This window comes from Strongylocentrotus purpuratus, unplaced genomic scaffold (genome assembly GCF_000002235.5).
Source record: "Strongylocentrotus purpuratus isolate Spur 01 unplaced genomic scaffold, Spur_5.0 spur5_scaffold_17, whole genome shotgun sequence".
Taxonomy (NCBI): Eukaryota; Metazoa; Echinodermata; class Echinoidea; order Camarodonta; family Strongylocentrotidae; genus Strongylocentrotus; species Strongylocentrotus purpuratus.
In genome coordinates this window covers 4527440-4654677 of record NW_022145602.1, presented here as the reverse complement: position 1 = coordinate 4654677, position 127238 = coordinate 4527440, and the positions used below count along the sequence as shown (strand labels likewise).

General features: G+C 36.7%; 2 protein-coding genes across 13 annotated transcripts; one reads left to right on the top strand and one right to left on the bottom strand.

Annotated features, from left to right (window-relative positions):
- The first annotated feature begins 7784 nt into the window (after nucleotides 1–7784).
- LOC115925044 lies at nucleotides 7785–13423 on the top strand. The gene is made up of 6 exons (XM_030988193.1): nucleotides 7785–8107; nucleotides 8756–8979; nucleotides 9697–9865; nucleotides 10429–10485; nucleotides 11159–11307; nucleotides 13021–13423. The coding sequence occupies exons 1-6, from the start codon at nucleotides 8041–8043 to the stop codon at nucleotides 13099–13101; spliced, it is 747 nt and encodes a 248-aa protein (XP_030844053.1). The 5' UTR covers nucleotides 7785–8040; the 3' UTR covers nucleotides 13102–13423.
- A 4242-nt stretch (nucleotides 13424–17665) lies between these two features.
- On the bottom strand, nucleotides 17666–114183 carry LOC105443524 (anoctamin-4-like). 12 transcript variants are annotated; one of them, XM_030988496.1, is made up of 29 exons: nucleotides 90357–90589; nucleotides 87023–87138; nucleotides 75040–75090; nucleotides 72557–72748; nucleotides 70630–70656; nucleotides 68054–68152; nucleotides 65342–65478; nucleotides 63154–63208; nucleotides 62630–62684; nucleotides 62050–62162; nucleotides 60435–60467; nucleotides 55675–55739; nucleotides 48732–48866; nucleotides 47817–47913; nucleotides 47180–47240; nucleotides 46324–46406; nucleotides 45393–45455; nucleotides 42496–42570; nucleotides 35204–35368; nucleotides 34703–34739; nucleotides 33865–33976; nucleotides 33379–33436; nucleotides 32609–32706; nucleotides 31284–31423; nucleotides 30556–30708; nucleotides 29594–29646; nucleotides 28188–28411; nucleotides 25855–25945; nucleotides 17666–20113 (listed from the first exon to the last, which is right to left on the bottom strand). In XM_030988496.1, exons 1-29 carry the CDS (start codon nucleotides 90511–90513, stop codon nucleotides 19925–19927), a joined length of 2934 nt encoding a protein of 977 aa, XP_030844356.1. In that variant the 5' UTR covers nucleotides 90514–90589; the 3' UTR covers nucleotides 17666–19924. The 12 variants fall into 12 exon arrangements, with proteins under 12 accessions (XP_030844356.1, XP_030844364.1, XP_030844361.1 ...); XM_030988504.1 differs by lacking the exons at nucleotides 17666–20113; nucleotides 90357–90589 and adding exons at nucleotides 20194–22468; nucleotides 113801–114183; XM_030988501.1 differs by lacking the exons at nucleotides 17666–20113; nucleotides 90357–90589 and adding exons at nucleotides 20194–22468; nucleotides 96645–96771.
- Between the last annotated feature and the right edge of the window lie 13055 nt (nucleotides 114184–127238).

Below are 127238 nucleotides of genomic sequence, written 5' to 3'. Positions count from 1 at the left end.
TTTTGGCACATGTTTAGTGGCGCTATACAGCAATTGACGAACATGGACAAGCGAAGGACTCCTCTGGGTCAAATTGATCTTTTCTTGACGACCAAAACTTCAACAAATTGGATTTAAAGCTGTTTAGTGACTTGCTCTCCACAACTTCAGAGGAGAGGTTGTTCCATTCATTGATACTTCTCTGTGAAAATGATCCATGTCTAAGCTTTGAGTAGACTTTCTTCTTAACGATCTTGTATCGATGGCCACGGGTTCTATTATCAGTTGGATGGTCAAAGAAGTGTGCTAGATCTAGTTCATCTAGGCCATGCATTATTTTGTATATCTGTATCATGTCTGCTCTATGGCGTCTGTAGGCAAGAGATGGTAAGTTGAGATGTTTTAGTCTCTTCTCGTAGCTCAAGTGTCGTAGCATGTGTATTTGGCGTGTTGCTCTACGCTGTACCTTTTCTATTTTCGTGCTGTCTTTTTTCAATACAGGATGCCACACCGTTGAGCAATACTCGAGTCTTGGTCTTATAATTGATTTGTATAGATGTATAAAGCCCGTTTTGTCCAAATTAGAAAATGTCCTCTTGATAATCCCTAGCTTGCGATTTGCAGCAGCACATACTCCATCCACATGACGTGAAAACCTCAATTGCTGGTCAAAGGTTACCCCAAGGTCTGTTTCTACTTCCACGGCAGGAATAGGTATATCTTCGTCTGACATAAAATAATCATAACAAGGATTTCTTCGACCATAGTGGATTACCTTGCACTTCTCTTGATTAAATGGTAGTTGCCACTGATGGGACCATTTTGTGAGCTTTGTTAGATCTGCTTGTAGATTTTTGCCATCCAATGAAGAGTGAATTGGTGAGAAAATTTTGGTGTCATCTGCAAATAGTTTGACTTCTGATTCAGTGTTACATAATGAGAGCTTCCATTTCATTTTTTGAAATTGGGGCGTTTCCAATACTGGTCTTTACCTTTAATATTATTAGTACATGTTTCAATTAAATACCATTTTCGAGGGAAACAAAAAATGTGGTTTTTGTATACAGGTGATATTTGTAGACAGGTGGTCATTAAAGCAGGTTTGACTGTATAATAGTTTCGTACAGCATTTTGGGCTTTTAAAAAGTTTTGAGATGTTCAGGAAAGGAAAAATCCCTGCAACGCCCCTTAAAAAGGAAGGCAATGCCATGGGATCCGGTACCATCACATGATTTCCCCTTCCGCTTGACCCTGCCCCCCCCCCCCCCCCCCCCCCCCCCCCCCCGCCTGAGATGCGGGGAAGTTTGAGACGGAAGACATCGCCCAATATTTCCAACAAACGTAACTCTAAAGTCCAACCCTTTGGGAATATCACTTCCACTTTTTTAATTTTAATTTACTTGAATGGTAAACTAATATAATATGACCATGGCTCTGGCATTTTTATTTATCTTGTAAAATTCTGATTCGATTTTAATTTCGCTTTCTTTTTTGACTTAATAATGTTTTCGGTATACCTGTGGTGTGATGAGTCCCTATGTTGTTTTAACTTCTCCAGATCACTTATTAGCATCCTCTCGAAGAAATAGGGAAAGTTCTCAATGATTAGCTTGGTTTATTCAATTAAGTGCTATAAACGAACTGTACAATATTAATAGATTGACCATATGAAATTAATTCCTAATTTCTCATCGCCGGTTCCCCTTTATCGGTCCGCCTCATCTTCTAATTTGTATTGGTATTTGGTATTTGTGTTTTGATATGAAATTAATAACGCTCTGTCAGTAAAGACATCTAGACATTAGGGTTCAAAAGGAAACCCTCACTATTTTGCAATGCCATCTTCTTTTGAGCCTTTGTAATGCCTATGCAAATGGAACTAAATTAACAAAATGTGTGTTAACTTGTGTTAAAGGTGACCTAATAGCATTTGTATGTACAATTTTGTTTTAAAGCAATTTAGATTGAATCGCCTCTTCCTCATTTAAAAAGAAATCCGGCCGAAAAACTAGGAATTAATTTTACTTCATCTTATATGATAATACTGGCGTCTTCGTGATAATTTGTAAATGCAAAGCAAAACTGAAGACATTATATTTGACCGACGGTCTCTTACAAAATCCCCTGGTGTGGGAAACTTTATAAAGATATTGAAGAGGACATGAAGATTAAAGGGATATTTGAGTTCTGTTGCAGAGGGCGCTACACAAAATCTTTTTTTGTGAGATAATGAAAAACTGAGTGTCAAATTTGAAAGAACATAATATCTAAATGACAAAGTCATCTTTGTTTGATCAAAATCGGTTCAGAGACGGCTGAAATATAACGATTTCTAATACTTGTGTACCACCACAAATATTAGATATTTTGAAAAATTTGTAAAACCGTTGAAAAAAACGAAATAACGCCTTTTACGTATTTCAGCCAATGCCGATATTGACTTTTTTGTTGGCATTTTCGTGTTGCTTATATTACCCACAATTAGCCGGCTCATGTATTGTTATTTTTAATTAAATAATTAATTAACGGTCACCGTGTTTTTTTAAAAGTGGAGCTGAATTGGTATGATGATGATCGTATTGGCAAAATTTCACACATTTTGGGGTCTAAAATTACCTTCATAGCAATTTTAGGTTCTAAAAGGGCACTATAAATGTCATAGATAAGAATAAGAGCAATAACCATGCACTTTGAAGGCATTTGTGGTCTGAAAACAGAACTCAACTATCCCTTTAATCTTAATAAAAAAAAGAACCAATTGGGAGGGGAACATTAAAGGCCTTGTTTATTAACAATGTTTCCAGTTTTACCAATATGAGATGCATGGCCTTACATGTTACCAGTGTCTTTTGTGTTATATGGTGTAATATTGAAGCCCTAACAAATTTGCGCTTTAAAATGATCATAAAGTGCTTCAAAAAAGTACGTAACAATCTTTGAGTGACCGGTTTTACCATACTCATTTCCCCTCATAGACTTTAGTGTTATAACAAACAGTTCAAAACCGTTTGGAAAACAGTTTTTGACATGTCCATTCATAAATGTCTCGATAATCAGACAGGCGATCGGCTTGTAAAAGTCATAGGAGATTCCTGACTGACCTTAAGGTTTATGATTGCAGCATGAGCTAAATCCAGGATTTTTTTTTCAGAATCTGAGACAAAGTTTACAATCGGACTAGAGTGTCCTGGCCTAGAGAGCAGAGATCTCCGAGTTTTAAGAAGAAATCTCGATAAATAGAAATGCTGAGGATATTAAGATAATGCGCTATAAATTATTGATCACTCACGCTTTATAGGAAGGAAACTCTTTGTGGTTAATTAAACATCAACATACATGTTTTACCTGTCGTTTAGGTGCACTGTAGTTCATAAATCATTTTACCACTAATTAAAGTGAAACAAAACCACTAACCGCAACTAAAGAATACCGCAACTAAACCCCTGTATTTTGTTTGGAAACTCCAGTTTGGTTGATTCTCTCTTGTCATGTATCATCAAAACAAAATGCTTTAAAGATAAAGACCAGTTATGGTTATGCAATCGCATTGTGAAAGAAACGTTCAGAAATCGAACAGAAAAGGTTGATCATCTAGCATAGATGTACTGCAAGGTTCTGGAATCATCAAAATGATAAGAAATCATTGGCCCAGTCTTCATAAAGTTACAAGCACTGTACACAGAAAGATGTATATGGGACTACGCACACGTGTATCTCTCACACACCAATGATAAAATAATTTACCAAATATATCAATTTGTATCATCATGTATTATTCAAAACATATTCTTTCACATGATTGGTAATAACACCTTCCATTTCATTTTTTGAAATTGAGGCGTTTCCTAAACTGGTCTTCACCTTTAATACCATTAGAAAGTGCGTCTATTCCCCTTTTAAATGATACCCCATTTGTTATGATTCTTCAGTAACGAGTGTGCATTACATCAAAATAAGGGACAAGGCCAAAAGTGAAAAGGTGCAAAAATGCACTGCTCTTCGAAAGTGCATAACAATACCAGTGCTTAAAGAGTATAATTAGATTCCCCTACCAAAAAAAAAAAAAAAACGTTAAACAAAATTATGATTTTAGATACATGCATAAAGAGTGCTATACATGTATAATATTGAATTTGATGGTAAGAGGTGGTCAGCGCTTTATAAGCAACGTTTTTTAAAATTGTTATTATTATTGATTATTATCATTATTGTTATTACCACCATCATCATCACCATTATTAAAATCATTATCATTATTATTGTTATCATTATCATTATAAATATTGTAAGTATCGTTATATCATAAATATTATTATCATGATTGTAAGAACCATCATATTCATCGTTATCACTATTTATATTATTATTCATATTATTATCATTATTATCATCACCAATATTATCATTATTATAAATATTGTTATTATAATTATATCATAAATATCGTTATTATGATTGTAATTACCATCATCTTCATCATCATCGCTATTCATTTAATTATTCATATTATTATTTTTGTCATTATTATCATCACCAATGTTATCATTATTATAAACATTATTATTATTATTACATTATGAATATTAATATTATGATTGTAATTAGTAGATCTACAGTATTGCTTGGAATAAAGTAGACACTCTCACACTGTGTCACGCGTGACTGCGTGTATTATCTGTCTTTGGTGTGACTTAGCAGTCCTACCTAGGAGTCCTAGTGCTAAAACTTTCATCAGTTTGCTTCTCAGTCTTATTTTGCTTTCTTTTAGTTTAGAGCAGTTGTATATTCGAGTTATATTTCCCTTTAAAGCCATGCAGCCAACGAGTAGGCAAATGAGTAAACTTTTTTTTGCTTTAAATGATTCCCCATGCCATGCATCCCATCAATCAAGACCCTACATAAAAATACATATATGGGATCATACATTTCAAATCTTGTCAGCAAGTGTTGAAAGTCCGAGCTCACTATCACTGACATAAGATCCTACATTACAGTAACATAGAGTCTACATATCAACTTATCAGAACATTACATTGGAAAAAATTAGTCTTTTAAAGACGTCATAATGACGTTATCAATACGACAAAAATTAGCTTGGAAAAAAATAATCTTTTAAAGACGTCATAATGACGTCGTTATCACGTCGTCAATATGACAGCATTACATTGGAAAAATTAGTCTTTTAAAGACGTCATAATGACGTCGTCGATACGACAACAATTATCTTGGAATAAATAGTCTTTAAAAGAGGTCATAATGACGTCGTTATCACGTCGTCAATACGACAACATTACATTGGAAAATATAGTCTTTTAAAGACGTCATAATGACGTCGTCGAGAAGACAAAAAAAATATATTGAAAAAATTAGTCCTTTAAAGATGTCAATATGACGTCGTTATGACGTCGTCAATGCGTCAAAACTCATCTTGGAAAAAATAGTCTTTTGAAGACGTCATAATAACGTCGTAATTACGTCGTCCATACGACGTACGACGTGTTTACCACTTTACGACCAATTTATGACGTCTTTAAGACGTCAGTCTGCTATCAGGGAATTACCATCATATTCATCATCATCTTTATTCATATTATTAATAATAATAATAATAATAATATATTATATTTTTAATGCGCTTAATACAATGTTTCTAAGCGCAAGAGAAAGGATAAGGAAGGAAAGTGAGAAATACTAAAGAAACATGTTAAAAACATTGAATTACAAGTAAACGGCAAAGAAGAATATGACATTACACAAAATAAGGACTGCATCGAAATTGATTGAAATATATAAATAACCAGATATGGACTCAGAATTATAATAAACCATGTGAAATATTAAAATACAATTATTCATATTAACATTAGTATTATTATTATTATTGTTATTATTATTGCTATTATCATTATTATTAATATTCTGCATCGAGAGAAGGACTAGCTTTTGGTGGTCATTCCCCCTATTTTTCCATAAATGTGTGGCAGGTTTCCCACTCCGGAAAAAGTTCTACTTTCGTTTTGAGAAAACAATGCATGAACCCAACCTTGAATGTTATAATGACTATCCAATAGATCTAGGTCGCACAGAGAGAGAGAGAGATGGAGAGAGAGAGAGAGAGAGAGAGAGAGAGAGAGAGAGAGAGAGGAGAAAGAGACAGAGGGAGGGGAGAGAGAGAGAGAGAGAGAGAGAGAGAGGAGAAAGAGAGAGAGGGAGGGGAGAGAGAGAGAGAGAGAGATGGAGAGACAGAGAGCGACAGAGAGAGACATATAGACAGAGAGAGACAGAGAGAGACAGAGAGAGAGAGAGGATGGGAGAGAGAGAGAGAAAGAGAAAGAGATTTGGAGGGAGGGAGAGAGAGAGGGAGAGAGAGAGAGAGGGAGAGAGGGAGAGAGAGAGAGTGAGAGAAGGGAGAGAGAGAGAGATAGGGAGAGAGAGAGAGAGAGAGAGAGAGTGAGAGACAGAGAGAGAGAGAGAGAGAGTAGGGTATTAATCTGTTATTTTATTGATGACGTTACCACGTTGCATGTATTGCCAAATGCAAAGGGGTATTTGTAAGAGAGTACCCTATATCGGCTTATCTTATGTTGAAAAGAATAAAGAATAAATAAATAACAAATGTTCGAGCACAAAAGACAATGGTCGTTAATCACTTGATTAAAGAGAAAGTTTTTCCCTCTACCCTTCTTTTAATTTTTCTTCCTGAGTGCGTTTTATAATAGCCCTTCAGAAAGAAAAAGTCGCCCCTTTTTATTGAATGGATTTTGCCATTAGCGACACTAATGATGGGTTTCACCGGGGTTTTCATTTTTTGTCGATTTATCTTGCTGCCCTGACACTATTGGTGGGGATCTTTTTCCATATTTCCCCAATTTAATGATTAACGGTTGCCAATGTTTAGAAACATATTTATTCATGATTAAGCTCAAAGGGTAATCCAACCTTTTTGTAATAATTCATTTGTAGGAAAGTAGAACATGCAAGAGAAACAGATTGGCGAAAGTTTGAAATGAATCGGACCAATAATTAGAGAGTTAGAAATATGAGATCACTAATCTATCCAAATCTCTAATTGGCAATTTGGTCACTGAATAATGTGAAATAATCGCGGATAACTCTTCCGTTTGTCGTGCTCAAAGATTTTTTTTCCTATCCTAGGTGCCTTCTTTCTCAGGGGACTACTCAAATTGATAGCGTATTATTATAGGACCTCTAAACAGTAAAAGGCCATCCTAAGTTATACATTTGGGTAAATTAGAATTTTAGTCATATTGTGTGTTGGAACAAATGGTAAGTTGTCTGGCTCTACATGACGTCACAGTGACAAAGTGACATTACCGTTTCGGCCAATGTGAAATGCCCATACGACGTATAGTATTAACAAGTTATCAAAGTACATCACTTTCTTATTATGTTAATCCGATCTCATTCAAACTTTACCCAGTCTGCTTCAGTCTCTGAATTTCAGCTTTAAAAAAGTTGTTGTCCTTATGGATGGTTGTCCTTCATAGCTCCTCGACTGTCTACAAAACGCCACACGCAGCCGCGTTCTGTGTTTCCGGGGAATCCCAGTACGGTATAAATACCACTTTCTCTTATCAAAGGCATGACACTATATACTGGGGGGATTTCCCTTCGGTGGACGTAACAATCGCGGCTCCTGATTGGACATCAGCAGATTTTCACTGGTTTATGTCAATTGTCAATGGAAGAAGACTTTCTAAACTTTACTATATAACAGCGTGGGAGAAAGTTTTAGGTATCACTTTTGAAGACTTATTGCAGTGAGCGCTTCAGATCTAGATTTACAAAGCACCAAATCATTTTGAGGACTTAGAAGCTAGTTTGCCATTTTTGTAAAGAGGACTCACTTTCGTTGTTCACCTCGTATATATTTCATTTTACGCCAACGTTTTTATCTTCGATTTGCTTCTCGCAATTATTATTTATACGATATTGCAGTCTGCGGACACTCTCATATTGATCGTATAAATTATTACGTCGAGTCTTCACATAAAGCATACTGGTTAGAGTTTATTCTTAAACCTTTTTGTGATTGTCGAAATGGAGATCATCATGATATTGGCTTCTGTTCTGTGCGTCCTGCTTCTTTCACTCGCAAATGTAGAAGGTAAGTTTTGCGTTACATCTGTTCATTGTTTTTTTATTAACCTACTTTTGGTTTAAAGATTTAGTAACAAATTGTGTCTTGATTGTATCTTCCCTTTTCCTCCTGTTCCTCCTCCTCATTAACAAAATTTATCATCATGACCTGCTTTTTTTTTTCTTCTTCTTCTTTATCTCTTCTTACTTTTCTTTTATTTATTACTCTCTCTCTCTCACCCCCATCATCAAATAACAATCTATTACTAATGATATCAATTAAATAATAACAATTAATAATCATGAATAATAATCATAATGATAATAATAATAGTTTTATCATTATTATGATTGTTAATATTATTATCATTGTCATTATTAAAATCTGTATCATTATAATCGCGGTAGTGTTAGTAGTAGAAGTTGTTGTAGTAGTTAGGACTGGTAGTAGTAGTAGTAGAAGTAGTAGTAGTAGTAGTAGTAGTAGTAGTAGTGGTAGTAGTAATAGTAGTAGTAGTAGTAGTAGTAGTAGTAGTAGTAGTAGTAGTAGTAGTAGTAGTAGTAGTAGTAATTGAATTAGTAGTAGTCATTTACATTCATTATAACATTTTAATGAAATAACTTGTAACGCCTTTTAACCATGTCACAATGCCAACGATCTCTATCCTCTCCCCAGGCTTGACCGATCTTTACCTTGGCGACCCCGATCGCGAAATACATGTGGGAAGCGACATCGAGATCGTATGCGACAGCGATCTTCAGCGGTCCGCCGACATGAATGACGACGAGCTACGACGAAAGATCGGATGGCTTCGCGGAGGACCAGTAGTCGAAGACTTGGAAGTTGTAGCGAGCAGTGACAGCCGAGTCTCGATCGAAATGGAGTTTTTATCGGAAAGGGTAAGAACAATTCAAACTTTTACTCAATAGTTTTCAACATGATTATACTCCTATATTTTAAATGATTCGGTAAAAATCGTATTTTGAGAGAAAATTTCTATTATTTATTCAGAATTGTTTATCTAGCAGGAGATTGATTGTTTGAACAAGTGAAATAAAAACAAACACACAAAAAATTATTGGGCATCATCTTCGATAAAAACCATAACTCCCCTTTGTACATAGTGACCTGTGTTAAGCACGTGGTAGGCCTACGGGGCCTACTTACCAGGATTTCCTTATCTTGCTATGCTCATAACTCAGCCACTATACATTGTATACCAATTTTTTTTTGGCACATGACTTTGTCATTTATTTGTAATCTTGAATATTCAGTGTAAGTTTCGTTGGATTCTGTAAACATTTATTTTCTTTAGTCAAATCACACCGATGAGATTGATAAAACAGCGAAAGCAGACAGAAAACAAATCATTTAGCCGAAAGGCAAAGAAAATGTTTGGCGTCGGTTTAAGAGGTGTGACTTATAGGTTTCAACAAAACTACGCCATTTATTTCGCCTACCTCCCAATATATTATCTCGTTGACTAAAATTGCAACGTTAAAAAGAAATTTTAAAACAAAGCAATTCACATAACATTGGGCCCATTGTTATATTCGTGGTATTGTGGAAGAGACAAGTTTGGAATTATAATTCATCTGGTGTTTTTTTTTCTTTAGACATTCGGTTTTGTGGAAGTGCGATCGACTCTCACCATCCGTAGGGCAGCCCTGGGAGATTCTACTAATTATACATGTTGCAAGAGGGATACCCCCATGTGCGATGAGTGGGGGCGACGACAGCAGAGGCAACTACAGGTGGAAATCCTTCCAACTCAAACTGCTTCAGGTATGCAAGGATGGTCAGATGAGGGAGAGAGGGGAGGGGTAGAGAGAGAGAGAGAGAGAGAGAGAGAAGAGGGGGAGAGGGAGAGACAGAGACAGACAGAGAGGGAGAAAGAGGGGAGGAAAAGAGAGAGAGAGAGAGAGAGATGGGGAAAGAGAGAGACAGAAAGAAAGGGGGGAGAGAAAGAGAGTGAAAAAGGAAGAGAGAGAGAAAGAGAGAGATGGGGGCTTTAAATTATGATTTTATGTTAGTGCATCATCAATGGCTGTTTTGTAGTTACATAACTGAGAGGTTATAAAATGATCTTTTTACTTAAACGGTGTGATTTCTCGGAGTATTTGCAAAGCCCTGTTACTCCTGTATACCATTTTAAAGCTGTATATGAATTTGTTTTTAGTAACATTGAATGATTAATATTATTCTGTTATTTTACTTTACTTTTCTTTTCTTCTCAAAATACTTTATCGCAACTGCTATAATATATAATAGATGCTGCATCTTTTAATTAAATCTTAACAGTCACAACTACCATATTAAATACGTTCTTGTTCACTTTTATTAAACAGAGCTTACAATCATGACGACGATGACAACACCGTCGCAAGAATGGACGACGAGAAATCGTAAGTACATACCAAGAAGATCGTGCGATGACTTTTACTTTACACGTTACGACACCTTCTCTGACATAATCTTCTCTAATAAAAGTTGTGTACAGTCAGATAAAAATGATGTAAGCCATGGTTTAATAAAAGGATGTACATTCAGGTTTTTAAAAAATAACAATAATAATAAAAAATCAAGCGTATATAAAGAAAGATATTAGATCATTTTGAGCACTTGACCAGTTGGAATTTGTAAGTTAAATCTGTGTTAGTAAATACATTCTTCTCTAAATGTAACCTATTTTAGTGATACGTAGTATTTTTATGAAGATAAAGAAGAAATAAAAGAAGAAGAAGGAGAAGAAGGAGAAGAAGAAGAAGAAGAAGAAGAAGAAGAAGAAGAAGAAGAAGAAGAAGAGAAGAAGAAGAAGAAGAAGAAGAAAAAGAAGAAGAAGAAGAAGAAGAAGAAGAACAAGAACAAGAACAAGAAGAAGAAGAAGAACAAGAAGAAGAAGAAGAACAAGAAGAACAAGAACAAGAACAAGAAGAAGAAAAAGAAGAAGAAGAAGAACAAGAAGAAGAACAAGAAGAAGAACTAGAAGAAGATGAAGATGAAAAAGATATCCACTTTATAATCCAAGACACCCATTCATTAATTAATATCACAATTATTTCTCTTTTTAACGAACAGCTGTGGAACCATCCACCATATCTACAACATTCAGCGATGAGATCCAAGATCATACTGTTATACCTATGGTTAACGAAGCATTCCACCAAAAACAAGGAGCTGTTTACACGATCGCGGTAGTTGTTCCCTGTGTACTAGCCGTCGTACTAGTAAGTTGATTTGTCACCTCTACTTTAGATTTTATTTCAAAATTATTGATTAAAACTTGAGTTACACGTATTTAATTTCGCATATCATAATTTCCTATTGACCTGTTAGTGGGGTGAGGTGTATTGGCACAATTTTGCATACTATTACACTATGACCGCTGCTCCCCCCCCCCCCCCCCCCCTGGTAGCAATATGCCTCAGCATTACATTCCTGCGTTGAAACTTGCTTGTTTAAAGGCCCACTGCACTACTTGTAGCTACTTGCGCCCTCTATATAACAAACAATGTCTAATCGGTGACCATTGGTCCCCCATGATCCTCTTTTTCTTATGTTAACTGAGAGCTGAGTTGATGAGATAACCACCTGTCCAGTGACCTTGCTGAGCGCTCTAATCCCTCCTGTAAACTATGGCAGATAAGCTTTAATTTGTGATGGAATTCATCATGTTACATAATACCCTTCTAAAACAGTTATTTTCAATACGTCAGGTTTAAATTCAGCTCCGATCAAAAATTAAATTCAATATTAATTACTCATAAATCAATATGGCTAATGCAGAAATCGACAACAGGGGGGGGGGGGTGGTTCTTAAGCATGAGCCGGAATATACATTGCCATACATGTACGACTTCGAACTACTACGACTTATAAGGATTTATTTATATACCTTTAATCGGGAGGGGGGGGGGGGTACACCAGCTCTGCCACTTATATGTTGAAAACGCTGCTGAAAGAACAGCCCAGTGAAAGTTTGGGAAAGTATTGGCTGTAAAATTCCCCAACCTTTTTCGATTTCCTTTGATGCTGGCTAAAAAGTTTCGGAAGTGAAGGCACTAGAGTGAACCGGATATGGAAATACCCGAGGGTATTTTTGTGGAAAATCTCTTGTAGCTGTTAACATTATATTGTTGTTCTGTCATTGATTTGATTTAACTCTATATCGCTCAAATATCATTAATGTACTTGACCTCCCACATTGTCATGATACGATTCCATACCCCCCCCCCCTTAAAAAAAAAAACACACACACCAACAACACGCGAGCGAAAGAAAACTTACCCACTGAATCATCCTGAAAGGATTATCTACCTGGCGACAGTTTCCGTTTTCATTCCTCGATGTCATTTGAAACAAGATAAATTATTTCTTTCGGGAAGTGGGCAAGGAGGTGAGATGGGGAGGGAGCGGGGGGGGGGGGGTGTAGGCTGTGTGAACTTTTTCGGGCCGCACTTATGAACATGAATAAACCATATGAAATCATTAGACTACAACATTCCCATTGTGCTCTAGCAAGAAGCACACATTTTGTTGAATGTGAAGACATAATTTCAAACAGTTTACTATGTACATTCGTTTGAAGGAGGGGGTGGGAGGGGGGGGGGGCTAATTAATCCCCTGCAACCCTCTGTCTATATATGTAAAGTCCTTAAAAGTGCTTGTTTTCTACGGCTTTACCGTACACACTAGTGGCCTATATCAGGAACGTATTGGGAAAAAAACTCTCCAGGCTCTGTATTCTACATTTAGAGTAAATCATGAAAGACAAGCAGTGGAATGACACTGCAAGAGAGTATACTAAGGTGGCAGAAAACAGAGATGCGAGCTGAAAGTGTTTGTTAAAGAAAAGACAGAACATTCCCCTACACTATGATCTCTTTGTTTTTCCGTCTTATTAACTCCACCACCTTATCCTTTTGTCTTTCTCTCAACAGATTACTGTTGTCGCCTTCATCGCTCGCCACTATTGGAGAAGAAAGAATGTGGAAACCCCAGTACAGGTCTTCGAAGCTTGAAGTATCTCTGTCGCAGCTCGTACAAAACTTCGCATCATCATTATGATTACATTCCAAGGGCGTAGCTACATCAACAGGGAGGCAGAGGGGTGGCCGTGTGACACCCCTTCGAAATATTCAATCGGCAATGGATGGGGTTTCATAACTTGTCGGTAAATATTTAAAACAAATGATGGTCTTCTGTTTCCTTTTTGAGGGAAAGGTTTTTGTTGACCCCCCCCCCCCTCCCCGAAATTTGCATTCTACCCCCCCCCCCTCTCTCCCTTATTAAAATGGTATAGCGACACCCCACTGGAAATAAGCTTTCGAGCTTTCGTGGGTTATCCTGTTCAAGCTGACTTATTTTTGATCTGTTATTATTGTATCATAATAATCACATCATTGGTATGATCACATTTTTGTTATTGATAATCATGGCTGGTATGCAATATTTTTTTTACCAGAAAGTTTTGGGTCTTTTTTTTAAAACTATTGTGCTGATGATTCCAAATTGAGAAATGCAGTATGTTAATATATGTGTATAATTATGCAAAATGTAAATAGTGTATATGGTTGTATTTATTAACTAAAGCTGCAATGGAATACATCTACATAGTTATACCGCTATAGTTAATTGATTCGGTATAAGTGAAGTATTTTAGAATGCAATTTGTAAATCTCGTAAATGATTGACAAACGTTTTAGATAAAGCACATATTACAATGAATGTGAACTGCGGCAAATTGATCTTCAATCGCTTTATACAAACGAAAAAAAAAGCACGGGTGACGTCGTTTTCTTACATATCGTACCTAATATAATAGTTGCTGTGTAGAACAGCAATCCCCCTGCAATTCAAGGCTACAAGTGTAAGAATATGAAATACTCCGTCTATTTTCATGTTCTTTTTGGGGAGAAATTAAAAGTCTAACATTTTTAAAGATTTATTATCTTACATTGATAAAAGAACAAGTGTTAAGTGTAAGAGTTTTAAGAACTTTTTTTTCGGGGGGGGGGGGGTCAAAAATAAAATGTGTAATTTGTTTTTTAAAAAATTTCTGCCATGTGTTAAAAAACTCAAGGAAGATACAACTATGTCGCAATTGTGTATCGGTTGTACTTTGTTGTAAGGGAAAACCCAACTTGTTCAGCATACCTCAATTCACATTTTGTGTCAGTTTGAAAAGATTGCAACGACGGAAGGAAAGGAACCAAAGAATAATAAAACTTGCGATTGCTGATGAACTTGATTTACTTTAGAGGAAACACTTAACAAGAATAACAAAGTAATACGAGTTCCCCCAATGGATATACTTGACACACGTAACGAATATTTTTTTAAAGGGCTTCGTCGGCATCGATAAATTATGATAGAGACAGGAAATTCCTATATGTTATAGTTCTTCACAAATGATCTATGTCTTCTTCGTACTTGCACTTTACGTATATCCTACATCATTACATTTGGATGACATTGTACGTTCTTTAGTTATAACGATATTCATATATCTCTTCATGGTAAATATCATGCCAAACTTGTTCCAATTAATGTATAGTCAATTTCTAGTTATAGACTCTATTTTGAAAAGAAAAGCAGAAGAAAACATAAACGTCGCGGTTACCGGCTCCAAATCTGAAAGAGCATTTGAGAGTCGATTTCCAACCTTCTATATTCGGTAGAGAGAGATCATAATGACTAAGTTTCTTCGGCATGATGTCACCTAACATCCACATTCCCGTGGCGACGTCACGTCCGTATATACCAGACAGGGTATTAGAGTTCAAATGTTATTTATTGATGACCTCTGGGTTTTTCCCCGGTTTTTCCCAAACTTGAGAAGCTGCTTGAATAACACTTTATTGAACCAGAAACACGGGCCATACATGGTGCGCTTTCGGGTTGTAATAGCCCTTCTTCTTCTGCAGATTTCTACATAATAATTCTTGGTATTGTGATTTTTTTCTGTTACATTTTGTGTTGATGTCATCATTTATTATCATTGTGTTTTGTACATTTTCAAAAAAATCGTTCTATATTGAAGATATGTTGTATTGCTGAAATGTGATTTGATTTGAATGTTGCAGAAGAAAATAAATTAAATTCAAATCATTAAGTAAGCTGTAACTCACAACTTTATTGTTCATCTGAATTCCGAGCAATTGTTAATTTAAATCGATGTTCCCTTTTATTTTCCCCTTTTTCTTACAAAATATTGTACACGAAGGCAAAATGTTTCTTTTTTACTTTCATTTCAGTTTTGTAAAAGATTTTTTTTTCTCTCAAAATATTTCATATGATTTTGACACTGGCTTGCAAAGGATAAAACTGAGTTCATATTAGCATTTCCTCTAAGCGCACAATGTATGTAAATTAATTGAATATAGTGTTTTAGATAATGTACAATGTCTTCTTTCTATCAGAAGAGTATTTTTGTAATAAAATGAATGAGCATTATAAATGTTATGATTGCACAATATAACACCTTACCGTCTGATTACATTTTTCACGCTTTTAATGTTGAGGGGAGATGAGAGGAGAGGAGAGGAGAGAGAGGAGAGAGAGAGAGAGAGAGAGAGAGAGAGAGAGAGAGAGAGAGAAAGGTGGGCGGAGAGAGAGAGAGAGAGAGAGAGAGAAAGGTGGGTGGAGAGAGAGAGGGGGGGGAGCGAGTATATTAATTGAAATTGATTCTCACAAGAGTTGGTTGGCGGGAATGCAAAGAAATGTTAATTATGAAGCACTTAAGTAATATTAATGAAAGTCGTTGAACAAATTGCTCTCATTAACTTAGATAAGAGTCTGGAAATATTGTACATTATACCGAAACCAGGATACGCAACTAAATAAAAAGTTTTGTCCGAATATGAAGAAGAATTCAACAATACTCAACACTTGCTCTTAATATCAAAAACTTTACTGGGCATCATCTTCGATGAAAACCAGAACTCCCATTAGCAAAAAGTGACCGGTGTTAATCACATGGTGTCGGCACTACTTACCCGGATTTCCTTATCTTTCTATGCTCATTATTTTCTCAGCCTCTATATATTTTTTACCAAAATTGTTTGGCACTTCTCTTTTCTCTCTCTCTCTCGCGCTTCATATCCTTTCTCAAGGCTCACGTGTCATTTTTCTTCTTCTCAAAGAAGAACCCAGATTTCCGATCAGAGTCACATGCAACTTTAATGTTCTACTTTTCATAACCTCGCTTGAACTTCGTGAATGTCTGGTAAACATGGCGCCTGTGGAAATCCTCAACGATTCAGTTTTCCTTAAACCGACATACCTTCATAATTTATTAACTCTTCCTCATATCTCTTTTCATTCTTCAATAGTCTATTTCCCGCATTTCTCTTGCCTACTTTTAGGTTATAGCCCCTTTGATCTTATCTCCATTTCCTTTCTCACCTTCTTCATCTCTCTCTCTCTCTCTCTCTCTCTCTCCCCCTACCCCTCTCTCCAATCCCCCTCCGTTCTCTCTTTTTCTCGCTTCGATCTTTCCCCAACCTCCTTCTCTCTCTCTCTCTCATGTTATGCGAATGATTTAAAATATTTGAAGTTGAAAACAAATATCTATCAAATTCCAATCAAGATTTTATACTATGTGTACGAGGAAAAGCTCAAGGTAATATTAGAAAATGTCAGTAAGAGGGAAATAACTAACAAATAAACAATGGTCACTACAAATTTTCTAGTACAATCTTCCCAATTTAAACATAAAATATCAGACTCCAGATCAAGAATTTTTAAACACAATTTGTAAGGGGGAAAAATGTCCATAGGATAATTTAGAAATAGCATTAAATAGGGGGAAATAACCAACAAAATAAAATAAAATGATCACCAAAGAGTTTTCGAGCACAATCTCCCGAGTTTAATATCTCAATAAAACATGAATTAGACATAACTACAATATTCAAGCTTATACATTATGTATACACGTAGTCTACCTCGCTAAACACAAAACAACCTTAAATGTACAACTAAAACGATCCACAAATTCTAACAATTCATTATGATTACACATTCAATCAATTCCATATATAAAAATATAAACATTGGGCGAACATACATACAAATGAATAGATTATAGATTTCATAAAATAATCGTTCAAATAAATGAAAACAATTGATTACATTAACTGGTTATATAATAATACGTAACATGGATTGCATCTGTATTTTTTTTCTTCTTCAAAAATCCTCTTGGCAGATTTTAATACCGTATGCATATATAATTATGTGTGTGTGTGTGTGTGTTCACACGACAGGGTTAAACAACATTTGCAAACTGCTCTGTAACCAAGTAGGTTCATGTCAACTAAGTGGTGTGAACACGTCTGTCGATAAATGACTTAGGAAAAATAAGGGTGTTTTATCAAGAAAGAAAGTCACTATTTTCTTTTAAAAACCGTGTTCCAATTCCTCTTTAATGCATAACCTGACCATTGTCATACTTTGATTGTGAAGCGAAAGAGGGGTAATTAACTTAAACAAAGAAACGTAAGAAAATGCCCCTACAGGTCAGTTTAATTGGCCATTGATTTCAAGTCTATGAACTATACCCTATATTATGGTACAACACAAACATGCAAGTACAATTTGATTTAATTTATTAAAATGCATGAACTAGCTATGAATATATAGATATTAGCATATATCGAATTTCATACATGCACTTGAAATTAATTGATGAACTGTTTTACGAGCCTCAGTTTTTACCATAGAGTTTTTGACACAATTCTATGGATAAAATTAGAGTCGCCTATACGGCATATACGTTTACATACTGGTATGCCCTAAATAGCATCTTAACATAATGATACAAGTTATATAATATCCAAAGAGAAAGAAAAATAACCAGATAAGTACACCGCCCTATGCATATGTCGACATGGTATTAATAATATGATTTATATTTTCATTTAGCATAAAAGGAGAGGGGAGCTGAATATGTACAGAGCTCAGTTTGCAAAACTTTCTTTTCCATTCTTACAAATATACATTTCTGAGGCCAGAGTATGTGTCAAATGACAGTGAAAAAGATCATCCGACAAAAAAGTCTGTAATTATAAAATGAAATAAGAATAAAATACAAAAATGGAAGATTTTGATGTTAATATCCCAAAACAGGCACCATGTTTGAATCAAGTACATTGTACATGGATGTGTTTTCGTAAAATCAAAAATGATTACTGAAAATGAACTAATTATAAGACAACATCTCATACATAACAAGAGATTTATAGTTTGAGACAGCCCAATGAAGAAGAAAAAGAAAAGGAAATTGTTCCTGAGGCTAAAAGACGATAAATGATATTCTAAACAAAAGACAACACACTTTCATTCCTAAGAAGATAAAAAAGCACATTTTGAAACAAAGTTTGAAAGACAGTGACACTACAAATATGATTACAGAATTTGGTCAATGCAATAAGCCATTTTCGTAATGTAACCAAATTTAATGCATACGTCTTTGTAAAGACGTTTGCATTAAATTGGGCTACTATTACGAAAATAGCCTATTACAACAAAACATAAAAACTATTTTTTCCCCGTATCAACAAACATGTTGGTTATTGATAACCGATTTGATCCGAATTTCATGTAAAAAGACACAAATTTTCTATTTTCTTTCTCAATTTTGAAAAAAAGTCCTTTAAATATAACAAGTTAAAATATCTTAACAAAAACTCAAGATGAAATACGAGGAGCATATTTAGTTTGTACTCGAGTTGTTGCAATATGTACTTCTTGACTTAACTCCAGATATCATCATAAATTGTTCAATTTTAAATTCAAAGTCACCAAAAAAAACATCATTACATGGCTAAAGATGCAAGAAAAGTTGATTATGAATGAATTTCATTCAATTCATTATTTATATAATTATTATTCATACATAAACTACAAAAGTTCTTCAAATTGTTTAAAGAGAACACCTTATATCGGGGGTAGGAAACTCAATAAAACGAACCATAAATTTACTGTAAAAATAGCCAGTCCCTAATTAACATGCAAATTATATTCATAAAGATTAATTTATGCATGCATTACCATTAATATGCTTACAATGATATCCCAAATAACGTACAGGTATAAGAATATGTAAATCTATATACAGTTAGTGGTGAATACACGCACATATTACAACGACATATCATATATATCAATTTAATGGCTATATATCACAAACTTACATATAGGTAGAGATATAAAAATGCAACCAATCTAAAACTATTCATCGTTTCAATAAAACTGTACAATATACATGTAAACACAACCCTGAATATCTGAAAATGTTTCAAATTCAACTTTCAAATTTCTAAAATAAATTTCATGAAGATCATTAAGACAACGCTGAAATTGTCTCCTCACCATGGAATGAAAAATTGTCATCGAAAATCTAGATGAGACCATCTGCATCCAGAGAAGTCATTCAAATCAATAAATCGAAATAAAGCAAGACAGGAAAAGCCCTCACCGTAATAAAACAATATTTCATTAACATTCAAAGTGATTCAAATTAATGAAACATGCAATGTGCATCCAAATAATGCCAAAACATAAATTAGTCAAGGATGATTATTATTATATTTTTTTTTGGTAATGATTATCTAAATGATATGGGGATGGGGTAGTAAAGAGGAGGAATCTTTGCTCTTAAATTACATTCTAAACTCTTTTGAAGATAAAGGATGGCCCTATTCAAGCTTTTTCTCCAGTCTACGCTATTGCCCTTCGGATTGTAAACTATGATATAAGGTTGGTGACTGTTTTTAAAGTTTGACAGAATGGGTGCGGTCCCAATCCCCATCCCACCCCACCCCACCGCGCCCCTGTTGATTATACCATCCCACTTGCCCCAAGGGGCATGGCCGCTTCCTGAGACTTAGTAGCCATACCCTTGCTTAAGGTAAGCTCATGTAGCGCCTGCTGGGCAAGGAAGTTTTCCCTCTTGATCTGGTTCTTGACGGTGTCGGGCATGTCCGGGATGACGTACGCCACCACCATCTTCACGAAGATGATGACGTGCTGGTGATGCGGTCGTCATGGTGATCACAAGGAGTGGTCGAGAGGGGGGCGGGGCCAAAATGGTATTGGAGTATTGATGGGAAGGGGTGCAGGCATTGGGAAGGGGGTGAAGGCATTCACAAGGGAGGGGAGAGGAAAAGGACAAATCATAAAACAACATCATTAAATGATTCCGGGAACACAAGTCAAACCAATCATACAAAATGAAAATAATATAAAAACATTCAATAATGATATAAATGCAAATAATTTCAATTCATGCACGATGATGACAGTAAAATGAGTCGTTTCATTACAAATATGCAGACAGATCATTAGTTAATGAAATAGTGTGGATGAATGTTTGAAATTCATCATCAAAATCAGATCACTTACATCCAACCCTGTATGCATGTAAACTAGCAAGATAGAATTTGAATGAAAATTGAGGGAAAAAGAACATGTTGGGGAAGCAAAAATCATCACAATATTCACTATTCACAGCTGCACGTATTTCAGACAAAAACCCTGCATTAGAAAGAAAAGATCACTTTATCTCCAAACTGTACAGACACTGCATTGAAATGTCTTTTCGTACTTCTACACACATACATGTATCAATGTATTGATGACAAGGGTAGACAGACTTGCTATACACTGTGCTAGGCATTTTCTTCTATGAGTAAAAACTGGATAAGACTGATTAAAACAGACATTTAGGAGAGTCGGTAAATGCGTCAGTATTTCATATTATCATAGTTATTTCATTTTCTCTTTCATATCACATGCTTATAAAAATGCAAAGCCATACATTATAGCCATAGCTACAAATTGTCTATATTATTCTTATAAGTCTAGCATTAGGTTGTAAAATGAAAGAGATACTAGTATTCCAAAGGATCAAACTATTCACTTTTTTCAAAAGGTCCTAGAAAAAACTCTCTTTTTATTTACAGTATAAAAAGTGATGAATAGAATAACAATTTCTTTTCTTCTCCAATTTGCATGTTCATGCACTTGAACATTGGGTACCTGCCATCATTTTCATATAACTGATTTAAAAGGTGACGAGGATAATCATGTGTGGTACAGTGATGAACGCAAGGCAGTATTTTGCATAGAAATCAAGAGGTGATGCCAAACGGTAGACCAAAGAGATTGAAAGATTCTTAGAGAAAGTGATACGTGACTGAGACATCCTAAATAACCCATACTGTACATGCATCATAATGGATATTTGATCAAATGATGAATCACACAGATGGGGCTAAGTTTTTTTTTAATACAAGATGATTTTCTTTTTGAATATACATGCATTTTTCAAACAGATGAGAGGCCTGCATTAATCAAATTAGCAGTAATTTAGGTATATTTGAGGCCAGGATTGCTTGACAGATTTGACGAATAGCGAAAGTGAAAGTGAGAGTGATTTTGAGCGTAAACAGGATGAGCACAAGGATATAAACTGCAAAAGAGGTCACTCATTATAAAATGGTCCATAGACTCTACAAAAATGTGAATATCGTTGAGAACAATACAACATATGACATGGAAAGAGAGTCATGAACAATACATGTACAACATTTGATTGAGAAAGTGAAACACTATTATAACAGAAAGCTTAAATATGTAACTTAGAGGGAAGCAATTAATTGTACATCCTTTATCTAACAAAGAGATTACATATAACCTTGAACATTGATTTTACTTCTGAAAGCATTTGAAGAGAGAGAATTTTAAGGAGACTGTATTATGAAGAACAATTCAACATGGGGTTTCGTAGCAAAATGAAACTGCAAAGCGTGTATATACATGAACGAGCTTCAACGGTATTTCCGGTGTTGCGGTACGATACGAAATCGGATATTGATACGAGAATGAAAAGTGATGAAAAGTCATTGTCGATTCCCTTGCTTAAATGAGGGCACTATGTAAGATAATCTTTAGTACAATAAGGACAGAAAGATGATATAAGATAGTACAACTCATGAGGACCGTCATGGTCGATTCCCATAATAGAGGGCGCTACATAAGTTTAGCTGTATACGATAACGAAAGAGAGATGACGTAGTCTGATTTGATTTGAAATGAATGGATGCAGACGTGATGATGGCGAGGATGGCCAACATCGCCGAGCGAGGGATGATGCGTAGTCGTGGCGATGAGAGAGCCGGTCTAAGGCCCAGCGGCGCCGGCCTGCTCGACTTCCGGTCCACCCGGCGGGACCAACTTCTTGCTCTTGCCGCGTTGCTCCGTGAGGGCCGTACGCAGGGCCTGCTGGCCGAGGTAGGTCTCGCGTTTGATCTGGTTCTTGACGAACTCGGGCATGTCGGGAATGATGTATGCCACAAAGAACTTGGTGAATAGGACGAAATGCTATGCGTTGATGGAGAGAGAGGGTACAGGTGGTTATGTATATACAGATACATACAGATTAAACAGAGAGAAAGTTTGAATGATCGTATTGACAGGTTGAGAGAGAGGGAGAGAGAGAGGGAGAGAGAGAGAGGGAAGGAGAGAGAGAGAGAGAGAGAGGGAGGGAGAGAGGGAGGGAGAGAGAGGAAGGGAGAGAGAGAGAGAGAGAGAAACAGAGTAGAGAGAGAGAGAAACAGAGTAGAGAGAGTAACCAAGAGAGTATAAATGTGAAGGCAAGAGATAATATTATAAAGAAAGGCAGAGAAAAGAGATCAAAAAATAAATCAAGAGATTGGAGAAAAAAGGGAGAAAGAAGAAAGTCAAAAGAGAAAAAAACAAAGAGACAAAACAGCAAGTAAACAGAGGGAGGACAGAGAGATAGAGATAGAGAAAAGAGGAAACGAGATAGAGAAATCATGGGAGAAACAGGGAAAGAGAAAGAGAAAGAGCAAGCAAACAAGGATAAAGGGAGTGTTTCAAATTAAAAGAGAAAAAGAGATAAGGTGAGATAAAGAAATACATATCACAAGAGAAAAAGAGAATAATCGAGAAAGATAGAGAGAAAGAAGGAGTTTAGGTAGAAAAGGCATGATATACAAATGTACACACATTTTATTTTCTTAACAGGACATATGAAGATAAAATGGGAATATTGTGATGTGCCAGTGATATTTTCAGTTGAAGAAACGAATAGCTAGCAATATATTTAAAAAAAAATATGTATCACACAATAAAAAAATGAGTATATGGCAGCGTATAATACAGTGAGTTTCTATGTACTTTTTGAAAGATGCTTGACAAAAAATCCATAGGTAAACCCCATATTTCTTCACAAAATAACTGGATATTTATTTTCTTCACAAAATAACTGGATATTTCTTTATCTGATAATTTTATTCATCTTTTTTTTCTCAATACAATGTAAAATTCTTGCAACTCTGTAAATTTCATGATAATCTGATAAGTTTGTAAGTTAGTTACATATAGTATTTAAAGATAGTTAGTCCAACTTTGATATAAACCTGTTTCGATTGTGTAATTACAACCCCATGCACTAATGACATGTTATTACTACGTTACTTTAGCATAAATGATTAAGTGGTTCTTAATAATACTCGTTAGTCTGTCTTGAATGTAATACATCGCACTCAAGTGTCCTCGAAATTAATTACGCAATGTCAAAATAAAACATCCTGCTATATGCGATGGTGTTAGTTTCACAAGCATGGAAATGATAAATACATGAATGGATTTTTTATGAATGAAAGCAGCACAAGTTTATTAATCTTGGCTTAGCTTTGCCATGTCTGCATGCCATATATCATGATGAATATATAACAATGAAAGGAAATGTCCTTCAATATATTGCCTTATTAGAAACCACAGGCGTTTATGTGATGCTACGAAGCAGGATACCATACAGATGAATGAAGATTAAGTATTATTAACGTGTTGGCTATGACCAAGTGCACATCCGGAAACATCTAAAAATGTAAATCCGGAATCTGAAAATAGATTGCGAGGTATTTATTACCGCCATTAGCGAACAATCATGGCTTAGGAAAAGAAACCACTTGCGTTGCTGCGTGCCAAGTTTTTCCAAGAAAATTTCTCCAAGTGATGGCGTTTGCAATTTCTGGTATATTACTTTTGATTAACAAATACGCTTACTGTTTGTATATTTTTACAACAAATTTACTGTCGAGATAGATGGAGAATAGCAGATAACAAATTGTAAGCATATCGTAGTATAGCAGAATAGAATCTTTTAGAATCACAGGAAATTAGCGTGTCTGCAAAATCGCTGAGATATCGGAGACGCAATGCATTGTGGGAATGCACATTGCTATATGCGATAGTGAGAATTATAAGCATGATAGTGTTTAGAATATTAGTTACTCCCGTACTTGATTTTGATAAGAAATGAGACAAAGTGAATGAATTTTACAAACATCAAACTCATGAATGCGAGGATAATGAAAAATGAGCAACATTGATGACGGTTCTGGTGAGGAAGCAATTTCCAGCTTCGGGATAATATCCAGAGTCTGAAAAAAATGGGCTATTTGGCAAACTCAAGCTGATGAAGACATGCCTAATGTGTATGATCACTGCCGTTAATACATGTATGTTAAATAAATAATACACTCCCTATTCTGGGGATCATTCTCATCAAGCCAATTTTAGCTTTCATGATTCCCCACTTCCTTTTATCTTATGTTGATAATGACAAACATGTAATATACTTTTGATGTTTTTTAAAAGAGAGTGAAATAGAGTGAAATAGATAAATGAAATAAAATGAAATAATCAATCCTACAGCATTAAACTCTGTATTCTGGGTTTTCATCTTGCTCTTTCCTCTGATGTTAAAGCTTATCTGCACTGGTTTGGCCAGGAGGGATTAGACCACACAGCGAGGTCACTGACGGGTGGCTATCTCATCAACTCTCAAATAACATAAGAAATAGAGGATCATGGGGGACCAACAGGCACCGATTGGGGAAGTTTTCTATAAAGAGGGAGCAAGTAGCTTCAAGTAGGACAGTGGGGCTTTAAATAGAAGATTAAACTTAATAAAACTGTTTTGTTTCTTCTTCTTCCTCAAAGCAACTTTTCACCAATATCTACCCAAACCTTCCATTGTTAGTGGTCCGTCACCAAGAAGGGGGTATTGCTAGAAAGTTTTTACTTTGGGGTGGGGTGGCAATGTTGGATAAAAGTTGATGAAAAGCTTTCCCCAAATTCCACAGCCAACCAAAAGCAAACAAACAAACCACAAATTTGCAAACACTGATTAAGGATTTGGCTACAGGAAATTGAGACACAACTCCTCAACAAACATCCCGACATGACCTGTGTTATTAGCATACACACACACCAATATGAGTACTCCGTCAAACCCAATACACCAACCACCTACCAATATAAGTATTCCATAAAACCAAAGACAACAAACTGCACAAAACCATCTACAATTATCATGAAATTTTCAAAGCCGATAAATTTTAAAGCCAATAAAAATGCACCGTCCAAAAGAGGCCCTGACAGTGTACTTCTCAAATACAATTCCCACTCACTGCTATTCATTAACAAAATTATCAAAAACAAAACACAACTTATCACACCCCCATGTTGAAAATGGAAGAATCTCCTCAACAGCATAATCCTGTTATAAAGTGGGTAGCTACCATTTGGGTTGGGGGGGGGGGGATAAAATCTAGAGATTTGAAGAAAAAAAAGCCACACATTTCACTGCATCCCTTCAATGGGAATGGAAAAGTCCTAATATTTGCTTTCATGCAATAAATGGGAAGGTACCATTTGATTTTAGGGGGTGGACTTACCTCATAGAGCAGGATAAAGGCCAGCTTAATGGCGATGACCAGCCAGTAGTCCAAGGTGACATTATAATGTTCATCGTAGTTACCACGGTATCTTTGAAAATGGAATTATTGAAGAAAAGAAAAGAAAAGAAAAGCATCATTTAAACTGGAAATATGCACTTCGTATACCCTCATTTTGAACAAACCAGTGATGAATGGATTTGGTTACTCCAGTGCTTTTCATTAATTTGTGATTTCAAACAAGAATTTGGCCAAGTTGAGGACAGTTTTGATACCATTCCTCAGAATACATAATCTTTCTTCTGTACTAGTGCCTATCTCAATAACAATTTTTAATTTTACAGTCATAGGTTCTGATAGTTCTTTGTACGAATTGAAAATCTAGTGCCGTTTTCATTTGTTGCACGCTTTATTGCCACAGAGGGGGCTGATCACAAATCAACAGTTATATCGGTCAAATTCATTTTGAATTGTGTACAAATAGAGTTTTTGAGTCTAGTATTAAATAAACATCTGGAATTAAACATTTAAATTAATGTGTTGATAGCCACTTTGGTTGGAGGTTCCTAACGGTGGACCTCTTCATTATACCACTGGATTCATGGACCTTCAGTTTCCTAGGTCTGCAAAAAGGAAAAACATCTTTAATCTATGCCCCTTGTTTGCGCCCATCCAACTTGTATCATGCCAGCAAATTCAAACTTAAGGGCTTTCTCGGGTGTCTAAAGGGTCCGTCCAGAAAGTTGGGGCAATTTTAGTGACATACCAGAAGTAAGAAACTATGTCTCCTATCAACGATAACAATGTTTGCTAAAATGAGTTTTGCATAAAAAGCATAGCCAACTAACTTCAGAAGTACTCAAGCTTCATGATGAATCAATATTATGGACCCAAAGTTTATGTAATGTTATATAAATATGGTGTCCATGTAACGCAGGTAAGAAGATAAATGTGTATCAAACAAAGATTTTGAAGAAAAGCAACTGAAACAGAAACGATTCTAGCAGGGCACTACTATTTATATTCATTTCATAAAAATCTTCAACAAATAATTTCAACTTCCATGTGTAGTAGAAGATCTCATACCTACGTTACATGGACACCGTCATATTTTTTGCCCTATTTTTATGGAATGACCCAAAAAGAAACTGACTGAAAAGATTACCTAGACAGGGGTGATGAAGAGCACTAAAAAAAAAAAGGGGGGGGGGGGTTTCCCTTCAACCACGCTCCCCTTGAGTGGAAAAAAAAAGAGGATTCAGGGGGGAAAATGGCATCAAACGACATTCCGCCCTTTTGAGTAAGAAAATCTTGAAAAAATAGGAAGGAATCAAGAAAATAAGGAAAAATCTGAAAAGAATCTGGAAAAAAAAAAAAACTAGATGGACCTTCGGCCGGTCCAGTCGAAAATGATGCCTCCGCCATGGAGCAATTTTACAAACCAAAACAGAAGCGAGCAATTTTTGCATACATGACCCAAGTTTGGCGGGAATCCATCAATGGGTTCTTGAGATAAAGCGATCACGAGCTATTTTTGAATACATAGTGAGCCCTGTGACCTTTGACCTTGGATCTCGTGATCCTAAAATCGAATCAGGTCATTGGCTCTGCAAGATACATATATGACCCTAGTTTGGCAGGAATTCATCAATTGGTTCTTGAGATAACGCGATCACGAGAACAGGAAGTACGTACGTACGTACATACAGACGGACGGACAACCTGAAAACATAATGCCTCCGGCTAATTTGTAGCGGAGGCATAAAAAAAAGGATTCGGGAGGAAAAAATGGCATCAAACAACATTCCGCCCTTTTGAGTAAGAAAATCTGGAAAAAAAAGGGAAGAATCAAGAAAATCAGGGAAAAATCTGGAGAAAAAAATAAAAAATTGGGATGCCGATTTAAAGAGAAGGTTGAGTTCTGGGAAGAGGTGAAAAATAATTTGTGAGCGTTATCATTCTTATTATGCAAGTGTGAAAGAATATCACATAAGACATGTTCCCTGAAAAGCATGGCTCTTCAAATGCCTTCATATTCTAACTATGTCATGTAACATCGTAAAACTCCAGGGTATGATTTTAATGCCACGTGTTTGTGTAGTCCCATATACATCTTTCTGTGTACAGTGTTTGTAAGTTTACCAAGACTTGGCCAAATTTCTTATCATTTTGATGATTCCAGAACCTTGCAATACACACAAATTCTTACATGCTAGATGATCAACCTTTTCTGGTCGATTCCACACCGTTTCTTTCACAATGCAATCGCATGACCAGAACTCAACTTCATCTTTAAATCAGGTTTTTATCAGGCCTGCCAGAGGAAGACTGACCTGCATACGGATACGTTCAATCCATAGTTGGGGTCCGTGGTGTCCTCATCACCAACCCTGGGGTAACTCGGATCTGTGGGCTTAGAATCATTCTGCATGTCCACGGTGTTGAAGTAGGAGAGCGACCAGTTGGTATAGCCGTTGAGCGTTGCCTCGGGTCCTCCGTAGTAATACTTAAAGACTTGACGCGGGATGAACTCGGACGTGAAGGCAATGACAAGGGCCTGTCGTGGAGATGAACACAATTAATTTATTTATTGATATATTAATTAATATAATATTAAAGCCCCACCGCACTAGTTTGGCCAGGAGGATTAGACTCCCTGCATGGTTACTGACAGGTGGTTATCTCATCAATCAGCTCTCAATTAACATAAGAAAAAGGGGATCATGGGGGACCAACGGGTACCGCGTAGGCATTGTTTGCTATATAGAGGGCGCAAGTAGCTATAAGTAGCGCACCGTTTAGTTGAGGTGAGATAAACTTGGAAGTGAAAAGTATAATAAGGGCCTGTTATTAAAAGAGAGAGATAGACATAATAATAGTATTGGATATTTATATAGCGCACATATCCACCCTGCAAGGTGCTCAAGGCGCTCCAATATTACCCTGGCTCTGCTAGGCTAACGATTTTGGTGCTCACAGCATTTAAGGAATTCCTTCCCAACCGATACCAATTTCACACCTGGGTGGAGAGCGGCAAATGTAGATTAATGTCTTGCTAAAGGCCATTAGTGCCGTGGTGGGACTTGAACTACATACCCTGTGATCCACTAGACCACAACACTTCTACACATAGAATATTAACAGAGAGAGAGAGAGAGACAAAGAGATAAACAGGTTGTCTTTATGAAAAAGGAGAGAGAGAGAGAGATAGACAAAGACATACAGATTGTCTTTATGAAAAGGAGAGAGAGATAGACAAAGACATAAACAGGTTGTCTTTATGAAAAAGGAGAGAGATAGACAAAGACATAAACAGGTTGTCTTTATGAAAAAGGAGAGAGATAGACAAAGACATAAAAAGGTTGTCTTTATGAAAAAGGAGAGAGAGAGAGAGACAAAGACATAAACAGGTTGTCTTTATGAAAAAGGAGAGAGATAGACAAAGACATAAACAGGTTGTCTTTATGAAAAAGGTGAGAAAGGTGTTTTTAAGGGAACAGAAAATGTGGTCTTTACAGACAGGTGGTTACTAGTATAAAGCTTAGCTAGTTTCAATACACAGTGAAATCTGTCTATAAAGACTACCCAAGGGAGACAAGAAAAGTGGTTTTTATAGGCAGGCTGTCTTTGTAGACAGGTGGATATAGTACATGTTTCAATGAGAAACCATTTTCAAGGGAAACAAAAAGCGTTGTCTTTGTCGACAGGTGGTCACTTAAGCAGGTTTGACTATACTTACATTGGTTAAGACAGACAGGTTTCCAACGGTGACTAGGATTGCATACCAAGCACCTATAAATGAGACAAATTTGTGAGATAAACATATTAGCCGCTTCTAATAATTGGATTGTATTTACATGAATTGAATTTATGTTGTGTGGTAGTAGTTTACAACTGGGCCCCATTTCACAAAACTTGTCATCAGTGACAAATGACAATTTTCGTTATAAGCTAGTGAAATCCTTGCTTCTGAATGGTTATCAGAAGATTTTTCACTGATTTTTGTCATGTGTCACTGAAAAAAGGCTTTGTGAAACGGGTCCCGGGTCTAACACAAGCATAATAACAATCTTCTTTGTTTGATGAACTTTATATTATCTAGTTATACTGTACTTTACAACTGTTCTTACACTACCACTTCAGCACTTAACACCTTACCATTTCATCTCTTCGCGACTGGTCAGAGCAAAGCTCCCTTTTACAAATTAAACACTAGCACATTACCGAAACCCTTCTTACCGAAATCCTGGGCCCTCTTGGCGACTGGTCGTCGGAGCTGAGAGATATTTGTAGGCATCGAGACGGACCTCAACGAGGTTGTTAGAAAGAGCGAAGAGAGAGACTTCTCTTTTACAACAAATTAAACACCAACACATTTACTGAAACCCCTTCTTATCGACATCCTGTGCCCTCTTGGCGACTGGTCGTCGGAGCCGAGAGATGAATTTGTAGGTATCGAGATGAACCTCAACGAGGTTATTAAAAAGAGCGAAGAGAGGAGCTCTCTTTTACAACAAATTTAAAAGAGACGCATTACTAAAATCCCTTCTTACTGATATCCTGGGCCCTCTTGGCGACTTGTCGTCGGAGCTGAGAGATGAATTTGTAGGCATCGAGACGAACCTTAAGAAAGTTATTAAAAAGAGCGAAGGGAGGAGCTCTCTTTTACAACAAATAAAAATGACTGAAACCCCTTCTTACCGATATCCTGGGCTCTCTTGGCGACTGGTCGTCGGAGCTGAGAGATGAATTTGTAGGCATCGAGACGGACCTCAACGAGATTGTTCAGAAGAGCGAAGAGAGGAGCCAGAGGGAAAGCAGCCACAAAGATGGTGGAGAAACCAAACTGAACGACTGAAAAAGAGAAGAGGAATAATAAAAGGATGATAACTTGTACTTTCAATTTTGGGAATACATGTATCAATGTGAGTGGGATTTAGAACTAAAATTTTTTTTATTACTTGCAAGCTCTACAGGAAAATTGATTTCATTCAAAAGAAGAAGAAGAAGATATTGCATTGGGGGTGGGGGGGGGGGGGGGGGGGGGGTGAGAAACCATTTTCAAGGGAACCCCAAAATGAGGTCTTTGTAGACAGGTGATCACTGTTCACAATGGGTACCTGGTAGGATGTGAAAGTTCATGTGGTTGGACAAGCAAGTGTGCGCTTGCAAAATGGCGACTGGCTGGAATGCTCCCCAGGGAGTGGAAAATGTGCATACATTGTGCGCGGGTAAGCCTGAATCCAATGACCGGGGTATTAACATCTCTGTAAAGTGCTTAGGCACATCGTTGGATCGATGTATTGAGCGCTATATAAACACAGAATATTATTATTATTACTATCACTAAAGCAGGTTTGACTGTATCAGACCAATAAAATCGATCCTAATCCAAAAATTGCAAGAGAGACCGAAGAGAAAGAACTTACCCATCTCGAGGTATTCCTTGAAGAGCCCTCGTGGTCCAAGATCGGCCAGGTCAGCGTCCTGTTCCCACTGCTCATAACGTCCCTTGCCGCTCTTCTCCTCCTTGCGACCGGTACGAGAACGCCAGAAGTTCATCAGGACACTGGAAGGGGAGAGATAATGAGAAACAGCCCATGTGATGTGAGTGAATGAAGAAGGGGTTTATTGTCCAGTATTCAAACCAGGGCCCCGTCTTACAAAGAGTTACAATTGATCTGAATCAATCGTTAGTCTTCTTATCAATCGCAAGTTTGCAGTTGGACTATCTCCTATGTACATAGTTGCGATTAATATCCTCTCTTTGTAAGACAGGCCCCAGTTGATGTAAACATCATTTCAGGGGGGTTTTTCACAAAGACTAATATCAACTTTAAGTTGGACTAACTATGGCAAGCCGTTCATGCCACTGTTTGCTCTCAACATTATGATCTTTAGATTTTTTCCTTCAATAATGAACTATCAAAAAATGTAAATTCTGTAGATTTGTGACGATTTATACATCACTTGAGAGACTAATGCCAGTAAATGATAAGAGCAAACAATGGCATGAATGGCCTGCCATAGTTAAGTCCAACTTAAAGTCGATATTAGTCTTTGTGAAACATCCCCCTGGGTAAAGTTAGAGTCCCTGGCGGATTTGTCTCCTCCTCAAGACCGGTGAACGAACGCTAGAAATTCATCAGGATACTACAAAAGGAATTCAAGTATCCAATGAAACAGCCCGGAAACTACCACATGTGCTATTTTCTAGTCCCACTAACTAACTTTTAGCACATGTATTTATCCTGTAACATTTTCGATATATATTGTAAAGGGATGCTACATGTATGTATACAAGTTGTAGCAGGGTTGGCCAAGACGTAATGTGTTCATCATTCTTTGAAAAATTACTAATATTATTTAATCGATATATAACTTACAGCAATTAACAAAATAAATTATGTTTAATCTTTATGGTTTTATGTGATATCTTTGGTCAATAAAATAACTCCAGCCAACTTATTACTCACTGAAGTATAAGAACAGAGCGCCCAAAATCGTTAAAAAAAATACTTGTTAAAGCCTGTCTGCACTAGTTTGGCAAGGAGGGATTAGACCTCCCTGCAAGGTCACTGACAGGTGGTTATCTCATCAAATCAGCTCTCAATTAACATAAGAAAAAAAGGGATCATGGGGGACCAACGGGTATCACTTAGGTATTGTTTGCCAAATATAGAGGGCGCAAGTAGCTACAAGTAGTGCGGTGGGGCTTTAATAGAAAATAAGAACTGAAGAACTGACAACTTACGGCATAGCCAGCTCCATGAAGTTGTTGAAGAATTGCTTTCCGCACATAGTGATAGCAATATTAATGAAGAGTTCTTGCATACATCCAGCAGGGTCACACTGAGAACAGACACAGAAAAATAATAAAATATAGTCAATTATTATTATTAAAGGGAAAATCCAACCCGATTAGACAACTGCTCTAAAAGAAAGCAGAAAAATCAGAGAGTTGCAATTAAATCTTACGTAATAAAAGAAAGTTATTCATTTTTGAAAGTTAAAATCACTATACAAAAATTTAATGAGGGCTTGTAACAGTATCTCGACAAGTATGTGTTTAAAGGTAAAGACCAGTTATGGTCATGCGATTGCATTGTGAAAGAAACGTTGTGGAATCGATCAGAAAAGGTTGATCATCTAGCATCTAGCATCTGCAAGGTTCTGGAATCATCAAAATTCAAAATGATAAAAAATTTGGCCCATTCTTCGTAAAGTTACAAGCACTATACACAGAAAGATGTATATGGGACTACCCTATATCTCTCACAGACCATGAGAGAAACAAATTTACCAAATATATGAATTAGTAGGCGGTTTCCCGGCAAATTTTTTATCATCATGTATTAGTCAAAACATATTCTTTCACATGATTGGTAATGAGAGCTTCAATTTCATTTTTTGAAATTGGGGCGTTTCCAATACTGGTTTTTACCTTTAATCATTACTTCATCTGTTGTATGGGAAAGAACCATATATTTCTTGTTATCAATCTTTAAAAATAAAAATCCTCACCTCTTCCTGACGCCATATTCCGAAAACACGTCCATAGTCAGCTGGGGTACCGGGTAGGCTGTTACAAAAAGAACAGATTAAGTTTATGAAATTCAAATTAGCTTTAAAAATGTCTCATGCTTGTAAAGTAATGTATTTATCTACCCACATGTAAGACAAGTTGCATTATAAAAATAAATTTTATTTCAATGCTTAAAGGAATCGTTTATTAATGTTAAATTTGAGATGCATGGCCATACGTGTTATCAGTGTCTTTGATATGGTGTAAAATTGAAGCCCTACAAAAATTGCGCTTCAAAAAGATCATGAAGTGCCTCAAAAAAGTAAAAATCTTTGAGTGACCGGTTTTACCATACTCATTTTACGCAATAGACTGTAGTGTTATAAAAAAACATTTGAGAAATAAAATTTGATTTCCAATCATAAATATCTTGATAATCAGACAGGCAATGCTTGACCTTTAACCTAGTTAATGACGATGCTTACCGGCCCTTGAAGAAAGCAATGTAAAAACTGGTAGAGTAGTAATTGACGAATGCAAAGAGGTACATCTTGAAGGTGAAGCTGTCTTCGTACTCTGTCTCCGTACGGTGCAACTCTGTGGTCAAATAGATGATCATTTGTACGTCAACATTTCGGACATTGCTTAGCGCAAGACAACAGAATAACCCCCGCCTCCTATTAAAGTATTACGTGACCAATATGTTCAGTTTATAAAATTTAGGAGAATCTACTTTTTTTCCATTCTGAGTATAGCAAATTAATTCCATTTTAACTTTTTATAACATTTTCTAATCTTTTGCAATTCAATAATTTCTGATCCTATCATTTCCACTGTTATGAATGAAACGCATACAACATGCAAAGAGATTGTAACATGCATGTAATGTAATATGCCGAGTCTAATGGGTGTTAACTCAAATCATTATTTTCCACTGAAAACTACATACATGTACATAAATCAATGACATATTACAGTCTAACCTGCTTTAACCACCACCTGTATAGAAAGACCACCCGTCTATAAAGGCCATATTTTTTGTTTCCCTTAATTACGGATTCTCATTGAAACATGTACAAAAGGAACCTGTTCTGTTCATAAAGACCAATTTTCTTGTCTCCCTTGGGTGGTCATTATAGACAGATTTCACTGTACTTTTGTTAATATACGTGGCGGGATCATAAAGTGCATCAAAAGGTTGCTGGAAATAACCCCCCTTTGGGAAATGATAGAAGTGAACGTTCAGCTGGCAATATCACATGGTCCACGTATAAACCCAAATCTACAATAAATAATCATTACATTTGTGAGAAAGGAACTTACCCAGATTAGTCAGCCAAACTGCAATACGCTCGTACAGCTGTAAAGGAAAACGGAGTAGAGACGATTAAGGGTACATAATTACACCATTTAAAGCTCCTCCAAAGTGTTGGGAGCCACAAATTCGCCACAAATTTTATGGCAAAGAGGATGTCATTTAAGACACACTTCTGCAAAAATTTCCCCTCAAGGATTGTGTTTGAAGAAAAATATTGATAAGTGAATACATAATTTGTGTTTCCTGTGAGTATTAGGGAAAAGTTCCGACGTCAAGGCACCAGTGATGACTACAATTTGGATCAAAAGCAACTCAAATCAAAAGCTACTGTAAGAGTGTTGGGCGCCCCCCCCCCCAAAAAAAAAAAAAAAAACAAACAATGGAGTGAAGTGTGCAATGCTTTTTTTTGTTTTGTTTTGGAGTCCTTCAGTGCGAAAATTTAATCACGCGAAAAAAACAGCATTTATAGTATTCTATAGTTTTTCTGGAATTTCAGTCAGACTCACTATCTGCAGGATCATGATGAGGATGAGCGAGATCATGGAAGCCGTAACCGAGGTGATGATGGAGGCGTACGAAGAGATGAATTCCTGATCGATGGCGAAGATGGCCGTCTTGACGACGATCCTGTAGACGATGACGGTCATCACGGCGGCCATAACGAGCAGAATCTAGGAGGATCGTGGGAGGAATCGGTCAAGAGACCACAAAAGAAGTCAGGCTTTGCTTTGGATTATTACCGGTACTACGTTCTACTCTTGAGAGCAAGAAGCACATACACTTGCATCATTCAACATTGATTTATGCCCTTCTCATTCTAACTAGATTTCAATTCCTTTGTTCTACTAAAAATTGGGCTTAAAGACCATCTGTACTAGTTTACAGGAGGGATTAGACCACACTGCAAGGTCACTGGACAGGTGGTTATCTCATCAACTCAGCTCTCAATTAACATAAGAAAAAGAGGATCATGGGGGACCAATGGTCACCGATAAGGCATTGTTTGTTATATAGAGGGCGCAAGTAGCTACAAGTAGTGCAGTGGGCCTTTAAAGCTTGTGTTCAGAATCTGGTTAAACAAAGTAAGTTAGTGAGAAGTCTAACTTTTCCTATTAGGTTTAACTGAGTGGGTACAATATTGACCTTGGAGTTTAAAGGCCCACTGTCCTACTTGTAGCTACTTGCGCCCTCTATATAACAAACAATGCCTAATCGGTGACCATTGGTCCCCCATGATCCTCTTTTTCTTATGTTAACTGAGAGCTGAGTTGATGAGATAACCACCTGTCAAGTGACCTTGCAGGGCGATCTTATCCCTCCTGTAAACTATGGCAGATAAGCTCTAAAGTAATAGGTCTCATGGCCTAATAAAAGTCTAAAATTCAATATGAGAACTGCCAGGAGGTTTTAAACTGACTTGACTATGTTTATGTTGACTTTTTTGTTCAAACTAAAATACATACAAAATTGATGTATCATTGATCTTATTTTAACTCCCTGTTGCAATTTGATTTCAATGATAAGAATTCAAATCTTTGGCAGATTATCCATTTATCAATCTGTTATGTGCAGTCAGTTTTGCGTGCTATATATTTTTTTCATTTTCTTAATATTTTTTTTAATGTATTTCTGCACTGGCAAAATTTGCCATAACTTGTAAAATGCACTTTGAATCAAAATCAGCAAATGCTAACATGCTTTTTGAAAATAGTGCTAAGAAATGACATGCAATAACACACATATTATCATTCATACAAGCAGTGCATAGTTTTCGTTTCAATAAAATTGCAAATAATTTCAAGAAATTTACACTCCGTGCTGGAGGGGCCTTTAGTTCGATGTATTTTTAAGGTAAATAGATGCATTCATTTTGTGATGCAATATCTTTTATACATACATATATTGCTATACCAATAGTGGTAAGAGTAATTATATTATCTCTCAAACATAATAGTTATAATAACAATAATGATGATTATCAGAGGCTGTTTCTGTGTATATAGTGCTAGTCCCTTTCTAATATATAGTTTCAGCAAATTAAATACAGTAAGACCTATTTTTCCTTGTCCTGGCCTTTACGGTTTGGGCCTTGACTATAACTTCATAGACTACATTCATGACTATATCAAAATGTTACATAGCAACTTCAAGTTTTTGTTTTGAATAAAAAAAAAAATGTATTGGGGAAAGTTGAGTATTAGGGGAAACTTCCCCAATTTCAGGGCACCAGTAATGACTACAATACTATTATACAAATATGGAGAAAACATCAACCATTTGCAAATATCCTATTCATGCATTGTTGCTACAAATTTGAGCCCATTCTGGCATGTAAGTATGTTCCTGAAATTTTCCAATCATATGATTAACTGCGTTTTCCCTCATAGTTTTACTAACATCCCTGCTTCTATATTAGAGTGGTTTCAGAACTTCTGAAAAGCTCAACATTAAAAAAAACTTTAAATCCCTTTAAAGTAATTTCAAGGTATTTGCAAATGGTCGACACAATCTTTCGCTAGGAAATTAGATCATTTTCAATCGATCACAATGACAAAGGGAGTGTATAGGAAATCACAGTTACAAGGATAAAGAGTAAAATAGACTTTTAAAAGCATTAGAGATCTACTTGCAAGAACAGTGCTTGCATGTCATAGTCATTTGACGTCTTCTTTCTTAAAATGTAGTATGCTTGCGGTTTTGGGTTCAGTTTTGGCTTTTGTAAGACATCATACAAGTAAATTTTTAATTTAGAGACGGCAAAATTAATTCTCCATCTTATTCTGACCAAACTTTAAAAATTTGTAAGCAGCATACAGACAGTTCTTATAGAGATCTCTACTGCTTTTTGTTTTCTATACTTGTCAAAATCAATATTGAAATAAAATCACACACTCTAAAGTTGTTAAACATGTTATACAATCACAAATTATAAAATTACTGGTAAAAAATTAATAAACACCAAAATAAATGTTATATAGTTTTTTATAAGAAATAGGATTAAGTATGACGAGAAAGAAGATATTATACTCCGATTTAAACCCAGCAAATATCATTCCAGAAAAACGATACAAATATTGATATACATATATACAACAAGACTTACAATCCCCAAAATATGTGTTAATGAAGTTTACGAGCTTCCCAATAATTATATTTTAGCTATGAATTTTTGTTTTACAATAAATTATAAGACAATTTGCAAGAGTGTGATAATGGGAAGGAAGGGATATGGATTTATATACACAGTCAACATTAAATAAAGCTAAAATACTGCAAAAGCACATCTTCTGAACAGTAACTGCTTATTCTTTTAGTTGCTCATGTTTGTATATAAACAAAGATTCCATTATCCCATTTGTATTGTAAAATTGCACCCATTTCATATATCATTTAGAGGTATATTTTGTCCAGTCTACCAGTTTTTTTCCCCATTCACCTTAAGCCCCAAAGCATTGTAAATTAAAGCATTTTTAGAAAGGATTACATATAATTTTCAGTATTGAGAAAAAAATGGTGAATTATAGAGAATATTCAGAAGGGTAGGATAAAACTTGTTAATGATAGGAAATATATGAAATGGCCGAAAGCATCAAATATTTTAAGGATTTTAATATCACTGATTTTGCTACCAAATGTATCTGAAAAGACCTTTAATATAAATCATAATTTTAAAAATCTTGTGAATTTACAAAAATTTATGTGAAATCGGTTGAGGCTGCATGACTACATCAAACAGCTACAGCACCACATCTGTATATTCCCTAATAAATTCAGAATACACTTAAAATGTACAATGGCAAGAATATATCATATGTTGACATCAATACAATCTTAGAAGTTTTCTACAATAATAGAAAAAGGCATTCAGATAAATCTACACACAAGCATTGAAGCTCCATACAAATCTGATATACATACAAGTGCTTGTGCACAAATTACATGTACAATGAAAGAAAACCTAAGATGTTGCACAAATTTAGCTGATAAAGAAAACAAATTTACAGTTCAATCATAGAAAAATTGGATACGATTAAAGTTGATAGATAATAAATAAAGCTTATAAATTGATGAACTTTTATTTAAGTAGCTCATTTTTTGGGCTCCCAACACTTAAGAGCCTAGAGGGGCTTAAGAGTTGAATAGTCAAGTTTGATATTAATAGTAGATACCTACAGTTAAAAACTAAATTATTCATACCATTACAAAATTGTGTAATTTCTGTGAAGTATTTGAAAAAATGATTTGTCCCAATTTATGTTTCAAGAGAATGTAACATTCAAGATTACATCAAAAAGTATTTGATAAAGGCCCTAATTCAACCAGTCCACCTTTCATTCTTGACTTTCCAAAACACAAAAATATAAAATTTACAAAGGGGGTATGAATAACTTAACTGTAAACTGTATTAGTAACCATACTCAAAACCAACCCATGACTTGCCATGCACTCTGAATATGCACTGAGATTGTAACTCTTGGGGATTTTTTCTTCTATTCTTTTATTTGCTACTTCAAAAGAATTTTTTTGCAAATTTGCTGAGGCATTTCATTCTTTTCAACAACAAAATAAGCAGAGGATTGTTTGAAGTTTACTGGAGCTAGACAGGTTGCTCTATCAAGCATTTGTTTCATGAGGCAGCCCTCAAGTCATTGGTCACTGTTACGGGTAGATTTACGGGTAGATTTACAGATAGATTTACGGGCAGATTTACAGGTAGATTTACGGGTAGATTTACAGATAGATTTTACGGGTAGATTTACAGGCAGATTTACAGATAGATTTACGGGTAGATTGACAGATAGATTTAGGGGTAGATTTACGGGTAGATTTACAGGTAGATTTACTGACACATCTTCAGGCAGGTAGGTTTTGAACATATGGGACACTTAAAGAGAAGGTCGAGTTCTGGTCATGCGATTGCATTGTGAAAGAAACAGCATGGAATCGATCAGAAAAAGTTGATCATGTTGCATGTAAATAGTGGTGTGTACTGAAAGGTTCTGGAATCATCAAAATGATAAGAAATTTGGCTCAGTCTTGGTAAAAGTAACAAGCACTGTACACAGAAAGATTTATCTTGGACTACAAAAACAAGTGGCATAAAAATGTCTTTTTCTTTGATGTTCTTCCACACTTGCAAAATAACAATCAAAACGCGCACAAATTATGTTACACCTCTCCCCAGAACTCAACCTTCTCTTTAAGCCTCTACTGTACTCTGTTATCAATATCTACATTACACTCTACATTTCATTTCTTTGGAGAAATAAGGACATTAAAGATGAAGTTGAGTTCTGGTCATGCGATTGCATCGGAAAGAAACGGTGTGGAATCGACCAGAAAAGGTTGATCATCTAGCATATAAGAATTTGTGTGTATTGCACTATTGAATTCTGGAATCATCAAAATGATAAGAAATTTGGCCAAATCTTGGTAAAGTTAAAAACACTGAACACAGAAAGATGTATATGGGACTACATGAACACGTGGCGTAAATATCCAACCCCCCGAGTTTTACGATGTTACATGACATATTTAGAATATGAAGGCATTTGAAGAGCCATGCTTTTCAGGAAACGTGTCTTATCTGATGTTCTTCCACACTTGCATAATAAGAATGATAACGCTCACAAATTATTTTTCACCTCTCCCCAGAACTCAACCTTCTCTTTAAGCCCCTTCTGTACTGTGTTAGCAATATCTACATTACACTCTACATTTCATTTGCTTGGGGCCATAAGGACATTAAAGGTATTGTGTTCCTTTTGCAGCCAACCTCAAATTCTGTAGAACTTTGCAGGAATAATGAATATATCACGTATGTCCTATCTGTGAAATTTAAGCGTTAGCAGTGTCCTAATATTCAAATTATGCAAGGAAACCCATTTACTTGCCAGACTTCACTGTCAGACACTATTGAGTGACTGACTGGCTTTTTTCTTCTTTGGTAATAACATACATAAAATGAGCTGTAAAGGGTACTTTAGCATTTGTCTACATTAATAACCCACTTCTTGTGATGGCCAAAATTAAGCATAAAACGTATGACCATTCGGTACAATGGTCTGAAAATCAAGACTATTACTTATTGGCTCTATAGCTCCTAAGTCGATTTGACAACTAATAGTCGTTATTTCCCCAATTGAAGACATTTTCAAGCCCCACCTTTTTTAGGGAAGTTCTAAATTAGTATCATCTTTCAAATGCCGTTGGGATTTAACCTTTTTATTTTTTTGGCTTGCAAATGGGACATAGTACCCTTAACAGACCTTGTAACTCCAAACAGATGATTCGATACACACACTTGTGCTTCATCCTACCATGAACAAAATAAGCGCTACTCCACCGACGAGGCGGGGGAATCGCACTTTCAGGGGAACAAACGGCTCCTCTCGCTACAGGGGTCAAGGGTTATGGTAGGGGTCAAGGGTTACAGCAGAGGTCAGGGGGTATAGGTTAGCCAGAGGGGACAATGAGGGGGCGTGTTTGTTACCCATGCAAATCCAGAAGAGGTGTTAGTTGAAACGAGAGAGAAAATTGTTTGGGTGTTACCAGAAGTTTGGATATCATGCACATGCATCAGGATGTTGGTTAGAGGTCACCGGGTTGCCCAAGGTTAGAGGTCATCCACAGGTCGAAGGTCATCCAGGATCCAAGTGTTTTAGTTGCCACATGCATGGATGGTTTATGAGGCATGTATCAATGGCATGGAAAACACACATTGGACATGTCATGGAGGTTTGTGATAACATGAGAGTCACAACGCATGTGAAATGAACGAAAACAAATCCCAATTTTGATATTTAATAACAAGCATTTTTTATTTCAAAGTTAAGTTGTTGGCATTGAATTTATATGAAAATTTCAATGATTTTTGTAATAAATATGGAATAAATATTTTGATAAATGTATACATGAAGATTTAGTTCCATGAATTTTGCAAAATGTTTATATTTGCAAGAAATCATTTTCAAGGGATATAATAATATTTATTATTTTTGTTAATATTTTATGCCATGTTTAGGAAGAAAAAGAATATAACAATTCAGAAGGAAAGTTTGCCCGAATCCATTAGGATGAAAATATAAGGAATTGATACAAGGACAGTACAATTAGACATTAATGAAATGTCATGTATTTGACAGAAATGCATCACAAGAGACAAAGGTGTAATGTCACAAGGTGAGTGAATTTGGAAGGAAAAGAGAGAAAAACCAAAAGGTTAGCTTCAAAAACACCAAGAGATTGAACCCCTAGAGCAAACCCATTCACAATGAGAACGAAAGGGCATTAATAGAGTCATCAGCTAAAAGGAAAAGTCAGTGAAAGTTGGTGAAAATTTCAATATCCTTGGTTAAAATAACGGTTAAACACATGCAGAAGATGAAAATGAGAATTGGAAATAAAAAGAAAAAGTGAAAGTTCATAGGGTGTAAAACTTGGGCGTGGGCAGTCGAAGGGTGTACCAGTGGAAAGAGGTAGACGGTACATGCATATCATTAGACAATAGTCAGTTAGTAGAGAAGATAAGCCATACATACAGAGTTAAAACTTGTTCAAGTAATGAAATACACCAATCAGATAACAAGATGCATGTATAGTTGTGTAAAAGTTTATTAAGGTGAGTACAAAGCCATACATGAGGATGATACAAGCAAGGAGACGAGCTTTGTGTGGAGGTTAGTCGAGAAGAAGTTACACTTTAGGTTTCGAGGCGACACACTTGAACACACACAAAAACAGGTGGTAAAGAAGAAGGTGCTGCTATGTCGGGGAGCACCAGCTTATAATCTCTCACCATGAATGCAATTGTAAGAACGGACGTCGAAAATCGAGGGAAGCGCTTGGAGAACTTCATGTACTTCTCGGGAAGCTAAACAGAATCGTCAAACGCACAACAATAGAAAAACACATGCATACAGGTTATGTTTTGTACTATCATGATGCTATCTAGAGATTTTGTCCCATAATGCAACGGAGTATCGTTACAAAGGAAAAGCACTGAATTGGCTTTTGGGGGATTTTTTTTTCTCGTCTTGATTTGTTGTCAAGTCTCACCATGAAGAAAATGGATGCAATAGATGCCGAGAATCTCGGGAACTTTCTCGAGAACTTCATGTAAGGCTCGGTCAGCTGAGGGCGCCAAATATCAATTCACACGTCATGCAGTCAATCAGCGTATGTTAAAAAAAGTGTGATAGAATCGAGAAAACGTGAGCATGAGCCATGAATACATTAGACAAAATTATGAATAAACATAGAGGACAATCACTATGTATGAATATTCATGAGTACAGTATGACTGTTCACCAATGGGTGGCAGCGGTGGGATAGTTCATGAATATTAAAAATGAATTCATGAATAGACATGTTTTCATACAATGACATTGACAATGTATGAATATTCATGATTCTCCTCGAAAACCTGTTAGACAAGCAATGCATTGTAATCGATAAACACACAAACGATCAAGATTACAAAACAAGAACAAAATGAATATTCATGATCTTGGTGTCTAGGATATCTGTACATGGTCCAATCAGATCATCAGGTTCATGTTTCATGTTCTCCAAGCGACTTAAAAGTGTGATATAAAATGCACAAACCATGATTAGTTAATAATTCATCAACAAGATCATGGCATATTCCACTCGGGGTTGCAAAATGCTGTTGCCTGCAAAAGAAAAGTACAAATAGTTAGTCATGCCAAAATGGGGATGCTTTCTAGTAATATTTAAAATCTTTAAAAAATTGAAGCAAATAATAAGAACAAATAGATTATTGTCATACTATTCTGATTTCAATGAAATTTTGTGCCATTTTAACAATTTCCCACAATGGATTGTTGTGTCTTTACTGAAAAGCAGTAATTCTTTATTTTGTGACACTTGAAAACACTCGAAAATAATACATTTTGCTTTTGATAATCCCCCCAAAACTTGGAACTCAAACTTCCTTTAGTTATTCTTTAGCATTCACACATGGAACTGGCAAGGGGTAATCAGGGTTTTTGAGCACATCAAGACATGTCCAAAGTCCAAAGACTTGGGGTGATCTCAACGCTTCTCACCAGGAAGAAAACGGACATCACAGAAGCCCAGAGGCGTGGGACCTTCTTCCTAGGCTTGATGTACGACTCACGGACCTCAAGGTCAAAGGTTAAAGGTTAAGGTGGAAACAAAATGAGTTCAGATATGACTGTGTAATGTTGAATGTCGGGTGGTTTTGAATGTTTGAAATGGATAAATGGCGCCATACAAGTGCTGTGGATCATCATCATCATCATTTCAATCAAGGACGCAGGTTCGAAACTGAGACACATCTTTCGGATGGTGACGTTTAAGGTCGGGCCCCAGACATAATGATATGTGATTGATACACGTCTGTAAAAACCCAATTACACACACACACACATCATCATCATCATCATGTTATGTGAAGAATACAAGTTCACCAAGGATGGAGAGAACTGGTTTAAAGAAGAGAGCCATGTTCTGTTCTGGCAGTTCCATCTCCAAACATCCCAAGATTCTGAAAATAACATTCAACTTTAGCAAACAAGGAAGAGACCCACAAGAGGAGAAGTTGAAGCCGGCCGTCTAGAGGATGTTGAAGGTCCATATGACTTCAGGGACCCGTTTCACAAAGCCTTTTTTCAATGACAAATGACAAAAATCAGTGACAAATCTGCTGATGACCAATCAGAAGCAAGGATTTCAGTAGCTTATAACAAAAACTGTCATTTGTCACTGGTGACAAGTTATGTGAAACGCCACCGTTCTCCATCTCAGCAAGGTCGTCTTGACCAAGGACCATCAGGACTATTGACTAGACATTGTAAAGGAATTGAATGGTTAGATGTTGATCCAACTGGTATATTCTTCAAGATGTAAGCCTCCCTTTACACTCCTACTGCCTTGAAACACAAATCATAAACTGTAAGGGAAACAACTGCAGGATAACTGGAAGAAATGCCCACAAAATAAAAACACATTCAGGTATTTTGAAACAAAGCAAAGTAAAGAAAAACTTAATTGTATAATTTTTGTCCATCATATGCATTTGAAAAACTTGAATGCAAAACAGTAGCCTCATATACTTTCGATTATTCTGATTATTTTCACAATATTTGCTAATAAACTTCTGATACTATCTTAGTTTCTTTCTTATAACTGAGAATCATTTGACACAATTAGGAATGCACTTCAATTTACATCAAATCAATGAATGGCCTTTGTTTTTTGCATAAAAACTCTTCAGATACACATCCAAACAGCTCATAAAAATATATGAACATATAACCCCATACATAATTGTTTTGGTTTCCTTGAACAAATGTATTTTGGGATGAGCTTGGGCACAAATATCTTTGGTAACCCCTCAAAATAAAATTGCAAATGCTTATATCACTTCATTGAGAACGACCCAATAATTTGTTTTTTTTTTGTTAATATGTCTTTGTGCACACGTCTCCGGGACTGTCCAAATGTTATTTACATTCCAGTTTGTGACTGGCACAGTATATTGTCCAATTAAGAATTAGGAATGTGCGTCCAGTTTCCAGATTTCATAACTAGTCCCACGTTTCAATGCTTTTATTAGGGAGTGGTGTTTCCATCACCTCCTTGAGGTCTGTTCCCAAAACACATTTAAGGCATTGTCAAGGATTTAAACACATGGTTTGAATGACTTACGTTGGTGATGGGACTGACTCTCCTGTCTGGGGCCTTGGCCTCGAACTCAGGACGAATGTTCTCCTAAAAGTGTCAAGAAAGAGAAAATGAGAGATCATTCATGTCATTATTACATATGTATTTGGCGACGCTCTGTCTAGTCAATTTGAAATTTCAATTTTTTTATGTTTCCAACAAAATATTACAATCAATTATAATCATATTGGAAGTGAATGCTAAGTCACTATGAACATGACTATTATCTTGCCATTAATTTGAAATGGGTCTTAAGACTGCAAAACAAAGGTCATGGGGGCATAATTCATAAAACTTAATCATTCCATGAGTAAATTTTCGAGAGAAATTGGGAAATGAGGAATACAAACATGTAATAGTATATTTGTAAAGCGCTTAGAGACATTTGTATTAAGCGCTATATAAAAATTAAATATTATTATTATTATTATTATTATTATTATTATTAATAAGAAGAACTTGAAAAAAGAGAGATGGTGTTCAAAGATCGCTAAAAGAACTTAGCTACAATTAAGACCAAGGAAACTATCTAATGCATTTACATAATCTAGAAGTATTTGGGGGAGAAATTAAGAAATACAGTCAACTTGTCTAAAGCGACCGCCCAAGGGAAACACAAAAAGTGGTCTTTATAGACAGGTTCCTTTTAATAGTACATGTTTCAATGAGAAACCATTTTCAAGGGAAACAAAAAATGTGGTCCTTGTAGACAGGTGGTCTTTAATAATAATAATAATAATATGTCTTGTTTACACAGGGTAGCCTCATCAGTATTTATACTGTTCTCCCTGAGGGCCCTGCAATCATATTTGTCTTTGTAGTCAGGTGGTCACTAAAGCAGGTTTGACTGTATATCAAACCTAAGAATAAATGACGAGGATAAAAGGAGCCGAAATGAGGAAAGATGAAAGCATACCTCCTGTTCTTCAAAGCCAAACAAGTCCCAGTCGTAGTCAATCGTGTTCTGCCTTCTTTTCCAGAATTCGCAGAACATGGTGGCTAGAAAAAAAAAGGAAGAAATAGATTTAAACAATATTCCTTATTAAACAGAGAACAACAAATCGTTTTTTAATTGCATAATTAATGAGATGAATCATGACTTACACCCCCCCCCCCCCCATGTTATAGCATTACAGTGTTAGGGTATTACAGAGCACAGATTTCACTATTCTTGTGGAACTCTCCTTTTCTATGCTAATCAACAACAATAGCACAACAAATTTAACAGTGTGGCTAGACTAATGTTTTTAAAACACTAGAACAAAAAAAATTGCCATTTTTGAAAAATGCCAATTATTCAATAGTTACATTGTTATTTTGATGTAATCACTGGATACAGACTTTCACATGAGGCCCGACCTACTTGTCTCGTCTCCAAATACTTTCATTCATGTACATGTTTGTATTTTTTTTCATCAGCTCTTGTTCTACTTGTGTTCTCCGCTTATGTTATTCTCATGTTATATATTGATATCACTTTGTAACTTTTATATGTGTGTTTACCTTTGTATATTTCTAAAGAAAGTATTGAATAAATAAAATTGTACTTGAACTCAAAGCCCGACTACACTAGTTTGGCCATGGGGAATGAGACCTCCCTGCAAGGTCACTGGAAGGTGGTTATCTCATCAGCTCTCAATTAACATAAGAAAAAGAGGATCATGAGGGGACCAACAGGCACCCATTAGGCATGGTTTGCTATATAGAGGGCGCAAGTAGCTATAAGAAGTGCGGTGGGGATTTAATGGAAAATAAAATGTGAAGGGACTTACCCCAGAGGGACATGAAGCAGGCAAAGAAGACGGTCGCTTCATTATCAAACAGGTACGTCAACTGTGAAGAGTAATAATGGTAATATATATTTATATGGCTCTGAATCCACCTGAAATCAAATTCTCAAGGCACACTTTTGAAACAAAAATAGAGATCACTTAAACGCATCTGAAGAAGGAGGAGAAGAAAAAGAAGAAGAGGAAGAGGAAGAGGAAGAGGAAGAGGAAGAGGAAGAGGGAGAGGGAGAGGGAGAGGGAGAGGGAGAGGGAGAGGGAGAGGGAGAGGGAGAGGGAGAGGGAGAGGGAGAGGGAGAGGGAGAGGAAGAGGAAGAGGAAGAGGAAGAGGAAGAGGAAGAGGAAGAGGAAGAGGAAGAGGAAGAGGAAGAGGAAGAGGAAGAAGAAGAAGAAGAGGAAGAGGAAGAGAAAGAAAAGGAAGAAGAAGAGGAAGAGAAAAAAAAGGAAGAAGAAGAAGAAGAAGAAGAAGAAGAGGAAGAGGAAGAGAAATTAAAGGAAGAAGATGAAGAAGAAGAAGAAGAAGAAGAAAAAGATGAAGAAGAAAAAGAAGAAGAAAAAGAAGAAGAGGAGGAAGAAAAAGAAGAAGAGGAAGAAGAAGATTTGAGGGAAACAAGGGTCTCACCTTCGAGTAGAAACAACTGTCAGATAGCGTCCAGTACGGGCATCGTCGGTCACACAGAGGACACATGATGATATCGGTTCCGTCGCAGATCTCTTGCCTAAAAACAATAAAATCAAAACAAAATTGATTAACAAAGTGCTTCTTCCTGGCGATAACATCATTGAATGCAAGTATTATCCTTGCTTTAAAGATGCTACACATAGTACACATTGTATACAAGAAAACTTCATAGAATATGGGACAGAGAGTTGTGGCATTCCATGGCCACCAACGTCTCAGAACATGGCACGAAAGGAAGAAGAAGACACATTGACTTGATAAGGAGCTTTAAGTATTCATAGAATTAGTTCACACAAGGTATTCATTTACTTTACCTGGGTGGAGAGTGGCAAATGTAGATTGCCAAAAGATGTCATAGCAGGGATTTGAACCCTACACTATGTGGTCAATAGTCCAGCAATTCAGCCATTTAGACCACATTACTTCTACAACACTACTGCATGACAAGGAAAGTGATGGAAACAGAAAAAGGACAGAGATGCACATGGTTCAAAAGAAGAAGAAGAATGAGAATTAAAAAAAAAGGAGGAGGAGAAGAAGAATGAGGAGAAGAAGGAAGAAGAAGACAAATACAATAAAGAGGAAAATAGAAGAAGGAGAAGAAGAAGGAGGAGATGAAAGAGAAGAAAAAGAAGAAGAAGAAGAAGAAGAAAAAGAAGAAGACAAAAAAGAGGGAGAAGAAGAAGAAGCAGAAGGAAGAGGAGGTGAAAGAGAAGAAAAAGAAAAAGAAAAAGAAGAAAAAGAAAAAGAAGAAGAAGAAGAAGATGAAAAAGAAAAGAATCCTCCCCTCCCCCCCCCCCCAACAAAAAAAAAAAGCAGGATAAGTAAGTAAAACAAATCAAGTTTTTAACTTACACAACCACACTGCTGGGTAGAGAGATACATCCATAGAGAAAGACAATCAGACCTACAAAGCCTGCCCATGTCAGCATCTCAGTGTAGAATCCCAGCCAACAGAAGTAGATACCAATCTTCTCACCAAAGTAGCGCCTGTGAACAGAAGCAGATAGAATAGTTATACAGTGAAACCTGTCTTTAAAGACCACCCAAGAGAGACAAGAATAGTGGTCTTTATAGGCAGGTGGTCTTTATGTACAGGTTCCTTTAGTACATGTTTCAATGATAAACCATTTTCAAAGGAAACAAAAAACGTGGTCTCTGTATACAGGTGTTCTTTCTATGGTGGTCACTAAAGCAGGAATATATATATAGCAGGTATGAATAAGAAGTACGGTAGATAAAAGTGCCTGATATATACGTGAATAAAATATATAGACAGTGATTTTTCAACTGGCTGTAAGAATCAGCTTTCTTCTTCAAATAGCAAATCCTGTTCTTGATTTGATTAACTACCATATTCAGATAATGATTGAAAGATAGAAAAATATGATTGAGCAACTTATGCTATGTGAAAAATTTCAGACACTTGAAAGGGATGAAAGTTGTCTACCACATTAGAATATCATGATCAATATCGTGAATAACATGATTCCAACATACTGTTTCATTTCAATTGCTAATGCTAGTCAGGTATCCATCTTTGACTATAGACTAACACAAAATCATGTACCTAACCCTAAACCTAATAAAAAACTACAACCGAAGACTTACATTAACACTACATCTTGAGATATAAATAAAATTGAAAGCAAACATCAGGGCCCCATTTCACCAAACTTGTCATCAGTGACAATTGATAGTTTCTGTTATAAGCTACTGAAATCCTTGCTCCTGATTGGATATCAGCGGATTTGTCACTGAATTTTGTCATTTGTCATTGAAAAAAGGCTTTGTGAAACCAATAAGTGGCAGCGGTGGGATAGTCTATAATAATAATACGCTAAGGCTCCGCGGGGGGGCATGACGTCTCCGCCAGCCTTTGTATTCTATTGTTTTTTAATGAGATCGCCGACCCAAGTTGGTGCGGCTATCTCCTCCTGAACCCTGCCCTCGGGGTACCCGTGCCCGGTGCCATCGTCCGCGGGAGAGTCTACTCTGTGGAATTGGCTATACTCCGCCCGAGGTCCTCCTCCGTGTCGACGTCCAGGGCGAAAACAGACGCGAAATGCATAATGCAAGATATGCGTGACGACAGAGATACCTAATGGATATTCCACATGACATCCGTAGACACACGACCGATGACTATCCACTCACATTAAGTTGCGTATTAAATGCACGATGGACAGGGTCGGGATTACCCGAGTAAAGCATCTTTCTATAGGATATCCTTTGTAGTAGCGCTGCACAAGCAACAGATCGAGATACACACGAAGCTTCCCGTCCACGTCCAAACTTAGAGACCTATTTCCATCATTATTGCCGCGATTTTTATATAGTTTTCGTGAATGGAGGTATGAAATCAAAGCTTATTTTGTGATTATGACGGTTAATGTATACTACATTTTGATTATCACTTTCTAAAGGAAAGTTTTCACAAGAAAACCATTGGACTGACAGTTGCAGTCGCAAGCTGCCTTCAGTCCTCACACACAGTACACACAGTGCAGTGTAACACCGGCACCGCGCACCGCAGGCTTCCGAGGCCTGCGGCGTCTGTGTTCGAGCTTCATGGAGTTACGCTGGAGTGTGTGCGAGTTCGATCAGCTGAGCTGAGCTCGAGTCGAAGAGATTTGACACTTTGAAATTGTTATCTGTAATTGGTTTGCATCACGATTTCAATATAGTTTCGTGAATAGATTTACGAAACCTGAGCTAAGAATTAGTAAAAGTAGATCTATTACTAATGTCTACGTTTTTAAACGACTGTCTGATTTTTCTTGTGAAAATTTTACTTTGAAAAATGATTATCGAAATTCATGGTCAGAAATAATCACAATCTAGATCTATTAATTATGTTACAGTTCTTGCATCAAAGCAATGCATGAAAACTTAGTTATTGAACTAGAAAAATGTTGTTTTTTCAAATAGGCAATTAGACCTATGAAGTATTAAGCCTGAAACCTTCGCCTACTAAACAAATCTCAACAAAGTGTAGGCCTATCCTTTTATGAATTAATGAAAAAGTAGCCCCAGAAAAAAGAGCCCCCGAAAGTTGAAAAAGTAGCCCCCGAAAATTTCCCAAAAATTTGAAATGGAGCCCCCGAAATGAAAAAACTCAATTTTTTGCCTGCGCCCCCCCCTCTAGAATCCCGCGGATTTCCGCGGGTCCTGAGTTGAGTGTATATATAATATAGGCGTGGGGTCCACGGGTTTCAAGGGGCCATAAACCCCCAAAAGCTCGGGGGTTACGTTCTTCAAAGTTGGGGGGGGGGGGGAGAGATCAGATCACGGCGAGTTGAGTGTATATACAATATAGGTGTGGGGTCCACGGGTTTCAAGGGGCCATAAACCCCCGAAAGCTTGGGGGGTTTAGGCGTTTAATTAGGGTCAGATGAGCATATTTTTAATACTTTATTTGTGACACTTGCGGGTCACTAATTGGCGTGGGGTCAATACGTAGAGTTGCGTAGTGTTGCGTACCAACTACGCTGGCCTACATTACTATATGCTGAGGGACGGAAAGAGGTACGCAAGATGAACGAAAACAATTCAACATGTTTAATTTTTTTCGCGTAGTTTCGGCGTAGAAACTTGACGCAGAAAGTACGCCTTTTTACGCAACACTACGCTACTTGACTACGCAACAGTACGCTACCCTACGCCAGATCGTCAAAGCAGTAAAAGCTTTCTACACAGTAAGCAACCATAAGCAAACCTGTACGCCAGCCTACGCATAACCTACGCAGGGACTATTTTCCCATTAATACGCAGCCTAATTTCTGCGTAGTCGGTATGCCACACTACGGAACTCTACGCAGTTCCAGTGGCTTATAGAATAACTACAGGTTTATATAAGGCCAAATTAAAAAAAAAACATGTTTAGCGTCCTGTTTTTTCAAAAAATGGGAAGGAGGAGGCCCTTTTTTTTTTTTTTTCTTTCAAAATGGCCTCTCCGTACATTTTCCCTGACACTCTGGCTATTTTTCAAGATGGCGGCCGACAATTTTTTTTTTTCTTTTTTAAAATCAGAAATACATTTTAGCAGTGCTTTTCATGTTTTTTTTCTTTCAAAAAATAAAAAAATAAAAATTTAAAAAAAATTAAAAAATAAATAAAAATAAGAGGCGGCCCCCAAAAAAGGAAGCAGGCGGGGACGCTGTTTTTTTTTCTTTCAAAAAAAAAAAAAAAAAATTAAAAAAAATAGGAGGCGGCCCCCAAAAAGGAAGCAGGCGGGGACGCTGTTTTTTTTTTTTCTTTCAAAAAAAAAAAAAAAAAAAAATTCAAAAAAAATTCAAAAAAATTTCAAAAAAAAAAAAATAGGAGGCGGCCCCCAAAAAGGAAGCGGGCGGGGACGCTAAACATGTATATTTTTATAATGGCCTGAATGGCAAATAAAGTTCTTGGTGGTTTTAATTTAGGCAGTCTCTATATATCTATTTACACCCCCCGCCCCCCTCTAGAATCCCGCGGATTTCCGCGGGTCCTGCTAGTCTATAATAATAATACGCTAAGGCTCCGCGGGGGGCGCGACGTCTCGGCGAGCCTTTGTATTCTATTGTTTTTTAATGAGATCGCCGACCGAAGTTGGTGCGGCTATCTCCTCCCGAACCCTCCCCTCGGGGTACCCGTGCCCTGTGCCATCGTCCGCGGGAGAGTCTACTCTGTGGAATTGGCTATACTCCGCCCGAGGTCCTCCTCCGTGTCGACGTCCAGGGCGAAAACAGACGCGATATGCATAATGCAGGATATGCGTGACGACAGAGATACCTCATGGATATTCAACATTGCATCCGTAGACACACGACCGACGACTATCCACTCACATTAAGTTGCGTATTAAATGCACGACGCACAGGGTCGGGCTTACCCGAGTAAAGCATCTTTCTATAGGATATCCTTTGTATAGTAGCTGCACAAGCCACAGAGATACACACGAAGCTTCCCGTCCACGTCTAAACTTAGGGACCTATTTCCATCATTATTGCCGCGATTTTTATATAGTTTTCATGAATGGAGGTATGAAATGAAAGCTTATTTTGTGATTATTACGGCCATGCTACTAAATTTTGATTATCATTTTCTAAAGGAAAGTTTTCACAAGAAAACCATTGGACTGACAATTCAGTCGCAAGCTGCCTTCAGTCAGTGCAGTGCTGCTGTGCAGTGTGTGTGAGCTGCAGTTAACTCCAGCAAGCTCCAACACCGGCTCCGCGCACCGCAGGCGTCCGAGGCCTGCGGCGCCGGTGTTCGAGCTTTCTGGAGTTACACTGTGTGTGTGTGTGTGAGTTCAGCTGAGCTGAGCTCGAGTCGAAGAGATTTGACACTTTGAAATTGTTATCTGTTGGTTTGCATCATTATTGCCGCGATTTCAATATAGTTTCGTGAATAGATTTACGAAACCTGATCTTAGAATTAGTAAAAGTATTACTAATGTCTACGTTTTTAAACGACTGTCTGATTTTCTTGTGAAAATTTTACTTTGAAAAATGATTATCGAAATTCATGGTCAGAAATAATCACAATCTAGGGTCTATTAATTATGTTACAGTTCTTGCATCAAATCAATGCATGAAAACTTAGTTATTGAACTAGAAAAATGTTGTTTTTTTTTTAAATAGGCAATTAGACCTATGAGTATATGAAGTATTAAGCCTGAAACCTTCGCCTACTAAACAAATCTCAACAAAGTGTGGGCCTATCCTTTTATGAATTAATGAAAAAGTAGCCCCAGAAAAAAGAGCCCCCGAAAGTTGAAAAAGTAGCCCCCGAAAATTTCCCAAAAATTTGAAATGGAGCCCCCGAAATGAAAAAACTTAATTTTTTGCCTGCGCCCCCCCCCCCTCTAGAATTCCGCGGATTTCCGCGGGTCCTGAGTTGAGAGTATATATAATATAGGCGTGGGGTCCACGGGTTTCAAGGGGCCATAAACCCCCAAAAGCTCGGGGGTTACGTTCTTCAAAGTTGGGGGGGGGAGGGGAGATCAGATCACGGCGAGTTGAGTGTATATACAATATAGGCGTGGGGTCCACGGGTTTCAAGGGGCCATAAACCCCTGAAAGCTTGGGGAGTTTAGGCGTTTAATTAGGGTCAGATGAGCATATTTTTAATACTTTATTTGTGACACTTGCGGGTCACTAATTGGCGTGGGGTCACTACGTAGAGTTGCGTAGTGTTGCGTACCAACTACGCTGGCCTACATTACTATATGCTGAGGGACGGAAAGAGGTACGCAAGATGAACGAAAACAATTCAACATGTTTAATTTTTTTCGCGTAGTTTCGGCGTAGAAACTTGACGCAGAAAGTACGCCTTTTTACGCAACACTACGCTACTTGACTACGCAACAGTACGCTACCCTACGCCAGATCGTCAAAGCAGTAAAAGCTTTCTACACAGTAAGGAACCATAAGCAAACCTGTACGCCAGCCTACGCATAACCTACGCAGGGACTATTTTCCCATTAATACGCAGCCTAATTTCTGCGTAGTCGGTACGCCACACTACGGAACTCTACGCAGTTCCAGTGGCTTATAGAATAACTACAGGTACAGTTGGATCGTTTTTTTTTTTTATATAAGGCCAAATTAAAAAAAAAACATGTTTAGCGTCCTGTTTTTTCGAAAAATGGGAAGGAGGAGGCCCTTTTTTTTTTTTTTTTTTTTTTCAAAATGGCCGCTCCGTACATTTTCCCTGACACTCTGGCTATTTTTCAAGATGGCGGCCGACAATTTTTTTTTTTCTTTTTTAAAATCAGAAATACATTTTAGCAGTGCTTTTCATGTTTTTTTTCTTTCAAAAAATAAAAAAATAAAAATGAAAAAAAATTTTTTTTAAAAATATAATAGGAGGCGGCCCCCCAAAAGGAAGCAGGCGGGGACGCTGTTTTTTTTTCTTTCAAAAAAAAAAAAAAAGAAAAAAAAAAATATTAAACAATTCCAAAAAAAATTTAAATTTTTTTAAAAAAAATAAAAAAATAAAAAAAAAATAAAAAAAAATAGGAGGCGGCCCCCAAAAAGGAAGCAGGCGGGGACGCTGTTTTTTTTTCTTTCAAAAAAAAAAACAAAAATTCAAAAAAAATTCAAAAAAATTTCTAAAAAAAAAATAGGAGGCGGCCCCCAAAAAGGAAGCGGGCGGGGACGCTAAACATGTATATTTTTATAATGGCCTGAATGGCAAATAAATTTCTTGGTGGTTTTAATTTTGGCAGTCTCTATATGTCTTTTTACACCCCCCGCCCCCCTCTAGAATCCCGCGGATTTCCGCGGGTCCTGCTAGTTCATAAATATTACATCAGGACCCTTTTTCACAAAACTTGTCATCAATGACAAATGACAGTTTTTGTTATAAGCTACTGAAATCCTTGCTTCTGATTGGATATCAGCGGATTTGTCACTGATTTTTGTCATTTGTCGTTGAAAAAAGGCTTTGTGAAACCAATGGGTGGCAGCGGTGGGATAGTTCATAAATATTACGTCAGGACCCTTTTTCACAAAACTTGTCATCAGTGACAAATGACAGTTTAGCTACTGAAATCCTTGCTTCTGATTGGATATCAGCGGATTTGTCACTAATCTTTGTCATTTGTCATTGAAAAAAGGCTTTGTGAAACCAATGGGTGGCAGCGGTGGGATAGTTCATGAATATTACAAATGAACTTATGAAACGGTCCCCAGACAACCAAAGAAGACATCAAGTGCTGTGGATCATCATCATCATCATCAACTCTACATCTTTAGATAAATAAATTTGAAAGCAAACATCAGACGACCAAAGAAGGCATTAGTTTTATCCTCACCTGATCAGATCGAGGGGTTGCTTCTTGTACCATCTTCCTGGCCTTGCCCACTCTTCGTACAGCAGCTACAGAATTCAAGAGAACGGGAAAACAATGTCAAAACAATCTAGCATTATCATGTAGAGGTGTCGTGGTCCAGTGGATATGTCACTAGACTGTGGATTAAAGAGGTTCATGGTTCGAGTCCAACTGCAGCACTAATGTCCTTTGGCAAGATATTAATCATAAGTACAAGTTCACCCTCATTCCATTGGAATTTGTGTTAAACTTTATATACATTTTTCAATGGGATGTCGGTGAACTTGTTCTTATGACTGTCTCGTGAAACGCTGCCCTGGCCTCTCACACTGAGCTGTTGCTGTATTACAACATACACTGTACATGTACATTCCTGTACGTACCATGGTTATGTCATGCATAAATACAGTCCATAACTCACCAACTCTTAGATACAAATGCAGTTAGAGTAATTAATCCTGTTACAAAAAGTTATTACTTTACAATGGAACCTGGTAGCAACAATTATTCCCAAATGGGATTCCCTCTACATACAGTTATTAACTAAATTATTCATACCCCTTGTAAATTTGACGTTTTCCTGTTGTTTTTTTATATCTAAAAAATGAACGGTGGACTGTTTAAATTAGGGCTTTTCTTGAATACTTTGATATGTAACCTTTAATATGTCACATTCTTAAGAAACATAAATAAGGAAAATCAATTTTTCACATACTTTAAATAAATGACAAAACTTGGTAAGGGTATGAATAATTAGTTGTTAACTGTATTCAGTATGTGCCTTACAAACTATGAACATGACGGACAAAGAAAGCGGACAAAATATACAGTTCCTCATTCTACCCTCAACAATTGCTGTGGTAGACAAAGGAACATCCCTTCACTGCTATTATGTAAACATGTGTAGAACAGGTGAATATGCATGTGACATCTGTTCTACACATTTTTAAATAATAGCAGTGAAGGGATGTTCCTTTGTCTACCACAGCATTTGTTGAGGGTAGAATGAGGAACTGTATATTGTGTCCGCTTTCTGTGTCCGTCATGTTCATAGTGACAGTAAAGCACAATTTGATTTCTAAAAGAAAGTTGTCAAGTTTCATATATTCAGTCGTGACATCAAGCAGTCTTCATGTACTAGCCCTGTGTCTCTTCAAAAGGGAGCAGAAAGTGAACCAACTTTTGTATGCAGGGTTGAACAGGAAACAGAGCAAATGGTCCTGTTACACAATATGATGGACTAGATTTTCTTGCGAAAATACGACCATGTCCCTAAATGTAGAAGCCAGTGCAGCGGCTTGTGTAAAGTTGAAAACCAATACTCTGAAATTTCTATTCTCATCGATGAAGGAAGATTATTCCATAGCTTTTCCCTGGTACATACTTTTAAGTGTTGACTACCATTTTGGGGTAAAGTTTTTTTCTCCACGAAAATGGTATCTCATGTACGCATAGTTCACTTTAAAAGTACACCCCTTGGCACTTTTCTTCCGAATACTGCGCCCTATCTAAAGATCATTCACGGGAAGTTGCCATTACTCGGGGGGAAAACTTTCTGAAAAGGTTAAATATATACTTTGCAAGTATCTAAGGTAGACTCCATGATTCAGAGGGCCAGTCTTATAAGGTATGACAGAAAGATGGATATTCATGGACCAACTTCTACTATTACTGTATATAGTGTGGTACGGTATGTCACTGAAACAGCTCCCGTAGGACTTGTGTGCCAATTTTATTTTTTGTGTGTGCATTTTTGGATTCATTGGGGTCCAAGCTATCAGAAAATGATGAGGTTCAAATTTTCCTGAAGACACCAAATTGCCCTATTGCCCTTTATATAAGTCATTTTGGCGCCCAATATGGACCCCCAGGAAATGAAGGAGGGGTCTGAAAATTTGGGAAAAAAAAAAAAAAAAATTGGCACAAAAAATCCTATGGGATTACATACCATACCGCACTAATAGTACCGGTAACTCATTCGGATATGAGTGCAATTTTTACAGCCATTGACATGCTATCAGGGTATGAGGACTGCATCCAGAAGCGCATAGAACATGCAGGAGAGCTCAGAAAATGGTAGTTTTATCCATTCCAAAGAGACAGCTGTAAGAATGCTGATATTGGAAATAAATCTTTGTATTTGGGTGGGCTATACACCTGTACATGGTTCCCCAGTGTATCAAAAGTGTATATATATAATATCATCATGAGCCCCATTTTTTTCTCTTTTTGTAACATTTAATACAGAGGAAAGAGTTCATGCTAAATGCATTATTTATATCTGAAATTCCATCATTGTAGATGTTTTGCATGCTAACATAATCAATGTATTCAACTACTGTGACTACTACAATGACTATTTCTACTACTACTGCTGCTACTGCTACTACTACTATTTCTACTACTACTACTTCTACTACTTCTACTACTACGTTTACTACTACTTATATTACTACTACTACTTCAACTACTGCTACTACTACTACTACTACTAATACCACTTCCACTACTACTACATCTACTATCACATGCAATATGACTACTTCTGTCATAAATGTAGAATCCAATAACTGCTGTTGATACATAGAAATAGTGAAAAATATTACTGCAGTATTGATACTTGTACATGCAGTCCCATTGATCTTTATTTTCATTACAAGATACAATAATGAAAATTGGACATGAATAAGTATGGAGTCACATAATTGACTGCTGTGGTATGTACATGTACATCAATTTACAAATGTAATGTAGGTAGTTAGTTTCTACATGTAGGTGTACATGTATGTAGAATGTCAATGAACAATGTCAGATCAAGTTTGGGTGAATAAAGAACATGAATATGATCTCTTTCAGTGTGTTACGGCCAATATGAATTGAATGGTCTGGTGTTAAACCTAATAGAGCTATAAATCATTATCTTTTACGACTAAAAGTACATTACATCCTTTGGTTCCAACAAACCTAGTTGTGGTATGTACATTCGTGTGCATGTACATTCGTGTGCATGTGTTGGTAATTAATTTCTAGGTGTAAGAGTGAAAGTACCGCCTCGAATCAAAGAGACTAGGTACAATGAACATTAAAATGATCCATTCCAGGATGTAACGTTAAATGCCAGATGGATGGTCTGTTGTTTAACACAATATAACAAAACAAAAAACATTATCTTTTGAGACTGAAAGTACATTACATCCTTTGACCTAGCTGCATGCAGACAGGAAATCCTATTCCTTCTCAAATCAAGGACTTATATTATTGAGGGGTCAGTGACACAAAGACGTAACTCCAATTTGACCATTTTGAGAAAAAGTGGTTTAAGTGTCACTGAGCACTTGGGCCTAATTAAAAAGTTAAGTCTATGTTTCACTAGCCATTGACATCAATGGGGTGTTGGGTGGAGTTAAGTCTTTGTGTTTCCTGGAAAGCCCACATTTTTCTGAACATTTTGATATCAATATTCATTTTGGCAAAATATGGAGTTACCTCTTTTTGTCACTGAACCCTCGATATGTTAAGCCTTTAAGTACTTCCAATCTGAAAAATCTCACCACACTCTCTCTTTATTTACACATATTTCAGCTGGTTAAGGGGAAAAAAACAGTTGGCTTAATACTATGTCTAAATCAAAATCTCCTTTATAAAATTACCCTTTACATATACAAAATAAAAATCACATCTCATAGTTGCTAAAAACACAGGTTGGTGGAATAGGGTCCTTTTACCTTAAAACTCTACTAAACGTCTGAATCTTTCTTTGCCTAGTGCTTTGCACGTACATCAGTTGCAACCGATACAGTCGTCAAACTTCGCAGGAAATTATTGACTTACCGTACATATAGTGCATCACATAATGAATTACAAGTTTTCATCTGAAAATAATTTCTATGGATGAGACACTAAGGCATTCCAATTCCCAGATAAAACTTTAATCACACTACACGATGATGTACCTGACACCCAAATCAAATTCATTCATAGTTTACAAATGTCCCCCAACCAAACTTAATCCTGTGAAAGAATATATGTAGGTTAACTATCACAGGTGTCATATTAATTGCATGCAATAGTTGGAATTAGAAATCAAAATCAAAATAATAAAATGAAATGGAAGATAAATATCATAATTTCCCACCTTTTCTCCCCACTTTAATAGGTAGATGAACCTAAATTTTGTACTTGACTTATGATGAACTTAAGGGTTGTGTATCAAGTTGTTATCAATTTATTACCTTTTTGTCAAATTTGTGGCAAAAATAGTAATAGAGATGAAATCAGTCACAAAAGATTTTACTTTATGAAATTACTAAATACATGTATCTATTTTTTAACTGTAGACCTTCATTTTATTTGTGGCTATTAAATAAGTATGACTATGACTATGAAATGGAATGAAATGCCTTGGCAAAATAGATGTTCCTCTTTTAACTTTTGTTTTGAATAACCTTGTTTCTGAAAATAAAAGGGAAGGACAAATATCTGAACCCAACATACGTGTACATGTATGTCCTACATATATACCTTACCCAACTTAATAAAAAGTACATCACTTGGAACAATAAATGAGTGAGATATTTTGAACTTAAATGGTCGTTAAATGAAAGTTAAAAAGAGAAATCATAATGAATCAGAGTTGACTGAGTCAGTTGAGTTTTGAGGTGTAGATAATTAAACCATGAGCATGTCGATCCACTGGCATTAATCCGTCCGCATGCAAAGGTCAAAGGTCGCCAAATACTTACATTTCTAAAATTGGGTCGTGCCCAAGCTGGAAGCTGCTCATTCGCATAATTTATGCAAGTATGAATTTGAGCCACAAAAACAAATTATTCATCACATTCAGAACTAGACATTATATGATGAAGGTACAATGTACTCTAAACAAAAAAAAGTGAAGAAAGTACAATAGTATGAGGGCCTCTTTTTGATGCACAGGGAAAAAAAAGGTGCATACATGTACATGTATATGTGTGTAGTTTACATGTACGCCTTGAGTGAAACACTTTCACATCGTGAAAAAGCAAAGAAAAAGCAAAAAAGAAAATATAATTACATTTTTCGGGCAGGGTTTGCTGCATACAGGGCAGGGGTAAAATTTATTACCAAATATTTAAATCTGTATCATGCACTGATTGTTTTTTTGCTCATTTTGGGGTTGATTCAAAGGTAAAGCATACTTGCTGTACATATATCTCTATAGCTCTTCTTTGACAGAGGGTATATCATCTTTTCGAAGAAGAGCTAGAAATCTGAAGGATATTTTCTCCAGATATTTGAACGGCATGAAACAGTTTGGAGAGGGATATCCGAACCATTTCATTAAACAATCTCAAGTAATCCTTGAAAATATGACACAGCCTTCAAAAGCAAGATTTATTTTTGTTGGGGTGGATATTGGAGTAACTACCTGTGACAACTAAAAAAAATCAGACTAAAATAATGTGAAAAGGAAATGAGTCAAATCCCAAAATTGCATAAGCTAACCACAAGAGTATTGCAACATATGGAGCAAGATGAAACCAATTTGTTGTACAAACAAGTTCTCGTGGCTATGTGACATTGAAATTTCCCAGTACTTTTTGAAAACATGAAGTACAAATCAGCTACTACAGTAGCCATTAGATTTATCCAGTTATGAGGGCGAAACATCTATTTTTCACGGCTGTTTGGAAAAGGGGCTACACAAAAAAGGGAGGAGGGGGGGGGGGGGGTTGATGCTATCTTAATGGCGTAATTTTTATCCTGCTGCATACTTAGTCTAATATAGATCAAACTGAATTTCAAGGAAAATGCAGGGAAAAATCACACCAAACCAAAATAATAAGATAAAAAAATAATTTCTATAATTGCATATTTGTCATTCTGTTTATCTTTAAGGGGTGGGATTGGAGTTGATTTCTAAAACTCTAAATGAATGCATTCAAATAAAAATATAACAAGGCAGTATGGAGATCACAGGAACGCAACACTTCGCTTTTCTTTTTTCAACTTATAGGGAGGGTATCATTCTGACAAATCTATCTAATACAATCAAATGAAAATGTGGCAATGCAGTATGGGCAGATGACATAAGGACAAACCCAACCAGGGGAGTGTTTCACAAAGTCTAAGATCAACTTAAGTTGGACTTGAACTATGGCAGACCATTCATGCAACAGGTTGTTTTCACCATTCATGGCATTGGTTTCTCGGAAATTCTCTGTAGAATTGTGACGTCCCTTGAGAGACCAATGGTGAGAGCAACCAGAGGCATGAATGGCCTGCCATAGTTCAAGTCCAACTTATAAGTCGATCTTAGTCTTTGTGAAACACCCTCCTGGGTTCCTAAATGGTCAGGCTGATGATTGTGGTACTTACATGTCTATCGTTCTGAGGGCCATGGGTCAGAAGGGAGTGCTTGCTCTTGTAATCTCCCTCGTGAAGTGGGTAGGCAGCGAAGTAGGATCCGTTAGCGATCAGATGATCGATTCCTAGAAACATGGAAAAGAAAGGGACAAGATTGTGGTTTAGAAGCGATGAGAGATTCTAAATGTAGAATTTTCCTAAATTCCTGATTTAAAACAAAAAAGAAAAAACATTTGAAGATTTGAAGCAATGATATAATAATCATATCCCTCATGGAGTGGGTAAGCAGTGTAGTAGATGCTTTTATGTGATCTCATTTTGGTTTTTATTTCACAGGTGCACCTGAAGTATTTGATTTCAAGCGAATTTAGCGTCTTCCAAATCATACATTATTATTATTATTACATTATACCATTTAAGAAGACAGCAAAGTGTCCGTCCATGTTTACTATTCACCATGTAATGATGTTTTCATGTATATGTATGTCTTTATATGTATTTTAATTTTATGCAGGGCCCCCTATATAACAGTATTTTAACTACTGATGGGGCTACCCCGTTGAAATAAAAATAAAATAAATAAAATGCTTACCAAACTTGGCTGGATCATTTGCATCGTAACGCATCCTCTCTAAGATCTCGTACACCTGGAAATTATCATAGGAAAAAGGGGAATACGGAAGAGAATTAGACTTGAAAAAAAAATGTACGACAGCTTGAATGAGTGAAGCTCTCCATTCAGCAATCAATCGGGACAATTTTTTTTATTTTTTTTAACTGCTTGTATTCATAGTCCTCTTACAACACATTTTTAGGTCCAACAAAATATCTCCACCATAAGGCAACAGAACTTTCCCAAAGTTTTTATTGTTGTTCAATTTCTGATGTTATGATTATCTGTTTTCCACGAAAATGTTCATTTTGGTATTTTAAAAAAAGAGTAACTCCAACGTATATATTGGAACAGGAAAGTTTTGGAGTATCAAATGTCATTGGCTAGATCAGTGAACAGGTACAGGTTGTACGTCTCGTGTGCTGGGCCGAGAGCCGGAAGGGCGTTAATTCCTATACTGTATATAAAGACAGAAGGAAGACAAGACAATTGAGTAGTCTTACCACACGGTTGCGGATGTTGTTGGGGAAGAAGGTATCCTGGCTCTCCATGATGAACCTGGGGAAAGAGAGAGAGAGAAGAATGGGGAATATAGATATAATTTTGCTGTACTTTTAGTTACCATCTTTTTTTGCTCTTACTTTCAACACCTCTCCCTGCCCTTATCGTAAATAGCCCTCTTTGCTATTTTTCTCTCTTTCTTTCTTTCTTTCTTTCTTAACTTTCTTAACCTTCTTTCTTAACTTTCTTTCTTTCTTTCTTTCTCTCGCTCTTTCTTTCTCTCTCTCTCTCTCTTTCTTTCTCTCTCTCTTTCTTTCTCTCTCTCTCCCCACCTCAATTCGCTCACCCTCTCTCTATTTCTAGTTGTATCTTCTCTATCTCACCCCCCCCCCCCCCTCTCTCTCTATTCCCCTCTCTATCTCTCTCTCTCTTCCTCCCTCCCTTCTTCTTAGTTTTATCTCCTCCTCCCCCCCCCCCTCTTTCTTCTCAAGTGTGACTCACTCTCTCTCTCTCTCTCTCTCTCTCTGTATATATATAAAAATCAATCTCCGTAACCTTCTTAAGTCTCTCCTTACTACCCCTATCTCCCTACCGACAATCTGCCTAAACGTATCTCTCTCTGTATAAACATGACCTTTTAACATATCATATCTCCTTACCAGCCCCCTACAAATAGCACTCAATACACTGAACATGTATCCCTACACAATATATCTTTATGTATCCATTCCACAGGTACATATGCATAATTTTCTATTCAAATGCCCTAATTGTGTTTGCTGTGACAGCTTCTCCCGTTCTGGCAGTATTTTCTCTTCTATTCGGCTGCTTTTCTGCACAATTCCTCCTCCACCCCCCCCCCCCTCCTATTCCCCCTCCTCTTTTTATTGACCTCTTCCTCAAATCTTCCTTTTACATGTATCTCTCCCTCCATGCATCCGTGTGTGTTCCCCTCTCCCTTCCCTATCGCTTCCTTCTTTTAACCCGTTTCCTCCCCCTACTAATGTACTCACTCTAAGACTCTATCCCTGAAAAGGGGGTAGTAAGGACGTCAGATCCAAGCTTTACATAGTTTTCACTTGCCTTCATGCCCTCCCTATGTTATCCGGCCTCCTTCCTGTCCCCCCCCCCCCCCCCCTTCTCTCCTCCTCTATTTACCTCCCACTCATTCGGAGGCTCTGTCCCTAATAAAAGGGGATATGAAGACATCACTTTCTGCCTTCAGAAAAGTCCTTGCTCATTTTTACCCCCTCCCCATCTGCCCTTCCCCTCCCGATCTAACCCGACCCCCTACTCACTCGGAGGCTCTGTCCCTGATGAACGGGGCTGTGAAGACATCAGGCTCAGGCTTCACGTACTCCTCACTCTCTTGCTCTCTCTCTCTACCCCCCCCCCCCCCACTCTCAGCCCTACCCCCCCCCCCCCCCCACTCTCAGCCCAACCCCCCCCCCCCCTTCCTCCTCCATCCACCCCCTACTCACTCGGAGGCTCTGTCCCTGATGAACGGGGCTGTGAAGACATCAGGCTCAGGCTTCACGTACTCCTCACTCTCTTGCTCTCTCTCTCTACCCCCCCCCCCCCCACTCTCAGCCCAACCCCCCCCCCCCCCCCCTTCCTCCTCCATCCACCCCCTACTCACTCGGAGGCTCTGTCCCTGATGAACGGGGCTGTGAAGACATCAGGCTCAGGCTTCACGTACTCCTCACTCTCTTGCTCTCTCTCTCTCTACCCCCCCCCCCCCCACTCTCAGCCCTACCCCCCCCCCCTTCCTCCTCCATCCACCCCCTACTCACTCGGAGGCTCTGTCCCTGATGAACGGGCTGTGAAGATATCAGACTCAGGCTTCACATAGTCTTCGCTCTCTCTCCTACTCCTACTCCTACTCCCTCTCTCTCTCTCTCTCTCTCTCCTACTTCTCTCTCTCTCTCTCTCTCTCTCTCTCCCTCTCTCTACCCCCCCCCCCCTCCCCTTCCTCCTCCATCCACCCCCTACTCACTCGGAGGCTCTGTCCCTGATGAACGGGGCTGTGAAGAGTAGACATCAGACTCAGGCTCTCCCCCTCTCTCTCTCTTGCTCTGTCCGTCTTTCTCTCTCTATCTCTCTCTCTCTCTCTTGCTCTCTGTCTCTGTCTCCCTCGCCCCTCTCCCCCCCCCCCCCCCCTCCCCCTCTATCCACCCACCCCCTACTCACTCAGAGGCTCTGTCCCTGATGAACGGGGCTGTGAAGACATCAGGCTCAGGCTTCACGTACTCCTCGCTCAGCTCAAAGGGAGTCCACAGCTTGTCAATGCAGTTGAATACATTAACTGGCTCCTCCATGTTGTTTTCCTATGGAAACAATCATTAATAGTATTTTTTTAAATAAAGTGTCAATTATCATTATCATTATCATTATTACTCATACCGTGCTTTTCCCATAAGGCCCAAAGGGCTTACAGTAAATGACTATAATAATAATAATATTTTGTTCTTATATAGCGTCTTCAAGACCGCAGGCCCTCTCAAAGCGCTTTACAGATATAAATTATTACCCCAGTCATCGGATTCAGGCTTACCTGCACACAATGTATGCACATTCTCCACTCCCTGGGGAGCATTCCAGCCAGGCGTAATTTCTACAAGCGTACACTTGCTTATCTACCGGTAACCACGATAACTTTCTCATCCTACCAGGTACCCATTTAACACCTGGGTGGAGAGTGGCAAATTACAAATTTACTGCAAAGCACTGTGGGTAGTCAGGGTGACATGGAAAGAAATTCAGAGCAATTTTTTTTGTCCCCCCTTATACATTTAATATTTAAGAGTCTTGGGATATCATATTTAGTCTTACTACACCTAAATGTATAGCAATTCCAAATAATATTAAAATGGCATTATCTATATATGCAGAGGCTTATTGACTGCCTGGTGTTTGGTTGCATTTATCACACAGTTTAAAGAGATTGTAAGTCAAAACTTGACTTTCTGAAATCAGCAATACCTTGGGTTAATTAAGATTGACAGGAATTTCCTCTAAATTCAGTCATCTGGTGAACGTTAATTAACCTTCATTAAAGTGAATCCATTCCATACATATCATCTGCATGCAATTTAAATTCATACTCATGATCTTTCCTTCTTTAAAATCTGATAATTTTCAAATATATATCTGAACTTGACAAAAGATAGAATCAATAGAAGATTGAGACAGACTATCCCTTTGAAATGACGCAAAAATACAGACTGGTAAAGAAGCAATACAGACTGGTAAAGAAGCAAGGCAGCTGGAAATAGCTAACTTTTCGGTTGCCCATGAGAAGGCCTTAAAGCCCCTCTCAAGTGTAGGAAGCCCTAATTTCTTCAAAAATGTTATGGTAAAATTTTATTTAAATTGTTTCATAATGTGAAGGGAAAAAAAAGAAGAGAATACATAATTTGGGTTTTCTGTTGTATGCAGAAAACCCCACTTATGTATTCTTTCATCAATATTCGTCTTCAAACACATGTGTTTTGAAATGTGTCTTTAATGACACCCTCTTTCACATTAGGATACAATTTAAGTGAAATTTTGACATCAAATTTTTGAGGCTCCAAACATTTTAGAGGGACTTTAACAGCTACATCTAGATACGTACATACTGTCAATGGCAGTATAAATAGCCTTATTGCTGGCAGTAGGAGGTATGGTCAATCTATTATGGTTGAGGTTTGTAGATTGACTGTCAGACTAGGTATGATTGTAAAAAATGGTAATGGTCAAAGAAATATCTTAAAGGTAATACAAAGTTTTGGTATGGGGTCACGAATTTGGTTCAAATGAACATATTGGAAGCATACACGATCCTACAATATTAAGTGATCGTTGTCGCGGTCAAAATCGACTCTAAAGTTATGAAATTGTAAATAATAAACACTTTATGTTGAATAGCTCCGGTAAATCTTTATATTCAATTTTTCTCGAAAGCAGAAGTGTTTTAGGGGCTAAAATTTCTGGTGTTTTTAATACATCCACAGGGGCATCCAAATATATTAAAATTGTAAAGAATCACTATCCACCCATTTTTCAAAATTTCCCAAAACTTTGTAATACCTTTAATCTAACACTGAAGCCTCATTTACATAGGACATGGTCAATCACCTTGGAAAGCCATTATATGTGTAATGAAGGGCAAAAGCTGGTAGAAAAGATACATATAGTTGTACTTAAAACAAAGGTACCTAAAGCTATTTAATCATTTTTGTTGCGTGTGTTTCCATGGTACAGAAAACTTTCATTGGTTAGTTAGTTTCTGCTTCTACCATGTGATGTACACCAGTGCCTGTATTCAATTCAATAGCTGATTTGTGTCGGTATTTCATTTACCATTCATAGCTAAGTTGATTGCTTTAGTCTAGGCTTATTGAGATGGCATCTACATGTAAGTATTTTACTTTAGTAAGCTAGAACACTTAATTATGGCTGCCATTGCAACATCACTTTAATAGCCAATCCCAAATTACATGCGATAAACTTGTCGCATTGGGTGTAAGCTGATTTAATTGCGTGTAGCTTACAATGACTGCATATATGAAAACCACATACATGTACCTGCACAAATCAGCAAGGGAGCTGTCTTAGATCTAGGGTAAAATAATTAGCCAAAAGTTGCAAATGAGTGGCTAAATATTTTACCTAAGCCAAAAGCTGAAGAAATAACCAATATTTCTGATATATGTATTGAATTAAATACTGGCCTAGGGTTGTAGATGTACGTTATACAACCAGGACACTTTGGCTAAATCCAGACCAAGCCCTAAACAATAAATAAATGAAAAATAAATTAGTTATAGGCTCTTGCATACGATTTATTATTATTACATACACATGCATACTAAAATTACTAATAATTTCCATTTAAATGATTTTTTTTTTGTTCAGTACCTCGATGGGCATCTTGATCTTGAGTTCCTCAGCATAGCGAGTCATCAGGTCCCAGGGAGCATGAACCTTGACAAAGAACGTTCGACCGTCGTGGGATTCCTGCAGGAAAAACAGCCAACCCAAGAAAAATTAGGAACAACCCTGGTTTTAATCACTTCAGCAGGGCTTACAGACATAAGCAGATTTTGCAGGGCCAATGACCCTTTATGATAACAAAAGGGAATTTAATTTTTTAAATACCAGTCATTATTTCATAAGGACATAATTGTATAATATGTAACGCCTGCTTTTATATCACTTTTTTTTAAATCACTTTCCTTTAAAAAACAGCAGCTAGAAAAGAGTACTGCTTGCTTATTGCTTGTTTACAGCCAAAAGGTTGTTAACTCTTGTGTCAAAGTATATGAGTTAACTCCCTTCTGGAACCAAACATACGATATATTCTGCCATTAAAAATAATGACCCTCCAAAATAACAGGAGGGGGGGGGGTGACTACTAAGTTATTCGCAAACTCTTTCTAAATCTTACAAGGGGTACATGTTCAATGGACTTCACAGGTTTATATACAGGTATCATTAGCAGTATTCTAAGCAGGCTATATACTGAACATAAACCAGCACAGGTATTTGTAAGAATATGCATCATTCTGTCATACATTGTACATAAATACACATACATGTAGCCTCAATCCCAAATTGAACATTCTTTCATACATATAAATATAATAACTATCCCATACAGTACTACAGCCCTGTATATGGAAAGCCATGTGAGCCAAGTGGATATAAAAAAAGATAAATGCAGAATTATATATTGTACCTCTATCATTCCCGTTCTGTATACTGTATAAAAATGATTTCATGTAATAAAATCTACCAATACATATCTATACATGTATAAATATAATAATTATCCCATACAGTACTACAGCCCTGTATATGGAAAGCCATGTGAGCCAAAAAAAAGATATATGCAAAATTATATATTGTACCTCTATCATTCCCGTTCTGTATGTATAAAAATGATTTCATGTAATAAAATCTACCAAGAATGGCATAAAAGTCTGAAATAAAGTGAAAAATTGGGAGAATAAAACTGATTTCATGTAATAAACTCTACCAAGAATAGCATAAAAGTCTGAAATAAAGTGAAAACTTAGGGAGAATAAAGCTGATTTCATGTAATAAAATCTACCAAGAATTGCATAAAATCTCAAATAAAATGAATAAACCACAATAATAACAAGTTTTGAGGAATATGATAATTAATACCCATCACTATCTATTGGATTAACATTGCATTAATATTCCATTTTACAAATATATTTGCAAAACCTTTGAAACAGCTATGATTTTATAAATTAGCACAACATTGTATAAATTTATTTTCTTTTTCTGTACAACAGCGTTCTATTAAGAGAATTGTTAATGTCAACCAGGCCTTTGTTTTATCGAATCCATTATCTTAATATTATTATTTTATGCTTAAAAAAGCATTTATTATTTTGTCTTCAATACCTGTGGGAAAAAAAATCATACAAGTGTACAAATTGATGACATTTGTAAATGTAATGTACTAGTGGTAAACGGAAGTGGCATCACTTCATATTCAAAGGGACGGTAATGCATGATCGTTATCAAAGTTGAAAATGACCCCCAATTTCACAAACCTTCGAAAATATTTACAACAAAATGCGACCCCCTTCTATGTAAAAACAGGTACAAAAATGAGCTGCAATTATTACTCTTTTTGAGGGGCCTTGTTAAGGAAACATTAACAAAACTGTCCTATTTTTGCACCCCAAAATACCTTGTTCACATGTTTGTGAGCATCTTGAAAATATGACCCCTTTTTGGTGACACTTCTTTCTCTTAAAAAGAAAGAAAAAAATCATACCATGCATATGAATATGAAGTGAAACCACCAGGAGGTTCGTCACTTTGGACTGTTCACATAATTTTATAAAAATATTAAAATTTTGGATGTTTTTATGAATAAAAATATCGTTGCTATGAGAGTTTTAAAAAATGTATATGTGAATTAAAGCTGTTAATATGTTAAAGTGTTAGTTTTCTGTTGAAATAAACACAGCAATCCTTTGATAAATATGTTGTTAGCATTGAAGCTGTAAAGTAGTTAAATTGCTATTTTTAAGGCATTTTTTTTAAAACTTAAATTAAAATATGACTTTTGCCATGAAGCACGAATTGTGTAAGATGATTACCAACCCATAGAGTCAGCATTCTTAGAAATGGTATCATTAAAAAATGACAATTTATGATACTGTGCAAGTTTGGCTTTAGCTGCTTCATAATTGCCTTAGTGTGAGTAAAGTGTGGTGTAGTGGTTCATTTCTTTGTCTTTCATAAGGAGATCAGGGGTTCAATACCACCTTGACAGAAATTGCCTGATAGAGAGCACTTATTTTGGCTGCTGTTTGTTTTGTTTTTCTATGTCTTTTTGACCCATATACTTCACCATACATAGAGAGGACTTTAATATTTGGGCTGCTGTTGTGTTTTAGTTGTTCCTTTGTCAGTTTGACCCATATACTTCACCATACATCTATACTCACAGGGTCATCTTCCTTCGGCTCCGGCCCCTGCATGCAGACGTAACCACGACAACCAATACACATCAAAGAAGGGGGCGTGGCACATGGAATGTTGAGTTAATAAAGCACACATGTTGTCAATTTTGTGTGTGTTTTAGAATGCAACGGCAATCAAGCAAAGTGGATGGAAAGAGAGATCGGGATGGGTAAGATTTTAGGAAGGGGGTAAAAATTTTGTTGGGTGGGGGGGGGGGGTAAGAAGTTGGGGAGGGGCAGAGAAGGGGTGCAGTATTGGTAGTGGTAGAGGAGATGACAAGGGTGCCACATGAGGTGAATGATGAAGATGAAAGAGGGATGGATCAAGAATGTGTAGGTTTAGAGAAATAAAGGATGGAAAGCGAGAACAAAAGGTTGAGAATCAAACATGGATAAAGATTAAGATTTCACTTCCTAAAATGCCATCATGCAATATTTAAGGGTTAACAAAACAAACTAATATCAAGACAATTTCAGCAAAAGTTCAAGCAAAAGAAATGAAGAGATCAAGAAGTGGAAGAAGAAAACAATAACTTTCTTTTCTTTTTCAAATTTATAAATACAGAGAAAAACGCTAGAAATTAAAGGAAGATATTTGAGGCCTATTAAAACCCAAAGAAATAGAATCATTTGTGAACTGAGAGTTTGAGAAAAGAAAATTTAGGTAAAAATTTAAACTAATTGAAAAGATCCACTTCTTGATTAAATGCAAAGTAATTCAACTAATCCAAACTAAAAAGAGCTTAATAAAAAGGCAATGCAACCACAAGTACAATGCTAGTCTATATCTAACTATTCTATTTCAAAAGCAAAATAAACATACACTTAATCAAAATAAGCAATGCAAATGATCATCCATGCATGTACAGGTTCTGTGCCCTAAATATCTGAAACATGCTTTTAATAGACATGCTTAAAACATAAAACTTTAATTTTCCTCAACATAGCTGTTTTAACTCTTCCCATTTTCTTTTCATTTGTAATTATTCATTTGTCACAATATATGACATCACGCCAATCCATTTCCTCTTATTCTCTACCACATAGTCATCGTGAAAGCTATCTGTATTTAAGTATTTTATAGTTAAAGTTCACTAGTAAAGTTGCAATTAATAAGCAGGAAATTGTGAAATGATATTCTTCAGTTTTTAAAAAATCATGCTTTTCATGCTGTTAACATTCAAATTATATGTTATGCTATAAATTAGGAATAAATTATTGATTCAAAATATCATCTAAACTTTTAATGAATAACACTTTATGTATACAGGGAAAAACAAAGTTAGTCATGAGCATGACATTTGAAATTAGAATAAAGTTACAAGTTGATTACATTTTGGGAAGAACACTCTTTGCCGTCATAGCCAAATTCAAACTCAACATTGGACTTTATTATTATTATAAAATTGATGATTAAATGCACCTGACATACAAAGTTGTTCATGTGAAATTAAGGTACTGCATCCTAAGGCTTATATAGTTCACTCAAATTATATGAGAATTAAAGACAGATCAAATTCACAGCAGCTATAGTAAACTCTACTTAGACACATTTTGAGGGAAAGTTCCTTCATTAGAAATCTCAAACTCAAATTCACACTCAAATCCCTACTCCAACTCAATTGCCAGATGAAAATTATAGGACAAAAAATTGAAACAAATTAAGGGATAGATCAAGCTAAACAAATTCACCAACTCATACAGAGCCTAATATCTGAAGAAAAATTGAGAAATATGATCTTTGCTGAGTTTGCTCAAGAAGCTCACACTCACACTCAAACTCAATCTCAAAATGTAAGCTCAAAATGAGCAACAAGAACATTACAATCTTTGCAAAGTTTGCTCAAGAAGCAGAGTTAGCAGACACTCACACTCAAAATTTAAGCTCAAAATGAGGAAACAAGGACATTACCTCTGAGTTCTCATACTCGAGCTGAAGTCCTTCGTCAATGAGATTGGCCTCAAAGTTCTGCCTCTTCTTCACCCTCTTCTCCTCTCTCTCTTCACTCTCCTGCTTGCGGTAGGCCAGGACAAAGTCGATACGTCGCTTGCCATCCTTGAAGAAGAGGTCGTTGACCTTGTTATCGTCCTTCTTGGCCGGGGACTGGAAGGAGAAAGATGATAACAATAATCATTAATTAATGATAATTAGTGATATTAATAATAATAATGTGGTCTTATCAACCCATGTTAGCCACATCTTAATTTATATCGCTCCTTCTGTGAGTCCTTTCTTTTCTATGGGTGCTATTATCATTAATAACGATAATAATAATAATAACAATCTGGATTTATATAGCCCTTAATACGGATACCATCTCTAAGCACTTTACAGCTATTATTACCCCGGTCATCAGATTCATTCAAGCACAATTTGCACCATTTCCACTCCCTGAGGAGTATTCCTACCATAAGGTCACTGTGAGGGCATATGGCAATTACTAACACAAATGCTCTGGTTACCCTCTGGGTATTGAGTGGTAAATGTAGATTAATGCCAATATTTTCCAGTATTTTTTGTTCAAATACAGTGAAACCAGTCTATAAAGACCACCCAAGGGAGAAAAAAAAATGGTTTTTGTAGACAGGTGGTCTCTCTATACAGGTGGTCACTAAAGCAGGTCCGACTGTAGTTCCTTCTGGGCCTTGTTTTCAATTACAAGATTGAGCACGCAATCTTTACTCTTTTAATTTTTATAAAATCCAATATAAAGCATTACATTTTTATTTTTTATTCACCGCATACATGTTTCTTGCAAGGGGATCGAGAGGTGAAGAAACAGAATAGGAAGATAATGAGGAAGAAGTGTTGTCATGGAAATGGTTACAAGTAAAGGTATCACATAAAAAGAAAGAAATATGCAAATAGTAGAAATTAACAAACACACAGCTAGATCTAAAATGTACATATAGATTGTGAGCATTGAAAGCTCATAGAAATAAGGACATATACAAACAAACTTGTTATTCAATTGATTGTTATCACAAACTTCACAGAATTAAGACCTTCATAATGAATATTTCTCCCATCCATACAATGATTGGTTTTGGGTATGTTTAATCTCAAAAATATTGCTCATGCAGGATTTCATGCTTGATAAATGTGTGGACATTTTGTACATTTAATTAGGGTCTGTTTGGAGGCGGAAGGGCATTAACTTGTATACTTTTAACACAGAATTAATGCTCGTTTGGCTCTGAACAGACAAAATATACTGGTAAAACAAAATACGTTTAGATGATGCATAAAGAAGAGGAAAATATAGAATGTTGTGCACAGAATTACATATTCGGTTAACAACTCAATTATTCATATCCCTTGTAAATTTGATGGTTTTTTGCTTGTATTTCAAGAATGGAAATTAGGACAAATCAGTTTTTCACATACTTCAAAGATTACAAAACTTGGTAAGGGTATGAATAATTTAGTTGTTAACTGTATATATGTACATGTAGCTCAACAGGTTTTATAGGTATTATCGAGTCCTATCTATTTCCGCACATTTCTGGAGCATTTTCGTCTTCATCTTCTTTGCAACGACATGCAGTTAGCAGATATTTATTTGACAAATTCACAACAAACACAACATAAAGAGCAAAATGTCTTGCATGAGAAAAGCATAATAGATGGCCTGCAATGCACTGTATACTGTCTTGTGATTGAAGCTTGAAGAAGTAATATCAAAAGAAAATATGGTCCCCGAAAATAATTAATTTGAATACTGTATCATGAAGGTAATCTTCAATCGAATGGACTCGGAGACCGGCCAAATGTTTTTAATCACAAATGTACCGAATGTCAGTTTTCCTGAAACAATGAAAGTTTCATTTTTATTCAGTTTATACAAAATTAAAGTAACAGTTAGATTACATGTACATGTAGAAGAGAGTGCAGCATGCAAAGTTAAGAAAGTCAGGAAAAATCACAAACAATAGTACAACATTGATGCAGCAACAATGAGAGGATTAAGGACATCAAACAATGGCAATTTCGTGAAAGAAAGAAAAAAAAATTCCAAAGGCACATGTAGAGTAATTAAAGCAGTGAGAAAATACAATCTTTTAACTTTTAGTGAAAAAGGGACTCTTTTTCTTTCCACAGAAGCCTTCAATTGAGTGAAAGTAAAAAGCTCACACATCAAATCTTTGTCATTGGGGAATGCCATCAATTTGCAAATAATGAATTGATTAATTACATATTCACAATTAATACAGACAAAATACAGCATTAGATCCGACAGACAGGATGGATATTATCAAAAGGTTATTACACTGCAAATAGGCACAAGTATGGACACTGCAATCGGTGTCTGCTCAGAACCAGAAAGGCATTCAGTCATACACTATGACATTGAGTTAACGCCCCTCTGGCTCCTAACACAAACAATTTATTACCTCTGGAAGTTCATCATCATCCGTTTGTGCGAGCAAATTCGGATAAAGGTGCTAAACGAAATAAAAATAAATGAGAGAAGCAAATAAGCATTTTTAGCTTCCCAGCAAATAAGCACAAGTGTGTACACTGCTGCGACCCAGAAGGTGTTCACACTTCACACAGACACTTTGGCATTTGTATTAGGTTCATGGGTTAACGCCCTTCCTCCTCTAAACAAACGATTTATTACCTCTGGATCCTCTGGTTGCGCTACCAAATTTTGATAATGATGCTAAATAAAATAAAAATACATACAAGATGGAAAATAAGCATTAGCTTTTAAAAATAAAATGCTACTTGATTCTGAATGAACATTTGTTTTGAAGTATTCTCTACAAGCTACATGCTTTTTGTTAAGTTCCTTTTTTACATGTAATTATGAAATTGTTAACCGGTTGTGTAAATGCAGTGTAGATGTCTTTATTGTTCACGAATATCAATTTTGTAAATATGCTATGTTTTGTTTAATAATGTATTGTTTTTTTTTCATGTGAAATAAAAGACACTAAACTCAAAAAAGAAAGAAGAAAAAAGGAGTAAATGGATCGGTTTAAAAGCTGTTGTTGTTGTTTTAAAATTAATTATGAAAATATTGTTAAAATTCTGCTATGCTACTTTGAATGATAAAATAAAAGAATTTGAGATTGCAATTACTTGCTATTTCAAATTTACAGGCAGCATGGAGCTGTGACCAAAACATGTTTAAACCAGAACGTCAATGACGTGGCGCTCATCCGCATCTCGCAACAACAAATATTGTAAATTTTATGTGGTACACTTTTGAACTGGTCAAAAAATAAAAATTTGATGCCCTGGAAGGGACATTTGCAAATAATCATCATAATATTTTGCACAAAACTTTAAAAATGAAATGGAGAAGAAGCATTTTTTTGTTATTTTTGGAATAAATAACCATAAATTACCATAATTAATCAATGTAGCAAAATCTCAAAATTCTGTGTAGAAGTTTAGTGTACCAAAGTTAGCTCTACCAGTTAAAGGAAACCAAACCAAATGAAGAAGAAGCATTTTTTGTGATTTTTAAATTATTTTTGGAATTATTTTGCATAAATTACCATAATTAATCAATGTAGCAAAATCTCAAAATTCTGTGTAGAAGTTTAGTGTACCAAAGTTAGCTCTACCAGTTAAAGCAAACCAAATCGGGCCCTTCGGGCCAGATGAGCTAAAAATCAAACTTTCTCAGTTTTTATAAAACACAAAAAAGAGTAAATTTTATGTGAAACTGACTCAAAAATTAAAAGTACAGCTATGCTACTTTGAATGATAAAATAAAAGAATTTGAGATTGCAATTACTTGCAATTTCAAATTTACAGGCAGCATGGTGATTTGGATAAAGATGTTAAATGAAATAAAAAATAAATGAGAGAAGGAATTATGCATTTTTAGCTTCCCAGCAAATAAGCACAAGTATTGTACACTGCTGCGACCCAGAAGGTGTTCACACTTCACACAGACACTTTGGCATTTGTATTAGGTTCATGGGTTAACGCCCTTCCTCCTCCAAACAATTTATTACCTCTGGATCCTCTGGTTGCGCTACCAAATTTTGATAATGATGCTAAATGAAATAAAAATACATACAAGATGGAAAATAAGCATTAGCTTTAATAAAATGCTACTTGATTCTGAATGAATGAATATTAGTTTTGAAGTATTCTACAAGCTACATTCTTTTTATTAAGTTCCTTTTTTACATGTAATTATGAAATTGTTTACCGGTTGTGTAAATGCAGTGTAGATGTCTTTATTGTTCATGAATATCAATTTTGTAAATATGCTATGTTTTGTTTAATAATGTATTGTTTTTTTTTCATGTGAAATAAAAGACACTAAACTCAAAAAAGAAAGAAGAAAAAAGGAGTTAATGGATCGGTTTAAAAGCTGTTGTTGTTGTTAATTAATTATGAAAATGTTGTTAATTAATTATGAAAATATTGTTAAAATTCTGCTATGCTACTGTGAATGATAAAATAAAAGAATTTGAGATTGCAATTACTTGCAATTTTAAATTTACAGGCAGCATGGTGCTGTGACCAAAATATGTTTAAACTTTCTCAGTTTCTATAAAACACAAAAAAGAGTAAATTTTATGTGAAACTGACTCAAAAATTAAAAGTACAGAACATGTACACATATATTTAAAAACACAATTTTCTATGCAAACAAAATTGTGTGTTAATAAAAGTCAAAGACTGCAATGAGGATGCTCTGCATTTGGCCTTTAAGTTTACAAATGTACATGTTTATATGCAACAAAAAGTGAGGAAAATGGATATCCTTTGTTACTTTAATTCCATGCAATTAATTTTTTGTTTTAATGAATATGCTATTTCATGTACATGTATGGAATAGATAGAGATGATCTATTACATCAGTACCAGTACAAGTATGTGAAGTATGATGTCGGTACATGTATTACATAATGGAAAAGCGTCATGTGTAAAAGTACATGTACATGTACATGTAAATGGCATGAATCTTTAGATGGTAAATTTACCATGCATGCATGTACACAAAACCAGCTAACTTGTTGCGTTTCCAGGTTGGAATGATTTTTTTTGTGGACAAACTCTGATCTAGATGACACACACGATAACAGGGACGAAAATGAACCTTGTTTGCATTATGTTGCATAATTGATATTTAACTAATGTAAGAACAGAAAGTACTAAACAACATATACATGTACTGTACATGTTGTATATTCTGATCCAATTTCAGATATAATGCTACATGTATGTGTACAAGTAATGTTTAGTTAATAGTGTCTAAACAAATCCATCTCAAATACATGTAAAACCATGAAATAGCTTTATTGAAATTGGTAATGTTGGACTTTTTTTCCTAATCTAGATGGAAATTATCCAGCTAAGTTAATCTATAAGTAAAATGAATTTAAAACTTACACGTTGACATTATGGTAACATCTTGACAAGACAAATCTCAGCATCTAAAAGTGTCACTGCGATTTCTATAATGTATATGTGTATTTGCTAGATCATGATTTTTGTCTATAACACCCCACACCTGGAACACACAGACTCTCTGACTGGTAACTTACATGCATTTTATTTTTAAGAAGAGGGGTCTGTTGAAAAAAGCAAGAGAAAGAGTAGAGAAGGAGGCAGGGAGAAGGCTTTTAAAACACCAAAAAAAAGATAAATTATCCATTTAGAGCATGCAGAAGGTCGTTGAAACATAATATTTGTTTCTGCAGGATTAACGCTAATCTGGCTCCAAACAGACAAGTTGTTCAAAACACCAATAAAATTTCATGCATTTAATTTTGTACTTAACTTTCAGATTGGCAGCTCTTGTAAAAAAAAATGTTTAAATAAAATATTTCATGCTAATACATTCAATATAATACAACTTTGTCTTGCACAACTGTTACAAGAGAACATAAAAAAGTATGAGACATTAAAAACGGAGCTCCTTTGCGTTCATGGCCATGAGTGTATCCCATGAAAACATAAAATGTTTAGCTTATTCCAAGAAGTTAGTAACTTCTTGCTTATTCCTATTACTAAATTGTTGACTAAAAATTGGATGTAGAAAGATATGGCCAAAATTTAAATATTATTTAATTCATACAATGTAAAAGGATGTTTTGAAGAAAAAAATGTGTATCGGTACATATCTCATTTTTGGTAAAGCCTACATGTACAAGAAGAAAGTGAAGCTTTTTTCAAAATAATTTTGTAACGTTCTTACATCATGCTTGACAACAAAAAGTGTGTTGATAAAAATTGCATTGTGTTTACATGTACATGTAAATTCTGACTCAGTATGCCCAAGTTAAATGTGTTTGTCTAATCTGACACTGTAAGCAGTGTTTGCATGTTACATAATTGCAGTTAATGAGTAACAATTTGTTCTTAATACAAAGATAGCATCTTCAATGACAAGTCATTTATGTAAACCAGAATACATATCATATATTGAGGGCCAGATGTACACCAACTCTGTGTGTAATGATATGAGTTGATAACGCCCTTCTGGCTCCAAACAGACGATGTCATAGTTGAGAGACAGGAAGACTTTATCTCTGTGTCAAAGGACTTGCATTAATGCCCTTTTGTTTCTCAACAGATGATATTGTCTGTTTGGAGCCAGAAGGGCATTCACTCAAATAGAGTTAACATCCTTCTGGCAGCAGACTGATGATAATACAGTTAACAACATAATTATTCATACCATTACCGTTTTGTTTTGTTTTTGTTAAAGTATGTGAAAATTTGATTTGTCCCAATTAATGTTTCTTGAGAATGTGACACATTTAAAAGTATTAAAAAAAGGCCCTAATTCAAACAGTCCACCTTTCTTTCTGGAGTTATAGCAAAACATCAAAACATCAAATTTACAAGGGGTGTGAATAATTTAGTTGTTAAATGTACTACATGCACACTCTGATATGTTAGATGGTGGGAAGTATCAATTGCCTTTTAGATCTGCTTCTAAAGGCAAACTAATAATAGGATCTTGTTTACAAGCTTGTAAAGAATTAGTACATGTACATGTACAGGGCACTTTGAAATGGTGACAGAAACAAATAGTGAAGGAGAGTGAAATGAACTGGTAGTCAAACAATCGATCGGTCAAGTAATCACACAATCAATCACTCAAACATTTGTCAATTTAATTTGCTTGCTTTTCTTAATATTAGCTTTGTAAAATCACACAAGGCATGCATGGAACTCACAGGATTACGGATTATGGATTACGGGATGCAGAAAGGTGTGGGCAACATGGTGTTGGGTTTTTGTCGGAAGGGTTTGAAAATTGGGTGTGGCCGGGGTTGGGGTAGGGTGTGGCTGGGGTTGGCGTTGGGTTTGGGTTTGGGCAAGCTTGGCTGCCAGCACATCAAAGTACATTAAAAGAGGGTGATGTGTGCCTGGAGATGGGAAAGAATAGCAGTGGGTACATACTAGACCTATTGTACATACTGTCCATGTGAACAGGAGGAATGAGAGTAACAGATATGTTAAAACCCATTCACACTGCACAAAATATGAGTAAGGGGAGGGGGTGGGGTTGGCATTCCATTGAATGGGGAAGCCCGGAATGGATGTCATTGCAGCCCTTGACTGGGTAAAGGGAGACTGGGGGTACAGAAACTTTCAAGCCCCATTCACACTGCAAAAGAAAGGAGTTATTGGAGGGCTAAGCATTGAATGGAATGCAAAAGTTCAAGAGGAAGAGTCAGAGCCAGCCTGGAGGGGAGTGTAAAGGATGACTGGAGAGGGGGCAGGGGGGGGGGGAGCATATCTGAGATGTCATTCACATAGTACAGCAAAAAATAGAAGTGAGGGGAGAGGAGAGAGGGGAGAGGTTCTGAGACGTCATTCACACAGAGCGGCAAAAGGTACTGTAAGAGTGAAGGAACAGGAGAGAGGGGAAAAGGAGAGAGGGGAAGAGGAGAGAGGGGAAGAGGAGAGAGGGGAAGAGGAGAGAGGGGAAGAGGAGAGAGGGGAAGAGGAGAGAGGAGAGGGGAAGAGGAGAGGGGTGGAGTTGGCATTCCATTGAATGGGGGCGCCTGGAAGGAGGTGTCAGGGCAGTCCTAGAAGGAATATGGAAATCTGAGGCATCATTCACACTTCAAAAGATAGGAGGTTAGGGGGTGGAGTTGGCTTGTCACATGTGTCTGAATGCCTCCGGATCGGTTGAAGGATGAGCTGGTGTTCAGGCACAGTGGAGCACCCCAATTACCGTGCGATCGACTCTCGTCCAGTAAACATCATTTGCATAAAATCAACAATTGTGTACCGATCGATGCGAAAAAAAGTAAACAAATTTTGAAGACAAATTCTTCATTAATGTGCTGAATATCACCATTCAAAGCTACTAAATCGAGTATTTAATAAATTTGCAAGACACTCATGTGTATAAAAAGAGTTATTGATGCACAGAAAATGTGAAATTTAAGGGATAGTTTTGACGAACAAAAACGAAAAAAATGAGATACAAAATCACCGTAAAATTCACCATTTCTTTTAGAGCGAGAAAGAATTGCCTCGTATGAACAGAAAGAAAATTTAATAATCTCAATCCTTGTGAAATGTCTCTTTTCATAGTTGCTTGATAGGGTCGTATCAGAGAAAAACATACCCCAATGTCCGAATCTCATCGAACAAAAATAATCCTTCGTTGTCGCAAAATTGTTTGACCAGTCCCATACATTCAAATGTGTGTCATGTCTGAACCTCGCGTGTGCGTTGGCTATACATGTCTTGCCAGCCGACTGCACACGTGCACGCTAATGGCTCAGCTGTTTCGATCTGGCCTGCACCGGGCCTAAGACGCATGCGCAGTACATCGCTGAGATCGATGACGTCATGTTCAATGAGTTCGCTGACTACAACTTTTAAAAATGAAGCCCCATGAAAAAGAACGTTATAACCAAAAAAAATACAGCGGAGAAGCGAAAATTTCGCCCATGTATGGATTCAACCCTAATGAATATTCATACCAAGTCTCTTCTTCGTGCATTGCTTGATAGGGTCATGAACTTAAAAAGTAGACGTCGTGTTTTTCGAGGGGCGAAGCTCAAAACACATTAATATCTCGAGTTTTATTCCATGGAATTTCGTATTTATTTCACTGACATCAAATTCATAATAATTTTAGTTAGTATGGAAAGTTTCATAGCGATATTGGCAGTAATAAAGGCGCAACGCGAATTTTAAGATTTGACATTCTAGCACACACATGTTCGGATTCACGCAGATGTCCGTTGGTTATTCAAATAGAACGGGCCGCTTATGATATGCAAATTGGGGTGCTCCGCCGTGCCTGTGTTAGGTGAGGGTAAATCTGAGCCAAACTGCAACGGGGCTCTGTGGGGCTGAGGAAGGGGTAGGCGGGTTGCATGGGGAAGGGTAGGCGGGTTGCATGGGGAAGAGGAGGGGCAGGGTGAGGGGGAGGGGGGGGGGGGGGGGGGGGGGGGGGGGGGGGGGGGGGGGGGTAGAGGAGGGGGAGGGGTCAGGGAATGCAATTACCTGCTGCTGATCTACATTGTTTTCACCGTAGTTAGGGAACTTGGGAAAGAGATTCTACGATAATAAATGGATATATAAAGCAAATGATGACAATGATAAACACAAAAGAATGAAAGCTATGGATACAGCATATACATGTATAGATAAAAGGAGGTGCAATGTAGGTAGGAGATTATATGATGGCGCTAAAGAAAATATCTAGAGATTAAATACTATAATCTGGAAGCATGACTAAAGAAGTAGGAAAAATACTATAAAAATATGGCAAATTCATAAGGGGAACGCAGCGTGCATATACACGGTAGAAGGCTAAATTGTTGATTCCTTTTAAATGACCTCTTTAAAACAAAATTACAAATGACAAGCATACAAGGAGCGTTGCTTTAAACAAATGTCATGTATCTCTATAAAATAAATATCAAATGGAAGAGAGGGACCAGGGGTGCGTTTCACAAAGCCTTTTTTCAATGACAAATGACAAAAATCAGTGACAAATTTGCCGATAACCAATCAGAAGCAAGGATTTCTTAATAACATTTCTTATAACAAAAACTGTCATTTGTCACTGATGACAACAAGTTTTGTGACCCCCCCCCCCCCCTGGAGATAGAGAAAGAGTAAGAAACAGACAGACAGATAATAGACAGAAACAGACACTAAGAATCAAGAATGTTACATCTAATGGCAAAGATGGAATGAGATTTGATAGCAGTAAGATTAGTTAATTTTTAATTTTTAAATCACATTGTAATTTTCTCTTTAATTTTCTATGATTTTGTAACTGATATATCATTTATTCTATCTTACACTTTATCCTTCATTTTTCATCCATATCATAGCTAGGGCCTACTGTAAGCTACATCTTGTACTTTTTTTCTCTCTGATGATGGATAGGAAAGTACATATACCTGCTCATCTAAATGTTATCTATTAAAGTGAATTTAATTTGTAGGTATATCCTATGTATATTAAAATCTACTTCATCCATTTCCCAGCCTTCTTTTTATTTCAAACACATCCTTAAAAATAACTAATATTAAAATCTGGTTTTTAAAACAGGACATTTCAATAAAATTTCATTTCCTTCTTGCGAAATTCTATCCATGATTTGCAAATTTGATGAGTTTGTTTTTGATAAATAAAAAACTGCCTGCTGTTTCCTGTTTCAAACATGAAAATGGCCTGAATCAATATGATACACATATGAATGTTCAGCACTCAATTAACAACCAAAACTAGAACTTGTGGGTGTGTGTACAAATAAATTGGTAATTAAACTTTTGACAGTCATTTCAATAACCACTACCCACTCACAAATTCTATTTTGATGCAGTCATGTATTATTTACACTGTCTGTTAAGCTATAGATACTTTTATAAAGACTTGATGCCTTTCTGCTCTACTATTAAAGCAGATAAGTCATGTACATGTACATGTAGGTGATTATCAATTGACTCACTATTGGTTCCAATTGAAAGAAGTCATTAACAAATTCATATCGTATCTTTGGAACCAGAAACGTGTAGAGTGACTTAATAATGTAAAAACTTCAACACTGAGTCGATGCCCTTCTGGCTCCAAACTGACGATAAATTCAATGAAAACTCATGAAACATTTCTAAAGAATCAGTTTGATTATATTCACTGTGAAACATGAATCCGGGTTGCCGTTTGTGATTACAAGTGAAGAAGAAAAGAAAAGGTACACACACAATGTAGAAACACACTAAATGATTCAACAGCCTACTATAAACGATGCTTGGATGGGGAAAAGGACTGTATGTTTATGATTTTGTTGGTTGAGAGTAGAGAGGTGTTGATTCTGCCTCGCTGATTAAAACTCATTCAACAGCATGTTGGCTTATCAAGAAATAACATCATGTATGTGAAAGGTTTGGTCTATTCAGAGACAGAAGGGTATGAATTCTGTATTTTGAGGATGTCAAGAGCACGTAATTAATTATATTAATTAAATTTGGGTTGGTAATTTCAGCATCCTTTCTGGAATAACACACCTTATCACAAGGAGGTTTATGTTTGTGTAGGTGACTATAATGTCAAAGGATGTAAATAGTAGAAATAAGAACTTTTTGCACTTTCAGCAACCTTTCAAAATGTAATGAGAGACTGATATGATTAAGATAAACTGACTTTATTTGGCAATGACAACTTTGAGGTTTTAATGAATTGGTAATGAAGGGCTAGGTAATTAAAGAATCATGAGTTTTTAATGCATTTCAGTACCTGATAAAACTCTACAAATGTTGAGTACATGATTTATAGCTCAGCGTAAATGAAGATAAAACGACAGAGATATTGCTCCCTCCCTACCTCATCTAAAAAGTGTATGATATAAATTCATATCTTCTTTGGAAATCCATGCCCTTCTCTTAAACTGGCACATATTCAGCAAACAAGGAAAAACAAAAGAGGAATATTATATTTGCCTATTGTTTCTTCTTTTCAGAACGGTTAGTAAATGAATAAATTTCAATTTGAGCAATCTAAGAGTTCACTTAATTTTTTTTACAGAATGCCTTTAATTATTTAAACATATTTGTGGCTTACACACAGTAAATAAGATTGATTGATCGATCTGTATTGAAAAACAAGTCAGAAAAAATCTCGGAACCAGCGGGACTTGAACCTGCATCTGGGTGTAAGCCACAAATATGTTTAAATAATTGAAATTTCTCCCAGGAAGCATTACATTTATAAAAGAATGCCTTTAATCATAATGTGCATGGTTGTTGCCATAAATCTTATATCATATAAAACTTATATGTAGCTGAAGCACTTCAGGTACCAGCAGTTCTTCACATTTGAAGAGGGTTTGAGTACTTTTGTTAGATCAGATGTTATGAGTTGAGTAAATCTTTCCAGATCGTTTGGAGCCAGGAGGCTGTAACTCCTATCATTTTAAAGCAGCGTTAATGCCCTTTTGGCGCAGAACAGATCATGTTTCTGACAAGCTTGAAGACTTCGGAGGTAAGCACTTTATAAGTACTGTTTTTATTATTATTAATATCATATTTTATTTAATATTAGCTGGTCATACCCTCTGACAGATTCGAATTGATTTCAAATGATTATGAAATGCTGGTATCAGAGGTAAAGCACACATGGATTAATGTACATTTATATTCATAATGTGTGTCTGCATCAGAAACGGATTTAATTTTTAAACATCTGTCATGTCTGGCCACTGAAGAAGAGTGTGACACTAACCTGTTTCTTTTGTTTTTTTTTGTTTTTTGGATAACTCATCGCCCTCCGCCTGCCGGATGGAGGGTGTTTTATGCCGTTTTTTGGTTTTTCACATTATCATTGAAAAACAAAGTGTGTTGTCTAATGTCTATTACATCATCTGTTGAGCGCAAGAAGGGCATTGACCCTCAACAATAGGAGTAAATGCCCTTCTACACGTAGCTCTCAACAGAAGATATGTCTGGAATCTTATGTCATTTTTGAGCAATAAAATTACCAATGTTGAAATGTACTATGTACCACAAGAAAAAGATGAGTAAGTCAACATCTAACACAGCTTGTCCAATATGAACAAAGCTTGTCAATTATGTGGCAAACTCTATTGCCTAATATACACCGTACAACATGTATCAAGTATTTCAAATTTGCAATATTAAAGGATGCTCACATATAACTTGTAAACGAAGGCATTGCTAAAAGGAGGATCTTTGTTATCAATAAGGGATGTAATAATTTCATTTTGAATTTTTTTTTTTACAAGTGAAACCTTTTGGGGGTGATACAGTAATTTCATATATATCTTGCTGAAGTGTGGGTTTTTTTGTAAGACAACTTTTCTATTACACTTTGCTTCTGCTTGTTTATCACTGTGCATAATGTACATGTACATATATTGTTGCCATATTCATAAAAGTGAGATTGATGATGAATAAGAGATCAAGTGATATTTGTTTCTCATATTAGTGACCATATGGCACTAGAATAACTGTCTCAACAGCTTTTTTTTTTTCCTTGCTGAATGTATGAACAGTAGGAAGGTGAAATCAGTGATTGATTATACATGTACAAAGGCAATAGAAAGTACAAGACAAGGTGGAAAAATTTCCGGGGGCAGCTTAGAAGAGAAAGAGTACAGGAAAGAAAGTCATGACTATATGAAAGAGAAATCATTTCACAAAGAAACCTTGAAGGAGAGAAATGGAGGGCCGAGAGTTACTGGGGTACAGAGGAGGGTGGGGCCCGAGGATGATAGTGAGCGCTAAAAAAAAGGTTTTAACGAGAGTTGAGTTTTTTTGTTTAAGTTTTATAAATCCAAGCGCTTGCGCAAGGTGTTCAAGCTAGTCGTGAAAAAACGGCACCTCACCACCACCCCCTCAAAATGACTAGAGGCATGGTGGCTCAGTGGTTAGAGCACCCGCCTCATGGACGGAATGTCGTGGCTTCGAACCCCGGCCGAGTCATACCTAAGACTTATAACAATGGGACCTTCTGCCTTCTAGCTAGGCGCTCAGCATATTAGATTGGAGAAGGGTAGTAATAACATATTATGTTATGCAGGGCCCGCTGTAAGAGCAGTTTCATACATGTAACTGAAGTGGCTACCCTGGGTAAATAAAACGTTATTATTATTATTATTGTTATTATTATTATTATTGTTATAGGTACAGTGGAGGGTGCGGTCATTACCCCTTCATGGAATGGTTGGTTCTCCTTGTCACTTTAAAAATTTGAAAGAATTATATAAAGAATTAAGAAAATCAAATAATTAACAATTTCAAAAACTAAAAGAAAGATAGAAGGCTACATGTAAGAGAGAGCAGAGACAGATAGAGAATGAATGTATGTGTGTACTTAAATAATAGAGAGTGAAGAGAAAGGGAACGAGAGAGTTAAGAACTACTAGAGGGGTAAAGAGAAGGGCGTGGTCATTACCCCTTCATGAAGTGGCTGGTCCTCCTTGTCAGTAGGCGCTCCCATGTGGCTCTCAGCCATCTCAATCTCCTGAGGGTTCGCTACTGCGGCATTATCAGGTTGGACTCCTTCAAAACCTGCACATAAGAAGAAAAAAAGAAGAATATTTTTGGTAAATGAGGTGTTTGAGATTTCAGGATGATGAAGGTCTATCAGGACATACATGTACATTGTACAGGGCCCCTGTTGCATAAAACTTACCATTGATGGTAACTTTGCCATCAATCGCAACTACCATGGTAACAGGGCTCAAAAGCCAATTAAAATCAAGGTTGGTAGTTACCATTGATGGCAAAGTTACCATCAACGGTAAGTTTTGTGCAACGGGGCCCAGATCGGATTACAAATTTGTAAACTTGAAATTTTGATGCAGTGCTTTTGATAGTATTGCATTGATTGTTTAAAATAGCAAATAGCTTTTCACAGCTGCAATGTGCATGGACAGCCGAAACAGGAAGTAAAATATTCCTGCCTTTTTAAAGATTAAACTTTTGTGCTCTTAAAGGTAAAGACCAGTTATGGTCATGCGATTGCATTGTGAAAGAAACGTTGTGGAATCGATCAGAAAAGGTTGATCATCTAGCATCTAGCATCTGCAAGGTTCTGGAATCACCAAAATGATAAGAAATTTGGCCCATTCTTCGTAAAGTTACAAGCACTATACACAGAAAGATGTATATAGGACTACCCTATATCTCAGACCATGAGAGAAACAAATTTACCAAATATATGAATTAGTAGGCGGTTTCCCGGCAAATTTTTTATCACCATGTATTAGTCAAAACATATTCTTTCACATGATTGGTAATGAGAGCTTCCATTTCATTTTTTGAAATTGGGGCGTTTCCAATACTGGTCTTTACCTTTAAACGATGGGCACATTTTTCATCAGTTGACCATGCTCCACGTTACAGCCTTGTCAAATACACCCAATCTTGAAGTACTTTACCACCAACAAGGTTTCTGCATTATTATTTTGTTCCATACATTACCAACAACGCGTCAGTTATACACATGTATCTGGGCAGCGTTTCACGAAAATATCAGAAGTACAACTATAATAATGTTTCCATTAGGGAAGACTAAAAAAATAATGGTGCACGCAAAAGATAGGCTAAATGAATGTTGGCCTTCATCGGTACAGCACCAAGCAATGATTTGGCCTTCAAATCAATATAACCTGTAGCTTGTATGTGTCAAAAGTTTAAAACAATGTCACCACATTATTATGGACTTTTCACAGATTAAACATGTATGACAATATGGACACATACATGTATTTATATATGGGCATGATTGAAAAATAATAACACACACAAAAGATATGCTATGTTGGCCTTCAGTAAAACAGTACAGCTGCAATTTAGGAGAGATTTGGCCTTCATATCAATACCTGTAGCTCGTGTATGTGTCAAAATTTCAAAACAATATCACTGCATCATTTACAGAAGTATACCATTATGAATATGTAAGATATTGATTTTCCATATTCATACATCTAGGTTACATGTATGACAATATGTACAGATAAAAACATGTACATGTACTTATTGTACATTCATGTACATTTAAAACATACTGTAAGTACAATATAAATACATGTACATGTACATACAGTGGCAAATGAAGAAATGGAAGGGGGGGGGGTCATGTACTGTACAGTATGTACCCCGAAACTCTAGGGTGGAGTCTTGGCGCAGGTGGAGCTCCATCATAATGTCATACATGAATATGAATGAGATTAAAACAAAAATGAATATGTACGTATGAGATTGCATCATACATATGTATGAGGTTACATCATACATGAATATGTATGAGATTACATCATACATGAATATGTATGAGATTACATCATACATGAATATGTATGAGATTACATTATACATGAATATGTATGAGATTAAATCAACATGAATATGTAAATGTACATGTATGAGATTGAATCATCCAATACAAGTGTACATGAACACAAATTTACATGTTATTGTAATTAATGCTTTAGTTTTCTAACATTCACATCGGTTATTGCTCTAGTCCGTGTTAACCAACACTCCAATGTAGAAGGATGGTAGTGCAAACAGCTCTCAAAAATATACATGTACATGTATGCTGTACCTCATCGCAAAAAGCATAAAATCGGGCCCTATTCCAACAAAACAGCGCAGCGGTATGTTTGCAAACCATTCGTAATGCATGCATATAAAATCAGCCTTCAGTTTTGTCATGGATTAGGGCTCTTCAACAATACCTGTAGAGCTATACAAAAGGCTTTAACAATTTCTACCAGAGTTATTATGTGTGCAAACTATACAGTACATGTACCTGTATGTATATTGTGCAATACAACAAGAAGTGAAATCTACTTGTAATATACACTGTATAGGTAATACATGTATGTTTGTACAGTACATGTACATGTAGGTTGAACTTTTCCATTGAAAAGTACATACATGTATTTACATGTACCGGTATTTGGGTAGGCCTACAGAGATTTACATGACATAAATTTTCTTGCCAAGTAGCTGTATAATGAACAGCAGATTGTGACCATCTTTCACTGTAGCCAAAAAAAAGTTGTCAAAAAGGGGGTGTGGCGTTTTGAATATCATTTTAAACTTCTTTGTATTTACTATGTATGCAAATGAATGTAAATGTATTAATACTGGATCATTCTCAATGATATTGATGATCATGAGTGTTGATCCGAGCTAAAAACTATATCTGTATTATGTCAGTGTACATGTGTTCAATACATCTACATGTACATGAATAACGAACAGGAATTATGATATGTACTGTACGTGTACTGTGAGTATCAAGACTGGAACTACATTGCTTTTTGCCACAGAAAACTATTTCTGTACAGATACAATGAAAAAGAAAAGAGATAAGAAGTCAAAGGTATCATCTATTCTCAAAGCACACAGTTACCTAATTGCAAAGAGAACACTAAGATAAGACAAAATGCCTCAAGCAGGATATTGAAGGATATAAGGCATGGATAATGATAATATTGCTCTGTAAATGAAGGTCCAGAGAGAGCTGTGGTCAGCGACGGAATTCTTACCGAGAAGGACCGGTTCTGTAGCCTGTGACTTGGTCACTGCGAAATACATGCTTCTAATCAGTGGTCAAATCCAATGCTATCTCAACATGCCGACACCGAGTCCAGCAGCTGTAGGAACGTCCAATACGGGTACTCACTACAACTAGCCAGTGGTTAAAAATAACCACTAATAAATAACTACTAATGGTCTAAGTAATTAGGATTTGAGATAAGTGGCTATCGTACCGAGGGTTGTGGGAGGGGCAGGTGAGACCGCGGCCGGTATGTCGGTGTCTTCGGTGTCGTCGGTCTCGGTGTACGACTTGTAGCTCTTGAGAATGGCTTCCTCGTCTTCCTTCTTCTTGCCCAGCAAGCTACTAGGACGGAAACCGGTTGAGCTCATCGCGGGTCTACCGATGAACGACTGGGCCTAAACAATGCTGGAATGCGGGTAAAGCTCCCAATTTCTCTATGCCCTCTTGAGCAGGATCCAAAGTTTATATCATTAGGCCGAGATCAGACTGACTGAGCAGAAGAATGATACACACCTATTTTGTTTACACATCCATTGGATTTTCGTTGTGGTCTAACCTCCTTAGAATAGGCGATTCAGACCCCAATTACTTCCTGATAATTAAACTGTCAGTGATGGGTGTGATTCCACTACTTAAAGATAAAGTTGTGTTCTGGTCATGCGATTGCATTGTGAAAGAAACCTTGTGGAATCGATCAGAAAAGGTTGATCATCTAGCATATACATGTAAGTACTGCAAGGTTTTGGAATCATCAAAACGATAAGAAATTTGGCCCAGTCTTGGTAAAGTTACAAGCACTGTACACATAAAGATGTATATAGGACTATGCGACACGTGCACGACATTCTTCAGGTCCAAATAGATATAAACATTTACCAAATATATCAATTAGTAGGCGGTTTCCAAGCAACATTTGTATCATCATGTATTAGTCAAAACATATTCTTTCACATAATTGGTAATAAGAGCTTCCATTTCATTTTTTGAGAGGGGGGGGGGGTTCAAAAACCTGGTCTTTACATTTAACTTTATAGAGAGTGACATGAAGTGTGAAGTTGCATATTGATACATTCAATGTAATTAACAACTATTAGATGACAGTATGTTTATGCTGACTGATGTTTGGCCCACAAAGGAAGTGTCAATATCCCACCCCCCCCCCCCTTCTTATCCCTTCAATTAAAATGGACTTTAAATGGTGGTACATAAAAACATCAATCATATTAATTCACTTAATGCAATCATAGGTTTGCCTCAGCTTTAATCATGGTCTGAATTAAAACGTCATGTCTAAATGTTGCAAAAATAAACCTGTGATATTTACCAAGTAACGGACACCCCCTTATTTAAAATTCCTATAAAGCTAGATTGAGAATAAGAGTCCACTCAAAATAATATGTTCTTTGGCTTTTGATTATAACCAATTCTAAAACAGTTGAGTTTCTTCTGAACTGTCTTGCTTACAATCATTTGCATGTACCACTACCAGTAAACGTCACTTTATTATCAGTACATTACACAACACCTGTTCCATCTACCATGTTTTACCGGTCTCTTAACTTTCACTACCATCCAGGCTTATCCCGATAGCTCTATTTATAATTTTATAGCTGTTATAAATTTATATGTTGCACATTCACAATGGAAATATTAATGAAAGAAATTTAAGAAGCATATCAGGGCAGTTCAAAGTTTTTAATTCAAATTCTCTGGTGTCATGGAATGCTTTGTACCACCCCTTTCAAAGACGGTCACAGTAGGCATAGTACCGGGTATCTTTATACGAAACTGGCACCTATGTTTCTGATATTTAAAAAAAAGGGATTCTATTGGTACTTGAAAAAGTAAAATAGACATGACGTACATGTAGCTACAAATGAAGCTTTCTTCCAAGATTGCCTCTGTTAAATTAAGCATGATGCTTTATACATTTTTGTCCTCGTTTCAAAAAGCCATTAGGAGTATCGGCATATCGTTCACCGACATTGCGTGCCCCTAATGGATGCTGTACTGTTAATGTTCTAGATATATTGTGAGAAGCAGCTTGGGTAATATATAGAACTCAAATGATGCTGAAACTTGTTTGTTTGGGATTTTCTTTTTTACTGCTATACATTTTTATTTCCGAGATCTATGCATAATCAAAGCAAAAGCAAAAGCAAAAGCAAGGTTTTGTGATTTTATTCTATTTTCATTTTTTGGGGGAGAGGGGGTTCGGTTTTGTCGTTTAAATGCTTCAAGTTATTACCTTACAATAAGAGAGACATGGTTTATATGTGAATCTACCTTTTATGCAAATATAATTTATTTTAAAATATGGTTTATGGGGGAGAATCAGGTATAGTATATTTTGTTGTCATAGTTAATAACTAGATAAACAACTTCATGCTGTTTATTTATCGATAATAGTGTCTGATGAGTAAAAGTTCACTCTCAGCTCCATTCTTTCAAAAGTATAATGTACATGTCTATTTGATTACATGGCTTGCCATTCTCGCTTTGAGCAGACGATGTATGTTAGTGTTCAAATGCATGCAGACAATCTGGAATTCCATCATAATCTCTCTCTTTTCCTACATTCAGACAATTTCTAGAAAAAAGGAAAAACATGTTTGATCCCATTTTAAAAAGAAAAGGTATGATTCCAGAGACTACGTATAATTCACTATAAGCCATTCAAGCATGATATTGGCTCATTTGGACTCTGGACCTCAAAGGGTTCGGTATTTGTATACAAGCAATCGGGGTAAACACTGATTTCAAAAGTTCGTGCTCTTCCCTCCACTGATCAAAATCTGTCCATTTGTTCCAAAAGATGACTGCTAATTTTTCTGCTGTGTTCACATTTGATGTCGACTACTTGATTCTTTTTGTTGTTTTTAAACAAAGAAAAGTTTAATATGTACTGTATGTTGACGATGATTCTATATATATGTCATGCTTTTTTCTGATGTCGACTTTCTCTCTTACCAACTTTTCTTCACTGCTCGAAACCCACCTCCTCTGCTTACCGATATCTAATTTTGGTCCTCTTCAACTCTCTCGCTCTCATCTCCCTGCTCTCATCATCGAATAAAAATCATTTCATGTACCTTACCCATCTAAAGCTGTTATGAATTTAGTTAACCATCACTACAATAACTGTCTATGATTATTATTATTTCTTTTTTGTAAATTGATCTCTGCTAACTTTTACAAGTGAAAAACAAATTTCCAAATTGACAATAAATACTTAATTTCAATTTCAATACTTCTCCATTCCCTGATTCACACTTTTCTATCAAATTTCACATTTTCTGAATCTATCAACTGTAATAATCACACTTCCTTGCTGCATTCATGTTGTTGAATCGTTCACATTTAAAAGCAAACAAACAAAATGTGTATGTACAGTATTTCAAATATTCCTCTAGACTAGGAATATGTCAAGTGTGAAGATTGTGCAAATAAAATATACATGCAGGCTTACTGGTAGACCCATGAACATATTTTTCCTCCTAAATTTACAGTCGAGTAAATATTGTTTCACTATAAAACTATGAAAAAAATTCAGCAGAGATATGAAATAAGTCTATTAAAAGATAAATGGGTTCGGGAACAAGGCCATGCACGTTTCTGAATGCTCTATAGACTCCATGGTGGTGTTCCCTTATGGGAGGTTGGGGGTGGACATGTTTGGGAAATGGTTGTCAAAAACAGAGTGATGCCCCCATAGTGATTAACCCACTCAATACCACAGAGCCACAATAACACTGAATCCTATTCACAGAAAGACCACAAAAAAAATTGTTTCGTTTATAATTGCACAATAGTTTTTGCCCAATAGAATACCCTTCAGTAGCACGACTACAAAATGTACTTGTTAAAATGTAGCTCTTTATCAAATAGCCCAGTACTATCTTTCTTTCATTTTTTTATTTTTATTTTTTTTTAGGGGGGGGGGGGTTGGAGTTCACACTAGTAGGTTTAAAACATATATGTTTGATCTCAATCTTGTTGGCCCAAGTTAATGATGAAACATGATTATGTTTAAACGTACATAGTCACAGGCGAGATTAGCTTCAAAGTTGTTTTACACGTTATGCAACAATTGCCAAACAAACATAGGACTATCCCTATTGTAAACAGACGGACATACAATCATGAAGTTGACCCCTCCAACCCCCCCCCCCCATATTCCTCATTACCTATGCACTGGCATGATGTACAGTATATTCCCAATATGGCACATTTTAATAATGTTTTATGGACATCAAATAGTTTGTTTGTATTTCAATCTCTTGCATTCATTTCAAATGGTTCTGAAGTACATGAAGTACAAATAGACACCCACATACGTTGAATTATTACAAGGACATTATGTACACATAATAATTGCGCTGTGTAGTCTTCTGGCACACCTAAACTATTAAAGGTAAAGACCAGTTATGGTCATGCGATTGCATTGTGAAAGAAACGTTGTGGAATCGATCAGAAAAGGTTGATCATCTAGCATCTAGCATCTGCAAGGTTCTGGAATCATCAAAATGATAAGAGATTTGGCCCATTCTTCGTAAAGTTACAAGCACTATACATAGAAAGATGTATATGGGACTACCCTATATCTCTCACAGACCATGAGAGAAACAAATTTGCCAAATATATGAATTAGTAGGCGGTTTCCCAGCAATTTTTTTATCATCATGTATTAGTCAAAACATATTCTTTCACATGATTGGTAATGAGAGCTTCCATTTCATTTTTTGAAATTGGGGCGTTTCCAATACTGGTCTTTACCTTTAAAGCAACAACTGCAGGGGAATGGTGAGAGCAACCAGTGGCATGAACGGCCTGCCATATCTCAAGTTCATCTTAGTCTTTGTGAAACACCCCCAGTTCTACTTCTAGTCGAATTTAAAACAATGACATGAACAAATGAACAAATAAATTTTAGCTACTGTACACGTACTGCCCTTCTGGCTCCGAAAAGAGACATGTGCATTGTTAAATCTGATGTAGATTAGTATTGAGACAAATGCTTGACAAATGAATACCTGGGCCTTGCATGCCATCTGTAGATCTGCTCGAGTCAACAGATTGTTTTGATTAAAAAAAAGATTGTTGCGTAGGTGTGCCATTGATAGCATTCCCTTAGTTCAACCATGCAACCCTTTGTACACTGTATTAGGTCTATGGTTCAACTATCAAAACGTGATATCATTTTATTGTTATGCACATGTACACATCTGTTTCATGAAAACATAGTGAACAGATACACAGTACATGACCATTTATATCAATTTCTGAAATGCACATTTTTCCTTTTATGAGTATTTCATGTATGAAAGTGAAGACAAGGGCGGAGATTAAGCTGACGATCATAGAAAGTGAATGCTTTAAACCATAAATAAATCAAATCAAATCTAATCAAATCAAATCAACCATTGAACTGCAATATTTCCATACATGTAGCTTATAAAGCCAGGTTATCTCAAGCTTAATACATGTGATATTTCAAAGTTTGCTGTTATTTTTTCTGTTTGACTGATTTTCTTCTCTAATATGTCTGCTTCCATTCCAAGTGTGTGGATGAGCTCCTGTGCAGTACTGAACTAAACACACATCCATTTCTTACTGAACAAAAAACAGAGCAAACAAACTTCACAAAGTTCAGACAAAAGAGGTCATCGATGTGAGCTCAATCGACTCCACCCTACTAATACTATATGAATGAAATACATGTAGGGTATGTTTATGCTCAACTTTTTCTGGCCAGAATACGCGTTTAGTTCAAAACACAGTTGCGTCCTTTCTCATTTTTGTAGAATCACCGAAAAACGGTGATCACAATCACCGATCGTAAACTCACAAAGAGGTGCGTTTACCATCGGCGATTCTGGGCAGCATAAACGCACAACATCGTAATACATCGTATGACCCTGCTTTCAAGATCAGACTATAAAACGTGTGAGCAATAAGATTATTTTCTCTATTTTCAATGAAAATACAGTGTATACCGGTACATACACAACTTTATCATTATATCTAGACAATGTTTAACCAAATGCAAAACCGAAAATGAATATTACGATGAGCATAACATTTTTTTTTTTCCTCATCTGGAATAAAAAGTGAAATTGGACTAAAACGAGATAACGTATTCATGATGGATAATAAAGTAATCGTTTAACAACACAAAGTTTTAGCATTTGCACACAACATTGATCTGGCATTTTAACCCTAAATGAGGTGTGGGAGGTGTGGGAGGGAGGGGAGGAGAGGAGGGGAGGGGAGGGGAGGGGGGAGGGGGGGAGGGGGGGTTCTGCAGAATTTTGCCAAGGTAGGGCAAACGATCAATTTATATGTCATCTATTCAGAGCAAGAAGGGCATTAATTCTGTGCTAACGTCCATGAGAATAACTCCCTTCTGGCTACAAAAAGACGATATTGTGTTTTTTTATCTTTGAGCTGTGGCTTTGAGCTTTTTTCAATTTCAGTTTTTAATTTAGTAACAACTCACCATTATTGGCATAATTCATGTCATGTCCGGGAGGGTAGACCTTGATCAAGGGTTGAGGATTGTCAGAGCTCTTCTCTGACATTGCATTTGCAGTGTATAAATGCATTCAGGCAACTGTTGAATACACGTACAGTAGTAGTTGAGCAGAAATCTGTGATCCCTTCAAAACATGCAGTAGATATCCGAATGTATTAAGACGAGGTCTATTAACAAAACACACCGTCGATGTCTACGAAAATTCAAAGGTGGAACACGAAATTCAGCAATTCTATGATGACAATCTACATACAGATGTTCAGTTGTTGCAAAATGTAGAATAAAAATGAATATGCACAGGTGTATACCATCAGTGTCTGGTAAGCCGTTCTAGGTACTGTGCATGCACATTGTACATTGTAGTTGACGATAAATAAAGTATACAATGTATAGCGTGCCTGTAGAAACCACTGTTTAATTTGTCACAACAAATTTATACAAGGCCGTGTACATTACTTAAGAATGTGAAGGTGCGAACTGTAATGCCGTAAAAGAAGCAGTCGTAAATAAATGGCTTTCTTTACTGATCATGCAGTGTACACACAAATTCATGGTACCAGCACCATTTGGGTGAGAATGCCATCATAAATTTACATGGTCATATTAGCTTATTGTTCAATGAAATAGCCCATATCTATTTCTTCATAGTTTAATAGTACAGCTCAACTAATACCCTGCCTTTGCTTTAGACTACCAGGGTTAATTGTATAACTACCGGTATATGAGAATAGTATAGCTATACTATAATAAGTAATTAATTATTCCCTAGTCTGAATGCTATCTTAAGAAACAACAAAACATTGTATCATGAAACGTTGTATTGCAAAACGCCCCGATTGAGGATCCTATCGAACAAAAACTTGATAAACAATCAGCATCTCGCTCTAGTCTAATACTCTTTTCACACTGGTTTTGCTTAACCCCGCACTTTGCTTAGCCCCGTACTATCCTTAACCCCGGACTATTTTTTTTGGCTTTTCACACTCGCTGTTTTTAGTCCCGTACTAGCGCCTATTCCGGAATAAGAAAATTCCCCCTGTTCTCACTGCATTTCGTTAACCCCGGATATCGTGTATGTTATGATTGGACATACCTCGCATCTGGCCAGCTGCGATACGCTCCATTGCGTAGTACCAGACTATTTTTCGTTTCTGTTCTCATTCATTTGCTTAGCACCGCAATTGCGGGGTTAGCAGGAGTTAGCACCACAATTGCGGAGTTAGCCCTGCTATTTTGCAGGGTTAGTTAACCCCGTACTATAGGTGGGGTTAGCCAACTTTAGCCCACTTTGGTAAAAACCAGTCTGAACAGAAAGTGGAATAGGCTTAACCCCGTACTATAGGTGGGGTTAAGACCCCCCCTTAACCCCACCTTTACTACGGGGTTAAGGAAAATATTGCCAGTGTGAAAAGCATATTAATGTATATACAAAAACGATATAACTGGACAGGGATAATCATGAGCGCGCAGTGATGAGTGATGAGTGAACTCTTCAAAATGTGTTTCTTTATACGATGTCGTTTTCTAGTCTGTACAGTAGTTTACAGATTTGTACGCTCCTTTTGTTATTATGATCCTTTACATGACCTTTCCTTTATTCATATGGCATTTCTTAATATGATGTTTCTTTATAATATGGCATTTCTTTATGTGTTTCTTCATGGCGTTTCTTTATATGACGTTTCTTTTAATAAGATTTTCGTATAAATTTTGTTCAGTCTGAACAGACCATTAGTATGCCGTCTCAAGGACTACCATGTTTTATAGCACGGATATATAATCTTACTTTCACTGATCACAGGGCAGGCTAAAGAGCACTTGATATCTAATCAAGATTGTAAAGTGTATGTCAAACCAGGGAAGTACCCTGTAATTTTACATGTATCTCGACTTCTCAAGGTTTATAAGAAAAATATTTAAATTTCAATTGTGATAATGATGTATATATACACTAGTATGAGTGTACTGACTACTCGTACATAAGCTTGAATACTGCTACATTGTGTGTATACTTTGGTTAATACTGAGTGTATACATGTACAATGGACATTACCAGTATTGAAATCTGACATTATCTGAGCAGCAGTGAACAAATTTGATCGGTCGATTTTGGACTCTTCTTTAATACACTCCAGTGACTGATGATATGACCAGCTGTCAACAGTTGCATCTGTTGAGACTTGGAGTTGGAGAGGGGATTTTTTGCAATCTCACAATATTTTGACCCAAAAAATATTGAACTCAATGGTCAGTGTCTGGCTGTGCACATGGCAAACACCAGTAAAAAGTTGCGGTGCATGACCATCAAAGTGATTAAAGGTAAAGATCAGTTTTGGAAATGCCCCCCTCTCAAAAAATGAAAAGGAAGCTCTTATTACCAATCATGTGAAAGAATATGTTTTGACTACAAATTGTGCTGGGAAACTGCCTACTACATTGTAATTGATATATTTGGTAAATTATCATATCACTCCGGCCTGGAAAGATATCGTGAATGCACTTCAACATTGAACATTTAGGCATATATTTCTGCTTTTTTGCGATTATACCGTAGGTTGAAGTATTGCCATCTAAACCTCTGAAGGCAATATTTAAACAATATCGAATGGATATTTTACACCCAAAACCCTTGAACCGCAATTTTACCACTTCCAGTCTTTACCTTTAAACTATTACTGTAACCTTTAAAGACTGTCAATACTACTAGGCCAGAATGATTAGACCACACAGCGAGGTCACTGACAGGTGGCTATCTCATTAACTCAGCTCTCAACTACATAAGAAAAAGAGGATCACGGGGGACCGGGCACAGATTGGGGAAGTTTTCTATATAGAGGGAGCAAGTAGAGCAAGTAGGACAGTGGGGCTTTAAAAAAAAAAAAAAAAAAAATTTACACAATTTGGAAGACATCAATGTTTTGCAAAACTATCTCTGAATCATTACGCATTTTTTTAGAACAAACTGCAGGATATCAACAAAAATACTGAATCGAGAGTTGCAACAGGTTTTGAAAGAGAAAGTTCAAGCTCGTCACCTGTCGTGGAGGAAATTAGCTCTGAAGTGACCTGACAGCTAACAAGAGATCCCTTCAGCATGTGTCATACAGGGAGCCCTTCCTCCCGCATAGCGACCCTAGCGCCCGACCCGCAGGAAGTGAAACGAGTTAGTCACCTGATAGCAGGTTGAGATCTTCATCTGATGGGTAATGGGTTTGTGCTACTGTCTGCATGATGTGGAGTACTACGGTGTATGAATTATGATTGAGAGATCTGTGGTGGGTATTGCTGGGAGGGTTTGTTTTTGCCATATGGCTACATCGGGGTGTGATATGATAGTTGTACATGTGTGTCAGTGTAGCATCAGGCATGGTCAAGAACTTAAATGTAAATTGGATGGATGGGTTTGGATGGGTTGTGTTGGGCAGATGGACAAGACTTGGCTCATTTGCAAAAAATATAATAATTGAATTTAGTTAGAGCTTTAAAGTTCTTGCGTTGTCACTATTACAAGCGATACCACATTATGGTGCAATACAATTGTGTACCGGTAATACAGTTTCAAATGTTTGCCCTTTCATCATTTTAAATATCAATCTACAGGTACATGAACGTATGTACATCATCATTACTGTACATGTATTATTTCTTAAAACAATTTCAAAAGTCAATTACATTTACAAGAAAGTCAATGAAGTTTTCCCTTTTCCCCCAAATGTTAGTGTTCTTACTGTCCTATATGTTTACAATACATTACAGTATAAAAATCTGGGGGGCTCGAAAACCATGTCAGACTACAGGTACTTGTACATGGCTCTATATATAGATGATCTATTGTACTGCAGATATTAAATTTGGGGCAATATACATGTAGGCCCAAACGATGTCCAATAGTACATGAGAATTCAGAAGTCGGTACACACCCACCCCTACCTGTTTTATGGAATGCGCCCTTGACCCCAGTCAACTGATGAGGTCACATGACCAGGTCAGTGAGGTCAAGCCATTCTGAATTATGTCTATTAAATAGGGAATAAACCCTGAAGGCACAAATATTATAGAAAATTGCCCTGCATGGGAACTCACTACATGTTGGCGAGTGAATATTTGCTGAATGCAACAAAATTGTTTGACATTGCAATAGGCGTGTCTGCACTATCTCGAGATTGCCAAATATCCAGCTATTTGAACTATCCCGATCGCAAACTATCCAGCTAATTTGCGTCTTCATTAGAACGAAGTAGCAAATTAGCTGGATAGTTGGTCGGGATAATATCCCAAGATATCTCGGTCTAGTTTGCGGTTTTCCGTGCTTACTCGAGGTCAGTGGTTGTACTAGCGCGCTGAGCGGTATAGATCGCACGTGCGAACCGGAAATCGTTGTGCATGATGGGATCGGGATATTTGACTCCGGACTTCGGTCTAATGAAGACGGTCGCAAACTATCCCGCGGAAATAGTGGGATATTTTGCAAACTAGACCGAGATATCTTGGGATATTATCCCGACCAACTATCCAGCTAATTTGCTACTTCGTTCTAATGAAGACGCAAATAGCTGGATAGTTTGCGATCGGGATAGTTCAAATAGCTGGATATTTGGCAATCTCGAGATAGTGAAGACGGGCCTATAGAGCCTTTACTTTTAGAGGCTCTGTTTAAATCATTTATAGGGCTATCCTTGGAACAAAATTATCATTCTGAAGGTAACAAACCACAGGAAGAATGAGTGGAAAAATTGGAGAAAATGATGACACTTTCCAGTCAAAAGGGCGATGTATTTCCTTTTTCATCACTATTAAAATTGCCTTATTGCAAAAAAGAGGATCACAGTGAGTCAGTGACATATTTAAAATTTATTCAAAATCCTTGTTAACTGCAATGTGCTAGATGTTTGAAAAGGTCAAGTTCTCTTACAGTTGTTATGAAAACCTGAAGGCCTACAGTACAGACCCACAGAGGAAACAATCTCCAAGCATAAGATAATAATCATCATACAGGCACTTCTCGTTGCGCCCCAACAATTTCCTTCCAGCTGACCTGGGAGACTCACTGCTGACTCAAGTTTCAAGGGGCCATAAAAGAAAAAAGATCAGGGATTTGCTGTCTTCAGCCAAGTACCTGACCATCATTTCCATGGCAACTCACTGTTACACTATTAAACTGATTTGTTATGGGGAAAGGAGTTGGCCAGACAATATCTCACTGATTTTATCAGGGGTTTTTTTTTATAGCAAAACTGTTTTATCAATTTAGTGACACACTGACCATCCTGTTTCCAAATGAATCATGCATGTACAATTATTTGTGCAATTGTGTTTTAAAAAGTGTTTTTGAAAAGTAGGTGGCGTAAAATCATTTTAGCTGTTTCCTTCATTTTACGCCACGTTACATGTGAAATTGTCTCTTGAAAGACAGAATGGGTATTTCAAAGTACATGACATAATAATTTTCTGACTCTTTGACTCTAGCAGATATGCAAATTAATTCTCAACTTTTACAAATAGCTTCTCAAGTTTTGGGATTCTAAAATCTTGAATCCAAAAATCACAGGGAGTACAGTGTACATGCAGCTTCAAATGTTAGCATTTTGAAAGAAACATGAACGTCGGCTGGAGATAAACTTTTTAGGGGTCACAGAAGCACATCACACAAGAATTACCAGGCCAACTTTCATACAATGGGATTAAGGGGAGATTATCCATTACTGTCCAGAGTTTCCTGGACCTGGACAAGGGCACTCTATCCTAGTACTAGTGATTAAGTGTCCATACAAACATTTGAGGGCTTCTCTTGTGTCTAAAAAAACAATGGTGCCTTAAAGGTAAAGACGAGTTATGGTCATGCGATTGCATTGTGAAAGAAACGTTGTGGAATTGATCAGAAAAGGTTGATCATCGAGCATCTAGCATCTGCAAGGTTCTGGAATCATCAAACTATATGAATTAGTAGGCGGTTTCCCCGGCAAATTTTTTATCATCATGTATTAGTTAAAACATATTCTTTCACATGATTGGTAATGAGAGCTTCCATTTCATTTTTTGAAATTGGGGCGTTTCCAATACTGGTCTTTACCTTTAATACACCATAGATAGACTTACCATGTCATGTACACAAGGAGATGCCAATTGCCATTGCCAATGTCATCGAACAGCTGCTCATTTGTGTACTGTGAAGCCTGACACTTAAATAGCGATGTGATACTTTCTCAAAAATAGCAAAATTTCAAGCATGAAACTGTTATGTATTTACCTTTAAAGGCTTAACCCATTGTCTACTGGAGCAAAGTACATGGACAGTTGTAGATCCTGTATTAATTATGTAAACAGGACTGAGAAAATTAAGTACACTGTAGTCAATGGCTTTAATGGGGTTTAACACCTTCAAATATGTGTGGATATTTCAATTTTCATGAGCACAAACGTTTCTTGATATATGTTATTTTCAAAAGTTTCATTATTTGTTTTTCTCTATCAGATATTTCTTAAACTTTCACTGGCTTATTACGTGTACATGTATTTTCTCATATTTTACTGCTTTTGTTGACATCAATTTATGTCAGGGACCATGACTCAGGGTGAACTTTCTCTGAATACAAAACAAAATAGAAATCTAGTTGGTTTGCTTCCAAATGTTTACAAAAAACCTGGCTAGTGTCCAGTGGACTGAAGGCAAAAAGGCTGAACAATTTCCCTTGTTTTTGGCATGAATGACTGTCCTGACATACTTCATAACAAGTTCAAAAATATGTCATTTTCTATTCAATTTCAATTCAATTTCTAAAAAGGGACAATTACAGTAGTGCTGAAGTTCATCTTTATTGTTCTAAATTCTTTGTTTATAAACAAAAATGGCCTGCATTTTGAAGAAATCACATCTCTGACTTGACTTGTTGAGAAGCTGTGGTTCACTAGAGGTCCCCCTCCTCAGCAAAAATCAAAATTTTACAAAAATGCCCACTATAATCTTTCAATTTCTTACTAAAAAATAGAAAGGAAAAAATAGACTGATTTACATGTACATACTGTACGTGTTCATTATTTTACTCAGTGATCGACTGTGTCCTGTATTCCCAAGAAATTGTACACATGAAGGCTACATGCACATGTACAGGGATGATTGTGAAAACTGATAATTGATTCATTTCATATGTCCTGTTTTATGGACAGATGTCCCTTTTAATTACGGGGTACAGACACGCAATGGTACGGTTTGTTGCAAAATTCTTCTCAGTCTACCATCCAACATTTTCTTAACTAAATTTTAAATACTGTACTGTAGGCCTGCTCATTTGAAGGCGTTACACAAATCATACCAAAATCTAATAACAGCAATTTTGTGTGTGTGTGTGTGGGGAGGGGGGAGGGAGGTGGGTATGCAGATATTGGCTTTTAACATCTGTACGGTACACTGATTTTTTAAAGATTTTGACAGCTTGGTTACAACTTTAATGATAACATACATGTAATTACGTGACTGCGATACATTCTAAAGTGCCAGTCACAATATTGCTTCTGAACAAGCATGAAGATGATGTTCAATGTTCAATGTCCATGGATATTAGATAGGCTCCCCTTCAGCTTTCACAGAAAATTATAGAACCTACAGATGTAAATGCAAATACTGTATTCATCTATGAAAAATGAAAAAATGAAAGGTCATCAATGAAATGGTGGAAGACGGCCTTTCAGCCTACTGCACTTGTAATGTACATGTAATTTACATTGTGTATGTCAATAACTCAATATACATTGAGCAGGTCCAATATCAGTATGAAATGTAGCTTCTGTTTGCAAAGCAGTCAGAGCTATAGATGTAGATGACTCAGATTCATATTCATAAGGCATCACTCATATACTTTAACCTAGATGACTCTGCTATATCAACTCTCATCTTCTAAATTGATCTACCGCTCAATCATATTTTAATGGCTTAGCGTGTGAGCGATGCATCAATGCAGTCTGGACTCCCAACTCACCCATGTAATTTATGAAAGTAGAATTGGTACCATTGGTGGAAACTGGAAAGGTGTATTTTGTGAATATATCTACATTACAGCCCTAGACTGGAGACATCTACATGTACATATGGACATGTCATCATCAAAGATTTCATGGTTGTCTTTTTCATTGTTCACCTTGATGTGCACCATGAACTGTACCATTGCAACCTGTACCATTGAATAAAGATTCACAACGATACCGTGTAAGGCTGTAAGCTTTGTAAATTTGACAAGACAGACATGTTTTCCCCATCCCAACATAGTAGTCCGGCAGCCATCTCGATATACCTTGTTTTAGGGTCTATAGTTTTTTTTTCTTCGGATTATAGTTCCTTAGACCATCAATTTGAAGAATTCGATTGCTGACACTCTGTCAGCATTGAGCAATTTGAGATATGTGACGTCATACAAAATGGCCGCCAAAATCCCCTTTTTAACCAAAATTAATGATATAAAAAGTTTTAACAGCATTTTACTACATTAAATGGCAGTCAAATATCTTGATTTTTTTCTAGAATCATCACTAAATAAAAATTGCAATGCTGTATGATCACAAATGATATGCAAATTTGCATAATTCGGAATGGCGCCCTCTATAGGCACATTAACTTGCATAGGTCAAAATGATGGCCAAATACCAATTTCTAACATGAGATTATCATATGTCATGAGTCAGATGCACTGAATACAGTGAGTAAAGATTGTGCTTTACATTTATTTTTATTTTGTAATTTGATACTCGAACAAAACACGGTTGAATTTTATGCTCTCTGTCCCATAGATATGAGGTGGCATATATGGTGATAAATGCCCATTTTCAGTGACAGCGTTAAGAAACTAGATTTGTATTCTAAGGTACTAGATTCTTTTAAATTAACCTAAAAATTACGAACAACCACTACGATACAGGACTATATCCGTTTATAAGTTTGCTTCAAAATCTTGAAATTTGTTTAAAAGCTCTCTAAAGTGTTGGGAACCCTAAAATATTCCATGTGGAAGAGGGTGTCATTTAACACTTAATTCTGCAAAGTAAGGTCGTGACTGTAATGCGTGCTTCCACACGCATGTTTGCAAATGAGTTCTCTTCACGTCTGTGTCATCCACTAGGACCCTAACATACATCTTCTCATTAGCATCAATTTCAATCGCTTGCTGTTCTTTGATGTTGCCTGCTTCAGGCGCGGATCCAGGATTTCTTAGGGGAGGGGGCCCAACCTTTTTTTTTTGCTCCCGAAAATTTGAAAAACGCGCCGGCCAAAAATTCATTCAGGGGGGGAGGGGGGGGGGGGGGGGGGGGGGGTAGTGAGCACATTTTTTTTTTTTTGATCCTCAAAAAAAAAATTCGATTTGCACCCCCCCCCCCTTGAGCGCCAGGGGGGGGGGGCCCAACCCCCAAAAAAGGTAAAAATCACGTGATTTTACATGATTTTTTTCTCAAGGGGGGGGGGGGTCCCCCCCCCCCCCCCCCCCCCCCCCTGGATCCGCCACTGGCCTGCTTCATTATAACTATGTTGTGGACAGACCTTTCCTTGGCATGACATCACTGCCTGGAATCACTTCAACAAGAACCTCATCTTGACGGTAAAGGCCTGCTTGTGCTTTTGCCTATTTCTGAGCACCCAATCATCCTGCAGACTCGCGCATATAATTATGATGTCGATCAACTGTAGTTTGTTGAAAAGATAGTGAAGTTAGCAACACTAGAGACACGTCTCAACAACTTCTCTCCCTAGCTTTATTGATCTTTCCAAAGCTTTTGACTGCGTACAACATAAACGCCTATGGAAGATTATGAGCTAGATGGGCTTTCCAGCACATATAATTCAACTCATCCAGTCGCTCTACCAATACCAAGAAGCAACAGTAAGAGCAGAGAATGGCGACACCGAAAGGTTCACTATTGGTCAAGTTGTCCGTCAAGGCTGCAACCTATCACCATAAATTTTCAACATCTATGCTGAATTCATCATGAGAAAGGCATTTTATTGTCAAGTTTCTGTTGGTGGACGAACGATCACCAACCTAAGATACGCCGACAATACAACACTCTCTGGCGTATTAATGGGGAAGGGTATGGGGGGGGGGGGGTTGGGGACAGTTAAACCCCAAACAAAATTGAAACTGTTTTTTTTTTATATATTCGATACCAGTGATTTACAAATGTTGCTGAAATGACATGATTTTCCTGGGTTTTTTCTCACTTTTTAGTAAATCCACAGTCAAGCAAAAAATATGCTTATTAAAAAGCCTACATGTCAGGGTCCGCAGAACAGCGGGGCTCAGGGGACTCGAGCCCCCCTCACTTTTTGTATAAAGTATGTTAAAGAGAACTAGAAAGAAAGAAAGAAAGTGACCCGAGGTGAAATGAGGTATCAAAATATGTTCATCTTACAGTTAATAAATGCCTGAAACCCTTGAGCTTCCGGGGGCTGTGCCCCTTGAACACCACGCCAATTTGCGCTCCTCTCTTCCTGATCGTAAATACTTCAACCCCCCCCCCACCCCGCTTTAAAAAAAAAGTTCCGCGGGGCCTGCATGTAACATGTATGAGTGGTGGTGATGCAGATTGTTTTTCTGCCCCTCTAAGTGTTTTTGCTCAGTATGCCACTGACAACACTTATAACAAGAACATCAGAAGAACTACTAGAACTCCTTAAAAAAGAGTGAAGGATGCAAGTGAATAATTTGGACCCTACCTCAATGTGAAAAAGACCACGATCATGATTGGTGGAAATTAACTACATGCAACAGAGCATGGTGGTTGATGGAGAAGAAGTTGATCAAGTGGACAAGTTTATATAATGTTCTTGGGTCAATGATTGTCAAGGAGGGTGGAAGCTCGGCAATCTGCCTTTGAAATGTGGTGTTGGAGGAAGCTACTTGGGATATCATGAAGAGATTACAACACCAATGTACACAATTAATGTCCATCATCGGAGATCAACCGCCACTTGCTACCAGGATTGACAAGTACAAGCTACAATAGTTTGGTCACGTTAGCAGAAGATCAGGAGACAACCTTGACAAAATCATTCAAGGTACCTTTGAAGAAACACGTAACAAAGGAAGACTCAAGCTCAGATGGACTGACGACCTTAGGGAAATCACTAGCCACCCTCTAAATACTAAAGACACTTTACCGGATTGCAGGAGACAGATGCCGATCAAAAGGTCTCATCAAACGGGTCACAAGGGTGAGCCATGATCTATATGACAACGACGACGACGACGAACAGTAAGAGATAGTTTCTTGGAGGGCAGCAGTGACGCGGGACTCAGTTGGAAGACTCTCGACCCGTTATGACCTCTAAATACTCTCGGATCTGTCAAACACCAAGCAAACATCATCAGATTTTCATCCACAGCAGAGCACAACCATCAATGACTGTACAAGGTTGTTCCAGTGTCTCATGCCTGGCTGACATCTCAACTTTTGTCAAATTCTATAAGTCCGTCTTTGACATGGGAGTGCTCGTTTCCAGAATCATCAAAAAGTGCTGTTGGGACTGGTGAAAGCTCTTATGACAAAATGTCCTTGACATTGACCTCTCTTGAACTTGTCTGCAGTCCTATTACTCTGGAGTAGATCAACTTTTCATAGACTTTCGTACCCCAACATTGACTTCTTCATGGCTGCCACGGTTTGAACATTCTTGGAAATTGTGACATAGAATCCACCAGGTAATTTCTTTTGAAAATCATGCATCTGTCTAGTATAGATGTCAACTGCTTTATCCACATTCACTGACGTTGGAGCAATGCTGGTCTAAATAAAGCCTATTAATTGAATAATAATGTGTGCCGTAAAACCACTTCTCACCGATTTGTTGAAAAATAAATTCTTTCATAGCCATTTTTTTTCTTGACATATGTAGGGTAGGTGTAGGGAATTGGAGACCACCAAGCTTGAACCCATCACTGTCTGTCCGTGTTGGATCCAATATTGATATAGCGACATATGTGGCCTTCAACATCACTACTGCATATATCCAATTCATTTCGAAGACTACAGTGCGTTCTCTCTACGAGAAAATTGGCAAAATTGACCAAGATAAGCAATTTTGATCGTAAAATTGTGCTCTAATATAAAAACACAATTTTCACTGAATGTTGTGGTGTATGCAGATATTTAGGGGTGGCCCTTAAAAAAATAGTTTTAAAAGGAAGTTTATGAAATGTGCCAACCATCACAGAAAGTTTATGGCCACTGTGTGTTGTGAATGGGTGTTGCAATTCACATTATGAATGGTGTCTGATCAGAAATGTGTGTAGGTAATGGGGGACACCAGGTCCAAGATGGGGGCCTACTTCTCCCCAGTTGTTCATTTCATGTTGAAAGGCACTATCATGAAACATATTTGGTTGTACGTGTCACCATTCTAATTTGAATGCATTTAATTTTAAGAAGTTGTTTCTATGCTGTGAGTTTGATAAATGTAAAAGTCATATTGCCAGAACATTATTCTGAAAGTATTTTAACATATTTGAGAGCACCTTTATTACGGTAAACAAAAAACTACAGAAATATTTTGGGCCCCATTGTTTTAAAATCGTTTCAAAATTACAGTAAGTTCATTGGCTGCATGTATATCGTTCAAAAAGTGTTTGAACTAACTATAACAATCCCATTTTCATTCAAATTGTATTTAAAATGTCTTGATTTGTAATTGTCCCTTATTACCTACACATGTAGGTAATGAGAGACCTTTGGTGATGACGTCATTAATCATTGTTATCTATTAATCAGTTACATCATCACCACAATTTCGTTACCAAATAAAGAGAAAAAATACTAAAGAGAATACAAAAATGTCTGTATGTGTAACATTGTTCATGTTTATGTAAATTATGCAAATGTGCTTAAGGGTCTTCCATTCCCCACACCTACCCTATCTAAATTTGTACCAAACACGATGAAAGATTAATGCAGCACAACTGCAATTGTTTCCCCAAAAAAGCATTTAATATCATCTTAACGTGACATAGATTTAAGAAATTGGCATTTGGCTGGCACACATATTTTATTCAAATTAATATGTTTATAGAGGGCGCTATTTCAAAATATGCAAATAAGCTGGTCATCTCTGGCCATGCAACACCACGAAACATATTTTTAGTGATGGTCTTAGAGGGATACAGACATTTGGCTGCCAAAAATTGAAGAAAAATCCTTATTATATATTTATTATTCATTTTTAAAGGAAAATCATGTACTTTGGCGGCCATTTTGTATGACGTCATATATCTTAAATTGCTCAAGGCTGACAGAGTGTCAGCAATCGGATTCTTGAAATAGAAGGTCTAAGCAATCAAAATCCATTGAAAAAAAAACTATAGACCATAAAACAAGGTTAGGCCAATAATCTGGATATATTAGATGTAACAACAACACTTCGGCTGTCAAGAAATGTCTATGGCACTGAAGTAAACATAAATATTACTGATACATGTACTGCACATTATCATTATGAATATGAGCTACCAGCATGCCAATGTACAGATGTCATTCTGAGTTGTTTTCTCATGACATGTGCTGACCTACATTATATACAATATACGGTACATGTATGTATAGCTACAGTGTATATGCCTACAATGTACACATGTACAGCATTGTAAAGATGTACAATGTATATTTACACCTCAAGTACAGCGACTGGAACAAGACAAGACAACACAAAGAGATGAATCATTCATCAGAATAATGGAAGGACCTTGAAATCAGGTCGACACTTTAATACAGCATACAGTATACATGTAGTAGAAAGTTCATCAGGGTGAACATTTCTTCATTAAGGGGGAGGGGGTAATAGCACTACAGTGGCCGCCATCTTGGATTATAATGTATGCCTACATTATATTCCAAGATGGCAGCCCGCATGTTTTGCCTCTTCTCTTCGACCAATATTGTTAATTTCAAAGTCATGAAAAGGCACTAAATATCAACAAACATGGTCTACAACATCTCCAAGTGACAAAATAATCCCAGCCATGAAATTCTTTTGAGCATTTGATAGCCAAAAACTTGAAAATTTTTGTCATTAAAAAAAAATTGGCATGCCGATACCGATCACAGGCAGGAGGGTGTCACTCCGATCTTCTGATCCGATCAAAGCCTCAACTTACAGGGTTAATCTGCTCCTGTATGTGGGTGGATATTTTGGTCTAATGGTTGATAGGAATTTTCTCATCTAATGATTGCTAAATGCTTAAAATTTTGTTACAATATTTTTTCCCTACCATGCAATTTAATTACAGTACTGTCAATCTTGTTGAATAGTCATTAAAACTAGTAAAATCATATCCGCATGAATGCTCCTATAGCCGGGAGGAATGCATAATAAATGCTGGCAGCTACACATATTTTATGGACATTGTTTCAAGAACAAATCAACCAAAGTCACTCTCTAGATTTAATGAACATGAATTAGGCAAAAGTGCATTTAAACTACCAAATAAAAAGAAACACCAACAAGATAGTATGCAAATGTATGTGCTGCTATAAAACTTTATGCACAAATATGTAAGTTTATAAAAGGTATTTATTGAAGGGGATAAAATGCATCGTTATAAATATATTGGGTCACTTAGTCACACCCATATTTGTGACATCAAAGTCTACATGTAAACTTTCTGTAATGTTGTAATGAAACATGTACTGTATGCAGTCTACAAATGTACACATTTATTACAAGATACACCGGTACAATGTGGTAGGCCTGCATGTATTATGACATACACTGTAGGCTACAGTATAGTACATCATGTACTACACATAAACATGTAAACATGTACTTCATCTTGCTCAAGTACCCATACTTGTCTGTATAGAATTCATAATGTACTTGAGAGTTGTCTATTACATTTTAACAATAAACAATCATGGACTACTGGAATACCTCAGCCAACAAAAAAGTGAATAGGCTTGAATACACAAAGAGTTGTGAATAGAGGGTGCACAATGGCTCCATTTCCCATCTTCAGAGAGGGTTTACAAAATGCTTTTTGGTCTACAAGGTTTGTCTACTACCCAATTGATAGTGTACAGTATACGATCCATATGGTCTAATAATCATTTCATCTACTAATCACTTGGTCGAATGGACATTTAATAGGCTCATAGCCATTTGGTCTATTGCTCCATTTAGTCTAATTCCCAGTTTGTCTAATGCTCATTGTACTATCCATTAGGTCAAATAATCATTCTATGATTATCGTGATTTATGATTATGATTCAATGATTATTAGACCATATGGATAGTAGACGTGCTAGGTGTAGACCATATGGAAATAGACCAACTGGTAACATTAGACAAACTGTTTGTAGACCAAATGGCAATTCACCTTCAGAGAGCACTCTCAGTCTCTGTATACATATATTGTTGTAGCTGTGTACCTTACTGCATTCTTTGGGCAGTCAACTGTGTACAACGAGCTTTAGAGAACACAAAAAAGTGAGGCACTATGCATGGTCAGTTTTGGACTCAGAGAGTACGCAATTTGTCCCACATACATTTGAACTCTCGAACGCGATACCTGGCAATATTTAATATACAATATATCTTGCAAGATTCAAGGTTTCAGATTTACTCAAAATATACAATTGATGTATCTTGGCAGCTGGATGAATAAATTCAATTCAATTTCCATGTCAGTTTATTTGGCATCATAACAAAAATTATGATTACAAATCATGAATACAAAATAAATAATAGGCCAGGTCGCCAGGACCTCCAAGAAGCAACTTGTGCTTGTACATGTACATGTACATGTACGTACATGTACGTACATGTATGTATCAAGTCAAACACTATAGTAAATTAAATAGCAATAGCTTAATTAGTTTTACACATTTTTTTCAAAAGTAAAAGACACCACTAAAATCAATTATGTTTTCTTTGTTTTAATTCCGCTCTAAAAATAAATTGATATGTTCATTGCTGAAAAGGAGACCCAGATTAGGCCTACATGTAGATCTACTACAATGCAAAGCTTAAGAACTTCAAAACTAAAAGTGATAGAGGTCGTATCCATGGAAATGTGTAAACAGTTAACAATGGACAAAGAAATGAGTAGGGTCTACAAACTATCACACCATTCATAACTCCAGTACTGTGTATAATTAGGCTTGAGTGTAAATGTTGACTAGAGACATGTAGCCTAGCTTGCATTATTTTGCATTATCCTCTCACTCATACATGAATGATGGGAAGGGGCATACATAGGTGCATTGCTATCCTGGCTGTGTATTAAAAGCTGTGCTATTGATTCTCAACATTTCAAACACCACTGTTCAAAACTCAACTAATTTCACTCAAAATATGTACTTTAGTGACGATTGATGACACCGTGATAGCAGTAAAATACAATTTGTTCAACTTTCGGATGTTAGAAAGAATAATTTTAAAAATTCAAATTGTGAGTCCACTGTCAAACTTGCTGATCAGCCGCATCGGCATGATTGTGTGCATCTGTGCGTTATGAGTGTATTGACTATTCATGTATTCAAATGCTGCCTATTAACACGTAGTGCAGTGCTTAGAGCCTAGAGCGAGGTCAATACGCAGTAGCATCGACTCTATGCTTTGCTGTAGTGGGAAGGGGGTGTCTCACTGTCTGGATGATTCACACACAAAGACTTCTTTTTTGCCTTTGGATTTAACAGAAAATATTCATCAAATAGAACTAACCATTATGATTATTTGTCCTTTAGCGAACAGCGCTCTAGATCTATATCATGAATATTCATATTTGCTCTGCCGCTACCGTGCATGCATGCATACTTTCTCTTTGCCTTACAATACACAAGGTGAATCAAAGATGGATGAATCGTGGGGTTAGGACGAAGAATCACCCTTTTTTGAAGACTTCTTCAAATGATAAAGTCAAGCATCTAGAAAAATGCTCAGAGGAGTTGAAAAACATTGTAAGTCAATTAGGTCTAGCCTACTAAAGTACTAGGAATACCTCTTTACCTTGCGAAAAAAATGTAACCCAACCCGCCATTTAAATCATTTTCAAAATCAAGCTCTTCAATTCAACTTTCAAGACATGAATCAGGAAGACAGGATAGTCAATATGGGGAACATGGGGGAAATGGTTTTAAAATTGTGTTCTTACCAACAGGCTTCTCTCCACCATTCTGCATATCCATACCTTCAAATCCTATAGGATTAGACATGGTGTCATTCGATCTTTTTCTTCAAACAAATATTTTTAACGTGTCGCCTAGCTCAGCGACAGTCGAGCAGGCAGCCAGAAGGTCCGGCTGAAAACGACTCCACAGATTCGGTGCGATCCCGCCGGGTTGAAGGTGAAATCCACTACTTTAAATCTATAAAGTTCAAGATGTATAACAACGAGAAGTACCCTCCAGTAGTATTTTATCAACAGTTTAGGTTAGTTTGCGAGTCAGATGACACAAACTTGACCTATTTAACACGCAAAGTGCACTGCATTTATTGCCTGCATATCGCATGCACTCAAGAGTTTAGTGTCAAGTTAGTAATTGAAACCACGCGCGCACACGCACAATATACCTTACGTAGAAATGATGCGCAATTATATCTATGCGTTAGGTATGCATAGCGAACGTACTTTTGTCAATGAACCGGGATAAAGGTAGCGTCACTGCGCGCGCGTACGTACATTTAAGTTTGACCATAAGTTTGACCTCTAAAACGTCTGCCCTGCTTTTCCCCCAGAAGGGCGTGGCACTGTAAAAGACCGCGCAGGCATGCAATATTGATTGGAAGATCCATCACAATTTTTATCCATGCCTGTGCAATGAAACAAAAATACCAGAACAAGAGATATAATGAGCTATATCACCGCTTCCAACATTTGTTTTTTCTTTCACACGAACTCTATTTGAGTTTTCTACTATTAATATTAGGCCTATATATTAAACCAGGTTTTTTAGATTTTGTATATGATATTGCTTTGAGGGACCTGCACTTTTTAAAGATTACAAGCTAAGCTTTATATACTAAGGTCTCTTCGTCTTTCTATTTCACTAAAATGCATTGTATAAACTTGTTCCTTATAATTATTCCTTTTAAGTACTCTGTCACATGTAATAAATTTGTTAAATTGTTTTACATTCATGTTGGAGACTAAATAAACTTGAACTTCTGAACTAGAACTCAATTATCGTTCTTCTGTATTCATATCGAACAAGACACAACTGGACTAAGTAAACAGACAGTAGTATATTATAGGCCTACTGAAAAAACGGTCATATGAAATGATCACTGAGGTTTGGCTATATCAAAACCACTGATAAGGCAATTGGTACTTATGATTATATTGACTTTGCGGGTCCTGCGAAGGACTGCATCGATCATGTTAAATGCCATTTCTCTCTCTCTCTCTCTCTCTCTCTCTCTCTCTCTCTCTCTCTCTCTTTATTGCTTTCTCGTCTAATAATCATTATAATCATTTTCATCATAAGTATTATTACTATCTTTATTATTAATATCATTATTATCATTATTATTATTACCATTATTATTATTATTAACATCATCATCCTTATCGCCATTATTATTATTATTATCATTACACTCTGACAACTGAAATGTTAAATGTCAGTTTAAAAGGGCCGAGGAGTGACCACTCTTTCAAAATGTCAGATTGTTTCTTTTAACCTGCTAGATTCAACCTTTATAGTGTTGGATCCAGCATGTTCAAAGTGTTAATCTACCATTTTGAAAGAGTGGTCACTCCTCGGCCCTTTTAAATGGTGATTTAACATTTCAGGTTTTCGAGTGTATCAGTATTGATAAAATTACCATCAGGCATCAGCGTCATCATCCTTATTATTATTGTTATTACTATCATTATTATTATCATTATTATTATTAGGCCTATTATTATTATTATTATCATTATCATCATCATCATCATCATCATCATCATCACTTCTGCTCATGCTGCTTTCGATCTGGCATTACCATTAAAAATAAAAACCTTCCCGGTGACATCTTGCTGCTCACTCCAATGTTGTTTTAAGGACCTACAGGAGCATAAAAAGGAAAACTTTTGAAAAAGAAAAAAAACCTTCGAGGCAATACCAAAAAACATCCATTCTTCTCCAAAAAGAGCTTTCAATCTCGTATACAAAACCGTCGTAATTATACCTGTCATTGAAAACACCAGCGTGACGAGGTAGTGTGCTTACATTATCCAAAAGATTTATTTTTAAAGTGAACAGGGCATCTCTTGGAATTACATGCAATGGACGTGATTAAACGGATCCAGCGATATAGCCGGCGAACGCCCCGCCCCCAATAATATTATAGCTCGGGGAAAAGACAGAAATTTCATTTCATTTCTTCTTTCTTCGCCATTAAAAGGCACATCTCATTAAAGATATAGACAAAACAAGTAGTAACTGTTTGTTTATGATTATATAAGAAACAAATACAATACGTCTATACAACTTTTGGGAAATATGTATATTATTTTGAATATCAAATGAAACCTGAAGAAAAATCATTTTGAGTAGTTCTGGACAGATTGCGGGGAAATACTGCACCATCGTGACAATATCGCTAAGGAAAAAAGAACCCAACAAAGACTGAAAATCAGAAAGGTAGCCTGCACTTTTCCCTCCCCGTTCTCAAATTTACAATTGATAAAGAGTGATATCAATCGCAAGTTCGCAACTTTGTACATAAGAAATAGGAGACTGCAAACTTGCGATTGATTGGAGGACTTACGATTGATTAGGAGACGGGGCCCCTAAAGTCTGTTTTTTTTTTTAAATTGAAAAAGGGGGGGGGGTCTCCATGGATGAATGAAAGAATACGTATTGAGCCGATTAAACACAAATGCAAATCAAAGAGTTAAAATTTCCTATAATGTATGCCTATTCACTATACTTCGACAAGAATGGGGATCCACTCCAGGGGGGCCGTTTCTCGAAACCGTCATAAGTCTAAGTTTGTGGACATCCCATAGAAACGCTAGTTAAATCAATTACACATGTTTCAATGGGATGTCCAAGAAGTTAGACTTATGACGGTTTCGAGAAACAGCCCCCGACCTTTAGCAGTCATTTCGCTTCATGTTTGGAGTGGAAATCCACGATCATTAAGTGGAATCCACTCTCAACATTAGAATTTTGAAAACCCGACTTTGGATTGGGTTAATAACTTGCAGAGGTGAGCTCCAAAACGAAAGTGATTCCTTTATAATCCACTGCATTAAAAGAGTAGGCCCAAAAGGGGGGGGGGGGGGGGCGTTGTTCGCAATATTTTTTTCTTTTCTGCTTTTAAATCATGCTTCTCGTTTGCTTGTTTGTTCATTAGTATTCCTTTATATATACATGTATATATATATATATATATATATATATATATATATATAATAACGCACGATGTAATATGAAAGGGAAAGAAAAAATGGGGGGGGGGGGAGGTGAAATATACACCGTGGGGTGGTAGGGGGTTGTACCTTTGAAGTTAAAAAATTGGTATGGGCCTAAACCTACAGCGAATGCTCTTTGGGGGTCATAAAAACTCAAATAAGATGAGACATAAAAAGCCAACGACAAAATAATGCACACTTCGACTACAATACGCATATTAAAATCGCTTGCTGTTTCAAACTTTCTATCGGAATTTGTGGAATTTGTTTTATATTGTTCTCAACAAAATTCGCCCCCGTCTACATAAAAACGCTCCCGTACACACTTTTCACAAGGCCCAACCCAGCGTAGGCGTATTGCGTTGGAAGAGTTCATTCAATTTTGATAAAGTTCGTTCACTGGGAATATTCGCTTGGGGGAATTTAATGACTTGTAGTGCGCCATCTAGTGTTAAGTGTAAGCACATGCTAGAGCCGCAGTCAGATGATCTCATATCGATGGATATTTTGTTTATGTTTTTTAAACCGTCACGCCAAGGCTGGTAAATCTATTACATATAATGTAAATTAATATCATTCAATGTAGGCATGTTTTCTATATGTATTTTAAACAACATTAATGACGGGAAACCAATATACTATGTAAAGCCGAATAATATATTCTAACATTCAAAATTATATGTAGATTTATCCAAATAATTATAATAATTTTTCAATTAGAATTGGAATTTGAGAGTGATGTATCACAATCGAAAAATTATTATTGTTAGCTTAAAAATGTAATAAAATACGTAAGAATGTAATAAAATTATCGTGCATAACTGCATCATCAAAGAAATTACTAAGCAATTTTGTTCGCAAAGAGTAGCTCGAAGATAAATCTTTCTTCGGCTGTTCCAATGTTGATGAAATAAAATAGTATGACTTATGACATCCTGTAATGAGTAGTTTCCATGACAATGACATGAAGGTTTGACCAAAAATACGGGAATCATTGAAAGATTTCCCGACATTATGCAAATCTGTGAAAATATATGGCCCTGAATTTTATGGGGAATGTCGTGGATGCATGTTGTTTTAATTTCTGTAAAAAGGGAAAATCAGTTCTGGAAGATTTTCCCCAAAATATTTGAATTATTAATATATGTAATGAAAATGTTAAGTTTTTTCTTTATTTCTTTCTTTACATCGAGTCAATGGGAGAGGTGGAGGTGATCAAGAAAAGGTTTGATGTTTTAAAGAAGATATGAAATTATAACAAAGGGGCTCATCTCAACGGCTAATAAAGAGCTAGTACAACTGCAGAAGGATTATGAGTTTTGTTCTAATCCCGGATATCTTGAACCTTCCCGGTGCAGGCGTTCAGAATCAAAGCTAAATCGTTATAGTAGATCAATAATAGGGCTTCCTAATTCATGGACTTGGATTTATAACCCTCGGAAGTCTTGACTTAATAATCCTCAGCAGGCTTGGCTTTGAATTCCACCAACTTGGCTTTATAATCCCTAGACTTGGCTTCATAATCAATGGGTTTGGCTACATCATCAATGGACCTGGCTTTCTAATCCGTGAAGCTGGCTTGTAATCCATGAAATACGGTTAAGCCTGTATAACAGGCGTGTAATAAGAGCTTGTAAGAAGCCAAATGGAAATCAACTTATTTGCACAAAATCCCGTATACAAAATCATTTTTATTTAAAACTGTGGCTCAGTGTACTAGAGTTATAACTAGGCTAAAGGCAGAAAGAGAAACCTCAAGGGGCTTAAATGCATTGTGAATACAAATTGACCCTGATTTACATATTATTGTGCTTATGATCTCAAAAGTATTGTGCGCAATCGAGGCACTCACTCGTATTTTGTATTCGTATAAATAATTATGTGCACTAAGTAGTATGCATATCCGGAATGTGACTGCTATATTTACCCAGCATAATATTACATTATACTCCTGGTTTCTTTACACAATCGTAAACTATTCCATTAGTTTCAGACTGATTAATTCAGAGATTGGCATTGACTATAGAACAGTGATCACGAGGGCAACGGACTTTTGAACCTCGTCAGTTGACAACAACTGAGAAATAATGAAAGAAGCTCTGCTGGTAAATTTGATATATATGAGAAAATAGTTGATAGTCTGTATTGAAAATGGTAGCCACTATGTACTGACAAAAGTAAAGGTGAGTTAGAAGAAGAGAGAGGGGCGGAGGGGTGGGGGCAGGAAAAGAGGGAGAGAGAGAGAGAGAGAGAGAGAGGGGAAGAGAGAGAGAGAAAGAGAGAAAGAGAGAGAGAGGGAAAGAGAGAGAGAGTGAGAGAGAGAGAGAGAGAGAGAAAGACAGAGAAAGACAGAGATAGAAGAGACAGAGAGAAAGAGAAAAGAGAGACAGAGAGAGACAGGGGGAGGGGGGGGGGGTATAGGTAGAAAGTTTAAAAGGGGGATGTTAAAGAAGACATAAACATAAACATGGAAGAAAAAAAGCACGGGGAGAGGGCACGGTGACACAAAAACTATTTAATTGTACAGAAAAGGTGCAGGTGAGAAATATATCGAACGTGAGAGAATGATAGGGAGAGAGAAAGAGAGAAGGAGGGAGAGAGAGAGACAGAGACAGACAGACAGACAGACAGAGAGAAACAGAGAGACAGAGAGAGAAATGTGTGTGTGTGGGGGGGGGGAGAGTCTAGAACCAGAAACGCAAACATGTAGACTGAATTCCGAGACTATATTATCCGACTACCCTGGGGAAAACTTAACAGGGGAGGAGACCCCTTTCACATCCAATCATTATAACAGGTGTCTATATGAGGAACATGACATCTCTACCCCTGCTGAGAATGACAGGCATGATTCATATTTCATAGAGTCATCTTAATGTGTCTTTCTTCGTAACATCACAACATTACATCCATTTCATCCAGTGGCATACACACAAATCAGTGAAAATTGTTACAGGAATGTAACGACTGCATGGGCAACAAGCACAAGGGAAGTAGAAATCATGCTCATTCCTCACACAAAACTAAATAAATTCTTTAAATAAATAAATGATAAAATAGATAATAGAATAGAGAAATGATACATATCATATTGTCCACCATTGCTAAAGAGTAATTATGTCTTCATTTTTTCCTGGGCATGTACATGGAGGGAGGGAGAGAGAGGCGTTATGCTGATCAACCCAATGTATACGCCCCTGGATAAACAGTTAGTTCGCATATTACTGCATAACGAATAAATACAATGTTGCAATTCTGAGTTTTAAAAAAAGGACCCCAAAAGATGCGTTATTCACAAAAAAAACCTTCTGCAAGCGTCCGGGGGTCACTAATGGCACATCACTACCTTAAAGCCCCGGATGGTCTTTTGGTTATATTTTGCGTTAAAAAGGGGGGGGGGGATTAAACACTAATGGCAATCTATAAAAATTTAAAAAAAACAGGTTAAAATGGGGGTAATAATGCGAATAACAATACAATTTCTATATGCCGCTCAAATGAATTACCTAGCCCCCATCTCGCCCCCCCCCCCTCCTTCAGGCATGTTCAGTTGTTCACTCATGGTTGGTTCGTAAATCTTTTTAGTGTAATATGTCCTAAAATGATAATTAATTGTCACCATTTGAGTCTTAGAATGCAAGACTAGACAGGTAGCGCCCTTTATGTCATTTTCTACCGGAAACCTGAGTTGTCAAAATGAAACCTCGTTGACCTTGCACTGATAATAGGTCACAGAAATTGACATGATGAGTGACTGTGTATGTAGAAAAGTCTTAGTGCAACAGCCATAAAAGTTCACTAAATCAAAATTACCAAACACTCTTGTGACAGCCGATTCATATTTTGAGGGAAGGGTGTTGGGGGGGGGGGGGTGAAGGGGCAGAGATGGAGGAGGGGTTTGTGATCAATACTCTCCGCAAAATGTAAGCTATGTATCATGTTTCGTCAAAGGTGGACTAAATCCAGAAATTATGTTTTAGATGTTCATCTTAAGGAGACCCTGCGTGTTATCTATGAAACCTTGTGTCTTCCTGTTTTTCGAATGATTTAGTATCAGTTTTAGTTTCAATTGATTGCATCATTCCGTTTTACAAAGAAAACGATGTTTTATAAATAAAACAGGGATATTGCAATGATTTTACACGAGAAATTTCCAACAAAGCCATGAATCAAAACAAGTTTGTTATGTCACGTATGCTGGAGGAGCTCGCTACAGTAAACGTAGTTAATTTTATCAGGTTAAAACAAAACAAAACAATCGAAATAAACAACTTCTTTGCATAATCACTTTTAGTTTCAAATCCGCTGTTGCCTGACAATACGGTTTATCTTTGATAGATTTTTGTTATTCTCAGAACTTTATGGATCAATCTCTATAGCTCTTAAGATTTATCAATTAAGTTTTTATCATGAATGAAACATAGTCTCACAAACACTTCATCAAAAGAGGTAAGGAAAAAAAAATCAAACTTTAACAATAGTTAAGTGTAAAGCGATCAGGACTGAAATATTTCTTTCAGAAGCACTCTGGTATATACACAATTATAATTTCATGAAAAATTACTTTTGTTATCATCAATTAAGTTACAATAATTTTTCTGTAAAAAAAAAAAAAAAAATCAATATTTTGTTATCAATCAGATGTAGTAATTCTATGTACAATCCTCCATAATAACAACCATATTTTCACATATCCCTATACACTTTAAAGGCAGGCTTTACTACTTCAGCCAGAAGGGATTAGACCACATAGCGAGCCAGCGAGGTCACTGTGACAGGTGGCTATCTCATTAACTCAGCTCTCATTTAACATAAGAAAAGGAGGATCATGGGGGACCAACAGGCACCGATTGGGGAAGCTTTCTATACAGAGGGAGCAGGTAGCTACAAGTAGGACAGTGTGCCTTTAAATCGAGCCATCCATTGCATTATATGTTCATGCGTGAAAGAAGATTTCTCTCTTGGATTGGGCTATCCCAATACACGAAGGCCAAACCAAAGAGCTTCGAATCTCCTTGGTCAAACCAGTCGTAATCCGACTTGACGGCAAACTTCTACGAAACTGTTACGTAATATGAATAGAACGTTTTGGAATGCCATCCTATTGTTGAGAGCAAATATCGACTGTCCTTTAAAAAGGTGTACTTTGGAGCTCGCAATATAGCCCCACTTTAACACAATAAATGTACGGCCATTTATACGCTGATCTGTGCTTTCGCATGTAATTTAGGTATAATATTTTGAAGAGGAAAACAAAAGGAATGGGAAGAAAATAAACAGGAAAGGGGGATTGACGAACAGAAAAAGCCTGACGAATATATACATCTGCACTTATATAAACATTAATTTGTATTTCTTCAATTGTTTTCATCGAGTAAAAACTGCTTCACATGGTAAAGCATGGATTATAAAAAAAGCACTGTTAAAAATTAATTGCCAATAACCAAAAGATTGCCGTTGTATACGTATATACATGTATACTGCGAAAGGTGGGCGTGGCACATTGCAGATACGCGGGGTAAACACAGAAAAGGGGGCGTGGCACATCTGCAGAATCCTGTGTATACCGTGTGTGGATTTAATATTACGAAGGCATATAGAGTTGTATTCTTTTGTCTGTGTATTTAGCAATAGCATAGGTTATCACCTTTTGTTTGTTGTTTGTTTGTTTGTTGTGTTTGTTGTTGTTTTATCAGTCGAGGTAAACATGCATCGTCCTGCAAATAAACAAAACAACTCTTCATTTTGTCGTAATGCAACACGCAATGCAAATCTCTTTATTTTCTTCTATGGTTGGCATATAATATATTGGTAACTAATTGTCTAATACTCATCGCATTCCTTACAAAATGAAAGGCAAATGAAACCTTCACTGGCTTTTGTTTGTTGTTTGTTTGTTTGTTGTTATTGTTGTTGTTGTTTTATCAGTCGAGGTAAACATGCACTGTCCTGCAAATAAACAAAACAAATTTGGGTTTAATACCCTTCATTTTGTTCACATTGTTGACATGGTCTATAGATATTTTGGTTTGATAAATCACCTGATTCTTTACAAAATGAAAGCCAAATAAAACCTTCACTGGCTTGAATAATGTGGTTTCAATTTATTCAGAAGGATAAACCAATTTCGTTTCCCTGCCCACCATTGCATTAACTAAGCTTAGTCTGCAAGCATAGACTCTGATTTGAAATGTACTCAAACAGAATTAAATACATTTCCAAATGATCAATAAATTCTTGAGCAAAAGTCTGATTCTGTCAGTTATTGTCTTCCTCCCCCCCCCCCCCTTTCCTCCTTTCTTGTTATTGTTGTTTTGTTAATTCGAATAGATTTTGGCGTAAACATTCATAAGTGAATAATATACGCCTTTAAAACTTAAACAACAACAACATGGTTGTGAGGAGAAGATGGAGCACAGAGAGCCTATGGCGTGCATGCTGCATAGTCTTTCAGTTCAGACACGTTGCCACGCAATACGACTAATAATGGTTTGTGCCTGCAAACTAAGTAAACTCTGCTCATGTAACCATTATGTGGTAATCGTGTGTGGAGGTCGGAGGGATTGCCAAATAACTAATCTTCTGTTATGATTAAAACAATCCGAGTCGCATCCTTCAATTGTCCTTGTCTGTACCACAAACCCAACTCAGCTGATCTCGAATGTTATTGTGGGACTATGAACTTTTTGCGAGGACATGATACATGTAGGCATCCTTCCGTTGCTATTTGGACGCAGGAAAACCACCACAAAACAGGAGCGGGGAAATGTTCTAATAGAGCTATTGTAACTGAGACGTTACAACATCCTAGAAGGGAATTTCTCAAGATATTTGTTACATTTTGATCAAATTATAATAGCATGAATGTAAGCCATGGGCATCCAGGACATTCAGAATTGGCGGATATCTATCAAACGGCGGGGTGGAAAAGCGTTAAATTTCAGCTACTGTATTGGTATAGCATGGCTAGGTGATGATCTAGGAACCAATTGGAAACTCACAGTTGACAAAAATTATGTTATAATCGTTATGTAAGGATGGGATGACAAAATTATGACATTGATCAAACAAAAATGATAACAGTTAGAATTCGGAATTTTAACATACATATTTCAAAAGCTTCATTTTGCACGTCAGCCAAATACATGGTATATCCAACATAGAGCGAATACAGTGTATGCCCCCACCCACTCGCTTGAGGTACGGTTCTAGCCCCCCCCCCCCTCCACAAACAAATTTGTCTATAACACGCGTGAATATACCAGTTAAATTACGCGCATGTTTCGAAGAGATTCCAGCCCCTTTCTATCCAGTCACTGAATACGCCACTATATATATATTTTTTTTTCCTTCACATTTGACATCGTGCTGGTCTTCGATATTTTATTGTCACGAGATCAGAGGCCATGTTTCTTTTTCATATTTAATCTCAATTACCGTCCAAAGGTAAATGAACATCATCACGTGTATTATTAGGGTGTGTTTGTGGGGGGGAGGGGGCGTCAATCCACTCAACGTTCCGGTCGGCACATTTGAAAATTCTCTATTCTCAAAACCATGGATCCCTCTTTAAAGGTAAAGACCAGTTATGGTCATGTGATTGCATTGTGAGAGAAACGTTGTGGAATCGATCAGAAAAGGTTGATCATCTAGCATCTAGCATCTAGCATCTGCAAGGTTCTGGAATCATCAAAATGATAAGAAATTTGGCCCATTCTTCGTGAAGTTCCAAACACTATACACAGAAAGATGTATATGGGACTACCCTATATCTCTCACAGACCATGAGAGAAACAAATTTACCAAATATATGAATTAGTAGGCGGTTTCCCGGCAATTTTTTTTATCATTATGTATTAGTCAAAACATATTCTTTCACATGATTGGTAATGAGAGCTTCCATTTCATTTTTTGAAATTGGGGCGTTTCCAATACTGGTCTTTACCTTTAAACATTTCTTTCAAGATATGTTGTCACAGTCAATTTACACTGGTATTTTTTCCGCCTACGTTCTCACAGGTATATAATTGAAAATGAGGTCAAAGCCTATATGCACAATAATTGTCTGGTGTAATGGGGCGAGGAACATTGTTTGTCATTTCTAAAACCGCAAAATGTTTTGACATGTTCATTTAAGTCATGTGCTTCCTGCAATATAATGTACTATCCCTTTCCTTTAGCTCATCGTGTGATTGAGGGTTTCGTTAATCCATTCCAATTTTTTCTAAGCGACATGCCAATAAATGGTCGGGTGAGGGGGGGGGGGTGGCCAGATTTCTGAAAGATATAGAATTATTACGCATATTTCAGTGAACATAATGCGGGGGAGGGGGTGACGTGATGTCCTGATTTCGAAACCAAGATCAGCAGGGCAGCTCGTTGACTTAAAAACCTTACTCTGCATTATTAACAATGTTAAATGTTAAGATGCACGGCCCTACGTGTTATCAATGTCTGTGATATGGTGTAATATTGAAGCCCTAAAATGATTGCGCTACAAAATGATACTCGTTTTCCCCAATATACTGTAGTGTTATGAAAATCGTTAGGAAAACGCAAAATTTGATTTCGATTTCCAATCATAAATATCTTGATAATTAGACAGGCGATCAGCTTGTAAAAGTCATGGGGTTCCTGACTGACCTAAAGGTTTATAATTATCATTGCAGCATGAGCTAAATCCAGGTTTTTGTTTCAGAATCTGAGACAAAGTTACCGGATCCCTTTAATGCATCAGAAAGGACGAACATCATCAAGCCTATTTCCGATCCTAAGAGTAAGATGAACTTATTAAGGGATTACTTTGGGTCTTAATTTTAATCCCCTTTATCTGCCCCTCATCCTATTCTATCTGCCTGTGACCTGAATGCCAGAGCACGATTAATGTCACTGGTGATAGTCTTCCAGGTTTCCTTCCGGTTCGACAAAGATGGCCTCTTGTTTAGCAGCCATGGGCTTCGATGCACTTTTTTCCAAGGGGGGGGGGGGGGGGTAGGTCATCGGAAACTTATAAATTACACAATATATTTTGGGGCAACTGCCCAACCCTCGTACTGTTGTATGTTAGAATGTATTGATGTTCATCTCGATTATATTGTTCAAGTAGTTTGTATCTTCATATATTGCATTTTTTACAGGGCCCCTCGGAAAACAGTACTTTGATTACTGACGGGGCTACCCTGTTAAAGTAAAACGGAATAAATAAATAAATAAATAAATAAATAAATAAAAAGCCTCTTAGGTGGCGTATCCAGCGCAAAAAGGGGCACCATCTTCCTTTACTTATTTTCAATAAGAATGTAATTAGGCATGGAGGATATTTTTGGTTTATATGTCATAAGACGGGAAGGCTTTAAAAAGGCCATACACGTTCACAGTACAGCAAATTATTATGTTATCCTTCCCCTTTACTTCAAGCCTATGATGTGATAACTATTAAAGCCCTGAATATTTTTCATTATAACTGTACGACATCGTTCGTGTTAAAGGTACTATGTCCCATTTGCAGGCCAAAACAATGAAAAGGTTAAATTCCAACGGCATTTGAAAGATAATACTTATTTAGAACTCCCCCCCCCCCCCAAAAAAAGGGGGGGGGGCTTGAAAATGTCTTTAAGTTGGAAAATAACGACTATTAGTTGTCGAATCGACTTAAGAGCTATAGAGCCAGTAAGTAATAGTCTGATTTTTCAGACCATAGTACCAAATGGTCATACGTTTTATGCTGCGCAAAGATTCAATCAGTTTAATTTTGACCATTACAAGAAGTGGGTTATTGATGTAGACAAATGCTCATGTACCCAGTCAGCCGCTCAATAGTGTCTGACAGTGAAGTCTAGCAATTAACCGGTTTCCTGGCATAATTTGAATATTAGGACACCGATTAAATTTCATAGATAGGACATACATGACATATTCATAATTCCTGCAAAGTTCTACAGAATTTGATGTTGGCTGCAAAAGGGACATAGTATCTTTAAAATGGAGTTATGATACTTTAATAAACTTGCAAATTACATGTATAACACTAATGCATATACCCTCCACACTTCTATATTTCCACGATTTAAGAATAATTCAGAAAACTTCAGAAGATATTCTAATGCATTCATCTTCATAATCTGTTGGCTTATCATAATGAGGTTCCTACGTATTTTTGTTTTGAATTGGGACAACCCCCACCCCC

Bases quoted from the DNA above. Each gene is read 5' to 3' on its own strand.
- LOC115925044 (XM_030988193.1), top strand. From the start codon at position 8,041: ATGGAGATCATCATGATATTGGCTTCTGTTCTGTGCGTCCTGCTTCTT. The intron at 8,108-8,755 runs GTAAGTTTTGCG...TCCTCTCCCCAG, and splicing joins TTCACTCGCAAATGTAGAAG to GCTTGACCGATCTTTACCTT. The intron at 10,486-11,158 runs GTAAGTACATAC...TTTAACGAACAG, and splicing joins AGAATGGACGACGAGAAATC to CTGTGGAACCATCCACCATA.
- LOC105443524 (XM_030988495.1), bottom strand. From the start codon at position 90,513: ATGAGCTCAACCGGTTTCCGTCCTAGTAGCTTGCTGGGCAAGAAGAAG. The intron at 31,424-32,608 runs GTAAGTTGTCAG...CTCCCCTTCCAG, and splicing joins TTCATGGAGCTGGCTATGCC to TGTCCTGATGAACTTCTGGC. The intron at 22,469-25,854 runs GTAAGTCCACCC...ATCAACGCATAG, and splicing joins CCTTTATCCTGCTCTATGAG to CATTTCGTCCTATTCACCAA.